At 42.2% G+C, this 144,179-nt stretch overlaps 6 protein-coding genes and 2 long non-coding RNA genes across 13 annotated transcripts; 6 read left to right on the forward strand and 2 right to left on the reverse strand.

Annotated features, from left to right (window-relative positions):
• The first annotated feature begins 9,877 nt into the window (after positions 1-9,877).
• LOC135507643 (uncharacterized) lies at positions 9,878-28,737 on the forward strand. Of its 2 annotated transcripts, XM_064927220.1 has the most exons (7): positions 9,878-10,339; positions 10,715-10,845; positions 11,032-11,205; positions 16,508-16,663; positions 22,641-22,752; positions 22,984-23,105; positions 26,410-28,737. In XM_064927220.1, the coding sequence occupies exons 1-7, from the start codon at positions 10,081-10,083 to the stop codon at positions 27,349-27,351; spliced, it is 1,896 nt and encodes a 631-aa protein (XP_064783292.1). In that variant the 5' UTR covers positions 9,878-10,080; the 3' UTR covers positions 27,352-28,737. The 2 variants fall into 2 exon arrangements, with proteins under 2 accessions (XP_064783292.1, XP_064783293.1); XM_064927221.1 differs by lacking the exon at positions 26,410-28,737 and having other exon boundaries at positions 22,984-26,140.
• LOC135507714 (uncharacterized) lies at positions 25,840-29,605 on the reverse strand. The gene is made up of 2 exons (XR_010450703.1): positions 29,531-29,605; positions 25,840-27,014 (listed from the first exon to the last, which is right to left on the reverse strand). It is a non-coding gene; the product is annotated as an uncharacterized LOC135507714 (long non-coding RNA).
• Position 29,606: 1 nt separating this feature from the next.
• LOC135507677 (zinc finger protein 18-like) lies at positions 29,607-32,583 on the forward strand. Its single transcript, XM_064927274.1, has 3 exons — positions 29,607-29,862; positions 30,287-30,414; positions 30,595-32,583. The coding sequence occupies exons 1-3, from the start codon at positions 29,607-29,609 to the stop codon at positions 31,876-31,878; spliced, it is 1,668 nt and encodes a 555-aa protein (XP_064783346.1). The 3' UTR covers positions 31,879-32,583.
• Positions 32,584-39,988: 7,405 nt separating this feature from the next.
• On the forward strand, positions 39,989-73,338 carry LOC135507651 (zinc finger protein 41-like). Of its 4 annotated transcripts, none has more exons than XM_064927238.1 (7): positions 39,989-40,427; positions 64,368-64,498; positions 64,678-64,851; positions 67,095-67,259; positions 67,624-67,735; positions 67,925-68,046; positions 71,071-73,338. In XM_064927238.1, the coding sequence occupies exons 1-7, from the start codon at positions 40,172-40,174 to the stop codon at positions 71,953-71,955; spliced, it is 1,845 nt and encodes a 614-aa protein (XP_064783310.1). In that variant the 5' UTR covers positions 39,989-40,171; the 3' UTR covers positions 71,956-73,338. The 4 variants fall into 4 exon arrangements, with proteins under 4 accessions (XP_064783310.1, XP_064783311.1, XP_064783312.1 ...); XM_064927237.1 differs by lacking the exon at positions 39,989-40,427 and adding an exon at positions 63,451-63,727; XM_064927239.1 differs by lacking the exons at positions 64,368-64,498; positions 64,678-64,851; positions 67,095-67,259; ... (1 more) ...; positions 67,925-68,046; positions 71,071-73,338 and adding exons at positions 50,469-50,599; positions 55,153-57,334.
• On the reverse strand, positions 59,602-63,440 carry LOC135507711 (uncharacterized). Its single transcript, XR_010450700.1, has 2 exons — positions 63,368-63,440; positions 59,602-60,696 (listed from the first exon to the last, which is right to left on the reverse strand). It is a non-coding gene; the product is annotated as an uncharacterized LOC135507711 (long non-coding RNA).
• A 2,169-nt stretch (positions 73,339-75,507) lies between the features above and the next one.
• On the forward strand, positions 75,508-81,066 carry LOC135507687 (zinc finger protein 69 homolog). Its single transcript, XM_064927289.1, has 3 exons — positions 75,508-75,988; positions 76,352-76,476; positions 79,593-81,066. Exons 1-3 carry the CDS (start codon positions 75,706-75,708, stop codon positions 80,781-80,783), a joined length of 1,599 nt encoding a protein of 532 aa, XP_064783361.1. The 5' UTR covers positions 75,508-75,705; the 3' UTR covers positions 80,784-81,066.
• Positions 81,067-84,175: 3,109 nt separating this feature from the next.
• Positions 84,176-93,683, forward strand: LOC135507655 (uncharacterized). The gene is made up of 6 exons (XM_064927244.1): positions 84,176-84,681; positions 84,905-85,035; positions 85,235-85,399; positions 90,495-90,656; positions 92,132-92,243; positions 92,451-93,683. Exons 1-6 carry the CDS (start codon positions 84,396-84,398, stop codon positions 93,416-93,418), a joined length of 1,824 nt encoding a protein of 607 aa, XP_064783316.1. The 5' UTR covers positions 84,176-84,395; the 3' UTR covers positions 93,419-93,683.
• Positions 93,684-110,160: 16,477 nt separating this feature from the next.
• LOC135507649 (zinc finger and SCAN domain-containing protein 2-like) lies at positions 110,161-135,872 on the forward strand. Of its 2 annotated transcripts, XM_064927234.1 has the most exons (7): positions 110,161-113,729; positions 114,034-114,164; positions 119,955-120,116; positions 121,095-121,250; positions 122,302-122,413; positions 122,625-122,737; positions 134,229-135,872. In XM_064927234.1, the coding sequence occupies exons 1-7, from the start codon at positions 113,471-113,473 to the stop codon at positions 135,162-135,164; spliced, it is 1,869 nt and encodes a 622-aa protein (XP_064783306.1). In that variant the 5' UTR covers positions 110,161-113,470; the 3' UTR covers positions 135,165-135,872. The 2 variants fall into 2 exon arrangements, with proteins under 2 accessions (XP_064783306.1, XP_064783307.1); XM_064927235.1 differs by lacking the exon at positions 134,229-135,872 and having other exon boundaries at positions 113,271-113,729; positions 122,625-124,018.
• Positions 135,873-144,179: the final 8,307 nt, after the last annotated feature.

The following is a 144,179-nucleotide window of genomic DNA, read 5'->3' on the forward strand; positions in this document are numbered from 1 at the left end:
GGCCCCGGATCAGAACCCTGGATCAGGAGCCGTCGCTCTTCCTTCCCGAGTCGCAACTAGGACCAAACCCCGAGGGGCAGAGACTCTACCACAACACAGAACACAACCAGTGGACAGGTGGACTGAACAACCTCAGTCCTGGTGGTCATCAGAGAGACAGAGGCTCCAGTCTGGGATCCAGTCTGCAGTCCAGACCCTTCTCTTCACAGTCTCAGTGCGGGGATAAAGCAGGGCCTGGGGCTGATAGACCCTCCTGTTCCTATGATACACACATCACAATATCCATGATGAACAGAGCAGGTCAGCCTGGGCTTCAGCCTGGGCTTCAGCCTTCACAGAGAGTGGTGGGAGATCCCCCTGGACCTGGGTCTAGCCTTCCTCAGCTACTTCATGGTTACCCCACGAATACAGACAGGGTCAGGATGGGCAGTCACCACAAGAGGTACCTAGCCTATAACACAGCACACAATCCCAACAACACCCAAACAATGGCTCCATGTCATGGAGGGCTCTCTGGTGTCAATGGGCCAAATGTGGGAGCGCGAGCATTGGGACGGACTCCGACAAGCCGTACGCCTGCACTACGTGTGGGAAGCGCTTCGCTAAAGCGAAATATGTGAAGCAGCACCAGACCATTCACACCAAGGACAACTTCAAGTGCAAACTATGTTACAAGAGCTTCTCCTTCCTGGGTAGCCTTATCAGACATAGGAATGTCCACAAAAGGGAGAAATCGTAGCTTGAGATGTTCACGAGGGATGTCTGGGAACTACTACTAAGTCCCTCAGTTGAGTATCTGGATATGCGCAAATTCTCACATGATACAGACAGGGCTCCAGAGTGGTGCAGCGATCTAAGGCACAGCATCTCAGTGCAAGAGGCATCTAGTTCGAATCCAGGCTGTATCACATCCGGCTGTAATTGGGAGTCCCATAGGGCGGCGCACAATTGGTCCAGTGTCGTTCAGGTTTGGCCAGGGTACGCCGTCAATGTAAATAAGAATTTGTTCTTAACTGCATTGCCTAATTAAATAAAGGTAGCATATTTTTTTGTGTGCTAGCATAGCCAAAACACTGTCACGTTATTGAAAATTAACACAATATTTCCCCTCGGATTTTGTTTTTTCTTATGTTCTATTCATAAAATATACTTTTTTTTATAACAAATCAGGTCTGCTGAGATGACATGACCCTGAGGTCATGCTTTCATTGGGGAAGAGGTCCGAAAACAACCCCTACTGTGTCCCTTTCCCCTATAGCCCTCCCATGGCACTGGGTAGTCCTTAATCCGCTATTTTGTCATCCTCCCCTCTATCAATCTTCATTTCCCATATCTGGTATGTGTATTATTGTTATGAATTCCCCATGGCTGTAGCAAACATTGCCACTCAATAATTTACTTACTCAGTCACACAAGTCAGTCACTGTTGGCTATATTTATACTGATGTACATCAAATCAAATGTACTTGTCACATACACATGGTTAGCAGATGTTAATGTGAGTGTAGCAAAATGCTTGTGCTTCTAGTTCTGACCATGCAGTAATATCTAACAAGTAATGTAACCTAACAATTTCACAACAACTACCTTATACACACAAGTGTAAAGGAATGAATATGAATATGTACATAAAAATATATGAATGAGTGATGCCCGAACGGCAAAGGCAAGATGCAGTAGATGGTATAGAGTACAGTATATACATATGAGATGAGTAATGTAGGGTATGTAAACATTATATAAAGTGGCTAGTGATACATTTATTACATCAATTTTTCCATTATTAAAGTGGCTAGAGTTGAGTCAGTATGTTGGCAGCAGCCACTCAATGTTAGTGATGGCTGTTTAACAGTCTGATGGCCTTGAGATAGAAGCTGTTTTTCAGTCTCTCGGTCCCCGCTTTGATGCACCTGTACTGACCTCGCCTTCTGGATGATAGCGGGGTGAACAGGCAGTGGCTCAGGTGGTTGTTGTCCTTGATGATCTTTTTGGCCTTCCTGTGACATCGGGAGGTGTAGGTGTCCTGGAGGGCAGGTAGTTTGCACCCGGTGATGCGTTGTGCAGACCTCACTACCCTCTGGAGATTCTTACGGTTATGGGCGGAGCAGTGGCCGTACCATGCGATGATACAGCCCGACAGTCCACCTGGCCGTGCTGCTGCTCCAGTTTCAACTGTTCTGCCTGTGATTATTATTATTTGACCATGCTGGTCATTTATGAACATTTGAACATCTTGGCCATGTTCTGTTATAATCTCCACCCGGCACAGCCACGAAGAGGACTGGCCACCCCACAAAGCCTGGTTTCTCTCTAGGTTTCTTCCTATGTTTCGGCCTTTCTAGGGAGTTTTTCCTAGCCACCGTGCTTCTACACCTGCATTTCTTGCAGTTTGGGGTTTTAGGCTGGGTTTCTGTACAGCACTTTGAGATATCAGCTATATAAATGAATTTGATTTGATTTGTTTTTGGTGGCAAGCCGAATTTCTTCAGCCTCCTGAGGTTGAAGAGGCGCTGCTTCATGTCATCATGTCACTGTGTTCATCAATGCAACAACAACCAAAACATTCTCAAGTCAAGCCCCTCTTACTGTAACTGTTTCTGTTATGAAAACCCCCAGAGCTCACAAGCCGATCTATCATCTGTGGTATGGGATCTTTACAAACAGTCCTTGACATCAAGCTGTTTGCTGTAAATGGCCTGAATTCTCCAGGTCTTGTGATGACGGGTGAAATATTAAACATGAACGAATGTAACCTTGTACTTGATATTACAGACTGACTGTTCTCTACAAACTGGAGTGTACATCCTTTTAACCCTTTGTAAAATTGTCATTTGAAACAGGCTTGTGTAAATACCTGTTTTAAGAGAGACAGTAAACCTAGGCTAGAACAATATAGTTGAATATTTACCTTACTGATGTTGATGGAATAAAGTAATTCCATGATTTTCTATTCTATTCTTGCTTAAACACGGTTCTTTCTAAAGATAGAGAAACAACAAAGTAACAAACTATTTTTTTTTTTACAAAATAACAATATGGCTATATACAGGGGGTACCAGTACCGACTATGCATAGATATTACACAGCGAGTAGCAGCAGCGTAAAAAAAGGGGCCAATGCAAATAGTCTGGGTTGCCATTTGATTAACTGTTCAGCACTCTTATGGCTTGGGGGTAGAAGCTGTTAGGGTGCCTTTTGTATCTTGACTTGGCACTCCGGTACCACTTGCCGTGCGGTAGCAGAAAGAACTTGGCTGGCTGGAGTCTGACCATTTTTAGGGCCTTCCTCTGACACCGCCTGGTTTCGAGATCCTGGATGGCAGGAAGCTTGGCCCCAGTGAAATAAGCCTGAACATGCTTCCTGTTTGCAACAACACAATAAAGTAATATTACAAAAAATGTGGCAAATCAATTCACTTTTTGTCCTGAATAAAGTATTGTGTTGTATTGGAATTGCCTCAAACATATTACTAAGTACCACTCTCCATATTTTCAAGCATAGTGGTGGCTGCATCATGTTATGTGTATGCTTGTCATTTTTGACTCGGCAGTTATAAAATAATTTACACACCACAAAAGACACAGACACACACACGAGAAATTGAGATTGTGTGTTACTGATTGAACTCAGCCAGCAGCTCCTGAAGAGGAAGATCACCATGGTTGGCACAGCTAGAAAGAACAAGAACAAGCTCTCCCCTGCAATCCTCACAACAAGGGGGAGAGAGGCCTTCTCATCAAAGTTTGCCTTCAACCCCACCACCACTCTAGTTTCCTACCTCCCAAAGAGGAACAAGAATGTGGTGCTCCTGAGCACACTGCACAAAACGGCTGAGATCAGTGATCGTGAGGACAGGAAGCCAGCCGTCATCCCGGACTACAACCACATCAAAGGAGGCATGGACAACCTGGACAAAGTGATTGGAACTTACAGCTGCATGAGGATGACTGTCTGCTGCCCCCAGTCATCTTCCATAACATCATTGATGTGTCCACATACAATGCCTTCGTGATATGGAGCAAGATCAACCCTACCTGGATGCCTGATAAGCGGAACAAGAGGAGGGTGTTCCTGGAGCAGCTGTGCAAGGCACTTGTAACCCCACACATTCAAAGAAGGGAGCGCCTCCCCCCACACCAGCCTCTGCAGCGCTTGTGAAAGCTGTTCAGGGGGCTGAATATTGTCCTGATCCACCTGAGGCTGCAGCTGGGGCAGGCAAGAGGAGGAGATGCCAATTCTGCCACCCAAAAAAGGACTGTAAAATGTGCTGCACATGTGAGAAATACATCTGCAAGTCCAAGCACACACACTTGCATACTGTCCTACATGTGATAATTAGAGTTGATTGATTTATGTTCTTCACATTTTTGTTTTGTATCTATTCTCTTATTTTATTTGTATTTATTGTTGTTGTTTATACACCTTGTGGGTGGTGGCAATGGTTAAAAAAATGTGAGAAGACTAATTGTGTAGTTGAATTCCTCATTGTACAGTATTTAAGAATATATCACTATGTTGCCAAAGTTCAAGACTGTTTTTGTTCCCTTCAATAAAATGCATTCAAAACTACTTTCTGCACCTTTCTTAGGCTATACAAGTGCTATCTCTTGCTAGAAAATGCAGTAACTTTAGCAATAATAATAATAAACCTTTACTTTAGTAAAGAAAACAATTATGACAGGTGGGTTGTGATTAAATACAGTCTTTCTGCATTGTGAAGAAGAAAACCCCAGATATTCACAAAGTTTGATGAATGACACGTTGTTTATTCATGTAAAATAGATTTGGGGTTTAAAATTCAATTAAGTAGCTTTATTTTAGGGGTTTAGTGAAGGCGGGTCATTTTTTACCCTTAAGACAAGGGGAGTATACAGAATGTTAAGACTGCACAAGGGTTAATGTCTCATAGAAAAAAAACAAGCCATGAGGTTGAAGGAATTGTCCTTAGAGCTCAGAGAAAGGATTGCGTCGAGGTTCAGATCTGGGGAAGGGTACCCAAAAATGTATGCTGCATTAAAGGTCCCCAAGAACACAGTGGCCTCCATCATTCTTAAATGGAAGAAGTTTGGAACCACCAAGACTCTTCCTAGAGCTGGCCACCCAGTGGCAAAGGGCCTTGGTCAGGGAGATGACCAAGAACCAGCTGGTCACTCTGACAGGGTTCCTCTGTGGAGATGGGAGAAACTCTCAGAAGGACAACCATCTCTGCAGCACTTCACCAATCAGGCCTTTATGGTAGCGTGGCCAGACAGAAGCCACTCCTCAGTAAAAGGCACATGACAGCCCAATTGGAGTTTGCCAAAAGGCACCTAAAGACTCTAAGACCATGAGAAAAAAGGTTCTCTCATCTCATGAAACCAAGATTGAAATCTTTGGCCTGAATGTAAAGCAACCACATCTGGAGGAAACCTGGCACCATCTCTATGGTGAGTCATGGTGGTGGCAGCATCATGCTGTGGGGATGTTTCTCAGCGGCAGGGACTGGAAGACTAGTCAGGATCGAGGGAAAGATGAACGGAGCAAAGTACAGAGAGATCTACTTCAGAGTGCTCAGGACCTCAGACTGGGGCGAAGGTTCACCTTCCAACAGGACAACAACCCTAAGCACACATCCAAGACAATGTAGGAGTGGCTTCGGGACAAGTCTCTGAATGTCCTTGAGTGGCCCAGCCAGACCCCGGACTTGAACCCGATCGAACATCTCTGGAGAGATCTGAAAATAGCTGTGCAGCAACATTCTCCATCCAACCTGACAGAGCTTAAGAGCATCAGAGAGGAATGGGGGAAACTCCCCAAATACAGGTGTGCCAAGCTTGTAGCGTCATACCCAAGAAGACTCAAGGCTGTAATCGCTGCCAAAGGTGCTACGTCAAAGTTCTGTGTAAAGTTTCTGAATACTTATGTAAATTTGGTATTTCAGTTCAGTTTCTATAAAATTTGCAAAAATGTCTAAAAACCTGTTTTTGCTTTGTCATTATGGGGTATTGTGTGTAGACTGATGAGGGAAAATAATAAGAATAAGAATAAGGCTGTAATGTAACAAAATGTGGAAAAAGTCCAAGTCCAATTTTGAAATTACTTTTGGCAAATGTATTTTCGAAGCAGTTTTTGTCTAGTTGTCATTAAAACATTTTGTAGTTGTCATTAAAACATTCTTATGATGCTAATAAAATTAGTTGGCCATTTTTACACATTTTCTCATAAAAAGTATATTTCAACACTGTATGCTCAAACTAATTTGCAGAACTGCTAAACTTGGAACAAATCAAAAGTCCCGTACATACCACTCGCGATGAAGGCAGCCAATTGCCTGCTTCTATCTACGACGTGAAAACGGCCTCTTGTGAAAACTCGAGCCACTGTCTGATGAAGAGGAACAGATTTTCGCTAACTCCCGAAAACTGAAATAAGATAAATATCTGTTTTCAAGTGCACTGGAAATATGCCGCATGCAACGTGAATTGTTTTGACCGTATGAAGAGTTAAATTCCGTTGACCATTTAGCCAATTTATTGAAAGCTAGCCAATGTTTGACTAGCTTAGCCAGCTACTGTAAATGTAAATTTGTGTTTCATTATAGTAGCTAGTGATCTCTGTCAGTGAATTCAATTTTTGAATTATGTTTTGGCAGGATAATGTTTCATTTCAAGTAACTAGCTGCAGGCTTAAATGAACAGTAAATCATATCATTTGCATTTAACCACAAATAAATGTAGATAGAAAGGTGTGTGTGTGTCATGTATGCTAGAATGGAGGGTTTAAAAACGACAGCAGCATATGCATATTAGCCCATACATATGGCATAGCCAACACATATAGCATACCTTGCAATACAATCTTCTCTAAAAACAGTTGGACAATGTGCTCTTCAATAAGAAAACCAGAGTTTGATTTCTAAACCAGATGAGTTCTCAAATAGCAGGTTCCCAATACCATGGTGGGCCTACAGAATGTTGGATGCATTGGAATATAAGGTATGGAAAATGATAAAGAGCCTTTAGGATTATACAAAAAGCAGTTGGGAAATGAATGTTTCTTTGTTTTGTTTGAGTTTCAAATACAAAATGTTCAGTGAATGTGAGTATAATTAGGTAGTTCACATATTAACTTTCCTACTAACCATCTAAAAGTTGACAGTGCCAAAATCTTGCCAATCCATTCATTATTCTACTAACTATGACTGAGTGTGAGACATGTTTTTCATAATGTACGCTTAATGCGTATACATTTAAACAAACAACACCATCATAAAGTATTTCACCATTTATTTGTATTCATCTTGAAGAACAATCTGGCCTTAATGGCCATGTACTTTTATCTACACCCGGGCACAGACAGAAGAGGACTGGCCACCCCTCAGAGCCTGGTTCCTCTCTAGGTTTCTTCCTAGGTTCCTGCCTTTCTAGGGAGTTTTTCCTAGCCACTGTGCTTCTTCATCTGCATTGCTTGCTGTTTGGAGTTTTAGGCTGGGTTTCTGAATAAGCACTTTGTGACATCTGCTGATGTAAAAATGGCTTTATAAATAAATGTGATTCTTTGATTATTGAGTACAGAGACAAATAGCAAAGGTATCTCAGGCAGTATTTGGAGTATGTCAATATAGTGTAACCTACCAATCAATGTATATCAAGTGCCTTGGATGGCACAATCTTACAATGTTGCAGTCCAGAAATGAGAGCTTTACCATCTATGCCAAAAGCCTGGGCCTCTGATGGAGACTGTAGAACTGTCAGACGCATTCTTCAGTATTACCCCTTCTCTCTAGGCGCATGTGTGTGTCCAGTCCCTATATGCATATTGAAAGGATCCCACCCTGGTCACCAATGTAGCTGACCGATGTAGAGAGAGACAAGGACCTTAGCAGAATGTATTCTAAAGCTTGTGTGGTCCAGAGATGAGAACTCTACCGTCTTTTGCAAAAGCCTGGGCTCCTGACAGAGACAATAGAATTGTCCACACTCCATGTTAAAATAGTAATATAAAACAAGTTTGTCACCTGTCAGATGTGAGCTGCTGTCTGAAGAAGAACATCTATAGCTTGCTCCCAAAGACTGAAATAAGATAAATATCTGTTTTTGAGTGCACTTGAAATATGCAACATGAATTGTTTTGATCGTATGAAGAGGTAACTCCATTTACAATTTAGCCAATTTATTGAAGGCTTGCCAATGTTTGATTAGTCAAGCCAGCTACTGTAAATGTCAATTTGTGTTTCATTGGCTAGCGATCTCTGTCAGTGAATAGCAGTGTTGGAAAAAGTACCCAATTGTCATACTTCAGTAAAAGTAAAGATACCTTTATAGAAAATTACTCAAGTAGAAGTGAAAGTCACCCAGTAAAGTACTACTTGAGTAAGTCTAAAAGTATTTGGCTTGAAATATACTTAAGTATCAAAAGTAAAATGTAATTGCTAAAATATACTTAAGTATCAAAAGTAAATTTATAAATAATTTCAAATTCCTTATATCAAGCAAACCAAAGACTGCATTATTTTAATTTACAGATAGCCAGGGGCACCACTCAGACATGATCTACAAACAAAGCATGTGTTTAGTGAGTGATCAGATCAGAGGCAGTAGGAATGATCAGGGATGTTGATTCTTTGTGTGAATTTGATCATTTTCATGTCCTGCTAAGCATTCTAAATGTAAAGAGGACATTTTGGGTGTCAGGGAAAATGTATGGAGTAAAAGGTATATAATTTTCCTTAAGAATGTAGTGAAGTAAAAGCTGTAAAAAATATAAATAGTTAAGTACAGATAGCCCAAAAAACTACTTCAGAAATACTTTCAAGTATTTTTACTTAAGTACTACACCACTGGTGAATAGCACTTGGTTGATCTCTTGGAGCAGGACACAGGAGAGCTGAATAAATCATGTGCGCCAAAAGTGAGAGACAAGAATGAATTAGTAGCTTGTTTGTGAACTAGAAAAGGAACAACCTGACAGTCTGAGGCAGGGTGCTCTGCAGTCATCCTACTATTGACAGGGATAATGTGTCAGTTCTTATTTGTCAGTAGGAATTAAATGAATGGGTCCTGCCTTGCATACTGTATTAGATTTACAGTACTTGTCCTATAGATTTCGTCGTCTTAAACTGTTCCCTAGAATAAACTGACAGCTGTATCGCTAGCATGTCATTCCAGGAAAGGGGCGTTTTAGCAATCTGCTCCTGCTAGCTAGCAACAGATCGACTTGTTGTAACTATCAAGCTACATCTAACGGTCTGGAAGGGCAGAACACTACCACTCAACACCCCCTGCAACTGTTCTGCAGTAAAACCTCACAATCCCAAGTATTTCTCTGCCGCTGCCACTACAACCTCTATTTTCTGCGACTTTCGATACATTTCTGCAGTACAATTGACAACCATAGCTATGAATGCCAAGAAACCTACCTTACTGAAGCACATTCTTTCCATCACTCACTATTAGCTTCTGCCTACTCACAGAAATCCTCTTAGGATCCCTCATCCTGTACCGACCTTTCTCTACCACCCTCTTCACTGCTTCAACATGTTTTTTGGGACTCAGGAATTTGACAGCAGAGGCATTACAAGGAATCCTGTCGATTTAATGCTCCATCCTCACAGGCACCTGAGCCTGTTTAGGGATGGGATTTAAACTGTGACTGAAGGAGTGGAATGATATTTTTATGTATTTTGTATGATCTCGGTTTAACCCCCCTTCCCGCAATGTAATATTTTGTTTCAATACCAATAGGTGTAGTTTGCCATAAAACCTTAAAGAAGGAGATTTGATGTGTAACACAATAAACAGTACCGTAATTCAAACAACAGCGCGCATATCCTTCTCATTTAGCCCCACCCTTTGAGCTATGACGCCACCCAATAACATCGTTTCTCTTCAGTGTAAACGGAAGTGATCAGTGACCAAGAAGAATTTCCACATTAGCGTTTTTATTGTTGATATTAAGACGTGTATTGACAACATGGAACTCAACATATGACTTATTTAACTGCACAGCATCACATACTTACCCTATGTAGTCTTTAATTCGCGTTGGAGGCCGGACTTGGTTAATAGACGTTTTTTAGGTAACGCTAGTTAGCTGCTAACAATGGCTAACTGTATGGTTTTTCACAGTCAAATAGCCTCCATCATGGAGGTGCTAGCAAATGCAGCCGTAGCAGATATCTGTAAACTCGTAGATGACGACTATGCAGTGTTTCGTTTGGAAATAACTCAAAGCCAGAAAGAAAACAGGGCATTGCGGAGGAAACTACAGCTACTGGAACTAAAGGTAGCACGGGAGCGCGTCGTCGCCAGTCGTCCCAGTAGTGTCAAGATCCTCGACCGGTACAGAGGAATAGCAAGAGGTACATTTTGCTGAGGCTGCGCGGCCTAACGCCATACATATATAACTCGGTGCCTGTCGCCCCGTTCCCCTCTGCACATGTGTTAGCTGGAATTGGGACTTGGTCAGTTTTTGGATAGTATGCAATAATTCCCCAGATTACTTAGCTATCTTGAACAAAGAAACAAATAATATTCTAGACAGATTAATTTACTACATTAACTATTATTTATTCAACGAACGTAATGTGTTGCATGGAACATAATACATTGATCAATAAAAAGTATATCAACTAGTTATGCTAAGTGGTACCTTACTTCCTTACCAATTCTAGTGTACAATATAGCGTTGAGCATTGACAGTAGCTAACCCCCCCCCCACACACATTCACTCTCAGGTGAAGCACATCTCACTGGAGGCAACAGGAGCTTTGAGAAGCCAGCGAGACACAATACATGGGGAGATGGCCAACCAATCACTGTTGATGAGGGGAGTGGAACTTCAACCCGGCATGTTATCGTGATAGAGGTGAGTGTAATAGTGTTATATAAAAAATGTAATTAAATTTGGCCTGTTTATTTCAGAAAGGTTCCCCTCAGCTACTCACTTGCTTACATGTACATCTGCCATAGGGGAGCTTGTAAGACTTTTCTAAGATGCTGTTATACAATTCAACTCATGTACCAGTCATAACCTCCTCTTTTCTTTTGTCAGTCTGCAGATGCAGAGGCTGCAGGTCCTGGGGTCAAGCAGGAGAGTTCTGAAGCAGAGGAAATCCAACAGCACAGCAGAGACATCCAGACTGGAGCGTCTGGAGCACCCCCTGTAGCCACGGAGGACCCTACCACCGCCCCAGCGCAGCCCAGGACCCGACGCAACATCATGGAGGTCAGTGGAACGCTGAACGCCGTTCTCAAGACAGAAACAGACACAGAGACTTTAACTGAAACACAAAGGCTAGACACAGGATCTGACCACAGATCAGACCAAGGGAGACTGGTCTGTCACACAGCATCTGATCCTGCTCCCGGCTCAGAGTATTTACTTTACGGTAATCAGAGCCCGAGGACGGTTCAGTCCCAACGGGACTCAGATGACGCGTTACATGATCCATCTTGTTCTTACACTACAGAGATGGACCCTGGCAACATGACCTTGGGTTTAGAGACACAGACTGATCTTTCTAGAGGGGACTGGAACCGGCACAGTAGTCGTGTATACTCTGAAGGGTGCCTAGATAAGAAAGGGGAGAGTTTGCTTGTAGATGAAGTGAAAGTGGAGTGTGAGGTTCTTCCCACATGGAATGCAGATAGTCACCTAGGATACGGACTCTCACAGAGCAGAGGTTTCTTAGATTATAGGGAAAGCTCAGAGACAAATCTGAATGTTGCAACCCACTCCCCTTTACACTCGCGCAGGGATCTTGACCCAGTGTCAACGTCGATTGGGACTTACGATTCTCACGGCCACATCCTTTTCGATCAGGTATCGAACTCAAACGACAGGGCTAGAGGCCAGGGAGTGGGAGGCGCATCAGGCAATAGTAAAGAGAAACGGTTCCTCTGCATGTTTTGTAACAAAGGCTTCAGCTGCCCCCAGAAGGTGGAGATCCACCAGAGGGTCCACACAGGAGAGAAACCCTTCAGCTGTACACAGTGTCACAAACGCTTTGCCCAGGCTTGTGACCTGAAGAGGCACCAAAGGGTCCACACAGGGGAGAAACCATACAGCTGCCCCCAGTGTGATAAGAGGTTCTCCCACCAGCACCATCTGAAGAGGCACATGAAGGTCCACACAAGATAGAGACTTGGTGGAGGGCCGAAAAACATTAAGTTGATTGATACCTGTCGAGGGAGGAGCTGATGACAGTAAAACATTCTTATGATCACTATTACATGTGTTGGTACTTTCAATTCTTACTCATTTTCTCATAAAAAGTATATTCCAAAATTCTGTTGGGCAAATTTTCTAAACTGCTTAACTTTGAACCAATCAGAACTCCAGCACAAACACCTTGTGATGAAGGCAGCCAATGGACTGCTTCTATCTATGACGTAAATACTGCCTCTTGTGAAAACGCATGTTGCTGTCTGATGAAGGGGAACAGATATAGCTAACTCCCAAAGACTGAAAGAAGATAAATATTTGTTTAAATGCACTGGAAATATGCAGCATGCAACATGAATTGTCTTGATTTTATGAAGAGAGAACGCTGTTTACAATTTAGCCAACTTATTGAAAGCTAGCAAATGTTATTTTGACTAGCCTAGTCAGGTACTGTAAATGTCAATTTGTGTTTCATTAGCTTTCTTCGTCAGTGAATTCAATTTTTTAAATCATGTTTTGTCACATTTCAAGTAACTAGCTGCAAGCTTAAATAAACATTTGATCATATAATTTGCATAGAAACCCAATAAAAGCATGTAGATAGGAAGATGTGTGTGTCATGAATGGAGGTCTAAAAATGATGGCTGCATATAAGCCAAATCATATAGCATACCTTGCAGTACAATCTTCTCTAAAAACAGTTGTAACATGTTGTAACATGTGCTTTGCAATAAGAAAACCAGAGTTTGATTTCTAAACCAGATGAGACCTCAAATAGCAGGTGCCCAATACCATGGTGGACCTGCACAATGTTGAATGTATTACAATATAAAGTATGGAAAATTATAAAGAGCCTTTAGGATTATAGAAAAAACAGTTGGAAAATGAATGTTTGCGTTTTAAACACTAAATGTTCAGTGAATGTGAATATATTTATGTGGTTTAAATTATACATTTTCCTACTAACCTTCTAAAAGTTGACAGTGCCAAGATTTTGCAAATCCATTCATTATTCTACTAACTATGACTGAATGTGAGACAAGTTTCCCATAATGTACTTTTCATGCATATACAGTGCCTTCGGAAAGTATTCAGACCACTTGACTTTTTCCACATTTAGTGACGTTAGCCTTATTTTAAAATGGATAGAATTGTTTTTCTTCAATCAATCTACACACAATACCCCATAATGAAAAAGCAAAAACAGGTTTTTATATTTTTTCATACATTTTTGCTAATACTGAAATACCTTATTTACATAAGTATTCAGACCCTTTGCTATGAGACTCGAAATTGAGATCAGGTGCCTCCTGTTTCAAATGATTATCCTTGAGCCATTTCTACAACTTGATTGGTGTCCACCTGTGGTAAATTCAATTGATTGGACATGATTTGGAAAGGCACACACGTCTATATAAGGACCCACAGTTGACAGTGCAAGTCAAAGCAAAAACAAAGCCGTGAGGTCGAAGGAATTGTCCGTAGACCAAGAACACAGTGGCCCTGATCATTCTTAAATGGAAGAAGTTTGGAACCATCAAGACTCTTCCTAGAGCTGGCCGCGCGACCGAACTGAGCAATCGGCGGAGAAGGGCCTTGGTCAGAGAGGTGACCAAGAACCAGCTGGTCACTTTGACAGAGCTCCAGAGTTCCTCTGTCGAGATGGGATAAACTTCCAGAAGGACAACCATCTCTGCAGCACTCCACCAATCAGGCCTTTATGGTGGTGATCAGACGGAAGCCACTCCTCATGTGTAAAAGGCACATGACAGCCCGCTTGGAGTTTGCCAAAAGGCACCTAAAGGACACTCAGGCCATGAGAAACAAGATTCTCTCGTCTGATGAAACCAAGATTGAACTCTTTGGCCTGAATGCCAAGCATCACATTTGGAGGAAACCTGGCATCATCCCTATGGTGAAGCATGGTGGTGGCAGCATCATGCTGTGGGAATGTTTATCAGCGGCAGGGACTGGGAAACTAGTCAGGCTCAAGGGAGCAAAGTACAGAAAGATCCTTTGTGAAAACCTGTTCCAGAGTGCTCAGCACCTCAGACTGGGGCAAAGGTTCACCTTCCAACAGGACAACGACCCTAGGCACACAGCCAAGACAATGCAGGAGTGGCTTCGGGACAAGTCTCTGAATGTCCTTGAGTGGCCCAGCCAGAGCCCGGACTTGAACCCGATCGAACATCTCTGGAGAGACCTGAAAATAGCTGTGCAGCAACGCTCCCCATCCAACCTGACAGAGCTTGAGAGGATCTCCAGATCCTTATTTTAGAAATGTGAGAAAAAAATGTGCTTTGTCATTTTGGGTTATTGTGTGTAGATTGGGGGGGAAAAATAATTTTATCAATTTTAGAATATAGGCTGTAATGTAAGAAAATGTTTTTAATAAGTCAAGAGGTCTGAATACTTTCCGAAGGTGTGGACTGACAGTGAAATGCGAACTTATGGCCCTTCCCAACAATGCAGGAAAAGAAAAGAGAGATAATAGAAAAGGAACAAATGTATTCAGAATTAATAAATATACATTCTGAAAACCAGGTCCTCCCTCGATAGAAGATAATGTAGCTTGCTAAAGCCCATCACCTGTACACACTGCAGGAAGCGTTTCTGGGAGAGGAGCTACCTCAGGATACACCAGCAGAAAAAACATTCCACTCTATAACATAGAAAGTAAGACTGGAATTTGCCAGGGACCTCATGATGATAAAATATTATCACAATGGTTAGGTTCCGATGCAATATTTATTACACTTCTCACAATTGTGTATGTATTCCGATTCGATGTTGCAATTTGATGTTCCAAACATATTGCTCATTAAATGTCTGCTGCAGAGAGAGCGTGAGTAAATAAGAATTTGTTCTTAACTGACTTGCCTAGTTAAATAAAGGTTAAATACAAATATATTAACACTAAAAAGTATGTTGCATCAAATAAAAATCTAATGTATTTCTAAAGCTCTTTTTACATCAGCAAATGTCATAAAGTGCTATACAGAAACCCAGCCTAAAACCCCAAACAGTAAACAATGCAGATGTAGAAGCACGGTGGCTAGGAAAAACTCCCTAGAAAGGCAGGAACCTAGGAAGAAGCCTAGAGAGGAACCAGGCTCTGAGGGGTGGCCAGTCCTCTTCTAGCTGTGCCAGGTTGTGATAAGAGTACATGGCTATTAAGGTCAGATTGTTCTTCAAGGTGTTCATATTGTGTTTGTACTGTGTAGGCTATATGATGTTCTATGATGTTCACAAATGCCTGTATCATTACTTCTATTCAACTACCTTATTTTTTATGGGTAAATGAATGCAGTTTATCAAGTTCATGCAGTTTTTAGTTGAGACGTATGTGTGGTTTATATATTGTGTATTTAAAACTGACTTTTCATTCCAAGACTTTCATTGAGACTCTCTTTAGTATACAACACATCTGATCTCTCCCTATTCTGCATACACACAACAGAGCTTTATAACCAATATACACTTACTAAATATACCCACACTAACAAACACCTACTGTACATGTCAAAATAGTTTAGTCAGGTTTGTCTGATGATGACTTTTGACTTATCGTAGCTTATTTTTGTTTTTAACCACAACGTCATATTTATGTCCACCATGATGGGTTTAACAACAATGAAGTCATTCTGTATTATGAGAATTACGTTATCAATGCTCATAAACTTCAATTAATCTACTCAGTCTGCAACCCAGAGTTTGTAAGGTTCTGGTTTAAATGAAACAGACGGAGTTCCCAGCTTACAATAGTCAATAGTCAATGTTTATTCACGATAGCACTCTGAAGTCCATTATACAAAGACATCCATTTTTATACCTTGCTCCTTACTTACGCACATACTTCCACACAAACAGTAGATATCCTACACACATACATACACACGAACAGTAGATGAGTTGTATCCTTCTCCAGAGTTCTCACCACTGTGTATCACTACCCAACCGACAGTTCCATTCCCCCGAGATTAGGGAAACCTTGAAGTACTCCCTGTCCTATCATAAGTTTCTCAGAGTTCTAGCCAGGTCGGGCCGATATTTTCTTAGACACACATATAAACACACATTTCTCTCCCTCGCAGGTCTCTTCTGAACCTAGTTGGACTTACGTTTAATACTTTAATTATTACTTATACATGCTACATAAACTATAATCCCTAATAGTTAGGTTTCAGGGTGGAATTATTTAATCATTATCTTTTAACATGTAAATTCCCTTATCATTCTGTAACGACAGTACAGGACTCATGTAGTGGGGAAGGGTAAACACTCCATGTTGAAAGTGTGTATCTGTGTGGGCGTACCTGAGGGAGTGTATGTCTCTGTAATCTGTATCGCCTGTCTCTTCCAGGAGGAGGAGGGTCCAGAGGTGCTGCTGGTGAAGGAGGAGGAGAGTCTGAGGAACCCTGAGGGGACCATGGTCATGGAGGACAACCAGACTACACCACCTCCTGAACTCACAGAGGAACCAGCTGAGCAGCACAGAACCACACACAGTCTCACTGAGGTGAGCCCACTGTAGACTACTGTCTGAATGGTATTAGGTCAAAACTCGGATCCACAAAGCCTCTCTGAGTAGGAGTGCTGAACTAGGATCAGTTTAGCATTTTAGATCATAATGAATAAGACAATATAGACAGATGGGGACCTGATCCTCGATCAGCACTTCTACTCTGAGACTACCCTGGGGCCGTATCCACAAAGTGTCTCAGAAAAAGTCATAATCTGTTTTAAGACATCTGAGCTCAGAGTAGGTTTTAGGATGATATTAAGACACTGCTCAGACAAACTCTGAGCCAGGAGTAAAATCAACTCTTAAAAGTTTCTCAGCTGGTAATCAGGAAATTTTGAGGTACCGTAAAGGAAAGATAGTGATGACGCTCATTGACATTGTTATGGGCCCTTCCCAACAATGCAGTGAGAAAGAAAAGTAATAACAGAATAATAATAATAAATACAGAATGAGTAACGATACATGGGGTACCAGTACTAGGATAATTGAGGTAGATATGTACATATAACTAGGAATAAAGTCAACAGGACAGATAATAAACAGCAGCGTATGTGATGAGTCAAAAAAGGTTAGTGCAAAAAGGTCAATGAAGATAGTTAACCAAATAGCTACCCGGACTATTTAACTCACTATTTAGCAGTCTTATGGCTTGGGAATAGAAGCTGTTCAGGGTCCTGTTGGTTCCAGACTAGGGCTGTGGTGGTCACGAAATTTCGTCAGCCGGTGATTGTCGAGCAAATAACTGTCGGTCTCACAGTAATTGACCTTTAATTAACATAAACACATGTAGCATCTCCTGGCTTCCATACTCCTGCCTGAAAGCCACTGATGCAGACCTTTGGAACATCTAAATTTGAAAAAGTCTAATAAATCCATTTAATATAGCTTACACCTTCACAACAAATCCATTATTTATTTTAGACAGGTCTAAAGAAACATGATATGAAGGAAATGTAGTCTATTTCAGAAGAATAGAATAGCATACTCTGAGTTGTCCTTATGTTAGGTCCTGATCTGGCTATGCCAAATGGCTGTGGGATACACTAGTTCATTTAGCAGACAAGATTTGCTTAGAATTCTGTGGCATTGTTTTATAGTATGAAGAATACAATTGAACAAAGCTGAATAAAATAGAAAGGATATTTTCTCCAAACCATTGTAGGGAGTGCGCACATGCAGCTATTCTGTGTTGAGCGGTTACCAAAAATAGGTACACCTACATGTTTAATTTAGCGTTATTAATGTATCTTTAGTTGTTCTACAAACGTTGGGCTTCATGTTTTTATTTGTAATACATTGTAAGGCTGCATGATGCGACTCTAAATTATTTTCTTTTGTCGTTTGAAAGGCATGAACTCTGCTTTGTTGTTTTTTTGCGCAGGCTGTACACACTTTGTCAGGTCTCTCATTCACAATTTGAGAAGCACTTGATAATGCCTTGAATTTCCTGACGGCATCACCTTGTGTGGCCATTGTGCACCCTAAAAACATCCATGCCTTTTGCAGCCCTTCACCCTGATTGCTGCATGCTCCGTAGCACTTCTCACTCACACGGCTCTCCATCACGTGATCTGGTCTTTCTCACAGGCTACAAGTGAAGACAGGCACATCGGGACGCAACTGAGCACGTTCTTATCCAATTCCGAGGTGCATATTGAAGATATTGGAAGAACTGTCCACATTTGCTTTTCATCAGCCAGCAAGATGATCAGGCCTAACGTACAGCAAAAGCACTAGCCTATGTCAATCTATTATCCCCCATAGTACAAAAGTTGGCCTATTATATTCTGTACGATAAATAAATATTCCAAACATAGCCTGTGACAGTTGTGTGATTCAATAAATCTCAAATTAATACAACCACTAGCATCAAAAAAACTTTGTTACGCAATGTGGCTGATGCAACAGATCAGAACATTTAGCTTAAAATGTTGAAAAAATATTAGGCTATTTCTTCACATTATAAGCGCAGCAATATGCACACGGCAGTAGGCTATAAGCGTGAAGGTTCCATTAGCGGGAAAACACCATTATCAAAAGTGACCACACAATTATGCATGAAACTCAGGCGCTGCTTATATATGCCATTTAGGCTCTACACCCCTTGTAAAGTGGATTAATGTGCTTCATTTTAAGAAGTTATTTGACCACTTTTTAGTTGTGATACAAACCTTCAAACAGGCCTATGGGCTAGGCTATATGAGGTGTGCGATTATGATTTTTTTAAATTAAGTATCTTTTTCTTGCCTTATGCTGGGCATCATTCACAAGTGATAATATATAATTAACAAGTGATAAGCTAATAGTCACCCATCAGACTATTCTTGATTTAATTTTATCTTTACATATACTAAATAATATATGTGTGAAATCCGTTTTGATTTAGAAATGGACCATTATTTTGCACCTGTCTCGAAATGGGCAGGGGAAAAAAAATACATCTATGCACTTAAATAGAGAATGGAGGACGCTTTTCCGTGGTTCATTTTCATGCCAGCCAGGTTGGCTATACTCCTGTTGTAAAGAGAAGCAATATGCTTAATATTAGGAAAGTTGAGAAATAAATATTGTAGGCCTAGCCTATAGAAATCTGATGGGATCCTCCTTTTTTTAAGGGGCCATCACTCTGTTTTCTTACACAATTTCATAGCCATAGAAATGTTACGCAACATGAGCTTATGGACTCTCATGAAGTGTTTGATTAGATTTTCGAAACACATTTGCATTGATGCCAGAGTGATTAGAGGGACAATAGAGTGCTGAGTACCAGGCAGTTAGCAAGTTTGGTATTCTACTAGTGACCATCAGAGCTTGGAGAAGCCTAATTACAGTGACTAAAAGGTCACACGGAATTTGACTGCCTTCATGACTCGTGACCACCGGGGTGGCGGTAAGGTCACTGCACTGGGTCTTTGACAATTTTTAGGGCCTTCCTCTGACACTGCCTGGTATAAAGGTTCTGGATGGCAAGGAGCTTGACTCCTGTGTATACACTACCCTCTATAGCGCTTTGTGGTTGGATTCAAAGCAGTTGCCAAATCTTTTCAGCCTCCTGAGGGGAAAGAGGCATTGTCATGCCCTCTTCATGACTGTGTTGGTGTGTGTGTGGACCATGATAGGTCCTTAGTGATGTGGACACTGAGGAACTTGTAGCACTTGATCCACTCCACTACAGTCTGGTCGATGTGAATGGGGGCGTGCTCAGCCCTCCATTTCCTGTAGTCCATGATCAGCTCCTTTGCCTTGCTGACGTTGAGGAAGAGGTTGTTGTCCTAGCACCACACTGCCACTTCTCTGACCTTCTCCCTGTAGGCTGTCTCATCGTCGTCAATGATCAGGCCTACCACCGTCGTGTTGTCAGCAAACTTAATGGTGTTGGAGTCGTGTGAGTCCACACAGTTGTGGTGAACAGGGAGTACAGGAGGGGACTAAGCTTAGTGATGAGCTTTGAGGGCACTATCGGGTGGGTCCAGGGTGTCTGATGTGATGGTGTTGATGTGAGCAATGACCATCCTTTAAAAGCTTTTCATGGCTACAGATGTGAGTGCTACGAGGCGGTAGTCATTTAGACAGGTTACCTAGGCGTTCTTGTGCACAGGGACTATGGTGGTCTGCTTTAAACATGTGGCGGCAGGGTAGCCTAGTGGTTAGAGCGTTGGACTAGTAACCGGAAGGTTGCAAGTTCAAATCCCCGAGCTGACAAAGTACAAATCTGTCGTTCTGCCCCTGAACAGGCAGTTAACCCTAGGGCATCATTGAAAATAAGAATTTGTTCTTAACTGACTTGCCTAGTTAAATAAAGGTAAAATAAAAACATGTAGGTATTTCAGACGGGGTCAGGTAGAGGTTGAAAATGTCAGTGAAGACACTTGCCAGCTGGTCAGCAGATGCTCTGATTATGCGTCTGGTAATCCGTCTGGCCCTGCGGCCTTATGAATGTTAGAACTTTAAACAGGTTCTCTCACATCAGCTTCGGAGAGTAGGATCATACAGCGGTCCGAAACAGTTGGTGCTCTCATGCATGGTTCATTGTTGCTTGCCTCGAAGCGAGCATAGAAGGCATTTATTATGCGTCTCTGTGTGTGGAGTAAAGGTGATCTAGAGGTTTTTTTGGCAAAACAGATTCAGTTTTCCTGCATTAAAATCACTGTACACTAGGAGCACCTCCTCTGGATGACATTTTTCTTGTTTGCTTATGGCCCTATACTGCTTGTTGAGTGTGGTCTTAGTCCCATCATCTTGTTGGGGTTGTAAATAGACAGCTATGAAAAATATAGATAAACTCTCTTTGTAAATAGTATGGTCTAGAGCTTATCATGAGGTATTCGAACTCATGAGAGCAGAACCTCGAGACTTCCTTAATATTAGAGATCGCACACCAGCTGTTGTTAACAAAGAGACATACACCTCCCCTTTGAGCTTACTGGATGCTGCCATTCTGTCCTACTGCTGCCAGATGTATATTATTCATGTTCATGTTCAGCCAAGACTCCGAGAACCATAGGTTATTACAGTTCTTCAGGTGCTGTTGATAGGACAGTCTCGAATGGAGCTCGTCCAGTTTGTTTTCCAGTGATTGTACATTCGCAAATAGAAGGGGGGTTAGAGGTGGTTTATGTATTCGCCTACGTAGTTTGTCAGGGCGCCTGCATGTTGGCCTCTCTTGCGCAGTCTTTTTCTTTTCCGAGTCTTCGTTATTAGGGCCTGGTCCGGGGTGAGCAGTAGGTCCTGCTCCTCTGACTCATTGAAGTAGAAATATTAATCCAAATCGAGGTTAGTGATCGCTGTTCTGATGTCCAGAAGATCTTTTCGGTCATCAATCAATTATGGGGAATAACTCATCACGATGAGGTATTGCCTGCTTTGGACTATAGAATGCTTCAGACAAGCATCAAATGTTGCAATGGTAAAATGTTTCATATAATTTTCACCTAATACAATTACTTTGCATACTCTTAATTCTTGCCTAATATTTTTTTGCATGCATAACCTTTTTTGTAACCAATTCTGATGGTGGTTAAAAACTGAATTTTGTTAATGGGCTATTACAGTTATATCAACACATTCGTCACTACCGTTTAACAACTCTAAATCGCTTTGGCACAGTAGGCATCAACCAACTTGCCGATAATGTTGCATAAATCGTTTGAACAGTCTATAATTTTCATTGAATATAATCAAAGTTAACATAGGCCATACTATGTGAAAATGATAGACTTTCAAACATTTTATGCAAAATTATCTAATGCTTTCATTTTCCAAACCTACAGGCATGCCCAATTTAAGTATATTTTTTAAAGATAGACTGTCAACGTCTATCAAGGTGATATTGCGCTCCAAAGGTATAACTTAAAATAACATAATGCAGGTTATTGAAATAATCTTTTTTTTATTTTTTAAATTTGATTATTTATTAGCGCAGTGGTTAAAACAATTTAGGCATATAATGTGAAATCATTGTCAAAAGCGCAAGAGATACTGGTGCAGGTAGGTCTACATTTATGGGTTGATCATATTCAAATATAAGCACTTTCTTTCAAGAACTCCAAAGTAATTGCCTATGGTGCAGGAACCACTGACTCGCTGACCTTTTCTATTATCAAGACACTTGCTGGGAACTCAACTAGTTAGGACAGCTCATGAGGTCTCCTAAATATCTGTAGACTAGATGGGACTCTTATGACTAAAGATGCTTCAAGCATAGCTTTTATTTTTACCCGTTAAAATAGGAGAACTTCTACTCTGAGACACATCGTGGATGCGGGTCCTGGTCTTGATTCATTTTGTCTTAAGTGTGGGACCATGTCTTTGAATTATCAAAACATTAAAGAGTATCAAGTAATAAAATGAACTAACATGTTTGTATAGTATTCATAGCAATCTCTCATTGCCCAATCAGAAGATGCTGCATAGCAGGGTGCTCATATGAGATTTCTTGATCCAACAACCTCTCACTCTGTATCTCTTACAGTCAGTAGACATGGAGGAAGGGAAGCCTGATCTGCTGCTGGTCAAAGAGGAGACAATAGAAGACGGACCAGAGAGCATTGATCTGCTGAGTGGACTAAAGATGGGGGAGCAAGGTAAGGGAGAAATGCACATACAGTAGCCTACATACAGTAATAGATCTTCAATGGAAATAGTAATGTGCCTGGCAATTATTTTTTTCAGAAAATTAAATCAATACAACTTATGTTTACATACAAAAACACACAATGCATGAACTTGACCAAGTAATTGATTTAAAAAAAAATCCATATGTAGAGTTCTCTGCCATGTTTTTTAAAAGTCTATTTTCTAATCTCTTCCTTCAGGTGGTTGGCTGGAGGTTAAAAAAGGAGACTGGGCGGCCATCTTGGATTCCCAGACCGGAGCAGCCACGGGTCGAGGAGACGACATCACCGAGCTGGCCAGGGCCAGAGGTGACATAGTGGAGGTCAGTGGATGGGACAGCATCCTTAATGCCGGGCTGGGGAACAACACTGTTAACCACAACCCAAAACAGACAGTCGAACACAAAACAACAGCCAAACTTAGTTTCCATGACAACAGACTGGCTGAGACCAGGGCAAGGCATAGATTTGGTCTGCAGGGACGGGGTGGTGTGGGTGTGAGTCGGGAGAGAACAGACACAGACTCGGCTAGCGATGCTCCGTCCTGCTCCTATAGTTGTGATTCAGAGAGACTGATTGGGCCTCAGGTTAACCCCGTAACAGATGCTGCCTTCAGCCTGCCTTCTATAGGATCTATCAACTGGAAGATGGACCCTGCAACAACACAGACACTCCCTGGCCTTCATCCTCCTCATACTATTCTAATGTTAAACCAGACCTCCGACAATGACAGTGCCTCAACACTAAATAGCTACACAAGCCCATTGACAAATGACAGTAGTGGAGATAGAATCAGAAAAGGTGGTGGCGCCAAAGAGAAGCGATTCCCGTGTTCGTTCTGTGGGAAAGCCTTCAGTTTCCCCCAACAGGTGGAGATCCATCAGAGGATGCACACAGGGGAGAAACCTTTCTGCTGCAACCTGTGCCGGGCCAGTTTCTCCCACTTATCCAGCCTGAAGAGGCACCAGAGGGTCCACACAGGGGAGAAACCTTTCGGTTGCCACCTGTGCCGGGTCAGTTTCTCTCACACGTCCAGCCTGAAGAGGCACCTGAATGTCCACACGGGAGAGAGGCCGTTCGCCTGTCCGCACTGCGAGAAGAGGTTCTCAGAGAGAAGCTACCTCAGGTTACACCAGCAGAAAATGCACACGGCCCATGTATAGTGTAGAGTAGTATTAGTTAGTTTGTAGTTAATTATGTTTTTTTATGTAGTAGGGAACTAGATCAAATGAACTGAGGAAAGAATTAGTATGATGAAGCAGAGTAGATGATATGGTGATGGTTGGTGTGATGGGGTCTTTTAAAATGCTTCACTGATAAGAAATGACAACATTGTCCTGTTGTTTGATGCACTTGTTTTATAATGAGGAACTGATAGTGCCTTAATTCATGTTTCCTTGACAAAGTAATGAAGCTGTGTGTAATGTTAAACCTTTTCCAAAGTATTCTCATTCATTTTATCAAAGCGAGGGTACCAGATTTACAGAAAAGGTCAAGTGTTAGCATAGGGAGAAAAATATATATACTTATTACTAGGGCTTTTGCGGTAATCCAGCATTCATGAGTCATGACCTCAATAAAATTCTATGTGACCAGTCATGGTAATCTCCTTTTAAGCACTCTGGACATATGTTAGTAGTACCCAACTCGGTAATGATCATCAGGTCGCTAATGGCCTGATTCTCAGGGCTCTATTGTCCTTCTAGCCTCTCTGACATCAACGCAAATGTCATCGAAATCACAAACACTTATCACCAAAACAGTATGTGCTTTTAAAACGTACCTCCCTGTGATTGGTTGATTAGTTGATTAGTTGTAGTTCTGCTCTTGAACAAGGCAGTTAACCCACTGTTCCTAGGCCATCATTGAAAATAAGAATGGTTTCTTAACTGACTTGCCTAGTTAAATAAAGTTAAAATAAAAAAATAAAAACTGATGGAAAAAAAGTTAATAAAAAACAGATATAAGATATCTTTGGTACAAAATTGGCCAAGCCTAAATAAAACTAATTCAGTCTACATTATAGTGAATGTTGATTTTATTTTGAATAGCCTAGTAATAGGGCACGTTTTATATAATTAATTAATAGGCTGACACATTACCTTTAGCTACAGAATATCTCACCACCATGTGCTTCCATCTCCTCCCCGCTCTCCTTCATGACATTCTTCAGCGCGCAGAGAGGTGCTGTCAACAGTTTAATGAAATACTGTATACAGTTTCGGCGTGAAAACATGTTACTATCGATTTTCTCTTACAGAATTCACTTAGTTTCCCAAATGAAGCACTGGGTAGCTGCAGGAACAGGGTTGGAGTGCCCATGGCATACAGAGTTTGGGCGGAATATCTATCACATGTTGCGCCGCGACATAACCGTCCTTTACCGGATATGGGACGAAGCGGCGGGAAAGTGGCCTCCATTCGCTATTCGATACAGATGATATGTATTTTTTTTCTCTTGCCCATGTTTCTGCCAATTTGATAATGGGCCATTATAGATCTAAACTAATTTGACATATTAGTTCAGATTAAATTGAGAATAGTCTGGTGAAAGAATGGTCACTTGATGAAAGCTGGAGGGAACAGCATGTGCAGCCAGCCGGAGGCAAGAACCGAGCACAAGCTTTTTTTGCGATATTCTCAAAATCGTCAATATCCAAAAGTCGCATCATGCAGTCCATATATCTTTTGATTTTTAAGGCATTCTAAGGTTTGTATCATTCACAACTAAATTGCCAAATTACTGAAAATCTAGCATATAGGACCTGTTTCAAATGATAACTTTTACGTTCAACATAGACACTTAATATGCGCACTCCTCTGGAAAGGGAAAAATATCCTTTCTATTTTAAGTTCAATTATAATCTTCTTACTATAAAATCATATAATATAACACAATGGCATGGGACTTAAGGATATCTTGTCTGCTAAATGAACAAGCCTACAGCATGGCGCATAGCCATAAAAGTATGTATTTTTGACAGTGTACAGTAGGGCAACTCATATTCTATTCTTCTGAAATACATTTTCTTCATATCATGTGTCTTTAGACTGGCCTAAAATAAATCTTGGCTTTATTGTGATGGTGTATATTCAACTGATTTGATATTGTTAAATGTAGATGTTCCAAAGTTCATCAGCAGCTTGTATGCATGGAGGCCTGGAGATGCTCAACGTGTTTATGTTAATTACTGGTCAATTACGTGAGACTGACAGTTTTGCATGACAATAACCAGCTAACAAAATGTCATGACCACCACAGCCCAACTTATTGTTTTATTTAATAAAAAAGTACTGTACTTTACATTATGTAAGTGTATTACTATTTTAGTTGAAATTAAATACAAATGTGACTCTGCTGACTGGCTTGTTTTTTTGTATCATTGCAGGGACTGAGTTTCCCTTATTTCAGTCGAACCAAAAAATTATACTTAATTATTGAATCAACACATGGCTTTAAAAAATAAAATAAAACTCCAATGGTCCATATTGTTGGATACTTGAATCACAGTGTTAGAGATGGGCTTGACTGTGGGTGAACATTTTATAATATGTCATGTTACTGTGTGTACAGCAGAGTTTCTTATATGAACCTTTTATATGCTCTTTTGTAAAATGTGTGTTTAGTCTGCAGTCCATGAAGACCTGCTGATATCCGGTGTTGCTGGCGGGAGAGAGTGGACCTCTGAAGAGGCTGGTCACAAACCCTGGCCCCGGATCAGAACCCTGGATCAGGAGCCATTGTTATTCCGTCCCGATTCGGAACTAGGACCAACCGACGAGGGACAGAGATTCCACCACTACACAGAACACAACCAGTGGACAGGTGGACTGAACAACCTCAGTCCTGGTGCTCATCAGAGAGATAGAGGCTCCAGTCAGGGATCCAGTCTGCAGCCCAGACCCTTCTCTTTGCAGTCTCAGTGCAGGGATGAAGCAGGACCTGGGGCTGATAGAGATAGACCCTCCTGTTCCTATGATACAAGCACCACAGTATCCATGATGAACAGAGCAGGTCATCTTAGGCTTCAGCCTTCACAGAGAGTGGTGGGAGATCCCCTGGGTGGTAGTCTATCAGGAAGTCTTGCTTTTCCTTCAGGATCCCATTTAATGCCTGGTGACTGGGTTCATAGTAAACCTGGACCTGGGTCTAGCCTTCCTCAGCTGCCTCATGGTCACCCCACGAATGCAGACAGGGTCAGGGTGGGCGTTCACCACGAGAGGCACCTAACCTATAACACAGCACACAATCCCATCAACACCAAAACAATGGCTAGAGGTCAAGGAGGGAGCTCAAAGACTAACCACCTGACGGTGGTGGCTCCTGCTTCTACCTCCTCTGGTGTCATAGGGTCACAACGTAAGAGGCCAAGCAATAGGACAGATTCTGAAAAGCCGTATGCCTGCCCCACGTGTGGGAAGAGCTTTGCGGAGGCAAGGTATGTGAAGCAGCACCAGACCATTCACACCAAGGAGAGGCCCTTCAAGTGCAAACTATGTTCCAAGAGCTTCTCCTTCCTGAGTTACCTCATCAGGCATAGGAGTGCCCACAATGGGGATAAATCGTAGCAATTCTTTAGCTGAACTATTATAGTTATCATGTGAAGTGTCCTGGGCTAATATTTTTTATTACTATTTCCCTCAGTTGAGCATCTGTGCACTCTAACGTTCTCCCATTATACAGATTGGTTGTTTGGTGTGCTGGCATAGCCGACACACTGTCATTGAAGTCTAACACTATATAAATACAGTGCATTTGGAAAGTATTCAGACCCTTCACTCAGTACTTTGTGAAATCACCTTTGTCAGTGATTACAGCCTCGCGTCTTCTTGGTTATGACGTTACAAGCTTGGCACACCTGTATTTGGGGAGTTTTTCCCATTCTTCTCTGCAGACCCACATGCTCTGTCAGGTTGGATGGTGGGCGTCGCTGCACAGCTATTTTCTGGTCTCTCCAGAGATGTATGACCGGGTTCAATTTTGGGCTCAAGCTGGGCCACTCAAGGACATTCAAAGACTTGTCCTGAAGCCACTCCTTCATTGTCTTGGCTGTGTGCTTAGGGTTGTTGTCCTGTTGGATGGTTAACCTTTACCCCAGTCTGAGGTCCTGAGTGCTCTGGAGCAGGATTTCATCAAGGATCTCTCTGTACTTTTCTCCTTTCATCTTTCCCTCATCCTGACTAGTATCCCAGTCCCTGCCTCTGAAAAACATCCCCGCAGCATAATGCTGCCACCACCATGCTTCACCGTAGGGATGGTGACAGATTTCCTCCAGACGTGATGCTTGGAATTCAGGCCAAAGATTTTTCTCATGGTCTGAGAATCTTTATGTGCCTTTTGGCAAACTCAAAGCGGGCTGTCATGTGCCTTCCACTTAGGAGTAGCTTCTGTTTGGCGGAGTGCTGCAGAGATGGTTGTTCTCCCATCTCCACAGAGGAACTCTGGAGCTCTGTTAGAGTGACCATCATCAGGTTCTTGGTCCCCTCCCTGACCAAGGCCCTTCTCCCCCGATTGCTTAGTTTGGCCGAGTGGCTCTAGTAAGAGTCTTGGTGGTTCCAAACTTCTTCCATTTAAAAATAATGGAGGCCACTGTGTTATTGGGGATCTTCAATGCTGCAGAAATATTTTGGTACCCTTCCCCAGATCTATGCCTCGCTACATTCCTTTCTCGGAACTCTTCGGACAATTAATTCGACCTCATGGCTTGGTTTTTGTTCTGACATGCATTGTCAACTGTGGGACCTTATATAGACAGGTGTATGTGTGCCTTTCCAAATAATGTCCAATCAATTAAATTTACCACAGGTGGAGTCCAATCAAGTTGTAGAAAAATATCAAGGAGGATCAATGTAAATGGATGCACCTGAGCTCAATTTCGAGTGTCATAGCAAAGGGGCTGAATACTTATGTACAGAAGGTATCAGTTTTTTATTTGTAATAAATTAGCTAAAATGTCTAAACCTGTTTTCACGTTGTTATTATGGGATATTGTGGGTAGATTGAGGAAAATAATTAATTTAATCAATTTTAGAATAAGGCTCAAATTTCCAAACTGTATATTCCCCCTTTGGAATTTGGTTTTACCTTTGTTCTCGTCATAACAAATATAATGTCCCTCCCAACAACATTTTGCATAATCAGGTGGCACCTGTTCCTTTAAATCCTATAATTAGGTGGTCAAATCTGTTAATTAATGAGAAATCATGTTGTCCTTTTGATATGTTAACTTTTTATTAACTTGTTTATCGTTTAGAATTAAAATGGGCTTAATTTTCATTCGTCCTATGAAAGGGTTTCCACTAGATTCTACGGCCAAAGTCATTTAGGCTATATCGTAAAAATGAATGATAAAAAAAAGGTGCTTTTTGGTCTTTAATTAAAGTTATGGTTAAGGTTGGTTTTAAAACAAAATGTTAAGAAGAGACATTGTGGAAATTGGCAGGGTTTAGACAATTATGATTTTGGCTGTGCATGTTAGTGACGACTGCTTGAAAGATAGTGATCATGAATAGGTTTGACGTGAAACGTAATAAGCAGTACCGTAATTCACATTACAGCGCGCATATCCTTTATTTAGCCACACCCTTCTATGACGCCTACCAATAACATAATTTCTCTTTGGTGTAAACGGAAGTAAATTACGAGTAACAACTTTCACGTTGGCGTGTTTATCGTTGCTATTTAGACGTTTATTAAAACCATGGCACTTAAAATTACCAATTTAACGGCACAGAATCACATACTTACCATATGTAGTCTTTAATACTTGTTAGAGACAGGACTTTGTGATAGATATATAGTTAACGCTAGCTAGCTGCTAACAATGACTAACGGTATGGTTTTCCAAACGCAAATTGCCTCCATAATGGAGGTGTTAGCGAATGCCGCCGTGGCAGAGATCTGTAAACTCGTAGACGACGACTATGCAGTGTTTCGTTTGGAAATAACTCAAAGCCAGAAAGAAAACAGGTCATTGCGGAGGAAACTACAGCTACTTGAACTGAAGATGGCACGGGACCGCGTCCTAGCCAGTCGTCCCAGTATCAAGATCCTCGACCGGTACAGAGGAATGGCAAGAGGTATGTTCTGCAGAAGGCGGAGGCTACGCGGCCTGTCATCGTTCATATATAGATAGTTCAGTGCCTGTCCCCCCCTCTTCTGCACGTGTTCAGATGTGTTACCCAGAATTGGGTATTGGTCAGTTTTTGGATAGTATACAATAATTCCCCTGATTACTTAGCTATCTTGCACAAAGACACCATTATATTCTAACCATATTCTATTTACTGCATTTCCTATTATTTACTCAGTAAAAAAACAGTACATGGAACATAATACAATACAGAGAAATAAATAGAGAAATAGCATATCAAGAAGTGTTACCTTAAATCGTTAACAATTAAATTGTTTTACAATTCTAGACAGTGTCAACAGGGTACAATATACAGTTGAGCATGGACAGTGCCGGACTTAACCCCATCTTTCCCTCAATCACTCTCTCAGGTGAAGGACATCTCACTGGAGGCCACAGGAGCTTTGTGAAGCCAGCAGGACACAATGCATGGGGAGATGACCAACCAATCACTGATGAGGGGAGTGCAACCTCATCCCAGCACGTTATCATGATAGAGGTTAGTGTAATAGTGTTGCATAAAAAAATGCTACTTTGTAAATCAATGGCCTGTTTATTTCAGCAAGGCTTTCTTCAGCTATTGACTTGCGTACATGCACATTTACCATAGGGGAGCTTGTTTGACTTCCCTACGACATTGTTATCAAATTTAGGTTATAACCTCCTATTCTTGTGTTAGTCTATAGATGCAGAGACTGCAGAAACTGCAGGTCCTGGGGTCAAGCAGGAGAGGTCTGAAGTAGAGGAGGACCCACGGCACAGTAGAAACATCCAGACTGGAATGGCTGGAGTGCACCCTGTAGCCACAGAGGACCCCATTGCCACAGTGCAGCCCAGGACCCAACGCAGCATCACGGAGGTCAGAGACAGACACAAGTCAGAGACAGACACAGAGACTTTAACTGTAACACAAAGCCTTATACTCACAGGATCTGACCACAGATCAGACCCAGAGAGACTGGGGCTGGGGCCACTGGGATGTCCTCTTGCTCCTGGCTCAGAGTACTTACTTTACGATAACCCGAACATGAGGGCTGTTAATTCCCATCTGGACTCAGGTGATGTGTTAGAGACTGGCAATGATCCGTCTTGTTCTTACGCTACAGAGATGGACCCTGCCAACATGCGATTGGGTTTAGAGACACACACTGATCTGTCTAGAGGGGACTGGAACCGGTACAGTGGTAGTGTATACTCCGAAGGGTGCCTCGATAAGAAAGGGGAGGGTCTGCTCATAGATGAAGTGACTGTGAAAGTGGAGGGTGACCCTCCTCCCATATGGAATGCAGATAGTCAGCTAGGAGACAGACACTCACAGGGCAGAGATTTCTTAGATTACAGGGAAAGCTTAGAGACAAATCAAAATGTTGCGACCCATTCCCCTTTGCACGCACTCAGGGATCACGACCCAGTGTCAACGTCGATGGGGCATTCCGATTCACAAGGCCGTGTCCTTTTCGATCAGGTATTGAACTCAAAAGACAGGCCTGGAGCCCAGGTTCAGGGAGGGGGAGAAACATCAGGCGGTATTAAAGAGAAACAGTTTCTCTGCATGTTCTGTAACAAAGGCTTCAGCTGCCCCCAGAAGGTGGAGATCCACCAGAGGGTCCACACAGGGGTGAAACCCTACAGCTGTAACCAATGTCACATGCGCTTCGCCCAGGCTGGCAACCTGAAGAGGCACCAGATGGTTCACACAGGAGTGAAACCCTTCAGCTGTCCCCAGTGTCCCATGTGCTTTGCTCAGGCTGGTGACCTGAAGAGGCATCAGAGGGTCCACACAGGGGAAAAACCCTACAGCTGTACCCAGTGTCCCATGCGCTTCGCCCAGGCTGGTCACTTGAAGATGCACCTGAAGGTCCACACTGGAGAGAGGCCGTTCGCCTGTACACACTGCGGGAAGAGGTTCTCAGAGAGAAGCTACCTCAGGATACACCAGCAGAAAAAACATTCCACTCTATAACAGAAAGTAACCATTACAATCAATAGCTTCTGATGTTTAGATCAAATCCTGCATTAAAGACTAAGATGCATTTTCATTGATGTCAATCAAAAATGGCCACAGATACATTTGGAATAAGTAGAGTAATGGATTTCAGTGTTTAATAATCCTGAGTAGAATATTGCATCCAGACATTGTGATACACTGTATAACCCTAAACAAGTCTGATAGATAGTGGTTGTACTTTGTCAGATATAAGATGTTCACAAATGTCTGTTTTATTACTTCCATTAAACTATTTTTTTTCCAAGACACTTTTAATGAGAAAATGAATGCAATTTATCGAGTTCATGCAGATTTTTTGTTGAGAAGTATGTGGTTTTCAAGACTTCCTCCCGTGATTAAACTTTTTCTGTTGTAAAGTGATATCGCAAGTATAAATACAATGTTGAACAATACAATGTTTTGAACAATATTATTTTTTTTGACACAACTGCAAACTTCAAGGAGTAAGGCATTCAATGCGTTGGTTTGATGGGAAGTTGTGATGCCATTGGCCTAGTGAATAAAAGACGAAAGGCCCAACCCACCCACTTGTGCTATGTCCTGGACCACCTATTAAGATGTGCCTTTTTGCTAAGTAAATCAGGTGTTAAGAGGTGAAAAGGAGACTGGAGTGGCACCTTAACACTTGTTCATGTTTAATAAACACAAAATGGGACTTTTCATTCTAAGACTCATTGAGACTCTCTTTAGTATACATCCCATCTCACCCTATTCTGCATACACCCAACAGTGCTTTATAACCATTATACACTTACTAAATATACCTACACATACCCACACACTAACAAACACCTACTGTACACCTCAAAATAGTTTAGTCAGGTTTGTCTGATTATGACTTTTGACTTATCATAGCTGACTTATTTTTACCCACAACAACATATTCATGTCCACCATGATGGGTTTAACAACAATGAAGTCATTCTGTCACTACAGTATAGGACTCAAGCGTAGTGGGGATGGGTAAACACTCCATGTTGAAAGTGTGTTTATTATCTGTGTGTACATACCTGAGGGAGTGTATGTCTGTGTAATCTGTATCACCTGTCTTCCAGGAGGAGGAAGGTCCAGAGGTGCTGATGATGAATGAGGAGGGGTGTGAGGAGGGTCTAGACGACACCTTCTCCTGAACCCACAGAGGAACCAGCTGATTAACACAGGACCACACACTGTCTCACTGAGGTGAGCCACTGTAAAAAATTGTCTGCATGGTATTAAGTCAGGTCCAATATCCACAAAGCAACTCAGAGTAGAAGTGATGATCTAGGATCATATTCGCCTTTTAGATAATAATGAGTAACACTATGTAGACAGGTCCTTGATCATCACTTCTACTCTGAGACTGCAGATAAGGGACCATGCTTTTGAATGACCAAACCATTAAAGAGTGTCAAGTAATCAAATAATCTATCACTTTTCCAGTTTTAAGTCAACTACCATGTTTCAATTGTACTCCTAGCAATCCCTCATGGCCCAACTAGAAGATGCTCAATAGCAGGGTGCTCATATCAGATTTCTTGATCCAACATCCTCTCCCACTGTACCTCTTACAGTCAGCAGACATGGAGGATGGAAAGCCTGATATGCTACTAGTGAAAGAGAAGACAATAGAGGACGGACCAGAGAGCATTGACCTGCTGAGTGGACTAAAGATGGGAGAGTATGGTAAGGAAGAAATACATATAGCCTTCATACAGTAATAGAGTTTCAATGGGATGCTATCTTGGATTCCCAGACCGGTGAAGGCAAGGGCCCAGGGGACATAAGCAAGCAGGCCAGGACCAGAGGCGACATAGTGGAGGGGGATTGCTGTGGGATTATTTAAGATACTCTTTGAAGAGATAGGGTTTCAGATGTTTTCGGAAAATGGGCAGGGACTCTGCTGGTTCAGGGCATAAAATGAACACCCGCTAAATGCGGGTAGATTTATGTATTGACGGGTAAGAATTTCTATTGCCTGCCTTGTGAGTGGGAGGGTACTGGGAAAGGGTGAAGGGAGGGGAAAGAAAGAGTTGGAAAGAAATTAATCGAAGGCAGATGTCGGGATGTTGAAGTCGCCTAGTACGAGCGGTGACCCATCGTCAGAAAATTAGTTTAGCAAGGTGTCAAGTTCATTGAGGAACTCAAAGGGCACCCGGTGGAGGATTTGATGACAGCAATGTTATTGTTGCACACAGGGGAGAAATCCTACACCTGCCCCCAGTGTGAGAAGAGGTTGTCCCTCCAGCACCAACTGAAGAGGCACCAGAGGGTCCACACAGAGGAGAAACCCTACAACTGCCCCTAGTGTGAGAAGAGATTCTCCCACCAGCAACAGCTGAAGATGCCCCTGAAGGTCCACACGGGAGAAAGGCCGTTTGTCTGTACGCATTGCGGGAAGAGGTTCTCAGAGAGGAGCAACCTCATGATACACCAGCAGAAAATGCACACAGCCCATGAATAGTGTATAGTGTGATATGTAGTACTCGTTCCTTTTTGTACATTTGATTCTTTTGGATTTGGATGTATAGAGAACTGGATGAGGTGAACTGAGGAAATAATGAGTGTGATGAGGCAGAGTCGATATGTTGGTGAGATGGTATCTGTAAAAATTCTTCACTAAGGAAAAGTGATAAACTTGTACTGTCCTTTGATGCTGGTGTTTTATAATGAGGAGATGATAGTGTTTTAATGTTTACTTGGGATAAAGTAGAGAAGCTGTGTGTAACAATGTTGAAATTTTTTCAAAGTATTCTAAAATTAATTTGATCAAAGCGAGGGTACCATAATTAAAAGAAAATGTGACATGTTTCCACAGTGAGAAGTTATTCTACTTGTCACATGTATTATTTTGTGCAATAAGAATAGTGTACTTCACATTATGTGAGTATGACCATTTTGTTCAAATTAAATACAAAATTGACTCAGTGCTGACTGACTTGGTTATTTTTGTATAATTGCAGGAACTGAGGAACCCTTCTCCGTCAAACCAAAACACGATACTTAATTCTTGAATCAACACATATGGCCATTTAATAAACTCCACTTTCTCCACACATTTTATAATATTATGTTTCTGTGTGTACAGTAAAGAGTTTCTTAGAGTGCTTTCAGAAAGTATTCACAACCCTTGACCTTTTCCACATTTTGTTGTGTTCCAGCCTGAATTTAAAATGGATTACATTTTGATGTTTTTGTCACTGACCTTAACACAATACACCACAATGTCAAAGTGGAATTATGTTTTTACACATTTTTATAAATGAATTAAAAATGAAAATATTAAATGTCTTGAGTCAAGTATTCAACCCCTTTTGTTATGGCAAGCTAAATAAGTTCAGGAGTAAAAATGTGCTTAACAAGCCACATAATAAGTTGCATGGGACTCACTTTGTGTGCAATAACAGTGTTAAACATGATTTTTGACTGACAGCTTCATCTCTGTACCCCCCACACAATTAATTGTAAGGTTCCTCAATTGAACAATGAATATCAAACACAGATTCAACCACAAGACCAGACCGGGGAGGTTTTCCAATACCTGGCAAATGAAGGCAACTATTGATAGATGGATAAATATTTTAAAAAGCAGTATTCCTTTGAGCATGGTGAAGTTATTAATTACACTTTCGATGGTGAATCAATACACCCACTCACTTTGAAGATACAGGCGTCCTTCCAAACTCAGTTTCCGGAGAGGAAGGAACCCGCTAAGGGATTTCACCATGATTTCAATGGTGACTTTAAAACAGTTAGAGTAGAATGTCTGTGATAGGAGAACACTGAGGATGGCTAAACAACATTGTAGTTACTCCACAATACTAACTTAATTGACAGAGTGAAAATAAGGATGCATGTGCAGAATACAAATATTCCAAAACATGCATCCTGTTTGCAATAAGTAAGATAAGTAAAACTACTAGAAATGTGGCAAAGAAATTAACTTTATGTCCTGAATACAAAGCGTTATGTTTGGGGAAAATCCAACAACACATCACTGAGTACCACTCGTCAAGCATGGTGGTAGTTGCATCATGTTATGGGTATGCTTGTCATCGGCAAGGACTTGAGAGTTTTTTAATAAAAATACAATTAAAATAAATGGAAGCACAGGCAAAATCCTAGAGGAACACCTGGTTCAGTCTGCTTTCCAACAGACACTGGGAGACAAATGTACCTTTCAGCAGGACAATAACCTACAACAAGGCCAAATATACACTGGTTGGTTACCCAAACAACATTGAATGTTCCTGAGTGGCCGAGTTACAGTTTTGACTTAAATCTATAGCAAGACTTGAAAATGGCTGTCAAGCAATGATCAACAACAACTTGACAGAGGTTGAAGAATTTGTTAACTTCTTATGGCTGCAGGGGCAGTATTGAGTAGCTTGGATGAAAAGGTGCCCAGAGTAAACTGCCTGCTCCTCAGTCCCAGTTGATAATATATGCATACACTCTGAAGTTTCTAAAACTGTTTGAATGATGTCTGTGAGTATAACAGAACTCATATGGCAGGCAAAAACCTGAGACGAAATCCAAACAGGAAGTGGGAAATCTGAGGTTGGTCGATTTTCAACTCAGCCCCTATTGAATACACAGTGGGATATTGGTTATGTTGCACTTCCTAAGGCTTCCACTAGATGTCAACCTTCTTTAGAAACTTGTTTGAGGATTCTACTGTGAAGGGGGAGAGAATGAGAGAAGATTGAGTCAGAGGTCTGCCAGCAGTCACGCGCTGGTCACGCATTTCCATGAGAGGTAGCTCGCGCTCCTTTGCTTTTCTGAAGACAAAGGAATTTTCCGGTTGGAATATTATTGAAGTTTATGTTAAAAACATCCTAAAGATTGATTCCATACATCGTTTGACATTTTTCTACGGACAGTAACGGAACTTTTTGACATTTCTTCCGCAACTAGGGAACGCGCTTCGTGACATTGGATTTGTTTACCAAACGCGCTAACAAAAGTAGCTATTTGGACATAAATGATGGATATTATCGAACAAATCAAACATTTAATGTGGAACCTGGATTCCTGGGAGTGCATTCGGATAAAGATAATCAAAGGTAAGTGAATATTTATAATGTTATTTCTGATTTCTGTTGACTCCAACATGGCGGATATATATATTTGTTTTCTGGGCGCTGTTCTCAGATTATTGCATGGTTAGCTTTTTCTGTAAAACTTTTTTGAAATCTGACACAGCGGTTGCATTAAGGAGAAGTTTATCTATATTTCCATGTCACTTGTATTTTCATCAACATTTATAATGAGTATTTCTGTAAATTGATGTGGCTCTTTGCAATATCACCGGATGTTTTTGGAACTAGTAAACATAACGCGCCAATGTATACTGAGTTTTTTAAAATATAAATATGCACTTTATCGAACAAAACATACATGTATTGTGTAACATGAAGTCCTATGAGTGTCATCTGATGAAGATCACCAAAGGTTAGTGATTCATTTTATCTCTATTTGTGCTTTTTGTGACTCCTCTCTTTGGTTGGAAAAATGGCTGAATTTTTCTGTGACTTGGCGGTGACCTAACATAATTGTTTGTGGTGCTTTCGCTGTAAAGCCTATTTGAAATTGGACACTTCGTTGGGATTAACAACAAGATTACATTTAAAATGGTATAAGATACATGTATGTTTGAGGAATTTTCATTATGAGATTTCTGTTGTTTGAATTTGGCGCTCTGCACTTTCACTGGCTGTTGTCATATCAATCCCTGTTAATGGGATTGCAGCCCTAAGAAGTTAAAGAATAATGTGAAAATCTCTTAAGCTTGTTCAGACTGCAGGCCTTAACGCTCAAATCAGTTTTGTTTTTCAAATCCGTTTTGGACTACTGACTGTCCAGATGATCCAACTTTCAAAACAATAATCTTTTGGTGAATCACAGCCATCAACTAGCTGGTTGCCATAGCTGTTTAGTTTTCTAGCACATTCACTTATTTGTATGTAAACAATTAACAAGCTAGTTAGCTACCGTACCACATGTTTTTGTCAAATTGTCAGAGTAGCCAGCAAGCAACAAGAAATGCCGAATAACAGTCTAAAAAAAACCTTTAGGGAAAATAATCGAATATGACTTGTCTGAACGGTCAAATGGCCAGGAATCAGATTTGTATCTGACTTCAAACCACCTACGAAAATGTGGCTTGAAATATTCGATTCCATGTGCTTTTTGACTGTTCAGAATACAGGACACATAACAGATTCTAATCGGATATGGAAATAAATTAGATTTGATTAATTTCAAACTGCCAATGTGAGCACGGCTTTAGAGACTTACCCAGAGAGACTCACCTGTAATCGCTGGCAAAGTGATTCTAACATGTATTGACTGAGGGATATGAATACTTGTGTAAAATGACATATCTGTATTTCATTTTCAATATATTTGAAAAAATTCGAAAAACATGTTTTCACTTTGGTATTATGGTGTATTGTGTGTAGATGGGTGAGGGGAAAAAATATTTAATACATTTTGAATTCAGGCTGTAACACAACAAAATGTGGAATAAGTCAAGAGATATGAATAGTTTCTAAAGACACTGTATGCTCTGATAATGTAACCTCTACAAAATAAATGCCTTTCTTATAATTTCACATTGTTTTTATGTCAACATATAAAAACCATGACAATTACTATAAGAAAAATAAAATATTTGTATATACACGTTCAGGTATGAGTTTTCATGGTTAAGGATGGGCAGCACTTCCTACTGAACAGTTTATCTATCTACAGCTATGCCTTTGGTCTCCCATCCTGGGGTTTAACCAAGCCAAGCCCTGCTTAGCTTTGATATTTGTCACGGACTACTTGCAATGTTAATGAGAATAATTGTTGAGAGATCTCCACTTAATAATTAAATAGAATCACTGCTATCCAACCATTCTTCTACTCCCACTCCTTCAGGTTTTCCCGTCTCCTCCTGCTACTCCTCGCGGCAGACTTGGCTTCATTCTTCGATAAGTGTGACATTGCGTGCTTCAATGACGTCAGTGGTATGCAAGTGCTTTGAAATGTTGTATGTCCCACGTATGTGAGACCTTAGAAGGCTTAGCTTACATATGTCTCTCGTATTTGTTTTATACAATCCAAGCAAAAGCTAGTTATTACTACGGCCCAAGTGTTTTGAAATTCAAATGTTCAATGCACTGTATATCTCCCATATCTGTTATATGTATTATTGCTATGAAACCCCCATGGCTGTAGCAAACATTGCCACTTAGTAATTTACTTACTCGGCCACATACTGTTGGCTTATTTATACTGATGTACGTCACCATGTCACTGTGTTCATCAATGCAACAACGACCAAAACATACTCAAGTCCTTCTTAACTGTTTCCGTTATTAAAAACCCAGAGTTCACAAGCCTATCTATCATCTGTAGTATGGGATCTTTACAAACAGTCCTTGACCTCAAGCTGTTTTCAGTAAATGGCCTGAAGCCTTCAGGTCTTGTGATGACTGGGGGCGAATATTAAACATAAACGAATGTGAACTTGGGCTTGATATTCCAGACTGACTGTTCTCTACAAACTGAATCCGTTTAGGAGGGTACTTAACTTGTCATTTGAATCAGGCTTGTGTACATCCCTGTTTTTAGAGACAGTCAACCTAGGCAGAACAAGGACAGGGATGTAATCGTTCGTCCAAACAGTTGTGCAAGTAAAACGAGAGTTTCGATTGGACAAATTCAGGTATGTCCCCATTTTTTTTTCAGTCTATGTAGGTCCCTCCCCGTATCGTTCCATTTGCTTCCATTTAAGAAACGTTTTGCAACAGAAACGGCGTAATGCATATAATAAAATACAAATTCATACGGCCCAGCTGAATATTTACGTTACTGGGGTGATGTAGATGGAATAAAGTAATTACTTATATTCTACTATATTCTTGCTAACACACTGTTCTTTATAACAAGTTTGTGCTGAGTTTGAAATATACTGATCATAGGATATTTGACGTGTAATAAATAGTACCGTAACTAAAAGAACAGCACGCGTGAGTTTTTCATTTAACCACACCCTTTAGCTATGACGCCAACCAATAAGACCCTTACACGGAAATGAACAATTTCGCCACTTAGCGTTTTAGTTATTTAGACGTTTGTTTACACCCAGGAACTCAAATGTTTACTTATTTAACTTCCCAGTATCACATACTTACCCCAAATCGTGTTTAATTCGTGTTAGTGAAAGTACTTGTTGATATATGTTATCTAGGTAACGCTATTTAGCTAGCAGCTAACAATGGCTGACTGTAACGATATGGGTTTTCATACTCAAATAGCCTCCGTCATGGAGGTTCTAGCGAATGCAGCCGTTGCAGAGATCTGTAAACTCGTAGACGACGACTATGCAGTGTTTCGTTTGGAAATTTCTCAAAGCCAGAAAGAAAACAGCGGATTGCGGAGGAAACTACAACTACTAGAACTGAAGGTGGCACGGGAGCGTCGTCCCAGTAGTGTCAAGATCCTCGACCGATACAAAACAGGATTGGCAAGAGGTACATGTTGCAGAAGGCCGATGGGGCTGTCGCCCCGTTTCCCATGTGTTCAGATGTCTTACCAACAATTGGGTCTTGGTCAGTTTTTGGATAGTATGGAAAAAGTCCCGTGATTACTTAACTACCTATCTTGTGCAAAGACACTATCGTATTCTAACCAGATAAGCGAGACATTTGGATGAATAATTAAAGCAGTTAGCGCCGCTGCTTCGAATAAACATTCATAGTTGTTGTAATCAAAACCATATTTAAGCTTACAATGTTTATAATTTAGCTTGAACAGACACTAATATTATATTTGGTTGGGATCTTTGTAAAATACTTATTTCGGCAACAGCACTTGTTAGCTAAAATGCTAATGCTCATTGACATAAGCTGTAGTATTTTATTTATTTAACCTTTTATTTAACTAGGCAAGGCAGCTAAGAACTAATTATTATTTACAATGACGGCCTACACCGGCCAAACCCGGACAACGCTGGGCAAATTGTGCGCTGCCCTATGGGACTCCCAATCACGGCCGATTGTGATACAGCCTGGAATCGAACCACGGTGTCTGTACTGACGCCTCAAGCACTGCGCCATTCGGGAACCCAGTGGCCTAAAGTTAGCCAAAGAGCCATTTTATTGGTTGAAGTTGTTAAAACGAAAACAAAAAAGTGAAATGCAGTTGATTTGTGATGAGACCAGTGGCGATTTTACCATGTAAATCTTGGTGGGGCAAAAAAAAAAAACGAAATGTGGGATACATGCCAGGAAAGCCATAACACCAAACAATAAATTAATTGCACTATAATGGTGACAAATGGTGCCCACAAACTGTTAGGATACAGAAAGCTGTCCCAACACCTTACCACTGCTACACCTGGCTATCAGCAGAGCCTTGTCTGGCAGTGAAACAGTTCATTCAGCCTCATTTACTGCCTTAAAAAAAACATGGCTGACTTGCTTAAACAAATGTGGTTTCTACTGACAATTGAGATGTACAAACTATGGCATAAGGGAAGACAAGCAGATGAGGCAATCCGTAATTTTGATTAAGACAATGAGCAAGCGTCGAGGGACGTAGTCATATCTATTTGTTCAGCACTTTTGAAATGTACAGCGACAGAATTCAGAACATGGGCCGTTCTTAGTGTTTTCCCTGTACACCAAGTCAGAACCGTAGGATAAATAAAGGGGCATATAAACAGACAATGAAAGCTCTTACAATATTCAATGATTACATTTCTCTAAAACAGGTTATAGGCTACATGTGCACCACGAAGTTAGAACAGTGGGTGAAATTAAGAGGTGAAAATATACCAAATTATTAGGGTGAGGCACATTGAATGCCGTTTTGGGTCTTGCGTCAAACAACACAATTCTATTATAGAATGTTCAGCACTCACTTTGTGATGTCACTTAAACAGGAAGGTGGCGTGGCACCTTTGTGGGCAAATTTTGTCATCAAAGTCTGGCACTATTTGGATTTATGGTGGGAATTCGGGGAAAAAACACAGCCACTCCATTGAATAGCAGGCTAGTGGTTGCTTTGCAATGCTTGCAGTTAGCCACTGATGCACATTCAACAAGGAGTTGTATGGAAGGTGATTTCCAACTTGTCGTGCAAATCTTTGTCCAATGGCCGATGAGAAACGATACGTTTTATCTGTAATTTCTCTTCATATGACAAGGATTAAAAAGGATTTGCCAGTAAATTGATGACTTGATTCATAATGATGACTGCTAACTAACACTTTGAAAGTAATGTAATTGAAAGATGTTGACATCAAGTCAAAGCTACTGAACAAATAATGTGATTTGATGTAATTTTATTTATTTCACCTTTATTTAACCAGGTAGGCTAGTTGAGAACAAGTTCTCATTTGCAACTGCGACCTGGCCAAGATAAAGCATAGCAGTGTGAACAGACAACACAGAGTTACACATGGAGTAAACAATTAACAAGTCAATAACACAGTAGAAAAAAAAGGGGAGTCTATATACATTGTGTGCAAAAGGCATGAGGTAGGCGAATAATTACAATATTGCAGATTAACACTGGAGTGATAAATGATCAGATGGTCATGTACAGGTAGAGATATTGGTGTGCAAAAGAGCAGAAAAGTAAATAAATAAAAACAGTATGGGGATGAGGTAGGTGAAAATGGGTGGGCTATTTACCAGTAGACTATGTACAGCTGCAGCGATCGGTTAGCTGCTCAGATAGCAGATGTTTGAAGTTGGTGAGGGAGATAAGTCTCCAACTTCAGGGATTTTTGCAGTTCGTTCCAGTCACAGGCAGCAGAGTACTGGAACGAAAGGCGGCCAAATGAGGTGTTGGCTTTAGGGATGATCAGTGAGATACACCTGCTGGAGCGCGTGCTACGGATGGGTGTTGCCATCGTGACCAGTGAACTGAGATAAGGCGGAGCTTTACCTAGCATGGACTTGTAGATTACCTGGAGCCAGTGGGTCTGGCGACGAATATGTAGCGAGGGCCAGCCGACTAGAGCATACAAGTCGCAGTGGTGGGTGGTATAAGGTGCTTTAGTGACAAAACGGATAGCACTGTGGTAAACTGCATCCAGTTTGCTGAGTAGAGTGTTGGAAGCAATTTTGTAGATGACATCGCCGAAGTCGAGGATCGGTAGGATAGTCAGTTTTACTAGGGTAAGTTTGGCGGCGTGAGTGAAGGAGGCTTTGTTGCGGAATAGAAAGCCGACTCTTGATTTGATTTTCGATTGGAGATGTTTGATATGAGTCTGGAAGGAGAGTTTACAGTCTAGCCAGACACCTAGGTACTTATAGATGTCCACATATTCAGGGTCGGAACCATCCAGGGTGGTGATGCTCGTCGGGCATGCGGGTGCAGGCAGCGATCGGTTGAAAAGCATGCATTTGGTTTTACTAGCGTTTAAGAGCAGTTGGAGGCCACGGAAGGAGTGTTGTATGGCATTGAAGCTCGTTTGGAGGTTAGATAGCACAGTGTCCAAGGACGGGCCGGAAGTATATAGAATGGTGTCGTCTGCGTAGAGGTGGATCAGGGAATCGCCCGCAGCAAGAGCAACATCATTGATATATACAGAGAAAAGAGTCGGCCCGAGAATTGAACCCTGTGGCACCCCCATAGAGACTGCCAGAGGACCGGACAGCATGCCCTCCGATTTGACACACTGAACTCTGTCTGCAAAGTAATTGGTGAACCAGGCAAGGCAGTCATCCGAAAAACCAAGGCTACTGAGTCTGCCGATAAGAATATGGTGATTGACAGAGTCGAAAGCCTTGGCAAGGTCGATGAAGACGGCTGCACAGTACTGTCTTTTATCGATGGCGGTTATGATATTGTTTAGTACCTTGAGTGTGGCTGAGGTGCACCCGTGACCGGCTCGGAAACCAGATTGCACAGCGGAGAAGGTACGGTGGGATTCGAGATGGTCAGTGACCTGTTTGTTGACTTGGCTTTCGAAGACCTTAGATAGGCAGGGCAGGATGGATATAGGTCTGTAACAGTTTGGGTCCAGGGTGTCTCCCCCTTTAAAGAGGGGGATGACTGCTTCAGCTTTCCAATCCTTGGGGATCTCAGACGATATGAAAGAGAGGTTGAACAGGCTGGTAATAGGGGTTGCGACAATGGCGGCGGATAGTTTCAGAAATAGAGGGTCCAGATTGTCAAGCCCAGCTGATTTGTACGGGTCCAGGTTTTGCAGCTCTTTCAGAACATCTGCTATCTGGATTTGGGTAAAGGAGAACCTGGAGGGGCTTGGGCGAGGAGCTGCGGGGGGGGCGGAGCTGTTGGCCGAGGTTGGAGTAGCCAGGCGGAAGGCCCCCCCTTAAATGATTTAGATGTACTATTGTAAAGTGGCTGTTCCACTGATGTCAGAAGGTGAATTCACCAATTTGTAAGTCGCTCTGGATAAGAGCGTCTGCTAAATGACTTAAATGTAAATGTAAATGCTTGTTGAAGTTTTCGATAATCATGGATTTATCTGTGGTGACCGTGTTACCTAGCCTCAGTGCAGTGGGCAGCTGGGAGGAGGTGCTCTTGTTCTCCATGGACTTCACAGTGTCCCAGAACATTTTGGAGTTGGAGCTACAGGATGCAAACTTCTGCCTGAAGAAGCTAGCCTTAGCTTTCCTGACTGACTGCGGGTATTGGTTCCTGACTTCCCTGAACAGTTGCATATCGCGGGGACTATTCGATGCTATTGCAGTCCGCCACAGGATGTTTTTGTGCTGGTCGAGGGCAGTCAGGTCTGGAGTGAACCAAGGGCTGTATCTGTTCTTAGTTCTGCATTTTTTGAACGGAGCATGCTTATCTAAAATGGTGAGGAAGTTACTTTTAAAGAATGACCAGGCATCCTCAACTGACGGGATGAGGTCAATGTCCTTCCAGGATACCCGGGCCGGGTCGATTAGAAAGGCCTGCTCACAGAAGTGTTTTAGGGAGCGTTTGACAGTGATGAGGGGTGTCGTTTGACTGCGGCTCCGTAGCGGATACAGGCAATGAGGCAGTGATCGCTGAGATCCTGGTTGAAGACAGCGGAGGTGTATTTGGAGGGCCAGTTGGTCAGGATGACGTCTATGAGGGTGCCCTTGTTTACAGAGTTAGGGTTGTACCTGGTGGGTTCCTTGATGATTTGTGTGAGATTGAGGGCATCTAGCTTAGATTGTAGGACTGCCGGGGTGTTAAGCATATCCCAGTTTAGGTCACCTAAAAGAACAAACTCTGAAGCTAGATGGGGGGCGATCAATTCACAAATGGTGTCCAGGGCACAGCTGGGAGCTGAGGGGGGTCGGTAGCAGGCGGCAACAGTGAGAGACTTATTTCTGGAGAGAGTAATTTTCAGAATTAGTAGTTCGAACTGTTTGGGTATGGACCTGGAAAGTATGACATTACTTTGCAGGCTATCTCTGCAGTAGACTGCAACTCCTCCCCCTTTGGCAGTTCTATCTTGACGGAAGATGTTATAGCTGGGTATGGAAATCTCAGAATTTTTGGTGGCCTTCCTGAGCCAGGACTCAAGGACATCAGGGTTAGCAGAGTGTGCTAAAGCAGTGAGTAAAACAAACTTAGGGAGGAGGCTTCTGATGTTGACATGCATGAAACCGAGGCTTTTTCGATCACAGAAGTCAACAAATGAGGGTGCCTGGGGACATGCAGGGCCTGGGTTTACCTCCACATCACCCGCGGAACAGAGAAGGAGTAGTATGAGGGTGCGACTAAAGGCTATAAAAACTGGTCGCCTAGAGCACTGGGGACAGAGAATAAGAGGAGCAGGTTTCTGGGCATGGTAGAATATATTCAGGGCATAATGCGCAGACAGGGGTATGGTGGGGTGCGGGTACAGCGGAGGTAAGCCCAGGCACTGGGTGATGATGAGAGAGGTTGTATCTCTGGACATGCTGGTTGTAATGGGTGAGGTCACCGCATGTGTGGGAGGTGGGACAAAGGAGGTATCAGGGGTATGAAGAGTGGAACTAGGGGCTCCCTTGTGAACTAAAACAATGATAACTAACCTGAACAACAGTATACAAGGCATATTGACATTTGAGAGAGACATACAGCGAGGCATACAGTAATCACAGGTGTTGCATTGGGAAAGCTAGCTAAAACAGTAGGTGAGACAACAACAGCTAATCAGCTAGCACAACAACAGCAGGTAAAATGGCGTTGACTAGGCAACGTGACCGACAGATAAAACATAAACAAGCAGAATGGAGTACCGTGATTAATGGACAGTCCAGCGTGCATCAGCTATGTAGCCAAGTGATCAGTGTCCAGGGGGCAGGGAAGCTGGATTGGTGAGTGTTATCCAGGTTAAAAAACTAACAATGACTAAATAGCTTGTAGCTAGTTAGCTGGTTAGCTTCTGGAGGTTCTTGAGTGTGTTCTAAAAATTAAAAATAATAGCGATTCCGTATCACATTGGGTGAGGCAGGTTACCGGAAGGTATAAACAAATTAAAAATCGAAAAGAGAGAGTAAATATGGGTCCAGTGAGTGTTTGGGACGCGGCGATTCAGACGGTTAGCAGGCCTGTGCTAACAAGCTAACAGTTAGTAGGCCGGGGCTAAACAAGGTAGCAGTTAGCGGACCGGGGCTAAACAAGCTGGCAGTTAGCAGGCCGAAATAGCAAGCAAGGAGATAGCGAGGGCTAGAGAGTTAGCCTTTGGGGGACGTCGCGATGGGGTGAGTCTGTTTATTCCTCTTTATGCGGTGACATCGATAGACCGGTCGTGGGTCCGGGTATTGTAGCCCAGGAGTATGCTATGGTGGTAGGTATTGTAGCCCAGGAGTCTGCTACGGTGGTAGCACAGGGGCTCTGGCCGAGCTAGCTTCAAGCTAAGTGGGTGGAAACGCTAGCCAGGAGTAAATCATCCAGGTTTGCGGTTTAGCTAGATAGCTAGTTGTGAAGATCCAGCTGAAAGATGTTCCGTTTGGCCCATTCCTCCATGCAGATCTCGTCAAGAGCAGTGATGTTTTGGGGCTGTTGCTGGGCAACACAGACTTTCAACTCCCTCCAAAGATGTTCTATGGGGTTGAGATCTGGAGACTGGCTAGGCCACTCCAGGACCTTGAAATGCTTCTTACGAAGCCACTCCTTCATTGCCCCGGCAGTGTGTTTGGGATCATTGTCATGCTGAAAGACCCAGCCATGTTTAATCTTCAATGCCCTTGCTGATGGTAGGCTTTGTTACTTTGGTCCCAGCTCTCTGCAGGTCATTCACTCGGTCCCCCCGTGTGGTTCTGGGATTTTTGCTCACCGTTCTTGTGATCATTTTGACCCCACGGGGTGATATCTTGCATGGAGCCCCAGATCAAGCGAGATTATCAGTGGTCTTGTATGTCTTCCATTTCCTAATAATTGCTCCCACAGTTGATTTCTTCAAACCAAGCTGCTTACCTATTGCAGATTCAGTCTTCCCAGCCTGGTGCAGGTCTACAATTTTGTTTCTGGTGTCCTTTGACAGCTCTTTGGTCTTGGCCATAGTGGAGTTTGGAGTGTGACTGTTTGAGGTTGTGGACAGGTGTCTTTTATACTGATAACAAGTTCAAACAGGTGCCATTAATACAGGTAACGAGTGGAGGACAGAGGAGCCTCTTAAAGAAGTTACAGGTCTGTGAGAGCCAGAAATCTTGCTTGTTTGTAGGTGACCAAATACTTATTTTCCACCATAATTTGCAAATAAATTCATTAAAAATCCTACAATGTGATTTTCTGGATTCTTTTTTTCATTCATTTTGTCTGTCATAGTTGAAGTGTACCTATGATGATAATTACAGGCGTCTCTCGTCTTTTTAAGTGGGAGAACTTGCACAATTGGTGGCTGACTAAATACTTTTTTGCCCACTGTATTAATGTCAAAATAACATACAAAACAGGTAAGCTCCACATTTTTCTTTTAAATATACACTACCGGTCCAAAGTTTCAGAACACCTACTCATTCAAGTGTTTTTCTTTTCTTTTTTTTACCATTTTCTACATTGTAGAATAATAGTGAAGACGTCAAAACTATGAAATGACATATGGAATCATGTAGTAACCAAAAAAGTATGAAACAAATCTAAATATATTTTATATTTGAGGTTCTTCAAGTAGCCACCTTTTTCTTTGACAGCTTTGCACACTCTTGGCATTCTCTCAACCAGCTTCACCTGGAATGCTTTTCCAATAGTCTTGAAGTAGTTCCCACATGTGCTGAGCACTTGTTGGCTGCTTTTCCTCCACTCTGCGGTCCAACTCATCCCAAACCATCTAATTTGGGTTGAGGTTGGGTGATTGTGGAGACCAGGTCATCTGATGCAGCACTCCATCACTCTCCTTCTTGGTCAAATAGCCCTTACACAGCCTGGAGGTTTGTTGGGTCATTGTTCTGTTGAAAAACAAATGATAGTCCCACTAAGCCCAAACCAGATGGGATGGCGTATCGCTGCAAAATGCTGTGGTAGTCATGCTGGTTAAGTGTGCCTTGAATTCTAAATAAATCAGACAGTGTCACCAGTAAAGCACCCCATACCATATCACCACCTCCCATGCTTTATGCGGAGATCATCTGTTAACCCACACCGTGTCTCACAAAGACACAGCGGTTGGAACCAAAAATCTCCAATTTGGACTCATCAAAGGACAGATTTCCACCTGTCAGATGTCCATTGCTTGTGTTTCTTGGCCTAAGCACATCTCTTCTTTTGGTGTCCTTCAGTAGAGGTTTCTTTGCAGTAATTCGACCATGAAGGCCTGATTCACGCTGTCTCCTCTGAACAGTTGATTTTAATGTGTCTGTTACTTAAATTCTGTGAAGCATTTATTTGAGCTGCAATTTCTGAGGCTGGTAACTCTAATGAACTCATCCTCTGCAGCAGAGGTAACTCTAGGTCTTCCTTTCTTGTGGCGGTCCTCATGGGAGCCAGTTTCATCATAGCGCTTGATGGTTTTTGTGACTGCACATTTTCGCATTGACTGACCTTCATGTCTTAAATTAATGATGGACTGTTGTTTCACTTTGCTTATTCGAGCTGTTCTTGCCATAATATGGACTTGTCTTTTACCAAATACGGCTATCTTCTATATACCACCCCTACCTTGTCACAACACAACTGATTGGCTCAAACTTATTAAGAAGGAAAGAAATTGCACAAATTCAATCAACAAGGTACACACCTGTTAATTGAAATGCATTCCAGGTGACTAACTCATGAAGCTGGTCATCATTTAAAATGGCCAAGTTCTATTCACAACGGTATTCCGTTGGTAAGAGGCAGACATTCCGTAAATACTAGGAATAGATTGTCCACCATCTATGCGTTATCCAGACAGAAAAGAGAACATAACATAACATTTTGATTTAGAGCAATAAAGAAATTGAATAAATTAATTGAGCAAACCAGAAACCTTTCAAAGTATAAATTTAAACATTATTTTAAAACTATTTAAATATAATGCATAGAGATGTTGTGGGACTATAGTAGATGAAGAATCAATATTTTTTTAGTTTGAGTATTTATTGGGTCTTTATGTTAGTATATTATGTATGTTTGTAATAGTGTGTTATATGTGTGAATGTTTTTGTATTATAAATTGTATTGTAATGTTTAAGGACTCTTGGAAGATTAGTCCAGATGGGGACTAAAAGAGAATACAATCCAATCAAATACAACAACCATCCGAGCCACTGCCTGTTCACCCCGCTACCATCCAGAAGCGAGGTCAGTACAGGTGCACCAGAGCTGGGACTGAGAGACTGAAAAACAGCTTCTATCTCAAGGCCATCAGACTGTTAAACAACCATCACTAACATTGAGTGGCTGCTGCCAACATACTGATTCAAATCTCTAGCCACTTTAATAATGAAACATTTATGTAATAAATGTATCACTCTTCACTTTAAACAATGCCACTTTATATGTTTACATACCCTACATTACTCATCTCATATGTATATACTGTACTCTATACCATCTACTGCATCTTGCCTATGCCGCGCAGCCATCGCTCATCCATATATTTATATGTACATATTCTTATTCATTCCTTTACACGTGTGTGTGTGTGTGTGTAGAAGGTAGTTGTTGTGAAATTGTAAGATTACTTGTTAGATATTACTGCAGTTGGAACTAGTAGCACAAGCATTTCGTTACACTCGCATTATCTTTTTTTTTTGTTACTGCATGATTGCATATGTTATTTCATAGTTGATGTCTTCACTATTATTCTACAATGTAGAAAATAGTAAAAAATAAAGAAAAACCCTTGAATGAGTAGGTGTGTCCAAACTTTTGACTGGTACTGTACATGCAAAACACAGGCAAATATTGTTTTTTTGACTTCACACAAGGCTTAAAATCCTATTATAATCCAAAGGTAGTGTGAAATACATTTACATGTTTCTCATGAATGTATGTTTTTTTTTTTGGTGTGTTTTCAGAGAACTCCCCCGTGTTCAGTAATCAAATTGCACGCATTGCCCTTATGTGGCAATGTTTGCAAACACAGAAAGATGTCTATACCACCGTAGTTAACCTAACAACAGCTTTTCCCCCAATCACTCTCTCAGGGGAAGGACATCTCACTGGAGGCCACAGGAGCTTTGTGAAGCCAGCGGGACACAATACATGGAATGATGACCAACCAATTACTGTTGATGAGGCGAGTGGATCCTCAACCCAGCACGTTGTCGTGATAGAGGTTCGTGCAGGGCTCTCCAACCCTGTTCCTGGAGGGCTACTGTCCTGTACATTTACATTTAAGTCATTTAGCAGACGCTCTTATCCAGAGCGACTTACAAATTGGTGAATTCACCTTCTGACATCCAGTGGAACAGCCACTTTACAATAGTGCATCTAAGTCATTAAGGGGGGGTGGTGAGAAGGATTACTTATCCTATCCTAGGTATTCCTTGAAGAGGTGGGGTTTCAGGTGTCTCCGGAAGGTGGTGATTGACTCCGCTGTCCTGGCGTCGTGAGGGAGTTTGTTCCACCATTGGGGGGCCAGAGCAGCGAACAGTTTTGACTGGGCTGAGCGGGAACTGTACTTCCTCAATGGTAGGGAGGCGAGCAGGCCAGAGGTGGATGAACGCAGTGCCCTTGCTTGGGTGTAGGGCCTGATCAGAGCCTGGAGGTACTGCGGTGCCGTTCCCCTCACAGCTCCGTAGGCAAGCACCATGGTCTTGTAGCGGATGCGAGCTTCAACTGGAAGCCAGTGGAGAGAGCGGAGGAGCGGGGTGACGTGAGAGAACTTGGGAAGGTTGAACACCAGACGGGCTGCGGCGTTCTGGATGAGTTGTAGGGGTTTAATGGCACAGGCAGGGAGCCCAGCCAACAGCGAGTTGCAGTAATCCAGACGGGAGATGACAAGTGCCTGGATTAGGACCTGCGCCGCTTCCTGTGTGAGGCAGGGTCGTACTCTGCGGATGTTGTAGAGCATGAACCTACAGGAACGGGCCACCGCCATGATGTTGGTTGAGAACGACAGGGTGTTGTCCAGGATCACGCCAAGGTTCTTAGCGCTCTGGGAGGAGGACACAATGGAGTTGTCAACCGTGATGGCGAGATCATGGAACGGGCAGTCCTTCCCCGGGAGGAAGAGCAGCTCCGTCTTGCCGAGGTTCAGCTTGAGGTGGTGATCCGTCATCCACACTGATATGTCTGCCAGACATGCAGAGATGCGATTCGCCACCTGGTCATCAGAAGGGGAAAGGAGAAGATTAATTGTGTGTCGTCTGCATAGCAATGATAGGAGAGACCATGTGAGGTTATGACAGAGCCAAGTGACTTGGTGTATAGCGAGAATAGGAGAGGGCCTAGAACAGAGCCCTGGGGGACACCAGTGGTGAGAGCGCGTGGCGAGGAGACAGATTCTCGCCACGCCACCTGGTAGGAGCGACCTGTCAGGTAGGACGCAATCCAAGCGTGGGCCGCGCCGGAGATGCCCAACTCGGAGAGGGTGGAGAGGAGGATCTGATGGTTCACAGTATCGAAGGCAGCCGATAGGTCTAGAAGGATGAGAGCAGAGGAGAGAGAGTTAGCTTTAGCAGTGCGGAGCGCCTCCGTGATGCAGAGAAGAGCAGTCTCAGTTGAATGACTAGTCTTGAAACCTGACTGATTTGGATCAAGAAGGTCATTCTGAGAGAGATAGAGGGAGAGCTGGCCAAGGACGGCACGTTCAAGAGTTTTGGAGAGAAAAGAAAGAAGGGATACTGGTCTGTAGTTGTTGACATCGGAGGGATCGAGTGTAGGTTTCTTCAGAAGGGGTGCAACTCTCGCTCTCTTGAAGACGGAAGGGACGTAGCCAGCGGTCAGGGATGAGTTGATGAGCGAGGTGAGGTAAGGGAGAAGGTCCCCGGAAATGGTCTGGAGGAGAGAGGAGGGGATAGGGTCGAGCGGGCAGGTTGTTGGGCGGCCGGCCGTCACAAGAAGCGAGATTTCATCTGGAGAGAGAGGGAGAAAGAGGTCAGAGCACAGGGTAGGGCAGTGTGAGCAGAACCAGCGGTGTCGTTTGACTTAGCAAACGAGGATCGGATGTCGTCGACCTTCTTTTCAAAATGGTTGACGAAGTCATCTGCAGAGAGGGAGGAGGGGGGAGGGGGAGGAGAAGGTGGCAAAGAGCTTCCTAGGGTTAGAGGCAGATGCTTGGAATTTAGAGTGGTAGAAAGTGGCTTTAGCAGCAGAGACAGAGGAGGAAAATGTAGAGAGGAGGGAGTGAAAGGATGCCAGGTCCGCAGGGAGGCGAGTTTTCCTCCATTTCCGCTCGGCTGCCCGGAGCTCTGTTCTGTGAGCTCGCAATGAGTCATCGAGCCACGGAGCGGGAGGGGAGGACCGAGCCGGCCTGGAGGATAGGGGACATAGAGAGTCAAAGGATGCAGAAAGGGAAGAGAGGAGGGTTGAGGAGGCAGAGTCAGGAGAAAGGTTGGAGAAGGTATGAGCAGAGGGAAGAGATGAAAGGATGGAAGAGGAAAGAGTAGCGGGGGAGAGAGAGCGAAGGTTGGGACGGCGCGATACCATCCGAGTAGGGGCAGTGTGGGAAGTGTTGGATGAGAGCGAGAGGGAAAAGGATACAAGGTAGTGGTCGGAGACTTGGAGGGGAGTTGCAGTGAGGTTAGTGGAAGAACAGCATCTAGTAAAGATGAGGTCGAGCGTATTGCCTGCCTTGTGAGTAGGGGGAAGGTGAGAGGGTGAGGTCAAAAGAGGAGAGGAGTGGAAAGAAGGAGGCAGAGAGGAATGAGTCAAAGGTAGACGTGGGGAGGTTAAAGTCGCCCAGGACTGTGAGAGGTGAGCCGTCCTCAGGAAAGGAGCTTATCAAGGCATCAAGCTCATTGATGAACTCTCCGAAGGAACCTGGAGGGCGATAAATGATAAGAATGTTAAGCTTGAAAGGGCTGGTAACTGTGACAGCATGGAATTCAAAGGAGGCGATAGATAGATGGGTAAGGGGAGAGAGAGAGAATGACCACTTGGGAGAGATGAGGATCCCGGTGCCACCACCCCGCTGACCAGAAGCTCTCGGGGTGTGCGAGAACACGTGGGCGGACGAAGAGAGAGCAGTAGGAGTAGCAGTGTTATCTGTGGTGATCCATGTTTCCGTCAGTGCCAGGAAGTCGAGGGACTGGAGGGAGGCATAGGCTGAGATGAACTCTGCCTTGTTGGCCGCAGATCGGCAGTTCCAGAGGCTACCGGAGACCAGGAACTCCACGTGGGTCGTGCGCGCTGGGACCACCAGATTAGGGTGGCCGCGGCCACGCGGTGTGGAGCGTTTGTATGGTCTGTGCAGAGAGGAGAGAACAGGGATAGATAGACACATAGTTAACAGGGTACAGAAGAGGCTACGCTAATGCAAAGGAGATTGGAATGACAAGTGGACTACACGTCTCGAATGTTCAGAAAGTTAAGCTTACGTAGCAAGAATCTTATTGACTAAAATGATTGAAATGAAACAGTACTGCTGGAGTAGGCTAGCTGGTAGTGGCTGCGATGTTGACACTACACTAATCAAGTCGTTCCGTCGAGTGTAATAGTTTCTACAGTGCTGCTATTCGGGGCTAGCTGGCTAGCTAGCAAGGTTGATTGCGTTCCGTTACTTAAAAGAACGACAATAGCTGGCTGGCTAACCTAGAAAATCGCTCTAGGCTACACAATTGTCTTAGATACAAAGACGGCTATGTAGCTAGCTAGCTACGGTCAAACAAAACAAACCGTTGTACTGTAATAGTTACTACAGTGCTGCTATTCGGGGGCTAGCTGGCTAGCTACGTTAGAAGAACGACAATAGCTGGCCAGCTAACCTAGAAAATCGCTCTAGACTACACAATTGTCTTAGATACAAAGACGGCTATGTAGCTGGCTAGCTACGATCAAACAAATCAAACCGTTGTACTGTAATGAAGTGAAATGAAAATGTGATACTACCTGTGGAACGACGGAATGTTGACCGGGTAGTTGGAGTTCAATTCGGTAGAGGTTGGCTAGCTGTTGGCTAGCTAGCTAGCAGCATTTCCTACGTTAAGGACGACAAATAGCTGGCTAGCTAACCTCGGTAAATTAAGATAATCACTCTAAGTCTACACACTCTAAACTGCACAATTATCTTGGATACGAAGACAACTATGTAGCTAGCTGACACTACGCTAATCGAGTCGTTCAGTTGAGTGTAATAGTTTCTACAGTGCTAGTGGACAGTGGATGTTAGCTAGCTGCTTAGCTGCTTAGCTAGCTGCTGGGCAGATACGTTAGGACGACGAAATACGATAATTATGCAATTGTCGTTGATACAAAGACGGCTATGTAGCTGGCTAAGAAGAAATTGCTAAGATTAGACAAATCAAACCGTTGTACTATAACGAAATGTAATGAAAAGTTATAAAAAGTTATACTACCTGCGGACCGAAGTGTAGATGCGGCCGCTCGCTCCAACCGGAACCGGTCCTGTAGGTTTTCACTCCAACCCTATTCGAGTGCACCTGATTCTAATAATTAGCTGGTTGATAAACTGAATCAGGTTACTTACAACTGGGGTTGAAGTGAAAACCAACAGAAGGGTATTTCTCCAGGGACATGGTTGGAGAGCCATGGCTTAGTGTAATAGTGTTGCATTACAAATTACAATTACTTTGTAAGTCAAATGTGTGCCATTTATTTCGGAAAGGCACCCTTCAGCCATTCACATGTACATTAGTCATAAGGGAGCTTGTGAGACTTATCCAATTCTACTCTTGTACCGGTAATAACCTCCCCTCTTCTTGTCAGCCTGCAGATGCAGGTCCTGGGTTCAAGCTAGAGAGGTCTGAAGGAGACAAGGACCCACGGCACAGCAGAAACATCCAGACTGGAGTCAAGGACCCCACCACCGACGCAGCGCAGCCCAGGACCCAACGCAACATCACGGAGGTCAGTGGAACGCTGAACGCCGTCCTCAAGTCAAAGACAGACACCAAGACGTTAACTGTAACACACAGTCTCTTACACACAGGACCTGACCAAATATCAGATCCAGGTCTGGGGAGACTGGGCTGTCCTCCTGCTCCCGGCTCAGACTATTTACCGGTATTTCACCAGAGCCAGAGGCCTGTTCATTCCCGTGGGGATGGTGATGGTGACATGTTAGACACTGGTGGTGATGATCCTGCTTGTTCTTACACTACGGAGAAGGACCCTGGCAACATGCCCCTGGGTTTAGAAACACAGACTGAGCTGTCTATAGGGGACTGGAATCAGTACAGTAGTAGTGTATACTCTGAAGGGTACTTAGATAAGAAAGGGGAGGGGCTTGTCATAAATGAAGTGACTGTGAAATTGGAGGGCGATGTTCCTTCCACATGGAATGCAGATAATCTCCTAGGAGAAGGACACTCGCAGGGCAGAGATTTTTTAGACTACAGGGAAAGCTTAGAGACAAATCCAAATGTTGCGACCCACTCCCCTTTACACACGCTCAGAGATCGAGACCCTGTGTCCACGTCGGTGGGATCTTCAGATTCACACGGCCATGTCTTTGTCGATCAGGTATTGAACTCAAACAACAGGGCTAGAGCCCAGGCTCGGGGAGGGGTAGCAACATCAGGCAATAGTAAAGAGAAACGGTTCCTCTGCATGTTCTGTAACAAAGGCTTCAGCTGCCCCCAGAAGGTGGAGATCCACCAGAGGGTCCACACAGGGGAGAAACCATTCAGCTGTACCCAGTGCCACATGCGCTTCACCGAGGCTGGCACCCTGAAGCGGCACCAGAGGGTCCACACAGGGGAGAAACCTTACAGCTGCCCCCAGTGCGAGAAGAGGTTCTCCCGCCAGGACAAACTGAAGAGGCACCTGAAGGTCCACACGGGGGAGAGGCCTTTCGCCTGTACGCACTGCGGGAAGAGGTTCTCAGAGAGGAGCTACCTCAGAATACATCAGGAGAAAACCCATTCCACTCTATAACATAGAAAGTCACCATTCCATTCGATAGCTTCTGACGTTTAGATGAAAGCCTGCATTAAAGGTAGACTTTCAATTTCTGCAACAACTAAGAGCGTTGGAAGTGCAAGGCCACGACATTGTGGAATATACACTGAGTGTATAAAACATTAGAAACACCTGCTCTTTTCATGACATAGACTGAACATGATCCCTTATTGATGTCACCTTTTAAATTCACTTCAATCAGTGTAGATGAAGGGAAGGAGACGGGTTAAAGAAGGATTGTTAAGTCTTGAGACATGTATTGTGTATGTGTGCCATTCAGAGGCACCAGCTTGTCAAGAATTGCAATGCTCAACAGTTTCCCGTGGGTTTTAAGAATGGTCAACCACCGAAATGGCATCCGGCCAACTTGACACAACTGTGGGAAGCCTTCGAGTCAGTCTGGGCCAGCATCCCTGTTGATCGCTTTCAACACCTTGTAGAGTCCATGCCCCAACGAATTGAGGCTGTATTGAGGGCCAAAGGAGGTGCAACTCCTTATTAGGAAGGTAAAGTCAAATTGTATTTATCACATGCACCGAATACAACAGGGAGACCTTACAGTGAAATGCTTATTCACAAGCCCTTAACCAACAATGCAGTTTTAAGAAAAAATAAGTGTTAAGCAGTAAAATAACAGTAGCGAGGCTATATACAGGAGGTACCGGTACAGAGTCAGGAGTCTTGTGACTTGGGGGTAGAAGCTGGTAAGAAGCCTTTGTTTTGTACACTGTTTTGTACACTCACTGTATAAGACATGTATATGCCTAAAAAGTGTTTAACGTATTGTTTGTACTGTGTAGGCTATATGATGTTCACAACTGCATCTTTCATTACTTCCATTGAACTACTTAATTTTTTCCCACAATATTATTTTAATGTGAAAATGAATGAAGTTCATGCAGCTCTGTAGTTGAGATGTGTGTGGTTTTCATATTGTGTATTAACTTGTTTATGTTTAATAAACACGAAATTGTACTTTTTTGTCGAAGACACTTGTTGAGATTCTCTTTCATATACATCACATCTGATCTCACCCTATTCTGCATAAACCCAACAGCCCTTTATAACCAATATACACTTAACATACACATCCATACACTAACAAACACCTACTATACACATCAAAATAGTTTAATCTTGTTTGTCTAACTTTTATTTTATTTTTGTTTTTACTATTGCGGATAGATTGAAGCTTACATCAATGTAATTGTCTGCATAATTTCCAATCCCCCATATTTTTGGGGGCAAATATATATATATATATATATATACATACATTAAAAAAAATATTTTCCTTTTATTCCCTGCTAACCCTACCACCCCTAATTGGAGAAAACAAATAATAACACATACGCTTCTACTTCCAGTATATACATAATATATACATTTTACAGACACAATCTATTTTTACAATAGTTATATTTAGTTTGTTTTTAGTCCTGGCCTTCCTCTATTCCTGATGTCTATCCAGTTTGATTTCTAAAAGTGAAATGGCAAAAGTCAACCTATATACATTTTACAGACCCCGTATGTTTTACATTTGTTGTCTTGTTATTAGTTCCACCCTTCAGCTCCATTCAACCCCTCCCATTTTTCAGCCATTCCTGGACCTGTGACCAAAAACGGGCTTCATATGGACAGTACCAAAATAAATGATCTAACGACTGCTTCCTCGCAGCAAAATCTGCAGAGTTGGGAAGGCTGTATTCCCCATATAAAATTATATTGGTTGCAATCATTTTGTATAATTTAAATTCAAAATTTGAATACGGCGTCGTTTTGCATGTCAATTCATAAACCATAGCTGAAGTGCGTTCAGTTCGCTTGAACGTTGCGGAACGGTTTGTACTGAACGACGTTTCCCAAAAACATTATTGTACGTTCTTTAAGTTAACAGACTTTGGTGGGTGTGGTTTGAAGCAATGAGTGACTTATTTAAACGGCAGTGGCCATGCTGATGGGGTTCCCCAACCCTTCCTAGTTTTTTCGTTCATAACAGCATAGTTTCCGTTCAACTGTACGTTCCAGAATGTAAAAACGTAGTGAATGCAGCCCCGGCCCCAACAGATGGCACACATTAGCCCTATGCTTATCTCACCAGGTGGCAGTGATTATATCCTGTAACAAATTCTTCATAAGATCTTATATCCCCCAACCAATATTATTTCTTAAAATAGGTCAACCTTGGCCACTAAAAGGATATTATAAACCTACAAATTCAAGGTTTGCTTTTGTTCAGTTGGTTTGTAACAAAATGTTCTGTGCCAATATTGCATTGATGCATCCTTGACTAGACTACTAGCTACTACTGTTAGACATTTTCAAATGTTTTTATATATGACAAAATCCCACGTTTCTGTTTCACACACATCTATGTGCTTTTATGGAACAAATAGAAATAAGGTATGTTTATCTTACATCGTAAGAAAAAAACAGAAGAGCCTTATGGATTTGTCAAATAGCAAACATGTAGGCTACCATTATCACCATCACCTCTAGGTGGCACACACTGCTAAAGCGGTTGACTCGAAATCTATAGTGCACTTTAACCATGAGCCCCTCCTGCATCAAGATTTTTTGTTAGGAAAAAACTGTTCACTGCTGGTCCTTGATGCTCGATTCAAAACACGTGACTAAGTGGATGACTAGAATAATGCATAGCCTATAAAATGTTGTGGGCAACTCCAGTCCTCGAGGGTCTGTTGGTGTCGCACTGTTTCTCCATCCCAAGCAAAGACAGCTGATTAATCAAATTGCATTCTAAAATTAAGATCATGAAGTCAGGTGTTTTAGCTGGGGCTGGTGCAAAACTGTGACACCAATCAGGCCCTTGAGGACTGGAATTGCCCACTGCTGTTGTAGGCCTTCATGTTAAGTGTAGCCTACATAGGATTATAGCCGACACTAATGTGCCCTTGCCAGGAGAGGGCGTAATCACTCTGGCTAAGCTCCACTAGGCTTTAACCTCACCGCACTGGAAGTCGAGGCTACAGTTAATGGGGTTCATTATAAATTCAGGTGTACCATGCAAAGTTCCATATGCATTAGTAGGTTATAGCATAAGGAGGACACTATCTGATGTGAATTCATGTAGGCTATAGCTCTACTATTGATTGGACAGTGTCTGGATGAGCCTTTTCTTGTTTGCTTATGGCCCTATACACCAGCATCTGTTTGTTGTGGTAAATAAATGTCTATGACAATTATGGATGATAACTCTTGGTAAATATACTGAACAAAAATATAAATGCAACATGCAACAATTTCACAGATTTTAATGAGTTACAGTTCATATAAGGAAATCAGTCAATCCAAATAAATTAATTTAATCACTAATCTACAGTTTTCACATGACTAGGAATACAGATATGCATCTGTTGGTCAAATACATTTTTTTTAAATGGGCCGTCACAGTATCTTGTGCATTCAAATTGCCATTAATAAAATGCAATTGTGTTTGTTGTCCGTACCTTATCCCTGCCCATACCATAACCCCACCGCCACCATGGGGCACTCGGTTCACAATGTTGACATCAGTAAACCGCTCGCACATATGACACCATACACTTGGGTAGAGAAATTAACATCAAATTCTCTGCCAACAGTTCTGGTGGAAGTTCCTGCAGTCAGCATGCCAATTGCACGCTCCCTCAACTTGAAACATCTGTGGCATTGTGTTGTGTAACAAAACTGCACATTTTAGAGTGGCCTTTTATTGTACCCAGCACAAGGTGAATCTGTGTAATAGATCATGCTGTTTATTCAGCTTCTTGATATGCAATACCTGACAGCTGGATGGATTATCAATCAATCTAATGTATTTATTAAGCCCTTTTTACATCAGCCAACGTCACAAAGTGCTGTACAGAAACCCAGCCTAAACCCTCAAACAGCAAGCAATGCATATGTAGAAGCACGGTGGCTAGGAAACCTAAAGAGGAAACAGGCTCTGAGGTCAGTCCTCTTCTGGCTGTGCCGGGTGGAGATTATAACAGAATATGGCCAAGATGATGTTCAAACGTTCATAGATGACCAGCAGGATCAGAAAATAATAATCACAGTGGTTGTAGAGGGTGCAACAGGTCAGCACCTCAGGAGTAAATGTCAGTTGGCTTTTTATCATTCAGAGTTAAGAGACACTAGATGCGGTAGAGAGAGAGAGTTGAAAACAGCAGGTCCGGGACAAGGTAGCACGTCCGGTGAACAGGTCAGGGTTCCATAGGCACAGGCAGTGTACAGGCAGGCAGTGCCAACAGTTGAAACTGGAGCAGCAGCATGACCAGGTGGACTGTGGACAGCAAGGAGTCATCCGGCCAGGTAGTCCTGAGGCATGGTCCTAGGGCTCAGGTCCTCAGAGAGAAAGAATAGAGGGAGCGTACTTAAATTCACACAGGACACGACAGGAGAAATACTCCAGATATAACTGGCTGACCCTAGCCCACCGACACACAAACTATTGCAGCATAAATACTGGAGGCTGAGACAGGAGGGGTCGGGAGACACTGTGGCCCTGTCCTACGATACCCCCGGACAGGGCCAAACAGGCAGGATAAAACCCCACCCACTTTGCCAAAGCACAGCCCCACACCACTAGAGGGATATATTCAACCACCAACCTACTACCCTGAGACAAGGCCAAGTATAGCCAACGAAGATCTCCCCCACGGCGCCAACCCGGACAGGAAGATCACGTCAGTGACTCAACCCACTCAAATGACGCACCCCTCCTAGGGACGGCATGGAAGAGCACCAGTAAGCCAGTGACTCAGCCCCCATAATAGGGGTAGAGGCAGAGAATCCCAGTGGAGAGAGGGGAACCGGCCAGGCAGAGACAGCAAGGGCGGTTTGTTGCTCCAGTGCCTTTCCGTTCACCTTCACAGCCCCGGGCCAGACTACACTCAATCATAGAATGAGTCTTCAATAAAGACATAATGGTCGAGACCGAGTCTGCTTCTCTCACATGGATAGAGGCAGACCATTCCATAAAAATGGAGCTCTATAGGAGAAAGCCCTGCCTCCAGCTGTTTGCTTAGAAATTCTAATGACAGTAAGGAGGCCTGCATCTTGTGATAGTAGCGTACGTGTATGTATGTACGGCATGACCAAATCGGAAAGATAGGAGGAGCAAGCCCATGTAATGCTTTGTAGGTTAGCAGTAAAACCTTGAAATCAGTCCGAGCCTTAATACGAAGCCAGTGTAGTGAGGCTAGCACTGGAGTAATATGATCAATTTTTTTGGTTCTAGCCAAGATTCTAGCCGCCGTGTTTAGCACTAACTGAAGTTTATTTAGTTCTTTATCCGGGTAGCCGGATGTAGAGCATTGCAGTAGTCTAATCTAGAAGTGACAAAATCATGGACACATTATTCTGCATCATTTTTAGACAGAAATGTTCTGATTTTTGCAATGTTACGAAGCTGTCCTTGAAATATTCTTGATATGTTCGTCAAAAGAGAGATCAGGGTCCAGAGTAACACAGAGGTCCTTCACAGTTTTATTTGAGATTACTGTACAACCATCAAGATTAATTGTCAGATCCAACAGAAGATATCTTTGTTTCTTGGGACCTCTGTTTTGTCCAAGTTTAAAAGTAAAACATTTGCCGCCATCCACGTCCTTATGTCTGAAACACAGGCTTCCAGGGAGGGCAATTTTGGGGCTTCACCATGTTTCATCGAAATGTACAGCTGTGTATCGTCTGCATAGCAGTGAAAGTTAACATTACGTTTCTGAATGACATCACGAAGAGGTAAAATATATAGTGAAAACAATAGTGGTCCTAAAACAGAACCTTGAGAAACACTGAAATTTACAGTTGATTTGTCAGAAGACAAAACATCAACAGAGACAAACGGATATCTTTCAGACAGATTAGATCTAAACCAGGCTAGAACTTGTCCCTGTAGACCAATTTGGGTTTCCAATCTCTCCAAAAGAATGTGGTGATCGATGGTATCAAAAGCAGCACTAAGGTCTTGGAGCACGAGGACAGATGCAGAGTCTTGGTCTGACGCCATTAAAAGGTAATTTACCACCTTCACGAGTGCAGTCTCAGTGCTATGATGGGGTCTAAAACCAGACTGAAGCATTTCGTATACATTGTTTGTCTTCAGGAATGCAGGGAGTTGCTGCGCAACAGCTTTTTCTCAAATGTTTGAGAGGAATGGGAGATTAGATATAGGCCAATTATTTTTTAAAATATTTTCTGGGTCAAGGTTTGGCTTTCTCAATAGAGGCTTTATTACTGCCACTTTTAGTGAGTTTGGTACACATCTGGTGGATAGGAAGCCGTTGGTTATGTTCAAAATAGGAGGGCCAAGCACAGGAAGCAGCTCTTTCAGTAGTTATAGGGTCCAGTATGCAGTTTGAAGGTTCAGAGGCCAATACCATTTTCATCAATGTGTCAAGAGATGTACAGTTGAAGTCAGAAGTTCACATACACTTAGGTTGGAGTCATTAAAACTTTTTTTAACCACTCCACAAATTTCTTGTTAACAAAGTATAGTTTTGGCAAGTCGGTTAGGACGTCTACTTTGTGTATGACAAGTCATTTTCCCAACGATTGTTCACAGACAGATTATGTCACTTATAATTCACTGTATCACAATTCCAGTGGGTCAGAAGTCTACATTAAGTTACATTAAGTTGAATGTGCCTTTAAACAGCTTGGAAAAATCTAGAAAATTATGTAATGGCTTTAGAAGATTCTGATAGGCTAATTGACATAATTTGAGTCAATTGGAGGTGTACCTGTGTGATTTCCTTATATGAACTGTAATTTGTATGTTTCTTTTATATTTTTGTTCAGTATGTATGTGTGTATTCCCAGCCCATGACTCCTCTGACCTGTGAATGACAGCAAGCAATACGCAACATAGCGTCTAGTCTGCCGGAAACTCACACTAAGAAGACGTAAACGGAAGTGAACAGTGACCACGTTAGCGTTTTTATTGTTGTTATTTAAACATTTATTAACACCCTAGAAAATACGAGTCTTTAACTGCACCGCATCACATACTTACCCCACGTAGTATTTAATTCGCGTTGCAGACAGGACTTAGTTAATAGATGTTTCTAAACGCTAGCTTGCTAACGTGAGCTAAACATGTCTAACTGTATGGCTTATCACGCTCAAATAGCCTCCATCATGGAGGTTCTAGCGAATGCAGCCGTGGCAGAGATATGTAAAGTCGTAGACGACGATTATGCAGTGTTTCGTTTGGAAATAACTCAAAGCCAGAAAGAAAACAGAGGATTGCGGAGGAAACTACTGGAAATGAAGGTCGCACGGGAGCGCGCAGAAAGGATAATGCGAGAGCGCGTCCTCGCCAGTCGTCCCAGTAGTGTCAAAATCCTCGACCGATACAGAGGAATTGCAAGAGGCACGTTTTGCTTAAGGCTGAGGATGCGCAGCCTATCGCCGTTCATATATCCCGTAGTGCATGTTGCCCCGTTCCTCTCTGTACATGTGATGTGTGTAATATGCATATGTGTAAACATACTGAATTATAATTGGATGCATTTTGCCGCCGTATCATACTGTGCTATGATTGGTTAAGACCACCCAGATGGTTAGGTCATGGTCAGTTGATCATGGTTGGAGATACGTGAACATGCCAGTTATAACTAGCTAATAAAGAGCTACGTTAAGAAATATCCTGTAGTACTGCATTTTATTATTTTGTACGAAGCGTACAAAACAAGACAATGTGTTACCAATAATTGGGTATTGGTCAGTTTTTGGATTGCATGGAATTATTCCCCTGATTACTTAGCTATCTTGCGCAAATACACAATATCATATTCTAATCAGATTTGAGATTTTCTGCATTTCCTATTATTTAATCAACGAAAACAATGTGACGCAAGGAACATAATACATAGATCAATAAATAGTATATCAGGAAGTTATGAGACCTTACATCCTGGCCAATTCTAGACAGCGTCAATAGTGTACAATATAGCGTTGAGTATTGACAGTAGATAACCTAACCACCTCTTTTCCCCCAATCACTCTCTCAGGTGAAGGACATCTCACTGGAGGCCACAGGAGCTTTGTGAAGCCAGCAGGACACAATACATGGGGAGATGACCAACCAATCACTGTTGATGAGGGGAGTGGAACCTCAACCCAGCACGTTATCGTGATAGAGGTTCGTGTAATAGTGCTGCATAAAAAAAAGTTACTATGTAAATCGATGTGGCCTGGTTATCTCAGAAAGGCTCCCCTCAGCTATTCACTTGCTTAAATGTACATCCTCATTTATCTGCCATAGGGGAGCTTATGAGACTTCCCTACGACATTGTTATCCTTGTTATCTTGTTGTGTCAGTCTGCAGATGCAGAGGCTGCAGGTCCTGGGGTCAAGCAGGAGAGGTCTGAAGGAGAGGAGGACTTACAGCACAGCAGAGACAACCAGGCTGGAGCGTCTGGATTGCCCCCTGTAGTCACGGAGGAGCCCACTACCACCCCAGTGCAGCCAAGGGCCCGACTCAGCATCGTTGAGGTCAGTGGAACGCAGAACGTCATCCTCAAGTCAGAGACGGAGACCAAGACTTTAACTGTAACACACAGGGAAATACACACAGGATATGACCATAGATCAGACCCAGAGGGGCTTGGGAGACGGTGCCAACCTCCTGCTCCCGGATGAGTATTTATCGGTATTTCACCAGAGCCAGAGGACAGTTCATTCCCCTGGAGATGGTGAGGCGTTAGACACTTGTGTTGATGATCGGTCTTGTTCTTACACTACAGAGATGGACCCTAGCAACATGCCCTTTGGTTTAGAGAAACAGACTGATCTGTCTACAGGGGACTGGAACCAGTACAGTAGTAGTGTATACTCTGATGGGCGTCTGGATAAGAAAGGGGAGGTTATAATGGTCGATGAGGTGAAAGTGGAGGGTGACGCTCCTCCCAAATGGAATGCAGATAGTCACCTTGGAGACAGACAGACACGGACGGGGCAGAGATTTCTCACATTATAGGGAAAGCTTAGAGACAAATCCATATGTCGCGACCCACTCCCCTTTACATGCATTCAGGGATCTAGACCCAGTGTCCACTTTGATGGCAGCTTCTGATTCACATTGGCTGCATCCTTTTTAATCAGGTATTGAACTCAAACAACAGGGCTAGAGCCCAGGCTCAGGGAGGGGGAGCCACATCAGGCAATAGTAAAGAGAAACGGTTCCTCTGCATATTCTGTAACAAAGGCTTCAGCTTCCCCCAGAAGGTGGAGAGGCACCAGAGGGTCCACACAGGGGTGAAACCCTTCAGCTGTACCCAGTGTGAGAAGAGGTTCTCCCACCAGGCCACCCTGAAGAGGCTGTACCTTTTGAGAGCACCTTGACTGGCTGCATCACTGCATGGGATGGCAATAGCACCACCCTCGATCGCATTGCGCTACAGAGCATGGTGCGGACAAACCAGTACATCCAGGACCTCTATATCAGGCGGTGTGAAAGGAATGCCCGGAAAATAGTTTGACTCCAGCCGCCAAGCTGTAGACTGTTCTCTCTGCTTCAGCACGGCAAGCGGTACCGGTGCATCAAGTCTGACATCAACAGCTTTGATCCCCAAGCCATAAGCCTGCTACAGAGCTAACAAAATGTCTACATCGACCATCTGGGTTGACCCTTGTATTTTATTTTTGCATTGTCTCTATGCACACTCACACACACTCCATAACACACACAAACACTCAATTCATAATTTGCTCACACACATAATATGCACATGCATTTATACTGACTCTACACCCACCCACTCACACCCACTCACATCCCACTCATCATATACACTGCTGCTACTCTGTTTATCATATATCCTGATGCCTTGTCACCTTACTCCTATACATATCTACCTCTGTCGCTCCAGTATCACTGCAAATTGTAATATGGTACTGGAACTGACTGACTCTGTTTATATAGTATGCTTATTTACTTTTTCCTTGTTACTTTTAGTATTACATTGTTATTCATTACTGTATTGCTGGGTTTAAATATTACAATAAAGGCATTTCACTGTACCTGTACAGGCGACATTAAAACTTGAAGGAGAGAAAGGTAATTTGCCTGTACACACTGCAGGAAAAGGTTCTCAGAGAGGAACTACCTAAGGATACACCAGCAGAAAATACATTCCACTCTATAAAATAGAAAGTTACCATTCTTCTGATATCTTCTGACGTTTAAATCAAACCCTGCATTAATGACAAAGATACATTTTTGTTGTTTTCAGCAGAAAAAATTCATAGCTTTCGTGTGATATAAGCCTAAAAAGTCTGCTTCATATTGCGTTTGTGCTGTGTAGGTTATATGATATTCAGATTTTCCCAAGACACTGTTAATAAATGCAGTTTATCAAGTTCAAGCTGATTTTTTGTGTGTGTGTGTGGTTTTCATATAGTGTACTTAACACTTGTTTAACAAACACAAAATTAGATTTTTTATTCTTAGACTTTCATTGAGACTCTTAGACCCACACACTAACAAACACCTACTGTACACGTCAAAATAGTTTGATAATGACTTTTGACTTATCATAGATGACTTATTTTTTACCAACATCATCATATTTATGTCCACCGTGATGGGTTTAACAATGAAGTCATTCTGTAACTACAGTGTAGGACTCAAACGTAGTGGGGATGGGTAAATACTCCATGTTGAAAAAGTGTTTATCTGTGTGTACATACCTGAGGGAGTGTATGTCTGTGTAATCTGTATCACCTGTCTCTTCTAGGAGGATGAAGGTCCAGAGGTGCAGCTGGTGAAGGAGGAGGTGTGTGAGGAGAGTCTGAGGAACACTGATGGGACCATGGTCATGGAGGACAACCAGACGACACCACCTCCTGAACCCACAGAGGAACCAGCTGAGCAACACAGGACCACACACAGTCTCACTGAGGTGAGCCCACTGTGGACTACTGTCTGAATGGTGTTAGGTCAGGGCCCATATCCACAAACCCTCTCAGAGTAGGAGTGCTGATCTAGGATCAGTTTTGCCTTTTAGATCATAATGAATAAGACTATATAGACCGGTGGGGACCTGATACTCAATCAGCAATTCTACTCTTTGTGGATACAGGCCCAGAACTGGATTAAGTGTGGGACCATTCAATTATCAAACCATTGAAGATAGGCAAGCAGTTAAATCAACTAACATGTTTGCATAGTACTCATAGCAATCCCTCATTGCCCAATCACAAGATAGCAGTGTGCTCATATCAGATTTCTTGATCCAACATCCTCTCACTCTGTATCTCTTACAGTCAGTAGATATGGAGGATGGGAAGCCTGATCTGCTGCTGGTCAAAGAGGAGACAATAGAAGACGGACCAGAGAGCATTGACCTGCTGAGTGGACTAAAGATGGGGGAGCAAGGTAAGAGAGACATACATATAGATATACTTCAATGGGAATAGTGATGCACCTGGCTATTATTTTCTTTTCATTCATAAAATTAAGTCAATACAATTTAGGTTTACATACTAAATTATAATGTATGAACTTGACCAGGGCATTAACTCATGCCATGTTTGTAAAGTCTATTTTGCAATCCTCTTCCTGCAGGTGGCTGGCTGGAGGCTATCAGAGGAGACTGGGTGGCCGTCTTGGATTCCCAGACGGGTGCAGCCAAGGGCCCAGGGGACGACGTTACTGAGCAGGTCCGGACCAGAGGCGACATAGTAGAGGTCAGTGGATGGGACAGCGTCCTCAACTCTGGGCTGGGGAACAACACAGGGTCCATGTTCCAGTTGAAACAGACAGTCGAACACAAAACAATCAAATTTAGTCTTCATATTTATTTATTTATTTATCTTTATTTAACTAGGCAAATCAGTTAACCCTTTAACAGGTGCTGCCTTCAGCCTGCCTTCTATAGGATCTATCAACTGGAACATGGACCCTGTGACAACACAGACACTCCTTGGCCGTGTCCGAATACCCATAATAGCATACTACATACTGTACTTAAACTGCGTAGTATGTACTCATTGTTATACTATTTATGACGTAATGTTCAGTAAAAAGTATGCCGTATGCCATGACTGTTGCGTTCTACTTCGCAAATATACCTGGCTAGCTGGGTTAAACATGAAGTGGTCACTCAACAGCAGAAACCTTATCGGGTATCCAGCTAACTTCAAGTCCTGCGAGCAGAACATCATTGTCACAGATCAAAAGGAAAAATGTCTTCAAAAAGACAAAGAAACGGAACGGGATTCAAACATGTGAAAATACATTTGAACGCATTAAATTGTCCACCAGCAATAGTAGCTTGTCAAGGTTAAGTTTTCACTCTCAATTTCTCAAATGACTCTCTCTAAAGTCTTGGCACCTTTAGGTTTGAATTTCAGTCTGATTGGAGGGGGGCTTAAATGCAGGTGCTTGTATAGAAAACCTGAGATTGGTCACTTCCACTAGAGTGGACAAACTAACAAATTCCTGCCCTAGGCCAGTCCAGTGTTGTGATTGGCTATTATGCAGCCTGCGACTTGTTGTGTGATTGCTTGAGCTTTCTGTTTGTGGGCCTTCAAACAGATGCAATGCAGCGCCGTCTGTTTAGCCAGCTTGCCAGCTTGAGAAGTAAGCGCCAAACGACTTGGAAACCCAGCTGCTTGATAACCAAATGAATTGTGAAATAAATTCAAATAGGTGTACTATAACTTAAGTTGAGTGGAATCTACTCACTAAAGTTAGCGAGCTAATTGTTAACCAGCAATGTTTGTCTGTAAAATGAAAGCAATGAGTCCAAAAATTGAAGGCAGGATCCAATATTTACGGTATTAAGCCCAAGGACACACGCACACAGCACATGGGGATTTTGAATGTAAACTGACGAGAATATGATTAACCAGCTAAATATGTCAGAATCAGCTTTATTCCCAAAATATATTTGCATGTACAGGAATTTGACTCTGGGAAATGGTGTTGCCTCAATAAACAGACAAAATATATAGACTCAGAATTTCCACAGATCCACAAAACTTTAGACTAAACTATAAACTACATGATAAATTATGCATGTAAGCGATAAGCAGAGAGTGCAAAGAGCAATGTGCAGTTCTGGGATGATGGTGCAAAATCCATAGACGAGAGAATCATCGTGAACCAGGTGGCCGGTTGGTGAGGGCCACGGCTCGTTGGAAGAAACTGTTTGGGGGGGGTCGTGATTGACCTGAACCGTTTGGTAGAGATGAGAGTTGGTGGAAGGGGTCGGCGATGATCTTTCCTGCACGGTTCCTTGCCCTGGAGTCATGCTAGACCTCAATGGAGGGCAGGCGGCAGCCAATAACCCTCTCAGCAGACCGGCCAATCATAACAGTGATCGAGGAGGTGAGGATGGACTCGGTGATGGTCGTTTAGAACTGAGTCAGTATACGCAGCATTCAAAGGAGGACTGAGGTAAAAAACAATGCGATGCATTCACCAAACATTGCACTGAGAAACAGATTTGATGTATAGTAATTGGCTGATTGGGAACCATCATTGTCTATCAATTACAGAATATTGAATGATTTCAATTTGGCATTGAAAGTTTTACAGTCTATAATACAGGGGTCAAATCGTTAAGGAAGTTTCATCAGATCAGATTTCATCAGCAACCCAGAGCCATCTGTGGAAAAATCATACATAGAACAAAGATAAACACATCATTCAACATAAGATTCTACCAATCTCTGCTCAACTCCTCACTTCCTCTACTCGCATCGTTCTCAAAACCCATTGGAAGAGGTCTGAGGCGAGGAACCTTGGGCCGTCTCCTCCACGGTTCCTTGCCCAAAACATAAAGCAAAATCTACAATGGAATGGTTCAAAAATAAACATATCCAGGTGTTAGAATGGCCAAGTCAAAGTCCAGACCTGAATCCAATCGAGAATCTGTGGAAAGAACTGAAAACTGCTGTTCACAAATGCTCTCCATCCAACCTCACTGAGCTCAAGCTGTTTTGCAAGGAGGAATGGGAAAACATTTCAGTCTCTCGATGTGCAAAACTGATAGAGACATACCCCAAGCGACTTACAGCTGCAATCGCAGCAAAAGGTGGCGCTACAAAGTATTAACTTAAGGGGGCTGAATAATTTTTCACACCCAATTTTTCAGTTTTTGATTTGTTAAAAAAGTTTGAAATATCCAATAAATGTCGTTCCACTTCATGATTGTGTTCCACTTGTTGTTGATTCTTCACAAAAAATAGTTTTATATCTTTATGTTTGAAGCCTGAAATGTGGCAAAAGGTCGCAAAGTTCAAGGGGGCCGAATACTTTCGCAAGGCACTGTACCTCAATATGAGCAATAGTGCCTTACCTCATGTTTACTTGACATGAAGTAGTGAAGCTGTGTGTAATGTTATATTGAACCTTTTCGAAAGTATTCTAAAATTGATTTTGTCAAAGCAAGGGTACCAGATTTACAGAAAAGGTATAGTGTTACCATAGTGAGAAGTTATTCTCATCACGTATCGTTTGGTGCAATAAATGTGATTGTAATGCCATTTTGTTTAAGTTAAATACTAGATTGACTCGGTGCTGTCTGACTTGGTTATTTTTGTATCATTGTAAAGATTCCAATGGCTCCATATTGTTAGGTACTTCAAATCAGTGTTAGAGATGGGCTTGACTGTGGTTAACATTTTATAATGTCATGTATCTGTGTACAGCAAAGAGTTTCTTATATAAACCTTTATTCTTTTCTGTACCATCTTTGTTTGCAGACTGCAGTCCATGAGGACCTGCTGATATCCAGTGTTACTGGTGGGAGAGACTGGACCTCGGAAGTGGCTAGTCACAAACCCTGGCCCCAGATCAGGAACATGGATCAGGAGCCGTCGCTCTTCCTTCCCGAGTCGGAACCAGGACCCAACCGTGAGGGACAGAGACTCAACCACCACACAGAACACAACCAGTGGACAGGTGGACTGAACAACCTCAGTCCTGGTGGTAATCAGAGAGACGGAGGCTCCAGTCAGGGATCCAGTCTGCAGTCCAGACCCTTCTCTTCACAGTCTCAGTGCAGGGATGAAGCAGGACCTTGGGCTGATAGACCCTCCTGTTCCTATGATACACACACCACAATATCCATGATCAACAGAGCAGGTCACCCTGGGCTTCAGCCTTCACAGAGAGTGGTGGGAGACCCTCCTGGTGGGAGTCTAACAGGAAGTCTGTCTTCTCCTTCAGGGCCTCATCTAATCCCTGGTGAATGGGTTCACAGAAGACCTGGGTCTAGCCTTCCTCAGTTACCTCATGGTTACCCCACCAATACAGAAAAGGTCAAGATGGGCGTTCACCTAGCCTATAACACAACACACAATCCCAACAACACCCAAACAATGGCTAGAGGTCACGGAGGGAGCTCAAAGACTAACCACCTGAGGGTGGGGACTCCCGTTTCTACCTCTGGTGTCATTGGGTCACAACGTGGGAGGCCGAGCATTAGGACGGACACCGACAAGCCGTACGTCTGCCCCACGTGTGGGAAGCGCTTTACTGAGGCGAACTATGTGAAGCAGCACCAGACCGTTCACACCCTTCAAGTGCAGACTAAACTACAAGAGCTTATCAGGCATAGGAGTGTCCACAACGGGGAGAAATCGTAGCAGTGTGTCTTCAGATGTACACAGGGGATGTCAGGGAATCACTCTTTAGCTGACATATTATATTTATCATGTGAAGTGTCTTGGGGTGAGAGTGTAATTAACAACATACCCCCTCATTAACACTTTAACTTGTTTTTAAGAGACAGTACATCAAGGCTCGAACAAGGACAGTTTAATATTGACCTTACTGAGGTGATGTCGATGGAATAAAGTCATTATATTATTTTCTACTCTATTCTTGCTAAACACACTGTTCATTCTAAACAAGTTTGCTCTCAGATTGAAAGATACTGATCATAAGAGATTTGATGTGTAATGTAATAAGCAGTACCGTATTTCAAAGAACAGCGTAAATAACTTTTTAATTTCACCACACCCTTTGAACTATTAGGCCAACCAATAAGGACTACAGCCTTAACTTGTGGACTATGGAGAGACTATGCTAATGGTGCCACGTCAGACACCCTACTCACTTGCACAGGTTCACCACAAAGGTGTCACCCCTCCTTTTTAAAGTTTCTACACCAATGACTGAGTGCCCACGCCAACCGCCATTTTGTGAAGCTTGCCGATGACGCAGTCCTCTGGTCACTCCTCTCAAGAGCCTGACCATGGCCCAGCCATCCAGGACTTCATTGACTGGTGTGGCAGTACGCTGCTGGAGTTGAATGTCTTTAAGACAAAATACAATCATTGTACAATTAGCCCGCCAGTACAATGATCATTGATGGAGAGGAGGTGGACAATGTGGACCAGTATACATATCTTGGTACCATCTTTGATAACACCCGGAAGTTTGAGCAAAACACAGACGACCATCATCAAAATAGCAGACACAATACTTCCTCAGGAAATTGAACTCATTAAGTGTCCACAAATCAATATCGCAATCCTTTTTACAGTTCTTTCATCGAGAGCATTCTGTGTTGTCCTTCGTATGCTGGTTTACATCCCTTTCTGTCAAGAACAGATACTGCCTTCAAGCCATTGTGAACACCTGCTCAAAGATCACCGGGCTGCCTTTCAGAAGTCTGGCCTCATTCTTTGAGCAGCAGGCCAGGAGGAAAGCCTATGACATTGTAGGGGAGAGCTCTGTGTCCTCAACCCGCAGTTCCATCTGCTCCCCTTTGGGACATTACTTGTGTTTTCTCAAGTGTTCCACCAATAGGTGCAGGGCATTGTTTGTGCCCGAGGCCAATCGCCTGGTTAACAGGAAAATGTAATGAAGACCTAGGGACTATTCTGGAGATAATTAATGGCAGGGCTAAACTAAGAACTGTGGCTACCATGGACTTAAAATGGCACCATGCACTTTTAACTGATGCCTTAGTTGTTTTTTTGTCTCCTACTTAAAAAAAATAAATACTGTGTTTGTGTCCTGTCTGAAGCACCGTCAGCCCTGAACGAATTGCCTCTCGGGGATGAATAGTTGAATTCTAAGTTTCGAGAAGTAGAATTGTTGCGGTTTTCTTTTTCTTTTGTGCATCCTTTGCCCAGAGGCAGCGGGCTCTCCATGTCACACTCCTCAGGATCGACCTGTGTCGTGCTTTGTTCTCTGGAGCAGGTAGCATTGAGTGTAGAGGAGTATCAACTGAAAATGAATATTTCTGGTGTTTGTGATCCCCGCCGTTTGTTGAGACGTAGATCCGGTGGCAATGGCAAGACAGGGTATTCTCAATCGGTCTTGAACTATGACACAGAGTTTCTACTGATAAGGTCAGTTTATATTTGCTATTCTGTGAGGCCTATGTTCCAAACCCGCCATGGTGCTTTTGTTGCAAAGGATTCAGACATGTTGCAGCAATGTCTAGAAGGGAGATCCCACAATGTGAGAAATGTGCAGGAGGGCATAGTCAGAGTGTTGGGAGTTGGGATAGAGAAAGCACTGTGTCAACTGTGTGCCCTGTGAGAGAGAGACATGTTGAGATTGACAGGATTCGAGTGGTGCAGAAAGTTTCCTATGCTGAGGCAGTGAAGAGAATAGAGGACAGCCCAAGGGTGAGTGAATAGGCCTGAAGAGAGAGCTCCAGAGAGGATGAATGTTAGTAAAATAGGGTTTCTTGCATTTATTGCTATGGTTAACTGTCCTGCACTGATGGAGTGTAAATCCCAGAAAATACAGGTAACTTCCAAAATAATGGAAACAATTGAGTAAATGAGGGATGGAAAGTATATTGAAAGCAGATGCTTCCACACAGGTTTGGTTCCTGAGTTAATTAAGCAATTAACATCCCATCATGCTTATGGTCATGTATAAAAATACTGGGTAGGCCATTGTTTTGGCTACCGTGGCTATGCCCCCATAGGATGACATTGTCCCCATCCACAGGGCACAAGTGGTCACTGACTGGTTTGATGAGCATAAATTGTGTAAACCATATGCCATGGCCATCTCAGTAACCAGATGTCAACCAACTTGAACACTTATGGGAGATTCTGGAGTGGCGCCCGAGACTTTTCCTGCACTATCAACAAAACACCAAGTTATGGACTGTCTTATGGATGAATAGATGTCGCATCCCTCCAATAGATTTCCAGACCTTTGTAGAATATATGCCAAGGCGCATTAAAGCTGTTCTGGCTCGTGGTGGCCCAACGCCCTATTACAGACACTTATGTTGCCGTTTCCTTTATTTTGGCAGTTACCTGTAGATGTGGCAGCAGCAGATATATTTTTGGGTGTAAGAGATTTTAGAAGATCTACTACAGAGGGTTTAAAGAAAGGGGGACCATCCTTCCAGGCTGTTGGCCGGGGGGCTCATTTATAAACCGTGCATATACAAAATATATCCCAAAGGGAGAGTGCACCAGTTAATTCAAAGATCCATAAGAGGATGCACACGGGGGTAAAACCATTCGGCTGCCACCTCTGCTGGGCCAGTTTCTCCCACCTGTCCAACATGAAGTGGCCCACACTGGAAAAATCCTACAGCTGCCCCCAGTGTGAGAAGAGATTCTCTCAACAGCACCAGCTGAAGAGGCACCTGAAGGTTCACACGGGAGAGAGGATGTTCGCCTGTAAGAACTACGAGAAGAGGATCTCAGAGGGGCGCTACCTTCGAAAATGCACACGGCCCATGTATAATATATGTAATGTAGTATTAGTAAGTTTGTAGTTCATTCTGTTGATTTTGGATGTTGTAGGGAGCTGGATGAGGTGAACAGAGGAAATAATGAGTAGATTATATGGTGAAGGTTGGTGTAATGGTATCTGTAAAAATACTTCACTGATAAAGTGATTAGATGCTGGTATTTTATAAAGAGTTTTAAAAAATTGACAGAAAGTAGTCTAGATGTGTGTAATGTAATGTTTAACATTTTCCAAAGTATTCTAAGTGGGGGCACCAGATTTACAGAAATGGTAAAGTGTTAGCATAGTGTGAACAGTTAAGTAGATGTAATAAAGTAATTCATTTTCTTTCTAACACTGTTCATTCTGAACAAGTCTAAAACAAGTCATGAGATTTGATGCATAATGTAATAAGCAGTAACGTCATTCAAAAACAGCGCGCATACCCTATGATGCCAACCAATAAGATCCTTTCTCTTCAGTGTAAACGGAAGTGAACTGACCAAGAACAATTTCCACGTTAGCGTTATTGTTGTAATTTAGACGTTTATTAACACCATGGAACTTAAAATATGACTCATTTAACTGCACTACATCATATACTTACACCAGGCAGCGTTTAATTCGCGTTGAAGACAGGACTTAGATGTTATCAAGATAAGGCTAGCTAGCTGCTAACAATGGCTAACTGCATGGTTTTTCACACTCAAATAGCCTCCATCATGGAGGTACTAGCGAATGCAGCCGTGGCAGACATCTGTAAACTCGTTGACGACGACTATGCAGTGTTTCGTTTGGAAATAACTCAAAGCCAGAAAGAAAACAGGGCATTGCGGAGGAAACTACAACTACTGGAACTGAAGATGACACGGGAGCGCGCAGAGAGGACAATTAGAGAGCGCGTCCTCGCCAGTCGTCCCAGTAGTGTCAAGATTCTCGACCAATACAAAGGAATGGCAAGAGGTACATTTTGCAAAAGGCCGAGGCTGTGAGACCTGTCGCCCTGATCCCCTCTGTTTGACTAGATGTGTCAACCACATATACGGTTAACCAGAATTGGGTCTAGGTCAGATGGATAGTAGGCAGTACTACCCCTGATTACTTAGCACAAAAACACTTAATGTACTGCTTTTCCTATTATTTACTCATTGAAAACCATATGATGCATAGAACATAATTATAATAATCAAATATATGAGAGGTTATCAGAGGTTATGTGGAGTGTTATCTTACACTCTTGCCAATTCTAGTGTACAATATAGTGTTGAGCATTGACAGTACCTAACCTAACCACCTCTTTTTCCCAAATCACTTTCTCATGTGAAGGTCATCTCATTGGAGACCACAGGAGCTTTGTGAAGCCAGCTGGACACAATACATGGAGAGGTGACCAACAAATCACTGTTGATGAGGGGAATGGAACCTTAACCCAGCATGTTATCGTGATAGAGGTTAGTGTAATAGTGTTACATAAAAATATACAGTTACTTTAAATCAAATGTGGCCTGTTCATTTCAGAAAGGCTCCCCCTCAGCTATTCAGTGGCTTACATGTACATCTGCCATAGGGGAGCTTGTGAGACTTCTTTATGACATAGGGGAGACAACAACATTGTTATCCAATACAATTGATGTAACGGTAATAATCTGGGGGGTTGTTACGGTGACCAAATTACCACCACACCGGCAGTCTTGAGTCATGACCACAGCCAAGCCCTTTGCTATGAGACTCAAAAAAATTGAGCTCAGGTGCACCCTGTTTCCATTGATCATCCTTTAGATGTTTCTACAACTAGGAGTCCACCTGTGGTAAATTCAATTGATTGGACATGATTTGGAAAGGCACTTGCCTGTCTAAATAAAAACACCACAGTTGACAGAACATGTCAGAACAAAAACCATGCCATAAGAGCTCAGAGACAGGATTGTGTCGAGGCACAGATCTGGGAAAAGGTACCAAAAAAGTTTGAAGGTCGCCAAGAACACAGTGGCCTCTATCATTCTTAAATGGAAGAAGTTTGGAACCACCAAGACTCTTCCTAGAGCTGGCCGCCTGGCCAGACTGAGCAACCGGGGTAGATGGGCCTTGGTCAAGGTGGTGACCAAGAACTCGAGTCACTCTGACAGAGCTCCAGAGTTCCTCTGTGGAGATGGGAGAACCTTCCAGAAAGACGACCGTCTTTGCAGCACTCCACCAGTCAGGCCTTTATGGAAGAGTTGCCAGACGGAAGCCACTCCTTAGTAAAATGCACATGATAGCCCGCTTGGAGTTTGCCAAAAGGCACCTAAAGGGCTCTCAGACCATGAGAAACAAGATTCTCTCATCTGATGAAACCAAGATTGAACTCTTTAACCTGAATGCCAAGTGTCACGTCTGGAGGAAACCAAGCACTGCTCATCACCTGGGCAATACCATCCCTACGGTGACGCATGGTGGCAGCATCATGCCACGGGGATGTTTTTCAGCGGCAGGGACTGGGAGACTAATCAGGATCGAGGGAAAGATGAATGGAGCAAAGTACACAGAGATCCTTGATAAAAACCTGCTCCAGATTGCTCAGAACCTCAGACTCTGAAGGTTCGCCTTTCAACTGGACAACGACCCGAAGCATACAACCAAGACAACGTAGGAGTGGCTTCGGGCCAAGTTTTTGAATGTCCTTGAGTGGCCCAGCTAGAGCCTGGACTTGAACCCAATCGAACATCTCTGGGGAGACCTGAAAAAGTGAAGGGGTCTGAATACTTTCTGAATGCACTGTATATTATTTAGTATGTGAAAGACATGATTAAATTAAGAATAGTGTGATTGATGACAATATTAGCCTATCACTTGTAATATTATGTATCATTCACTTGTGAATGATGCCCAGCTTGTGCAGTAAGGCAAGAAACAGAGTATGCCTTTTTTTTTGCAACTTTTTCATATCAGTCACACACCTCATGTAGCCTAGCCCATATACCTTCATGTTGATAAGGTTTGTAATCACTAAAGTGGCTAAATAACGTCTTAAAATTAAGCACATTCACATTCTTCTTTACAACCGGTGTAGAGCCTAACTGGCATACATAGGTGGTGCGTGAGTTTCTAGTTTGGAGAAAATCATTTTGCTTGTAAAAAAATGCACCTTTATAAAGCATTACATGCATAAATTGCATTTTCAGTCACGTTTGAGAATGGTGCTTTCCTACTAAATGATTGCATTTTGGAACATCTGCGCTTATAGCCTACTGCCGTTTGCATGTTGCTGTGCTTAAAATGTGACAAAATAGCCTAATAGTTTATCAACATTTTAAGCTAAACGTTCTGATCGGTTGGTATCAGCCTCATTGCTTTTAAAATGTTTTTTTTTTGGGTGCGAATGGTTGTATTAATTTGGGATCAATCGCATCCCACAACTGTCCCCAGAGTATGTTTGGAATATTTATTTCTCACACAGAAGGAAAAGTTGACCAATAGAATAGGTCCACTTTTGTACAATGGGGGATAGTAGATTGACATAGGCTAGTGCTTTTGCTGTCCATTAGGTCGTCTCATCTTGTTGGCTGACAGTTCTAACATCTTCAATATATGCCTCTAAATTCAATAAGAAGGACGCACACAGTTGCATTCCCGATGTGTCTGTCTCCACTTGTAGCTTACTGTGGAGCTGAGATGTCTGTGAGAAGGACCCAATCAGATGACAGGCATTGGCTAATAAGAATTTTGATTTGAGAGATCCATGTGAGTCAGAGTTGCTTCAGAGCACGGCGTTTGGCAGCCGGGAGAAAGGAATTATGATTATTATATTATATTATAAACAGATACTGTGGCCGCAAAAGGCGTGGATTTTTTTAGGGGACATTACGGCCACACAAGGGGGATGCTGGCAGGAAATTAGAGGCATTATCAAGTGCTTGTCAAATTGTGAATGAGAGACTGATGAAGTGTGTGCGGCCTGTGCAAGAAACAGAGCAGAGCTCATGCCTTTCATGCAACTCTTCAATTCATCATTAGTTGCGTCATGCAGCCTCATGTTTTAAAAATCTAAACATATAGCACAACGTTTATCACAACTAAAGTTGCATAAATAACTCTAAAATTAATCATATAGGAGGACCTGTTTCTTTCTTAACCGCTCAACACAGAATAGCTGCATGTGCGCACTCCCTCTGAAATTATCCTATTTTATTCAGCTATGTTCAATTGTATTCTTCATACTATAAAATAATGCCACGGAATTCTAAGCAAATGTTGTTTGATAAATGTACTGGTGTAGCCCACAGCGATCTGTCATAGCCAGATCAGGACCTAACATAAGGACAGCTCAGAGTATGCTATTCTATTCTTCTGAAATAGACTACACTTTCTTCATATCATGTTTCTTTAGGCCTGTCTAAAATAAATTATAGATTTATTGCGGTGTAGGCTATATTATATAGATTTATTAGGTCTGCATCAGTGGCTTATAGGTGATCCTTGGAAGGCAGGAGATGCTTAATGTGTTTGTTGATTAACAGCCAATTACCGTGAGACTGGCAGTTACATGCTTGACAATCACCGGCCCTAACCTCCTCTCTTGTTGTGTCAGGCTGGAGGTCCTGAAGTCAAGCACGAGCGGACTGAAGAAGAGGAGGACCCACGGCACAGCAGAGACATCCAGACTGGAGTGCTTGAAGTGCCCCTTGTAGCCACGGAGGACCCTACCACTGCCACAGCGCAGCCCAGGACCCAATGCAGCATCACGGAGGTCAGTGGAACGCCGAACGCCGTCCTCAAGTCAGAGACCGACACCAAGACTTTAACTGTAACACACAGGCTCTTACACACAGGATCTGATCATAGATCAGACCCAGAGAGACTGGTGGTGGGGCCACTGGACTGTCCTCCTGCTCCTGGCTCAGAGTATTTACCAGTATTTCACCAGAGCCAGAGAACGGTTAATTCCCGTGGAGATGGTGATGCATCATACCCTGACGTTGATGATCCGTCTTGCTCTTATGCTACAGAGATGGAACCTGGCAACATGCCCTTGGGTTTAGAGACACAGACTGATCTGTCTAAAGGGGACTGGAACCAGTACAGTAGTAGTGTATACTCTGAAGGGTGCCTAGATAAGAAAGGGGAGGGTCTGGTCACAGATGAAGTGACTGTGAAAGTGGAGGGCGACGTTCCTCAAACATGGAATGCCGATAGTCACCTTGGAGACAGACACTCACAGGGTAGAGATTTCTTAGATTACAGAGAAAGCTTAGAGACAACTCAAAATGTCACAACTAACTCCCTTTTACACACGTTCAGGGATCGTGACCCAGTTTCCACATCGATGGGGCCTTCTGATTCGTATGGCCAAATCCTTTTCGATCAGGTATTGAACTCAAACGACAGGGCTAGAGCCCAGGCTCAGGGAGGGGGAGCCACATCAGGCAATGTTAAAGCGAAACGGTTCCTCTGCGTGTTCTGTAACAAAGGCTTCAGCTGCCCCCAGACGGTGGAGGTGCACCAGAGGATCCACACAGGGGAGAAACCCTACAGCTGTACCCAGTGTCACATGCGCTTTGCCCAGTCTGGCAGCCTAAAGAGGCACCAGAGGGTCCACACAGGTGAGAAACCCTACAGCTGCCCCCAGTGTGAAAAGAAGTTCTCCCACCAGCACCATCTAAAGACGCACCTCAAGGTCCACACTGGAGAAAGGCCGTTCGCCTGTACGCTCTGTGGGAAAAGGTTCTCAGAGAGGAGCTACCTCAAGATACACCAGCAGAAAAACCATTCCACTCTATAGCTTCTGATGTTTAGATCAAACCCTGCATTAGAGACAAATATACATTTAACAGTTGTCAGCAGAATAGAACCACAGATCCATTTGGAATAATGAGAGTAACAGATTTCAGTGTTGAATATTCCCGGGTAGAATATTGCATCCAGACATTGTGTGATATATAAGGCTAAAAAGTCTGTTATATATTGTATTTGTACTGTGTAGGCTATATGATGTTCATAAATGCCTATTTCATTACTTTCATTTAACTACTTTATTTTTTTCAATTTTTAATTAATAAATTAAATTAATAAATGCAGTTCATGCTTTTTTTGTTGACATGTGTATTTGTGGTTTTCATAATGTGTATTTAACTTATTTGTTTCATAAACACAAAATGGGACTTTTCTTTGTAAGACTTTCATTAAGACTCTTTAGTATACATCAAACCTGATCTCACCCTATTCTGCATACACCTGACAGCACTTTATAACCAACATAGGACTTAGTAAATATACCTACCTGGGTACTCATACCCACACACTAACAAACACCTACTGTACACATCAAATAGTTTATTCCGATTTGTCTGATGACATCATAGTTGACTTATATTTACCCACAACATCATATTTATGTCCACCATGATGGATTTAACAACAATTAAGTCATTCTGTAACTACACTATAGGACTCAAACGCAGTGGGGATGGGTAAACACCATGTTGAAAGTGTTTTTATTTTCTGTGTGTACGTACCTGAGGGAGTGTATGTCTGTGTAATCTGTATTACTTGTCTCTTCCAGGAGGAGAAGGGAGACTGATGGCGCTTCCCGTGTTCATTCTGTGGGAAAGCCTTCAGTTTTTGTAAACAGGGGAGATCCACCAGAGGATCCACACAGGGGAGAAACAGTTTGGCTGCACCTTGTGTGAGAAGAGGTTCTCCCACCAGCACCAGCTGAAGATGCACCTGATGGTCCACACGGGAGAAAGGCTGTTCGTCTGTATGCACTGCGGGAAGAGTTTCTCAGAGAGGAGCAACCTCATGATACACCAGCAGAAAATGCACACAGTCCATGTATTGACTATAGTGATGTAGTACTAGTTAGTTTGTAGTTAATTCTGTTGGTTTTGGATGTATAGGGAACTGGGTGAGGAGAACTGAGGAAAGAATGAGTATGATGAGGCAGAGTAGGTGATATGGTGATGATGTCTAAAAATGCTTCACTGATGAAGAGTGGCAACTTTATCCCTTTAGATACTGGTTGAGGGTAACAGATTTCTAGTGCAAACATAGTGAGACGTTATTCACCATGACATTATTTTGTGCAATAAAAGTACTGCAAAGTTGTTAGTGTATGACCATTTTGTTCAAATGAAATACAAAGTTGACACTGTGCTGACTGACTTGGATATTTTTCTATCGTTACAGGGACTGAGTTTCTCTTATCTCAGTCTAATCAAAACATTATACTTCATTCTTGAGTAAACACATATGGATTTTTTAAAATATAATTAACTCCAATGGCTCCATACTGTTAGGTACTTGAATCGCAGTTTTAGACATGGGCTTGACTGGTTAACATTTTATAACATCATGTCATGCTTCTGTATGTACAGCAAAGAATGTCTTATAACCCTTTATGCTTTTCTGTATAAACTTTGTTTACAGTCTGCTGTCCCTGAAGACCTGCTGATATCCAGTGTTACTGGTGGGAGAGAGTGGACCTCTGAGGATGCTGGTCACAAACCCTGGACCCTGATCAGGAGCCGCCGCTCTTCCTTCCAGAGTCGGGACCGGGACCCAACCGCGAAGGACCGACACTTCACCACAACACGACAGCTGGACTGAACAACCTCAGTCCTGGTGGTCAACAGAGAGACAGAGGCTCCAATCAGGGATCCAGTCTGCAGCCCAGACCCTTCTCTTCACAGTCTCAGTGCAGGGATGGAGCAGAGCCTGGGGCTGATAGGAACAGGAGGGTCTCTATGATAAACACAACAGTATGCATGATTGAAAGATCAGGTCACCCTGGGCTTCAGCCTTCACAGAGAGTGGTGGGAGACCCCCCTGGATATAGTCTAGCAGCAAGTCTGTCTTCTCCTTTGGCGTCACATCTAATGCCTGGTGAATGGGTTCTTAGAAGAACTGGGCCTGGATGTTGCCTTCCTCGGTTACCTCAGGGTTACCCCACCAATACAGACAGGGTCAGGATGGGCATTCACCATGAGAGGCACCTAGCCTACAACAGATTGTGTGCAATCCCAACAACACCCAAACAATGGCTAGAGGTCCAGGAGGAAGCTCAATGACGGAGGTTCTCCTTCCTAAGTAACCTTATCAGACAAAGGAGTGTCCAGTGAGAGAAATCACAGCAGTGTGGCTAGAATTATACACAGGGGATATCTGGGAACTATCTGAAATACAGTTATGAAGTGTCTTGTGGTAAGAGTTTTTTGTGTGTGTGTGTGTGTGTGGGGGGGGGGGTTACTAAGTCCCTCAGTTGAACATCTGGGTATGATCACATTCTCACATGATACAGCAAGAGTTCCCAAACTTTTTGTTGGCCCGCGACCTCACTTTGATACCTGAAAATTCTCAACCCCAACCATGTGAAAAAAAACATTACTTTTTCAAAAATTAATTGGGTCTAAAACATTGAGATGGAAGTGCCCAAAGATGACCTCCAATCATATTTGTGGTACCATGTGGAAGTTGAAATGTCAGTTATTAACATTTTAGTACATTTATCAGCCAAAACATGACACCCACCCTGTATTCAAGAGCATGCTGTGTCTCAACTGATGACGGGCACAACACAAACACCTCATTATGCAAAACTGTGTCTAAACTACAACATATGCAGAAAAAAACAGTTTACACGTTTTTAAATAATTAACGAAGGTTAATGACAATCTTTATTAAAAACATGTTTTTTTTCCATGCTATGCAAAATGGTTCAACCTTGAGCGCCTGTTTTGGCATTTAAGTTTCAAAAAGTCACTTTCTGACCACTTCTACCATGGGCAAATATGTATGGTAAATTTCATATAAATCAAAAAGGGTTTTGGTCAAAAAGTGATTGAAATCAAATGGAACGACCCTTTTTATAGGAGGTTTAATTAAACACATACCCCTCATTAAACTTGTCATTTGAAACAGGCTTGTAAATGCCTGTTTTTAGAGAGACAGTAAACCTAGGCTAGATAAAAGGACAGTTGACTGTTTACCGTACTGAGGTGGAGTAAAGTGATTTTATTTTACTCTATTATTGCTAACACACTTCTTTAAACTAGTGATCTAAGCTCGAAAGACTGTTCTTAAATAGGAGATAAGCAGTACCGTATTTCAAAGAACAGCGTGCATACGCTTTTCATTTAGCCACACCCTTTGAGCGACAACATCCTTCCTCGTCCGTATAAACGGAAGTAAACAGTATCTAAGAACAATTTCCACGTTAGCGTTTTTGTTGTTATTTAGACGTTTATTAACATCCTGGAACTCAAACGATGACTCATTTAACTGCACAGCATCACATACTTACCCCATGTAGTATTTAATCCGCGTTGGAAACAGGAGTTGATTAATAGAGGTTAGCTATCTAGGTAACGCTACCTAGCTGCTAAGTTAGTTAACAATGGCTGCTGACTGTATGGTTTTTCACACTCAAATAGCCTCCATAATGGAGGTGCTAGCGAATGCAGCCGTGGCAGAGGTCTGTAAACTCGTTGACGACGACTATGCAGTGTTTCGGTTGGAAATAACTCACAGCCAGAAAGAAAACAGTGCATTGCGGAGGAAACTACAGCTTCTGGAACTGAAATTGTCACGGGAGCGCGCAGAGAGGACAATGCGAGAGCGCGTCCTCGCCAGTCGTCCCAGAAGTGTCAAGGTCCTCGACCGATACAGAGGAATGGCAAGAGGTACATTTAGCAGAAGGTCAAGGATGCGAGGCATGTCACTGGTTCCCCTCTGCTCATGTGTAATTTTAGATGTGTTAACCACATATGGTTAACCAGAATTGAGTCTTGGTCAGTTTTTGAATAGTTAGTATGCAATAGTTCATCTGATTACTTGGCTATCTTGGGCAAAGACACAATTGACAGTACCTAACTTAACCACCTCTTTTTCCCCAATCACACTCAGGTGAAGGAGATCTCACTGGAGGCCACAGGAGCTTTGTGAAGCCAGCTGGACACAATACATGGAGAGTTGACCAAACAATCACTGTTGATGAGGGGATTCAAACCTCAACCCAGCACGTTATCATAATAGAGGTTAGTGTAATAGTGTTACATTAAAATTACAGTATATCAAATGTGATCAGTTTATATCAGAAAGGCTCTCATCTGCTATTAACTTGCTTACATGTACATCCTAATTTATCTACCATAGGGGAGCTTGTGAGACTTCCCTATGACATTGTTATCCAATTGAACAGGATACTAGTAACAACCTCCTCTCTTCTTGTGTCAGGATACAGAGGCTGTAGGTCCTGGGGTCAAGCTTGAGAGGTCTGAAGGAGAGGAGGACCCACAGCATTGCAGAGACAGCCAGACTGCAGCAGCTGGAGCTTCCCCTGAAGCCATGGAGGACCTCGCCGCCGCTCCCATGCCCAGGACCCAACGCAGCATCACGGAGGTCAGTGGAATGCCAAACGCCGTTCTCAAGTCAGAGACAGACACTGAGACTTTAATTGTAACACACAGCCTCTTAAACACAGGATCTGATCACACATCAGACCCAGAGAGACTGCGGCTGGGGAAACTGGGCTGTCCACATGCTCCTGGCTCAGAGTATTTACCGGTATTTCACCAGAGCCAGAGGATGATTCATTCCCGTGGTGATGGTAACGCGTTACACTCTGGCGGTGATGATCCATCTTGTTCTTACGCTACAGAGATGGACCCTGGCAACATGCCCGTGGGTTTAGAGACACAGACTGATCTGTCCAGAGGGGACTGGAACCAGTACAGTAGTAGTGTATACTCTGAAGGGTGCCTTGATAAGAAAGGGGAAGGTCTGGTTGTAGATGAGGTGACTGTGAAAGTGGAGGGTGATGCTCCTCTGACACTGAATGCAGATGAGACTCAATTAGGAAAAGGACACTCGCAGGACAACACCAGTGACTTCTTAGACTACAGGGAAAGCTTAGAGACAAATCTAAATGTCCCGACCCACTCACCTTTACACACGTTCATGGATCGCGAGTCAGTGTCCACGTCGCTGGGGCCTTCCGATTCACACGGCCGCGTTCTTTTCAATCAGGTATTGAACTCAAACGACAGGGCTAGAGCCCAGGCTCAGGGAGGGGGAGCCACATCAGGCAATAGTAAAGAGAAACGGTTCCTCTGCATGTTCTGTAACAAAGGCTTCAGCTGCCTCCAGAAGGTGGAGATCCACCAGAGGGTCCACACAGGGGTGAAACCCTTCAGCTGTACCCAGTGTCACATGCGCTTCACCCAGGCTGGCACCCTGAAGAGGCACCAGAGGGTCCACACAGGGGTGAAACCCTTCAGCTGTACCCAGTGTCACATGTGCTTCGCTCAGGCTGGTGACCTGAAGAGGCATCAGAGGGTCCACACAGGAGAAAGGCCATTTGCCTGTACGCACTGCGGGAAGAGGTTCTCAGAGAGGAGATACCTCAGGACACACCAGCAGAAAAAACATTCCACTCTATAACATAAAGTCACCATTCCACTCGATAGCTTCTGAGATTTAGATTAAACCCTGCATTAAGGGTAGACTCAACGAGATTACATAAATGCACAAAGTAAACCACAGGAGTGGGTCAATTTCTACAACAACTAAGAGCGTTCTAGTGCAAGGCCCAGACATTGTGGGATACAGCGCCTTCAGAAAGTATTCACACCCTTTGACTTTTTCCACATTTTATTGTGTTACGGCCTGAATTTTAAAATGGATTAAATTGAGATTTTGTGTCACTGGCCTACTACACACAATACATCATAATGTCGAAGTGGAATTATGTTTTTTTTTAAATTTATTAATAAAAAATGAAAAGCTCAAAGTTCTTTGTTATGACAAGCCTAAATAAGTTCAGGTGTGAAAATCTGCTTAACAAATCACATAAGTTACATGGAGTCACTCGGTGTGCAATTATAGTGTTTAACATGATCTTTTAACCAGTACCTCATCGCTGTACCCCAGATTCAACCACTACCTCATCGCTGTAAAGAACAGATTCAAGTGTTGTTGGAATAAGTATTTACACAAACGTACAGTGTAAATGTTTGAGGTTCTGCATTCAGGAGTGGGGATGGGATTACTGTATAGGCTTGCCTTGCCGGCAAGAGTTGCTGGTAGAGTTGCCAGACAGAAGCCACTTCAGTAAAAGGCACATGACAGCCCGCTTGGAGTTTGCACCTGAAGGACTCTTCAACCATCGCAAGATTCTCTGGTCTGATGAAACCAAGATTGAACGCTTTACCCTGAATGCCAAGTGTCACTTGTGGAGGAAACCTGGCATCATTGTTATGGTGAAGCATGGTGGTGGCAGCATCATGCTGTGGGGATGGTTTTCAGCGGCAGGGACTTTGAGACTAGTCAGGATTGAGGGAAAATTACAGAGAGATTATTGATGAAATCCTGCTCAAGACCTCAGACTGGGGCAAAGTTTCACCTTCCAACAGAACGACTCTAAGTACACAGCCAAGTCAACGCAGGAGTGGCTTCGGGACAAGTCTCTGAATGTCTTGAGTGGCTCAGCCAGAGCCTGGACTTGATCCCGATCAAACATCTCTGGGGAGACCAGAAAATAGCTGCGCAGTGACGCTCCCCATCCAACCTGATAGAGCTTGAGAGGATCTGCAGAGAAGAGTGGGAGAAACTCCCAAAATACAGGTGTGCCAAGCTTGTAGCGTCATACCCAAGGAGACGAGGCTGTAAAGGTGCTTCAACAAAGTACTGAGTAAAAGGTTTTAAATACTTATGTAAATGTGATTATTCAGCTTTTTAATACACTTGAAAAATGTCTTTACCTGCATTGTCATTATGGGGTATTGTGATTGTGTGTAGATTGAGGGGAGAAAACAATTTAATCCATTTTAGAATAAGGCTGTAATGTAATAAAATGAGGAAAAAGTCAAGTGGTCTGAATACTTTCCGAATGCACCTAATGTGTGTTTATATATACATACATACATACATACATACATACATACAAAAAAAACAGGCATTGAATATCCCTTTGCGCATGGTGAAGTTATTAATTACACTTTGGATGGTGTTTCAATACACCCAGTCACCGCGTCCTTCCTAACTCAGTTGCCGGAGACTAAGGAAACCCCGCTCAGGGATTTCACCATGACTCCAATGGTAACTTTAAAACAGTTACAGAGTTTAATGGCTGTGATAGGAGAAAACTAAGGATGGATCAGCACCATTGTAATTACTCCACAATACTAACCTAAATGACAGTGAAAGAAGGAAACCTGTATAGAATACAAATATTTAAAAACATGCATCCTTTTTGCAATAAGGCACTTAAGTAAAACTGCAAAAAATGTTGCAAAAATGTTGTCCTGAATACTAACCGTTATGTTTGGGGCAAATCCAAAACAACATCACTGAGTGGCACTCTTCATATTTTTTTTCAAGAATGGTGGTGGCTCCCCCCCTCCTTTTGCCTTCAGAACAGCCTCAATTTGTCGGTGCATGGACTCTACAAGTCGGTGAAAGTCCTTTTGAATAGTGGACCATTCTTGATACACACAGGAAACTGTTGAGCGTGAAAACCCCAGCAGCGTTGCAGTTCTTGGCATAAACCAGTGCACCTACTACCATCCCCTGTTCAAAGGCACTAAAATATTTTCTCTTGCCCATTAAACCTCTGAATGGCACACATACACTATCCCTGTCTCAATTGTCTCGACTTAAAAATCCTCCTTTATCGACACAGATTTGAAGTGGATTCATCAAGTGGCATCAATAAGGGATCAAAACTTTCACCTGATCAGTCTGTCATGGAAAGAGCAGGTGTTCTTAATGTTTTGTATACTCAGTGTACAGTATAAGCCTAAAGTTTGTTACATGTTGTGTTTGTACTGTGTAGCCTATATGATGTTCACAAATGCCTGTTTCATTACTTCCATTCAACTACTTAATTGCTTTCCCATGACACCTTTAATGAGACAATGAATGCAGTTCATCAAGTTCATGCAGATTTTTATTTGAGACTTGTATGTGTGGTTTTCATATGGTGCATTTAAAACTTGTTTGTATTTCATAAATACAAAATGGGACTTTTCATTCCAAGACTTTCTTTGAGACTCTCTTTAGTATACATCACATCTGATCTGACCCTATTCTGCATACACTGATAGGGCTTTATAACCAATTTACACTTACTAAATACATCTACACATACCCACACACTAACAAACACCTACTGTACACGTCAAAATAGTTTAGTCAGGTTTGTCAGATGTTTACTTATCATTGCAGACTTATTTTTTTACCCACAACAAATTTATGTCCACCATGATGGGTTTAACATCCATACGGCTATTTTTCTGTATATCTAATAGGCCTGGGACTATACCAGTATCGCGATATTCGTTAGTATCCTGGCAAGGAAACAAAACACAAAGCGGATTTAACTTTTTTAGGAAAACAGCCCTAATGTTGAAAACAAATATCATTGTGTTTTCATCCAGACTCACATTTATTTATTTTCCATAACACACAATATGTTACATACAGCAGGTTTTTAAAGGACCAAAGAGTTGTCTGCTTTGTGTTAAAAATTTTGGCATGAAAAAAAACATTGCGGTACTGGTATCATTCCTGCTCTAATATCTAAGCATACCTCTTGAGTCTTCTGAATCCTCCTGACTGTGCCACCTGTATGAGTCATAATACCCACAAAAGCTAGCGGTCAAACAAGGAAATGGCTCCAATCGTTTTCCACCATTCATTTCTCCCAAAGGGGATTTTAGAAACACTAAAAGGGGATGTATTTTGTATAAGTCTACCCTGGTGTGATGCTTTGATAACTGTGTAAATCTCTCTAGGACATGATGACTTAAAAAAAAATGGCCTGTAGTTACGCCCCCAAAAATGAAATGGTAATTAGCTGCTAATGTGGCTATCATAAAGAACATAAATGCCATGATGATCTGGACGGGACTACCAAATCAAGGAAAAGGTAAGATTCTCAGCATTAATGTTAGCTACGTTTAGTAATGAATACATTGGCAATATTTCTTTAAATGGACAATTGTGAACTGTCTTGGTTAAGTAAATTGACACAATACCTTTTGGCAAAGGTGTCCGCTAGAGATAACGTGCAGGAGTTTGCAGGGATTTGTGGTCCTGCATGATGTAAACTTTGATGCTAATTAGCATTTTCAAATCAGAGTAAACAGTGCAGAATATATTGATTGATAACTCACCTTGTCCGAGAGACATTTACATGGCTATCAAAACGTCACGCCAGGATAAGTCTACACGAAACACAGCCCTTTAAGTGTTTCTAAAATCACCTATGGTGGAAAAACGATTGGAAGCATTTCACAGTTTGACCGCTAGGTTTTCAACGTTTTTTTTTGTAATTGGCTGATACTCATATTGAGCTGGAGAGACTATTTAAATGTAAATAGTTGCTTATGTTTGCAAGTATGGCCAAGCAATGTTAAAAGTGTGTTTATCTTTGTCTGTGTACGTCCCTGAGGGAGTATATGTCTGTATAATCTGTATCACCTTTCTCATCCAGGAGGAGAGTCCAGAGGTGCTGCTGGTGAAGGAGGATGGTTGTGAGGAGAGACTGGGGAACCCTGAGGGGACCATGGTCATGGAAAACAACCAAACAACACCTCCTCCTGAACCCACAGAGGAACCAGCTGAGCAGCACAGGACCCCACACAGTCTCACTGAGGTGAGCCCACTATGAATTAACGTGTTAATGGTATTAGATCAGGGCCTGTATCCACAAAATGTGTCAGAGTAGGACTGCTGATCTAGGATCAGTTTTGTCTTTTCGATCATAATGAATAAGATGATGTAGACGGGTGGGGACCTGATCCTCAATCAGCACTTCTACTCTGACCCTTTGTGGATATGGCCCAGGTTGTGATTAAAGTGTAGGACCATGCCTTTGCATTATCAAACCATTAAAGAGTGTCTAGTAATCAAAGGTACTATCACGTTTGCATAGTATCAAATCAACTAACAGTTTTGCATAGTACTCATAGCAATCCCTCATTGCTCAATCATAACATGCTCCATAGCACGGTGCTAATATCAGATTTCTTGATCAAACATCCTCTCACTCTGTATCAGGCTTTCTGTTAGCCTGTAATAGACAGCTTTTGTCCTCTAAAAAAATGTCAAAGCAGATAAATAACATTGGCACAGCCAATATTCCAGGAGAAGAAGAAAAAATGCTTTCTTGCCTATTCATTTATGGAAACACCAGTTGATGGAATTACATTTGACTGGTCAGTCTATAGGTTAATTTGCATAATTTAGTGGAATTAAATTGGCGTGTGTGTTGCTTCAGACTCATTGCTTTTGAATGTTTTTCTTATCTAGCCTAGGCCTACTGGTTGTATGAATTTGGGATCTTTCGTCCCACAACTGTCCCAGAGTCTGTTTGGAATAGGCTATTTCTTTCTCTACAAAGTGACCAATAGAATAGGTCATCTAAACTTTTGTACTTTAGTAGATTGACATAGGCTAGCGATTTTGCTGTTCGTTACTCATCTCGTTGTCTGAGGAAAAGTACATGTGGACAGTTATTCTAACATCTTCAAAGTCTTTGGCTCCCGAGTGGCGCAGCGGTCTAAGGCACTGCATCTCAGTGCTAGAGGCGTCACTACAGACGCCCTGGTTCAACTCCAGGCTGCATCACAACCGGCCATGATTGGGAGTCCCATAGGGCGGCGCACAATTGGCCCAGTGACGTCCGTGTTTGGCCGGTGTAGGCCGTCAATGTAAATAAGAATTTGTTCTTAACTGACTTGCCTAGTTAAATAAAGGTTCAATACAAATACATTTAAAAAAAGTGAAATTCAGAATTCAGTACCACACGTCGTTGCATTGTCGCATCCTCGGCTTGTTCTGTTCATATGAACTTCCCATATTCTAAATGTGATTTATTTCATTCTGAGCACCATGGTGGGTGGCTCCTTAATTGGGGAGAATGGGCTCGTGGTAATGGATGGAGCGGAATCGGTGGAATGTTAGAAACCATGTGTTTGATGTATTTTATATTTGATTCCATTTGCGCCATTCTGTGGTGGGTGTACACCCTATTCAGGTTATGCTTCTAATGCTTATGGGTCCGGTACATTTCTCAAATGTCCAGCGCCACACTTTCCTAACAGAAACCATGCTCTGTGTCTCTTACAGCCAGTAGACATGGAGGATGGGAAGCCTGATCTGTTGCTTGTCAAAGAGGAGACAATAGAGGACGGACCAGAGAGCATTGACCTGCTGAGTGGACTAAAGGTTGGGGAGCAAGGTAAGGGAGAAATACATATAGCCTACATACAGTAATAGATATTCAATGGGAATAGTGATGCACCTGGCTATTATTATTTCTTCATTTATAAAATTAAATCAATACAACTTATGTTTACATACAAAAAGACATTATAATGTATGAACTTGACCAGATAATTGAGTTCTCTGCCATGTTTGTAAAGTCTATTTTCTAACCTCTCTACAGGTGGTTGGCTGGAGGATTACAGAGGAGACTGGGCGGCCATCTTGGATTCCCAGACCCAGACGGGTGCAGCCAAGAGCCAGGGGGATGACATCACCGAGCAGGCCAGGACCAGAGGCAACATAGTGGAGGTCAGTGGATGGGACAGCATCCTCAACTCTAGGCTGAGGAACAACACTGTTAACCACAACCAGAAAAAGACAATCGAACACAAAACAACAACCAAACTTAGTGTCCATGACAACAGACTAGCTGAGGCCAGGATGAGACATAGATTTGGTCCGGGGGTACGGGGAGGTGTCCGTATGCAGCTGGAGAGAACAGACACAGACTCGGCTAGTGATGCTCCTTCCTGCTCCTATAGTTGTGATTCAGAGAGACTGATGGCACCTCAGGTTAACCCCCTAACAGATTCTGCCTTCAGCCTGCCTTCTATAGGATCTATCAACTGGAACATGGACCCTGGGACAACACAGACACTCCTTGGCCTTTGTTCTCCTCACACTCCCCTAATGTTAAACCAGACCTCAGACAATGCCAGTGCCTCAACACTGAGTGGCTACACAAGCGCATCGACAAATGACAGTAGTAGAGATGGAATCAGTAAAGGTGGCGGCGCCAAAGAAAAGCACTTCCCGTGTTCGTTCTGTGGGAAAGCCTTCAGTTTCCCCAAACAGGTGGCGATCCACCAGAGGATGCACACGGGGGAGAAACCGTTCGGCTGCCACTTGTGCCGGGCCAGTTTTTCAGACTCGTCCAACCTGAAGAGGCACCAGAGGGTCCACACAGGGGAGAAACCCTACAGCTGCCCCCAGTGTGAGAAGAGGTTCTCCCACCAGCCCCATCTGAAGAGGCACCTGAAGATCCACACTGGAGAGAAGCCATTTGCCTGTACGCACTGCGGGAAGAGGTTCTCAGAGAGGGGCTACCTCAGAATACACCAGCAGAAAATGCACATCGCCCATGTATAGAGAGTATAGTGACATGTAATGTAGTACTAGTTAGTTTGGTTGATTTTGGGTGTATAGTGAACTGGATGAGGTGAACTGAGGAGAGAATGAGTGTGATGAGGCAGAGTAGATGATATGGTGATGGTGTCTGTACAAATGCTTCACAATTTTGTCCTGTTCTTTGTTGTTGGTGTTTATTTATGAGGCAATTATAGTGCCCTAATAGTACTTAATTTTATGTGAGTGTATGACCATTTTGTTTAAATTAAATGCAAAATTGACTCTGTGCTGACTGACTAGGTTATTTGTGTATCATTGCAGGGACTGAGTTTTCCCTATCTCAGTGGAACCAAAACATTATACTTAATTATTGAATCAACACATTTAAATAATAAACTCCAATGGCTACATATTCTTAGCTACTTGAATCAATAAAAAAATATTTAAAGCCCTTTTTTTTATCAGCAGATGTCACATAGTGCTATACAGAAACAAAGCCTAAATCCAAACAGCAAGCAATGCAGATGGAGAAGCACGGTGGCTAGGAAAAACTCACCTGTTAGAGATGGGCTTGACTGTGGTTAACATTTTATAATATCATATTTCTGTGTGTTAGAATGCTATTTTATTATGATTATTATATATTGGAATTTGGCCTAGGTACCCTCTGTAAGGCCAGATATCACCCTGTAAAGCAGGTCTCAGTAACTGGTATCTGGGCCCCTGAGCCATTAAATCGTCAATGGGTGTCCTTAAGCGATGAAGATGTTTCAAATGTATAGTCTATTCAACCCCAAGGACTCCGCCTTGATGTAATGATTTAAACAGCGAACAGACAAGGCAAGAATATTTAGGGGGGGGGGGGGGGTCTGATAACCTCTTAGAGGAAAGTGTCTGTCTTCCCATATGTCTGTCTATGTCTATTAGACCTGTAAAATATAGAAGTTGTTCACCTTATATTTTCCATCTAGCATTTCTCCAAACTTTGACCAGTTTTCATTGGCGCTGCGAGCAGGGTGGGTTTATCACAGGAGGACACGTGACAAAAGAGGTGAGTGCTCTTTCATTTTAATTTACAATGAGGTGAATTTGATTTAGTCGTACCACCTCACCTGTAAAGCTCATGTTAAAAGAACTGACCACATTTGTATCTGTGTGTGACCCCACCAATCTGGCAAAGAACTCTTGTGAATCGGATAACTGTTTGGTGTGGAAAGCATTGGTAAGTGTCTCCTTCATATATTTCTGGGTTGCGAGCTCTGCATGAGTCTGTATGTTTATGTCACGAGAGCTCTTTTGACACCTTTTGGGATGTAGTGTATTGCAATACAATCATGGTAGCTAGAGTGACGGAGTGACGGAATAAATTTTGTTTTTTGAAAATCTGAGATGACAGTGTTGTTAACAAAAGGCTAAGCTTGTGAGCCAATATATTTATTTCATTTCATTTGCGATTTTCATGAATAGTTAACGTTGCGTTATGGTAATGAGCTTGAGGCTATAATTACACTCCCGGATACAGGTTTTTTTCTTAGCCAAACGTGATGAACAAAAAACGGAGCGATTTCTCCTACATAAATAATCTTTTTGGAAAAACTGAACAATTGCTATCTAACTGAGAGTCTCCTCATTGAAAACATCCGAAGTTCTTCAAAGGTAAATGATTTTATTTGAATGCTTTTCTTGTTTTTGTGAAAATGTTGCCTGCTTAATGCTATGCTAGCTATCAATGCTCTTACACAAATGCTTGTGTAGCTATGGTTGAAAAGCTGAGATGACAGTGTTGTTAACAAAAGGCTAAACTTGTGAGCCAATATATTTATTTCATTTCATTTGCGATTTTCATGAATAGTTAACGTTGCGGTATGGTAATAAGCTTGAGGCAATAATTACGCTCCCAGATACGGTATTGCTCATCGCAAGAGTGTTTTCTTTCCAAAGCTGTCAATTATATGCATAGTCGAGCATCTTTTCGTGACAAAATATCTTGTTTAAAACGGGAACGTTTTTCATCCAAAAATGAAATACTGCCCCCAGAGGTTCAAGAGGTTAAGAACAATTTCTTATTTACAATGACGGCATACTGGGAGAACAGTGGGTTAACTGCCTCGTTTATGGGCAGAACGACAGATTTTTACCTTGTCAGCTCGGGGATTCGATCCAACCTTTCGGTTTCTGGCCCACTAGGCTACCTGCCGCCCAAATAACATCAGTGATTTAAATAAAAAGGTCATTTCATATTTTAAAAAAAATCAGTTTCCATTCCGTGGAACACTGCCCAAAATTGAAGTAAGTAAATTATAATAAATGTTTGTAGTACAAGGGCTGTGGGGCACCAATTTTTTTGTAGGTCCTAGCAGATTTGTTAAACAACAGGCTTCATATTTTGACTAGTTGATGGCCCAGGGACAGAAAGTACAGAAGCAAGCCATATGTCAATGCAACAGGTCTAGACCATAAGAGTACAAGTGAAAGGAGCTCTGGGATTGTTTACTTTAGTAGCTGCCTATTTCGCTCAATGGGACCCTGTATCATCTGATGTCTCTCGTATGATAATATGAACGCATGGTTTTAGAGGCTTCCTGACAAAATGCAGTGAGCTCGATGGGGGGGAGGAGGGGGGGGTACATAGGCCTTGTAGTACCGAATATTGCATTTTTAGGACTGATTAAGATTCAGAACTTATAACTTTTAGGAATGATTAAGATTGAGAATTTGCAAAAAAAAATTTGACTGGATTAAAATTTAGCATAGTGATTTTTCAGAACTGATTGAATGTCCAGTACCAAGTATTCAGATGAGTTTAAAGGACACGCAAATAACAAGTATTTATTGCCCGAATTTTGGTCTAAGTTTTTATTTTGTATTGAGGTGTGTTCATTCATTCACATAAAAGTAGTCATACTTTTGCGGACAATTTTTATTTTTTACATTTCTGACCCGGACAAAATTCTCTAAGCACTTCACAATTGTTTGTGCAGTTCAAGTCTGCAGACATTTGCGTATGTCCCGTCAGAACAGGATCTGCACAAACATGTTCACATTTTCCATCTGTTGCGAAACGCCACCATAGATTTTTCAACTAACTTGGTATCTGTAACACTCTTTGTTCTTGATTCTGGAAAAGTTATCTTCTAAAAATTTGAGTGAGACGTGTGTCAACATCTTTGTTTTGGTAGCACTGTCATCTACTTCTGCAAGTTGCTGCATCTCATAGAAACAACTAGTTCCAGCAAAGATGCTGGGAAATTCTAGATATGTGGCAGCTATGATGGCGAGGAACAAAACATAGATTGACTATTTTAGATTTTTTTTGGTGTTTGTAGAACCACCTGCAACTGGACACAGACATTTTATAAAATCACTGTTTTCCATAATTGAGAACGAGGAGAGTATCGGCAACACCATGTTAGTTGAATAATCTATGGCTGTGTTTTGCATTGACAACCCTGTGACGTCCAGTCATGGATACCAAAAATCTTTGTACACCAGATAATGTGATATAGCTACATTGGAGTAGAATGCAGAGCCTCTATCCTTAGCCTAGTTGTTGTAATTGTTTTGACCGTCAGGATTTTCATTTCTAGCTCAAACTACAATCCTTTGCGGTGATGATTTATTTTATTCATTCTTCAGCTTTGTCTCATGATCTATTCAGCTCTCCTTCACCGGTGTCCCGCTCCCAGAAATCAACCAAGTACTATTCACCAAGCATAGGCTCAGCTGATTCACTCACCTGTGAGGAGAACCATCCTATTGCAGTTTGAACTAGCCCTGTCATCACCAATAGACATTGAGACCACATATGCATTTGCCTGTTGTCTTTTTTTTGTGAGTTGTGTCTTACACAGTTTGCATTGTAGTGTATTTTAGAGTTGAAGAGCACCAAATCAGCAAGTATAGATACACATGCTTGTTAAAGCAATATAGAATCAGTTTGAGGTGACGAACAGATTGTTTTACTATTGTAACATGCAGTGATAAGAATTATATTGTCCCTGTCAGGAGCCTAGACTTTTGCCGTAGATGGTAGATTTCTCGTCGCTGGACCACACCATCTTAAATTGCATTCCGCTAAAGCACTTCACTCGCTCTAAATCAGGGTGGGATTATTTTGATTTAGGTGGGAATAGTGATGCATGCATTGATTATAGTTCTACAATCTCCATCAGAAGCTCTGGATTTTGACAGACGGTGAAGCTCTCATTTCTGGTCTGCAAATTGTAAGATCGTGCCTCCCATGACGCTTCTCTCTCAAAATACATTGGTAGGTTACACTATATTTAGATACTTCATACTTTCCTGAGACACCTTTTGCTATTTGTCTTCGTACTTAATAAATAGTGAAACACAATGTGATAGTGTTCTTTATTCGAATGTATATGCATAAAATGTACATTATGGAAGACATTCATAGCAATAGAATAATGGATTGGCAAGAATTTGGCACAGTCAAATTATAAAAGGTTAGTTGGAATTGTAGGCTAATCATTTAATTCACAGATCAAAATAAGCTCTTTTGTCCATAATAATCTTATCACGTAGACTATATACCCACACTGTATCTGCGTGTTGTTGGCTAGAGTGCTTTCCAACTTTCTCCCTTTCAATAACCACCGAGCCAAGGCGTGAAAGGGAAAATACCTGATTAATTCTTATCCTTTGCGCAAATACAGCAAGCTCCGTCCGGAACTCACTGGCGCGAGAAACTGAGGGCCCAGAATGGTTGAGACAATGCTGCAAGTGGGAGCTTCAGACCTGACGCAGTTGATACAATGTTTCAAGTTCGTTGCACACAGGCGGAGTAGAGAGAAATGCGATTGAAATAACATGAACAAACTGCTATGCGTAGCTAATGTGATTTATAGGATACTTATTTTTCTCTGAATATTTTTTCTTTGTTGGCTTTATGTAGGCTATTTTTAACTAGTTGTCATTACAAGTTACTTGCATTGGTTATCAAAAAGAAAGGAGGACCAAGGCACTCTTCATATGATTCATTAAAATGCCTTTATTTGTATTGCATGTTCAATTTTTTTATTTTTAATCTGACGCATTTCGGTTGCATGGCCTTTGTCAGGGAGTACAAATAAATTATAATACAATGTTCTCTTGAACCGGTTTTTCCAATTAGCCCTAATTTGAAGAGGGAGTGGTTAAACATTGATTGAACAACACCTAGTATGCAATACTATACACATTAAAAAGTGAAATACTCACTGCATCGCAGCGCTAGCTGTCCCACCAGAGACACTGGGTTCGCGCCCAGGCTCTGTCACAGCCGGCCGCGACCGGGAGATCCATGGGGCGACGCACAATTGGCCTAGCGTCGTCCGGGTTAGGGAGGGTTTGGCCGGTAGGGATATCCTTGTCTCATCGTGCACCAGCGACTCCTGCGACGGGCCGGGCGCAGTGCGCGCTAACCAAGGTAGCCAGGTGCACAGTCTTTCCTCCGACACATTGGTGCGGCAGGCTTCCGGTTTGGAGGCGCTAAGGTGTTAAGAAGCAGTGCGGCTTGGTTGGGTTGTGTTTCGGAGGACGCATGACTTTCGACCTTCGTCTCTCCCGAGCTCGTACGGGAGTTGAAGCGATGAGACAAGATAGTAATTACTAACAATTGGATACCACGAAATTGGGGAGAAAAGGGGGTCAAATTTAAGAAAAAAAAGTGAAATACTATAGATATGTTATCAAAAAATGTAACTCCAAGCTAGAAGCATCAGAATGCCTAGAAAGGTAGTTCTAACCTTAAATAAGACTGGGCAAAGTGCCAAGAATAGGAAAGGATCTATTCCATAGTACACAGCAAACAGACGACAACATAACTGAACATAGCTGAGGGCAATATATAGCTGAGGGCAATAGAGCAAAATGTCCACTAGATGACAGCAAATGGACCTATCATGACCCTACAGGAAAGGTGAGAAATCCATATCTTCATTTAAACCAGGGTACTTAGTGGCCTGTAGTTTGTAAATCCAAAAACCTTCCCTTTGGTTTAGCCTTTTCTAATTTTAATTTTACCTTTATTTAACCAGGCATAACCAGTGAATAACAAATTCCTATTTTCAATAACAACCTAGGAACAGTGGGTTAACTGCCTGTCCAGGGGCAGAACGACAGATTTGTACCTTGTCGGCTCGGGGGTTTGAACTTGCAACCTTCCGGTTACTAGTCCAATGCTCTAACCACTAGGCTACCCTGCCGGAACATGATCAATACTCATAGCTTGTAGGGATGCAGGGTTGCCATGGTGTAAGGACTTATAGGCCTATATACCAAATACAAGTCACTATCTCTGCATTCTGCACTAAGTTCTTTAGCTGCCAATGGCTCAAGGTGTATCATACAATGTGCCCATTTTGCAGAGGCAGGCGCTCTTGCCTTAGATTAATTTGAATTTTTAGATAATTTTGATTTAGATATAATTTAGATTAAAATCATTGTCATGTGGTTAATGTTATTATATTTTAAATTAAACTGTTCCGCAAAAATGACAAAATTGGCACTCCACATGAAAAATGTTATAGAAAGCAACCATTTCACTCGATAGTTTGACGTTTTAGATCAAACCCTGAATTGTTATTAGCAGAAAATATCCAAAGATGCATTTGGAATAACAGGGGTAACAGATTTCAGAGTTGAATATTCCTGGGTAGAATAGTGTGTGATATACACTGAGTATACCGAACACCTTCCTAATATTGAATTGCACCGCCCCTTTTGTCCTCAGAACAGCCTCAATTTGTCATGTCATGGACTCCAAGAGTTCGAAAGCGTTCCACAGGAATGCTGACCCATGTTGACTCCAATGCTTCCCATAGTTGTGTCAAGTTGGCTGGCTGTCTTTTGGGTGGTGGATCACTCTTGATACACACAGGAAACTGTTGAGTGTAAAAAACCCAGCAGCGGCGCAGTTCTTGACACAAACCGGTGCGCCTGGCATCTACTACCATACCCCATTCAAAGACACTTAAATTGTCTGTTTTGCCCATTAAACATCTGAATTGCACACATAGTACCAGTCAAAAGTTTGGACACACCTACACAGTCAAGGGTTTTTCTTTATTTGTACTGTTTTCTACATTGTGGAATAATAGTGAAGACATCAAGACCATGAAGTAACATGTATGGAATCATGTAGTAAGCAAAAAAGCATTAAACAAATCCAAATATATTTTAGATTCTTCAAAGTAGCCACTCCTTGCCTTCATGACAGCTTTGCACACTCTTGGAATTATCTCAACCAGCTTCACCTGGAATGCTTTTCCAACAGTCTTGAAGGAGTTCCCACATATGCTAAGCACTTTTTGGCTGCTTTTCCTTCACTCTGCGGTACAACTCATCCCAAACCATCTCATTTGGGTTGAGGTTGGGTGATTGTCGAGGCCAGGCCATCTGATGCAGCACTCCATCACTCTCCTTCTTGGTCAAATAGCCCTTACACAGCCTGGAGGTGTGTTGGGTCATTGTCCTGTTAAAGAACAAATTATAGTCCCACTAAGTACAAACCAGATGGGATGGCAATTTGACCATGGCCTGATTCACCCAGTCTCCTCTGAACAGTTGATGTTGAGATGTGTCTGTTACTTGAACTCTGAAGCTTTTATTTGAGCTGCAATTTCTGAGGCTGGTAATTCTAATGAACTTATCCTCTGCAGCAGAGGTAACTTTGGGTATTCCTTTCCTGTGGCAGTCCTCATGAGATACAGTTTCATCATAGCGCTTAATGGTTTTTGAGACTTCACTTGAAGAAACTTTAAAAAAAGTTATTGACATTTTCTGGATTGACTGACCTTTATGTCTTAAAGTAATGATAGACCGTTTGTTTCTCTTTGCTTATTTGAGCTGTTCTTGCCATAATATGGACTTGGTCTTTTACCAAATAGGGCTATCTTCTGTATACCATGCCAACCTTGTCACAACACAACTGATTGGCTCAAAGGTATTAAGAAGGAAAGAAATTCCACAAATTAACAAGGTACACATCTGCTAACTGAATTGCATTCCAGGTGACTACCTCATGAAGCTGGTTTAGAGAATGCCAAGAGTGTGCAAAGTTGTCATCAAGGCAAAGGGTTGCTAGTTTGAAGAATCAGTTTTACACTTTTTTTGATTACTACATTATTCCATGCATTTACTATTATTCTACAATGTAGAAAATATAAAAAAAATCAAGAAAAACCCTTGAATGAGTAGGTGTGTCAACTTTTAACTGGTACTGTACACAATCCATGTCTTAATTGTCTAAAGGCCTAAAAAATATTGTCTTCTTCCTTTATTATCTACACTAATTTGAAGTGGATTTAACAAGTGACATCAATCAGGGATCCTAGCTTTCACCTGGTCAGTCTCATGGACAGAGCAGATGTTCTTAATGTTTTGTATACTCAGTGTATAAGTTTAAAGTCTGTTAAATATTGTGTTTGTACTGGGTAGGCTACAGTGCCTTCAGAAAGCATTAATATCCCTTGATTTATTCCAACTTTGTTGTGTTTACAGCCTGAATTTAAAATGAAAACATTTTTTTCTCATTAATTGAAAATGAAATCCAGAAATACGAATTTATGTAAGTATTCACACCTCTGAGACAATACTTTGTAGACGCATTCTTGGTGGTAACTACAGCTTGGAGTCATCTTGGGTATGCCTGCATCAGCTTTGCACATTTGGGGATATTCCTCAATTTTTCCTTGCAAATTTCCTCATGCTCTGTTCACCACCGCTTCCCATCTAACTTAACAATCGTAGTTTTTCCACAGATTTTAAATGGGATTCAAGTCTGGGCTTTGGCTGGGCCACTCAAGGACTTTCACATTCTTGTTCTGAAGCCATTCTAGAGTTGCTTTGGCTGTATGCTTGGGGTCATTGTCCTGTTGGAACGTAAATCTTTGCCCCAGTCTAAGGTTGTTTGCTCTTTGAAGCAGATTCTCATCAAGGATTTGCCTGTATTTGCTGCATTCATTGTTGCCTCTGTCCTTACCAGTCTCCCAGTCCCTGCTGCTGAAAAACATCCCCATAGCATGATGCTACCACCAACATGCGTCATGGTAGGGATGGTGTTAGACAGGTGATGAGCTGTGCCTTTCTCCAAACATAGCGATTTGCATTCAGGCAAAAAAGTAAAATGTTTGTCTCATTAGACCACAGAATCTTTTGCCTTATGCTCTGAGTCTTTCACATGCCTTTTTGCAAACTCCAGGCGTGCTGTCTGTCGTGCATTTTTCTCAGGAGTGGCTTTCGTCTGGCCACTCTCCCATAAAGCCCATATTGGTTAAGTGCTGTAGAGATTGTTGTCCTTCTGGCAGGTTCTCCCATCTCAGCCAAGGAACTCTGTAGTTCTGTCAAAGTGGTCATTGGGTTCTTGGTCACCTCCCTAATTTCCCAATGACGGAGACCACTATGCTCTTGGAAACTTTCAACACTCTAGAAATTGTTTTATAACCTTCCATAGATATCTCAGCTCTATGGACATTTTGTTGGACTTCCTGGTATAGTTTCTACTCTGACATACACTTCTTTGAGATTGGATTGGCAGATCGCATACACCTTCACCTACTGTACTGGAGTGAGGCCAATCACTGCCTACCTGCATTAAATTCTCATTAGTCCGGTTCCTCCAAGAAAGTAAAAGAGCCCTAGACACCACATTCCTCCCCCCACTACACCATCCAAACCCAAACCAGCCTCTCTAACCTTCTCACAAAATCTCTCCCTATCTACGGTTGAAGTCGGAAGTTTACATCAACCTAAGTGTGAGTCATTAAAACTCGTTTTTCAACCACTCCACAAATTTCTTGTTAACAAACTATAGTTTTGGCAAGTCAGTTAGGACATCTACTTTGTGCATGACACAAGTAATTTTTCCAACAATTGTTTACAGACAGATTCATTCACTGTATCACAATTCCAGTGGGTCAGAAGTTTACATGCACTAAGTTGACTCTGTAAACAGCTTGGAAAATTCCAGAAAATTATGTCATGGCTATAGGAGCTTCTGATAGGCTAATTGACATAATTTGAGTCAGTTGGAGGTGTACCTGTGGATGTAATTCAATGCCTACCTTCTAACTCAGTGCCTCTTTGCTTGATATCATGGGAAAATCAGAAGAAATCAGCCAAGACCTCAGGAAAAAAATTGTAGACCTCCACAAGCCTGGTTAATCATTGGGAGCAATTACCTTTCGCATGAGGGTACCACGTTCATCTGTACAAACAATAGTACGCAAGTATAAACACCATGGGACCACGCAGCCGTCATACCGCTCAGGAAGGAGACGCATTCTGTCTCCGAGAGATGAAAGTACTGTGGTGCGAAAAGTGCAAATCAATCCCAGAACGACAGAAAAGGACCTTGTGAAGATGCTGGAGGAAACGGGTACAAAAGTATCTATATCCACAGTAAAACGAGCCACTGCTCCAAAACCGCCATAAAAAAGCCAGACTACGGTTTGCAACTGCACATGGGGACAAAGATCGTACTTTTTAGAGAAATGTCCTCTGGTCTGATGAAACAAAAATATAACTGTTTGGCCATAATGACCATCGTTATGTTTGGAGGAAAAAGGGGGAGGCTTGCAAGCCGAAGAACACCATCCCAACCGTGAAGCACGGGGGTGGCAGCATTATGTTGTGGGGGTGCTTTTATGCAGGAGGGACTGATGCACTTCACAAAGTAGATGGTATCATGTGTAAGGACAATTGTGGCTATATTGAAGCAACATCTCAAGACATCAGTCAGGAAGTTAAAGCTTGGTCGTAAATGGGTCTTCCAAATGGACAATGACTCCAAGCATACTTCCAAAGTTGTGGCAAAATGGCTTAAGGACAACAAAGTCAAGGTATTGGAGTGGCCATCAAGGCCCTGACCTCAATCCTATAGAAGATTTGTGGGCCGAACTGAAAAAGCGTGTGTGAGCAAGGAGGCCTACAAACCTGACTCAGTTACACCAGCTCTGTCAGGAGGAATGGGCCAAAATATTCACCCAACTTATTGTGGGAAGCTTGTGGAAGGCTACCTGAAACGTTTGACCCAAGTTAAACAATTTAAAGGCAATGCTACCAAATACTTATCAAGTGTATGTAAACTTCTGACCCACTGGGAAGTGATGAAAGAAATAACATCTGAAATAAATCACTCTACTATTATTCTGACATTTCACATTCTTAAAATTAAGTGGTGATCCTAACTGATCTAAGACAAGGAATTTTTACTAGGATTAAATGTCAGGAATTGTGAACTGAGTTTAAATGTATTTAGCTAAGGTGTATGTAAACTTCTGACGTCAACTGTACATATGAGATGAGTAATGCAAGATATGTTAACATTATTAAAGTGGCATTATTAAAACATCTTAACCCCTTTTTTTGGCCAATTTTCACCTAAAATGACATACCCACATCTAACTTCTTGAAGCTCAGGATCTGTAGCAAGGATATGCATATTCTTGATACCATTTGAAAGGAAACACTTTGAAGTTTGGAAATGTGAAATGAATGTAGGAGAAGACAACTCATTAGTTCTGGTGAAAGATAACAAAGAAAAAAAAACATGATTGTTGTTTTTGTAGTACCATCTTTGAAATGCAAGAGAAAGGCCATAATGTATTATTCCAGCCTAGGCGCAATTTAGATGTTGGCCACTAGATGGCAGCAGTGAATTTGCATCGTTTTCACTGATCTGAAAAACCATTGCATTTCTGTTCAAAATGTTGTATCAAGACTGCCCAAATGTGCCTAATTGGTTTATTAATAACTTTTCAAGTTCATAACTTTGAACTCTCCTCAAACAATAGCATGATATTCTTTCACTGTAATAGCTATTGTAAATTGGACAGTGCAGTTAGATTAACAAGAATTTAAGCTTTCTGACAATATCAGATATGTCTATGTCCTGTAAAATGTTGTTGTTACTTACAACCTCATGCTAAATGCATTAGCCTACGTTAGCTCATCTGTCCAGCGGGGAACCCACCGATCCTGTAGAGGTTTTAAAGTGACGAGTGATCCATTTATTAAAGTGGCCAATGATTTCAAGTCTGTATACAGGCAGCAGCAGCCTCTGTGTTTGATGGCTGTTTAACAATCTGATGGCCTTGAGATAGAAGCTGTTTTTCAGTCTCTTGGTCACAGCTTTGAATCAACTTTTCTTCTGGATGGTAGCGGGGTGAACAGGCAGTGGCTCAGGTGGTTGTTGTCCTTTATCTTTTTGGCCTTGTGATATCGGGTGCTGTAGGTGTCCTGGAGGACAGGTAGTTTGCCCCCGGGATGCGTTGCGCAGACTGCACCACGTTCTGGAGAGCCCTGCGGTTGTGGCCAGTGCAGTTGCCGTACCAGGCGGTGATGCAGCATGACAGGATGCTCTCAATTATGCATCTGTAAAGTTTTGTGAGGGTTTTAGGTACCAAGCCAAATTTATTCAGCCTCCTGAGGTTGAAGAGGCGCTGTTGTGCCTTCTTCACCACACTATCTGTGTGGGTGGACCATTTCAGTTTGTCAGTGACGTGTATGCTAAAGAACTTAACTTTCCACCTTCACTGATGTCCTGTCGATGTGGATATGGGGGTTCTCCCTCTGCTGTTTCCTGTAGTCCACGATCATCTCCTTTGTTTTGTTGACATTGAGTGAGGTTATTTTGCTGACACCACAATCCGAGTGCTCTCACCTCCTCCCTTTAGGCTGTATCGTTGTTGTTGGTAATCAAACTTGATGATTGATTTGGAGACGAGCATGGCCACGCAGTCGTGGGTGAACAGGGAGTACAGGAGGGGGCTGAGCACGCACTCTTGTGGGGCCCCAGTGTTGAGGATCAGCGAAGTGGAGATGTTGTTTCCTAACCTTCACAACCTGGGGGCGGCCCATCATGAAGTCCAGGGCCCAATTGCACAGGGCGGGGTTGAGACCCAGGGCCTCTAGCTTAATGATGAGCTTGGAGGGTTCTATGGTGTTGAATGCTGAGCTCTAGTCAATGAACAGCATTCTTACATAGGTATTCTGCTTGTCCAGATGGGACAGGGCAGTGTTATGGCGTCTGTAGACCTCAGCTCAGTGTCATAGCAAAGGGGTGTGAATACTTATGTAAATTAGATATCTGTATTTCATTTTTAATAAATTTGCTAAAATGTCCAAACATGTTTTCACTTTGTCATTATGGTGTATTGTGTGTAGAAAAACAATACATTTAATACATTTTGAACTACTTAATTTCCCCCCCCCCCCCCAAAACACTTGATGAGAAAATTAATGCAGATTTTTTGTTGACGTGTGGTTTTCATATGGTGTATTAAACTTAATGTTTAATAGAATGGAAATTACCATTTTGAGTTTAAGAAATTGATTGAGACCCTCTTTAATATACGTAACATCTGATCTCACCCTATTCTGCATACACATTTGTAGCGGGTTTCTTATGTACCACAGGAGAACCAAGAATTGAAGAGCGACACCACGGCTGTCTTTTAGGCTTTTATGTTGATCTGCAAAAGTATTGTGAAAAGACAGGGCAGGAACACATCAGTCTCCAATGCACCATCTGACAAGTTCTATGCAGGAGCATGAAGAAAGGTAAAACACATATCCTGTCTCACATCCCCAATACATTGCTATGTGCTTTCAGTGTTGACAGTAGCAAAATACTGCAACTCGTGTACAAAAACAAAAACATAAACAAGTTACAACGTGAAATCGCCTCTATTCCATTTGGACCGTAAAGTACCAAACTACATCTCCCAGCATGCAACGCCAGCACCAGTCGGCAGCTCAGCTGACTGTCTGCATCACAGAAAGACATGCTAGCTAGCAACAGCAGCACTTTTAGCACTCTGAAACTATATTAATAACAACAATAAAACTCTGAAAGTTACAGGTTGCAATAGTCTCACACTCCCTTATAGCAATATATACAGCATTAACCTTGGGATGTTTTATTTATTTCACGTTATGGACTTCCACAAAGGAGTAATCTGCAACACATACCTTTCTCTCTGTGTTTTCTCGGACTGAGGACAACGGGTAGTACCAGGGTGTTAGTAGGTGACACAAGCACCCAGATGAAATAAAATACATATAATGAAACAAAACCCGAAGATGTTAACATCATTCAGCTACTGTAGCTGCCTACCTAACATCAACAGACAACACCAGTAGTGCAACAATTAAAAATAGACACTAAAAGTAAAGTTCCCGGCGATCAGAGCGATCTGACCCCCCCCCTTCTTTCTGAACTTGGAATATTCCTGTTAGCGGGCTTTGGCCACTGACCCTCTAACTGGTTGTTCTGTTCTGTGTACTATTCTAATAATTAAGTTTGATGGAATAACCATTTTAACTCTACTACACATTTACTAAATATAACTACACATACAGTACCAGTCAAAAGTTTGGAGACACCAACTCATTCAGGGGTTTTTCTTTATTTTTGACTATTTTATACATGAACACATATGGAATCATGTAGCAACCAAAAAAGGGTTAACAGATCTAAATAGATTTTGTATTTTAGATTCTTCAAAGTAGCCACCCTTTGCCTTGACAGCTTTGCACACTCTTGGCATTATCTCAAACAGCTTCATTAGGTAGTCACCTGGAATGCATTTCAATTAACAGGTGTGTACCTTGTTATTTGAATTTGTGCAATTTCTTTCCTTAATGAGGTTAAGCCAATCAGTTGTGTTGTGACAAGTTAGGGGTGGTATACAGACGATAGCCCTATTTGGTAAAAGACATAGTCCATAATATGGCAAGAACAGCTCAAATAAGTAAAGAGAAATGACAGTCCATCATTACTTTAAGACATGGTCAGTCCATCCGGAAAATTTCAATAACTTTGAACGTTTCTTCAAGCGCTATTACGAAACTGGCTCTCATGAAGACCGCCACAGGAAAGGAATAACCAGAGTTACAGAGGATAAGTTAGAGTTAACTGCACCTCAGATTGCAGCCAAAATAAATGCTTCACAGAGTTCAAGTAACAGACACATCTCAACATCAACTGTTCAGAGGAGACTACGTGAATCAGGCAGTCATGGTCGAATTACTGCAAAGAAGCCACTACTAAAGGACACCAATAAGAAGAAATGACTTGCTTGGGCCAAGAAACACAAACAATGGACATTAGACCTGTTGAAATCTGTCCTTTGTTCCGAGTATTCCAAATTTCAGCTTTTTGGTTCCAACTTCTGTGTCTTTGAGATGCAGAGTAGGTCAACGGATGATCTGCGCATGTGTGGATCCCACCGTGAAGCATGGAGGAGGTGTGATGGTGTGGGGGTACTTTTCTGGTGACACTGTCTGTGATTTATTTACAATTCAAGGCACACTTAACCAGCATGGCTACCACCGCATTCTGCACCGATATGCCATCCCATCTGGTTTGCGCTTAGTAGGACTATCATTTTTTTATTCACAACCAGCTGACCTCAACCCAATTGAGATGATTTGGGATAAGTTGGACCGCAGAGTGGAGGAAAATCAGCCAACAAGTGCTCAGCATACACTACCTTTGAAAAGTTTGGGGTCACTTAGAAATGTCCTTGTTTATGAAAATAAAAGCACTTTTTTGTCCATTAAAATAACATAAAATTGATTAGAAATACAGTGTAGACATTGTTAATGTTGTAAATGACTATTTTAGCTGGAAAGTGCTGATTTTTAATGGAATATCTATGTAGGTGTACAGAGGCCCATTATCAGCAACCATCACTCCTGTGTTCCAATGGCACGTTGTGTTAGCTAATCCAAGTTTATAATTTTAAAAGGCTAATTGATCATTAGCAAACCCTTTTTCAATTATGTTAGCACAGCTGAAAACTGTTGTTCTGATTAAAGAAGCAATAAAACTTGCCTTTAGACGAGTTGAGTATGCGTAGCATTAGCATTGGTGGGTTCAATTACAGGCTCAAAATGGCCAGAAACCAAGACTTTCTTCTGAAACCCATGAGTCTATTCTTGTTGTGAGAAATGAATTCTATTCCTTGCAAGAAATTGCTAAGAAACTGAAGATCTCATACAGCGCTGTGTACGACTCCCCCCTCAGAACAGCGCAAACTGGCCCTAACAAGAATAGAAAGAGGAGTGGGAGGCGCCGGTACACCACTGAGCAAGTGGACAAGTATATTAGTGTCTAGTTTAAGAAACAGACGCCTGACAAGTCCTCAACTGGCAGCTTCATTAAATAGTACCCACAAAACAACAGTCTCAACGTCAACAGTAAAGAGGCGACTCCAGGATGTTCCTCTGTCTAGTGTCTCTGTTTTTTTGCCCATCTTAATCTTTTATTTTTATTGGCCAGTCTGAGATATGGCTTTTTCTTTGCAACTCTGCCTAGAGGGCCAGCATCCCGTAGTCACCTCTCTGCTAGTGGTGTTCCGTCCTGCTCCTATAGCTGTGATTCAGAGAGACTGATGGTGCTTCCGTTAAACCCCCTAACAGGTGCAGCCTTCAGTCTGCCTTCTATAGGATCTATCAACTGGAACATGGACCTTACAACACACACAAAGAGAAGCGACTCTCGTGTTCATTCTGTGGAAAAGGTTTCAGTTGTCCCAAACACGTGGAGATCAACCAGAGGATGCACATGTGGGAAAAACAGTTTGGCTGCCACCTGTGCCAGGCTAGTTTCTCCCACTCGTTCAATCTGAAGAGACACCAGAGGGTTCACATGGGAGATATCCTACAGCTGCCCCCGGTGTGAAAGGGTGTTCTTACACCTGCACCAGCTGAAGATGCACCTGAAGGTCCACACGGGATAGAGGCCATTCACCTGCACGCACTGCGGGAAGAGGTACACAGAGAGTAGATTCAGGATACACCAGCAGAAAATGCACACAACAGTAGTGAATAGCGATGTAATGTAGTACTAGTTAGTTTGTCATCAATTACGTTAGTTTAGGATGTAGTAGGGAATGAGGTGAACTGAGGAAAGAATGAGTATGATGAGGCAGGGTTGATGTGATGGTGTCTAAAGATTATTCACTAATGAAAAGTGACAGGGGGGGGACACCCTTGGGGCCTGGGGTCACAGCCAGGGATCAGCCATTATTGATGGCGACCCTGGAGCAATTAGGGTTCTTTTTTCTATTTTTTTTCAACTAGGCAAGTCAGGTACCAGCTTGTGAGAAAAGTTATTCTACTTGTCACGTATCGCTTTGTGCAATAAAAGTACTATACTTAACGTTGTGAGTATATGACCATTTCGTTGAAGTTAAACACAAAATTGACTCTGTGCTGATTGACTCGGTTATTTTTTATCATTACAAGGACTGAGTTTCCTTTCTCTCAGTCGAACCAAAACATACTTAATTCTTGAATCAACACATTGACTTCCCCCCCATAATAAACTCCAATGGCTCAATATTGTTAGCAGTGGTGGGTCGTCAGGGCCAGCAAGGCCTTCTCTGCTGGCCTAAACATCATCAGAATATAATTTAAAAAATATATATTTTCCCACAAATATGTATTAAATTATTCCCCAGAGTAAGAGTTACGCTCTTCATTTCATAGCGTTCCTCTTGGTTGCACTGCTTCCAGCCCCAGGTTGAGATTTGGAGGGCTGGTCTTTATGTTAGATATTTTATCCAATCATATTCAGTCATCATGTGTTGCCAGGGGTCTAAAATCTGCCCTCAGACCTTCAGAATCAATAGTGTGGGCGCTAGTAGCTTAAAGTGAATGGAAATGAAAATTTAGTGTCAACCAATCAGCTTTAGAGTTGGCTATTGTACGCCTGCTGGCTGGCTCCAGTGTTACACAGGAGCCAGCTAGCATGCGTAGTGCCTGCACGTCTTTTGATTGGATTACCAATATTGAGAGGCAGGTCCTATATGGGCAGGTCTCAGAACTAGGAAACTGAAATTGATCAACAAATTAATTTGCGTACTACTAAACTGTTTTTTCTACCCACATTGGCGGAAGGAGAAGATATCGATTTGGTCGAGGATATAATTATAACGCCATTCTCAAGACAAACTTTTCAAGAAAAGTTAGACATTGTCAGGAGAGGTAGACACCGACGCTACAAAGCCGAAGCTACAAAGACAGGCTCCGAGAAGCACTGCAAACTGTACTGCTGGGAATGCCTATTATTTGCAAGTGATAGATTTGGTGTTTGGAGCCACACTGGCTTTGCAAACCTGAGTTGTCTAACCAAGGCAGCAACGAGACACCAAAGTACGGCTGGGCACTTACAAGCAATGGTGCTTTTGAAAACTTTTGGGGACACCCGAGTGGATCTACAGCTCAACGAACAAGCGTGCAGGGCAACGAAGCTGCACAATGAAAAGGTATTGTACTCCTCCCCTGCAATTCTCTGAATAAAAATGTCAATTTCAAGGTGACGCAACGCCTGGTTATCCTGCGTTTCTGTCTAAATGTATAGTGTCTAGAGCCATGGCATCATAATGATGGTAATAAGAGGTGGATTAATTCGGGTGGGACTGTGTAGGACTTCACTGAAGGCCCAGGCCCCAGAACCACGTCACGCTACTGATTGTTAGGTACGTAAATCACAGTGTTCAAGATGGGGCTTGACAGTTAACATTTTATAATATCATGTGTCTGTGAGTACAGCAAAGAGTTTCTTATAAACTTTTATGCTTTTCAGTTAAGTTTGTGTTTACAGTCAATGAGGACCTACTGATATCCAGTGTTGAAGGCGGGAGAGACTGGACCTCTGAAGCGGCTGGTCAAACACTGGCCCCGGATCAGGACCCTGGATCAGGAGCCATCCCTTTTCGTTCCCGAGACTGAACCAGGTCCCAACCGCGAGGGACAGAGACTCCACCACCACAGAGAACACAACCAGTGGACAGGTGGACTGAACAACCTCAGTCCTGGTGATCATCAGAGTGACGGAGGCTCCAGTCTGCAGCCCAGAACATTCTCTTCACAGTCGCAATGCAGTGATGAAGCAGGACCTGAGGCTGATATAGAGAGACCCTCCTGTTCCTATGATGCAAACACCACAGGGTGGTGGGAGTCTAACAGGAAGCCTTTCTTCTCCTTCAGGATCTTGTCTAATGCCTGGTGACTGGGTTCAAGTCTAGCCTTCCTCAGTTACCTCATGGTTACCCCACCAATACCGACAGGGTCGGGTTGAGCACTCACCAGAAGAAGCACCTAGCCTACAACACAGCACACAATCCCAACAACACCCAAACAATGGCTAGATGTCAAGGAGGGAGCTCAAAGACTAACAACCTGAGGGTGGTGGCTCCTGCTTCTACCTCCTCTGGTGTCATTGGGTCACAATGTGGGAGGCTAAGCATTAGGATGGACACTGGCAAGCCGTATGCCTGCCTCACGTGTGGGAAGTGCTTTGCTAACGCAAACTACAGTATGTGAAGGAGCACCAGACCGTTCCCACCAAGGAGAGGCCCTACAAGTGTAAACTATGATACAAGACCTTCTCCTTCCTGACTAATGTTAACAGACATAGGAGTGTCCACAATGGAGATAAGCCACACCACTAAGATTTGAGATTTACGCAGGGGATATCTGGGAAACATTCTTTAGCTGATATTATAGTTATCATGCGAAGTGTCTTGGGGTATCAGGGTAATTAACCACACACCCCTTAATAACTAGTTATTTGAAACAGGCTTGTGTAAATACCTGTTTTTAGAGCAACAGTAAACCTAGGCTAGAACAAGGACAGTTTTATATTTACCTAACTGAGGTGATGTAGCTCGAATAAAGTCATTTATTTTCTACACTATTCTTGTTAACAGTAATTTCTAAACAAGTCTGCGCTGAACTTGAAATTTAATGATCATAGTACATTTGATTTGTAATGTAATAAGCAGTACCGTAAAAAAACAGCGCGCATAACTTAAAAATTCAACCACACCCTTTCAGCCACAATGCCAACCAATAAGATCTGTTCTCTTCAGTATAAACGGAAGTGAACAGTGACCAAGAATAATTTCCACATTAGCGTTTGTCGTGCATTAACACATTGTAATTCAAAATATGACACATTTAACAGCATAACATACACCAGGTAGTGTGTAATTCACGTTGGAGACCGGACTTGGTTGATAATTGTTCTCGGTAACTACTAACGTTAGCTAGCGAACAATGGATCAATGTATGGTTTTTCACACTCAAATAGCCTCCATCATGGAGGTGCTAGCGAATGCAGCCGTGGCAGAGATCTGTAAACTCGTAGACGACGACTATGCAGTGTTTCGTTTGGAAATCACTCAAAGCCAGAAAGAAAACAGGGCAATGCGGAGGAAACTACAGCTACTGGAACTGAAGGTATCACGGGAGCGCGTCCTCGCCAGTCGTCCCAGAAGTGTCAAGATCCTCGACCGATACAGAGGAATGGCAAGAGGTAGGCCCTTTCCCATATGCGCGACTTGTTTACCACAGATGTGGTTAACCGGAATTGGGTCTTGGTCAGTTTTTTTTTAGATAGTATGCAATAATCCCCCTGATTACTAAGCCGTCTTGCACAACAATATCACATTTTAACAAGTTTCTTCATTTACTGCATTTCGTTCAATAAATAGTATACCAAGAAGTTATGAGAAGTGTTACCTTACTTCCTGGCCAATTCTAGACCGTGTCAGCCGTGTATTGTTGCGCAATGACCATAGTTTACCTAACCACCTCTTTTACCCCAATCACTCTCTCAGGTGAAGGACATCTCACTGGAGGCCACAGGAGCTTTGTGAAGCCAGCGGGACACAATACATGGCGAGATGACCAACCAATCACTGTTGATGAGGGGAGTGGAACCTCAACCCAGCATGTTATTGTGATAGAGGTTAGTGTTTGTAAATCAAATGTGGACGGTTTATTTCAGCAATGCTTTCCTTAGCTATTCACTTGCTTACATGTACAGTGCATTCGGAGTATTCAGACCCCTTCCCTTTTTTACCACTGTTATTACATCCTTATTCTAAAATTGATTAAATACATTTTTCCCCAAATCAATTTACACAAATTACCCCATAATTACAAAGTGAAAACAAGTTTAGATATTTTTGCCAATGTATTAAAAATAAAAAACATACCTTATTTACGTAAGTATTCAGACACTTTGCTCTGAGACTCAAAATTGAGCTCAGGTGCATTCTGTTTCCATTAATCATCCAATGAAGTAGAAACATCAAGGAGTCCACCGGTGGTCAATTAAATTGATTGGACATGATTTGGAAATGCACACACCTGTTTAAACAAGGTCCCACAGTTAACAGTTTATGTCAGAGAAAAAAACTAAGCTGTCGTGTTGAAGGAATTGTCCGTAGAGCTCCGAGACAGGATTGTGTCGAGGCACAGATCTGGGGAAGGGTACCAAAATATTTCTGCAGCATTAAAGATCCCCAATAACACAGTGGCCTCTATTTTTAAATGGAAGACATTTTTGAACCACCAAGACTCTTCCTAGAATTGGCTGCCAGGCCAAACTGAGCAATTGGGGGAGAAGGGCCTTGGTCAGAGAGGTGACCAAGAACCCGATGGTCACTGTCAGAGCTCCTCTGTGGAGATGGGAGAAGCTTCCAGAAGGACAACAATCTCTGCAGTAGTCCACCAATCAGGCCTTTTATGGTAGTGGCCAGACAGAAGCCACTTCTCAGAAAAAGGCACATGACAGCCCGCTTGGTGTTTGCCAAAGGGCACCTAAAGGACTCTCAGACCATGAGAAACAAGATTCTCTGCTCTGATAAAACCAAGATTGAACTCTTTGGCCTGAATGCCAAGCATCACATCTGGAGGAAACCTGGCACCAACCCTACAGTGAAGCATGGTGGTGGCAGCATCATGCTGTGGGGATGTTTTTCAGGGACTGTGGGACTAGTCATGATTGAGGAAAAGATGAACGGAGCAAAGTACATAGATCCTTGATGAAATCCTGCTCCAGAGCACTCCGACTGAGGCGAAGGTTCACCTTCCAACAGGACAACGACCCTAAGCACACAGCCAAGACAATGCAGGAGTGGCTTTGGGACAAGTCTCAATGTCTTGAGTGGCCCAGCCAGAGCTCGGACTTGAGCCCGGACTTGAACCTGACCAAACCTCGTTGGAGAGACCTGAAAATAGCTGTGCAGCGACGCTCCCCATCCAACCTGACAGAGCTTGAGAGGATCTGCATACAAGAATGGTAGAAACTCTCCAAATACAGGTGTGCCAGCCTTGTAGCGTCATACCCAAGAAGACTCGAGGCTGTCAAGTGCTTCAAGAAGTACTGAGTAAAGGGTCTGAATACTTATGCAAATGTTACATTTCAGTTTTTATTTTTAATACATTTACCAACATTTCTAAAAACCTGTGTTTGCTTTGTCATTATAGGGTATTGTGTGTGTATATTGATGAGGGGGAAAAAACTATTTAATCCATTTCAGAATACGTCTAACAAAATGTGGAAAAGGCGAAGGGGTCTGAAGACTTTCCTTATGCACTGTGTTTTGTGTGGTCCCCAGGATGAGTAGCTGCTGCTTCAGCACCCTGAATTTTATGGCCCAAAAAACTTGCATAAACAGTGAATATAATATAGGCTAGTGATGTGTGAGTTGACTCATAACCGCATTGCTCGCGGTTATATTCGCATTCCGGGGGGCGGGTGGATTTAGTGTCATGGAATATTGTATGGGTGGGTTGATAGAAGAGAAAACAATGCATACATCATACATGTGCAATTCATATCTATAGGCTTCTTTCTTTTATTATATGCATAAGGCAAGCTTTAGGGCCTAACTGTACACGCGCCAAATAGGCTTCACAATTGTTTTTTGTTTCAACTACCGTGTTAAGATATCACGGGATCCGGCAGTCTAACAGGAGAGATTGAGCTCAAGAGAACCATAGAAAAAAATATGGTCCAAAATGTAAGGTTTTATTTACAAGTGCACTTTACAAGGTGAATATTTACAAAAATTACGTCCTGGTAGCCTTTTGCAGTCGACAAAGGGCAAAATCATGCAATAGCAACTGAAAGGCAAAACGCATAAAGCCTATAACGGGCCAACAAACCTCACTCGACTGAGAATTTGTTTAGAGAACTTAACGTGTTGCTATCTTCACAGCAGTTCTACTGATAATGGTAAAGAACGGGGCTTATATACCCACAATATCCCCCGGCACACCCAGTTGGAGAGAAACCATACCGATGCAAACTAAGCGGATACATGGCTAGATCATTGTAAAAGACACTAAAAGGAAATCTGATAGACAAACTTAAATCATAATTGCTACAGTTATTGGTTAAGCAATAGAATGGATAATTTTCCGAATATAGCATGACTCCAAAACGGGACTAACCAATGCAATGACCGATTGCATGAGGTGTGAAGTGCGTGCGCTAACACTGCTTGCCCGACACCAACGGATGGCAGGGAGCTCGGCCCCCATGATGTACTGCGCCGTATGCACTACCCTCTGTACCACCGTGTGGTCGGATGCCAAGCAGTCGCCATACCAAGCAGTGATGCAGCCAGCCAAGATGCTCTCAATGGTGCAGCTGTAGAACCTTTTTGAGGATCTGAGGGCCCATGCCAAACCAACAGGGAGCCTATTACAATGAATTAAACTTGTAAAATAAAGCACATTCTTTCTTATAAACAAATGAAATAGTCATTGAGTTTGTTACTTCTAATAGCACAAACGAGTGGTGCACTCATAAGTGTAATGCAGTTTATACACTGAACAAAAATATTAAAGTTTTGACTGAGTTACAGTTCATATAAGGAAATCAGTCAATTGAATTGAATTCATTAGACCCTAATCTATGGATTTCACATGACTGGGAATACAGACATGCATCTGTTGGTCACAGATACCTTTTTAAAAAACAAGGCAGGGGCGTGGATCAGAACCAGTCAGTATCCAGTGTGACCACCATTTACCTCATGCACCGCGACATCTCCTTCGCATAGAGTTGATCCGGCAGTTGATTGTGGAGTGTTGTCCCACTCCTCAATGGCTGTGCGAAGTTGTTGGATATTGGCAGGAACTGGAAAACGCTGTTGTACACGTCGATCCAGAGCATCCCAAACATGCTCAATGGGTGATATGTCTGATTATGCAGGGCATGGAAGAACTGGGACATTGTCACAGTATCACTGTGCATTCAAATTGCCATTGATAAAATGCAATTGTGTTCATTCTCTGTAGCTTACGCCTGCCCATACCATGACCCCACTGCCACCATGTGGCACTCTTCATAATGTTGACATTAGCAAACTGCTTGCCCAAACAACGCCATATACGCCGTCTGCCCGGTACAGTTGAAACCAGGATTCATCTGTGGGAGCATACTTCTCCAGCGTGCCAGTGGCCATCGAAGATGAGCATTTGCCACTTTAGTCATTCACGACGCCGAGCTGCAGTCAGGTTAAGACCCTGGTGAGGAAGATGAGCACGCAGATGATCTTCCTTGAGAAGGTTTCTGACCGTTTGTGCAGAAGTTCTTCAGTTGTGCAAACCCACAGTTTCATCAGCTGTCCGGGAGTCTTCCCACAGGTGAAGAAGCCGAAATGTGTAGGTCTTGGGCTGGCGTCGTTACGTGGTCTGCAGTCAGCATGCCAATTGCATGCTCCTTTGAAACTTGACATCTGTGGTATTGTGTTGTGACAACTGCACATATTGGAGTGTACCTTTTGTAATGAAGCTTAATCAGCTTCTTGATATGCAACACCTGGCGGATGGATAGATTACCTTTGCAAATGAGAAATGCTCACTAACAGGGATGTAAACAAATTTGTGCACCAAATTTTAGACAAATATTTTTGTGCATATGAACATTTTCTAGGATTTGGAGAACGGTGGTTTGACGTGACGAGAGAGCAAATCATCACATGCTGTTCAATAGGCCTAAATATTCAATACACGAATAGCCTAAATGTTGACATAATTATTCAGAATATTTAAGAGAGAAAGTGAACTGTACAGCGCATTTTCTATATTTGCGGGCCTACCTGTTAGGGTAACTTGGGGTAAAATGCCACCAGGGATAATCGCTCCCCTGCCTGTACTTTTCACAGAAACCACTTTGTTACAATTACTTTCCCTGGATGCCACTACTCTTTCTCAACAAAAACATCTGTCATAACAATTTAAGCCAATCAACAAAAATTGAGGTAGGGTGGGTTTTACCGAAAGTTACCCTACAATTGATCGGTGTTACATTCAGCCCCACTCTCCCCTATGGACTCATTGTGAAGCAGTAACAAGTACCACTGCTAGAAACTCGGTTTCAAAATGGTGTAGTTCGCGCATATTTAGGAGTTGAGAAATAAATAAAGTAGGAATGGAAAGCTGGGAACCCCTTCTTTTTAACAAAGGCCAATAAAACACTTCCTCCTGCAATTGCATTATGAATTGTTGCGCATTGACTGCTTGTTTCCCTCTCTATGGCACTCGCACGTCGCAACTTGAATGTGCCTTGAGTAGGGTTGGGACGATATAATTAAATTGAATATTGTGATATTTGACTGACGATATATTGTGACGCGGTATTTGGAGTCGCATATCGTAGAAGAGGTCTCCCCAAATATCGCCCAATCCTACTTAATAGGAATATTTCTCTCGAGTAGTAGGCACAACAAGCCGACTAGTAAATAGATAAGCTATTCTAGTATGGGAATACCTGGTTTTGTTCGTCATTACTCGTTTTGTTTGCAGAGGAAACTAAATGTGAACTGTTCTAGCATCTTCAATGTGCGCCTTTTTCATGTGGCATATTTTTTTGCCGTGGGATAAATTATTTTGCCGCGGCGAACTGCTAAATGACTGCCGTGGGAAAACTAAAGTAGAACACACTATAGTACAGTAATGTACTGTACTTCAATGTCCAAACTTGTGAAACAGACGTCTGATGGTTTCAGATTTTGTCTGGTCCTAATCAACCAAAGGTGGTCTTGTTTGGGGGTAGAGCTCATTGGAATAATAGCCAGTGTGTAGAATAATAACCAAATATGCAACATACAGATATGACATTTCGCTACCTTTGTGTACCTATACAGGATACATCATAATGAAGAGAATGATATTCATATTCGTAATTATGCATTTCTGTATAGTACAGATCAGGGACCCATGATGTAATTCTGTTAACTTCACCTACTGTAGTTCAATAACCAAAAGACATTTCTTCAAACACAGCGTAGCATGTCATAGCTGACACCCCATTATTTCTGCAGAGATCTTTGAATCTTAAGTCAGAGCAGATATTTAAGTTTTTGGAAAACATGGTTGCATAAAAAAAGAGGGAGATTTTACTGTAATTCTGTTACCAAAATTTGCATTTGTACAGTTCTTCCGGTAAATGTGTTTTTGAAATTCTCTGTATAAATTATTCAAAGTAGTCCTTGTGCATAGAGTTGTATGGTTTGTTAAACTTTGAAATGAATGGTTTTTGTTTGGTATGCATTTTAAAGTGAAATCTAAGTAAGTAATTCCATTACACCATCATTTAAATGGTTCCATTTACAATGATTATGATGATCGGGACCTGTTAGTGGTAGTTTTGTGATAAATGCACTGTGCATTTTTCTAAACGTTCCCAATTTTAATGTTCACACCCCTAACAGTTAATAGCCTAATTTTCTTGTGTCAGTCGGCACATGCAGAGGCCTCAGGTCCTGGAAGATTCTCTCTGGTCAAGCAGGAGAGGACTGAAGGAGAGGACCCACAAGACAGCAGACACATCCAGACTGGAGAAGAAGCTGGAGTGGAACTCCCTTCGCCCAAGCCCAGGACCCGACGAAACATCACTGAGGTCAGTGTAATGCCATCCTCAAGTCAGAGACCGACACAGAGACTTTAACTGTAACACAAAGGCTGTCACCGACTAAGAGTTGCTTTTTTCTTTTGACCAATCGATTGTTTTAATCAAATATATGCAGATTGTCTGATGCTTTAAGCGAACAGGTTGATGAAACAATTAAGACACAAGTGATTAGAGGGAGTCCAACCACAATTGATTTGATTGTGCCGCCTGGCTCAGACTTGCTGCACTTTGTTTAAAAAAAGGACAGAGTGACTGTCACTAGCACCCGTTGTCTCTCCCACTCCTCCCTGCTGCAATGACCACAGAACATCAGTGTGTATAGCACTGTCTGTTTTGCAACAACTTTTCAGTCAGAAATGGCTGTAAAGGCTATGTTACCAAAATCGAATTTGTTTAGGAAAAACATTCCCTCAAACCTTGTTGTCTTTGTGACACATGTATGCTTCGCATGCACGCAACAAATAGGGCCTGACATATAGCATATCATAATCGCATCAATAAATAGGTTATAACAAACTGAATGCCGTAACTCATGTGACAACAAAATGGATGCAGAGGATGTACCAATAAACTCAAAATGGGGAATGTTTACTGGCTGTGCAGGAGGTAAAAGGGAAGTCAGATGAATACATTTGACTAGTTGGGGAAAATACTGTAGCTCAAGAAAAACAAGACAGCGCTTTATAACCATTATAGACTTACTAAATATACCCACACATTAACAAACACATACTGCACACATCAAAATAGTTTAGTCAGATTTAGTCTGAGCTGACTTATTTTTACCCACAACATCATAATTATGTTTACATGATTGGTTTTACAACAGCAAAATAATTATAACTACAGTACAGGTCTAATGTAGTGGAAATGGGTAAACACTCCATGTTGAACATGTTTATTATCTGTGTGTATGTACCTGAGGGAGTGTATGTCTGTGTGATCTGTATCACGTGTCTCTTCCAGGAGGAGGAAGAAGGTCCAGAGGTGCAGCTGGTAAAGGAGGAGGGTTTGGGGAACCCTGAGGGGACCATGGTCATGGAGGACAACCAGACTACACCTCCTTCTGAACCCACAGAGGAACCAGCTGAGCAGCACAGGACCACACACAGTCTCACTGAGGTGAGCCCACTGTGAACTACTGTCTGTATGGTATTAGGTCAGGGTCCATATCCACAAAGCCTCTCAGAGTAGGAGTGCTGATCTAGGATCAGTTTTGTCTTTTAGTTCATAATGAATAAGACGATCAGGTCTGATACCCGATCAGCACTTCAACTCAGACTCTGTGGATACAGGCCCAGGTCTTGATTAATTTTGTCCTAAGTGTGGAACCATGCCTTTTGAATGATCAAACCATGAAAATGTCAAGTAATCAAATCAACTAACGTGTTTGCATAGTACTCCTAGCAATCGCTCATTGCCCAATCAGAAGATGCTCCATATATCCGATTTCAGTAACACTTTGCATAACACATTTTGACACGGTCTAATCCATGTCATAAAACTGTCATGACACATATTTACACATGTTGTGACCTATATTACATTATTGTATGGAACCCACATGTATTCAACTGTTTTTTTCCCTGCCAAGGAGTTCCTTACATCCTTTGTTGTAATGAATTCTTTAGTCGTTTTTGTTTATCATATTTTAAGTAACTTGTAGAAAATACACTTTGACACCCATGAAGCATTATGACCATCCTGTGTCGCTTTACTTGGACAAAGAAAATACACTGACACTGTCAAGAAGCATTATGACTATCATATAAGCCAGATAAGGGCATGTACGTGATAGACCTATGTCAGTCATCAGTCAAAAAGAGGGTGTCTTTTCCTGCTCTTGAAATCTGCTCCTGCATTCATCAGCAACAAAGCATTGGGGAAGGTGCATGTCTGACATCAATGTGTGCACAATTACAATAATATATGAATATGGTACATTTCAGAAAATGTTCCAGTTAGGATTTGTGGGTTTTGGCGCTCTTATGTAGGTGTCATAACCAGCCATAAAATAATGCAATAGGTCACAAGAGGTCTAAGTATGTGTCATGGCCATATTTTGACAGGTTGTCAGCTGTTGAGATATTGACATGGTTATGATGCTAGGTGTCACGTAAAGTGTTACCCACATGTCTTGATCCAACATCCTCTCACTCTGTATCTCTTACAGTCAGTAGACATGGAGGATGGGAAGCCTGATCTGTTGCTGGTCAAAGAGGAGACAATAGAAGATGGACCAGAGAGCATTAATCTGCTGAGTGGACTAAAGATGGGGGAGCAAGGTAAGAGAGACATACATATGACCTACATACAGTAATAAATCTTCCTGACCGTTTTTATTTTCCTTCATTCATAAAATGAAATCAATAGAACTTGTTTACATAGAAAAACACATCTTAATGTATGAACCTGACCAGATAATTGACCAAAAATATCCATATGTAGCGTTCTCTTCCATGTTTGTAAAAAATATTTTCTACCCTCTTCCTGCAGGTGATTGGATGGAGGCTAAAAGAGGAGACTGGACAGCCATCTCTGATTCCCAGACCAGTGCAGCCAAGGGCCCAGGGGACAACATCACAGAGCAGGCCAGGACCAGAGGCGAGGTCAGTGGATGGGACAGCGTCCTCAACTCTGGGCTGGGGAACAACACTGTTAACCAGAAACAGACAGTCGAACACAAAACAACAACCGAATTTAGTCTCCATGCCAACAGACTGGCTGAGACCAGGGCGAGGTGTAGATTTGGTCTGTGGGGACGGGGAGGTGTCCGTATGTGGAGGGAGAGAACCGACACAGACTCGGCTAGCGATGCTCCGTCCTGCTCCTATAGTTGTGATTCAGAGAGACTGATGGCAACTCAGGTTAAGCCCCTAGCAGGTGCTGGCTTCAGCCTGCCTTCTATAGGATCTATCAACTGGAACATGGACCCTGCGACAACACAGACACTCCCTGGCCTTCATGCTCCACACACTCTTCTTATGTTAAACCAGACCTCAGACAATGCCAGTGCCTCAACACTAAATGGCTACACAAGCCCATTGACCAATGACCGTAGTAGAGATGGAATCAGTAAAGGTGGCAGCGCCAAGGAGAAGCGCTTCCCATGTTCATTCTGTGGGAAAGCCTTCAGTTTCCCCAAACACGTGGAGATCCACCAGAGGATACACACTGGGGAGAAACCGTTCGGCTGTAGCCAGTGTCACATGCGCTTTGCCCAGGCTGGCCACCTGAAGAGGCACCAGAGAGTCCACACAGGGGAGAAACCCTACAGCTGCCACCAGTGTGAGAAAAGGTTCTCCCACCAGCATCAGCTGAAGCTGCACCAGAGAGTCCACACAGGGGAGAAACCCTACAGCTGCCACCAGTGTGAGAAAAGGTTCTCCCACCAGCACCATCTGAAGATGCACCTGAAGGTCCACACGGGAGAGAGGCCGTTCGCCTGTACGCACTGCGGGAAGAGGTTCTCAGAGAAGAGCTCTCTCAGGATACACCAGCAGAAAATGCACACAGCCCATGCATAGTGATATGTAGTACTAATTATTTTGTTTGCAGTTAATTATGTTGGTTTTGGATGTATAGGGAACTGGATGAGGTGAACTGAGGAAAGACTGAGTATGACGAGACAATTATATGGCGATGGTGTTTGTAAATATGCTTCACTGATGAAGAGTGACAACTCTGTCCCTTTAGGTTAATACTGGTGTTTTATAATAAGGAAATGATAGTGCCTTAATTCATGTTTACTTTAAATAAAGTAGTGATGGTGTAATGTTGAAACTTTTCCAAAGTACTTTAAAATGTATTTTATCAAAGCAAGGGTACCAGATTTACATAAGTTATTCTGCACTGAACAAAATAAACGCATCATGTAACAACTTCAAAAATGTTACTGAGTTAAAATGAATTCGTTAGTCCCTAATCTATGGATTTCACATGATTTGGATTCAGTGTTGTGTTCAAGACCAATTCAAGACAGAGACCAGAAAAACCTGAGTCCAATTCAAGACGATTGGTATTTTGTCCAATCGCCACCATTGTAAGAGTTAAACATGTCCAGTATTTCTTTAGACATTAAGAAAATATGCATGCTAAGGGAAAATAGAGCCACTCTACAAATTACTAACCCAAACACAGCGGGGAACAATGAGGTCCTTCCACATCTTCAGAGAAGGGCTAAGGATTTATAATATAATAACGCTATTTACATTACTATTTTCAATTATGTTCTGATTTAATCCATTGCCTTTTTGTTGGAAAGGGTTCAGTCATGATTTCTCTTTGGTGGTCTCTGGGTAGATAAATCTAGCTTGCCATGTAAGCCATTGGCTCGGCCACCAGAAGCTAGGCAGAAGGGATCTGCAATTCAACTGTATAAGGGCAAAATTTTGGCATGACAATGGAATCAACCAATTACATTTTGACTTATAATGAATGGGTTGAACCGTTTTTACAAAAAAACATATGGAAACATCTGCCTTCTCAATGGCCAACAGGTCACTGCGCAATAGCGAGCAGTAGTTCTCATGGTCTAGCTATCTTTAGTTGTAGGCTCGTTTGCAGTGGCTGCAGCAGTTATTGAGGAAGATGTTGCTAATGTTAGCTTCTCCCTTTTCAACAATAACTTCCAACAAGAAGTTAAGTTTCAAATGATCATCTGGTGAGTTGAACTGTTTTATTGGAGCTCACTTGCTTTTCTTAGTCATCTCTTTGAAAATATCTTGTGTATGAAACATTGTTGCATTTAAACTTTAGGTCACCGGTTACTTTGTGCTAAATGTTTTTTGCAGTGGGAAGTAATAGTTCTATATTTTCATTAGGAAATGTGTCGCCCCCCAATGGTTTTATTTTCTTATGATTGGGACCTACTGGCTTATTATCTCTGTGTGAATGGACTGCTTATCCTTTAACATCATGCTGCAGTCTTTCCATCGGCCCCATGGAGAAGTGGGTATACTCAAATTTTCCCAAAATGGCCTGCCCAGCGGAGGCAATTAAGACTGGCAGCCCAACTGATTGGCAAACGTACTGCAAATTAAGAAATGATATGACTAAATAAAAATGAACTACACTATGAAACAAAGAAATTATATAACGAATGATAGTAAAAAGCATTGGGGCACCTTAACTTCTTATGGCTGCCATCCCGTTAACGGGATAATTGTCATCAACAACCGCTGAATTGCATAGCGCCACATTCAAATAATATTACTAAAAATATTTATATTCATGAAATCACAAGTGCAATATAGCAAAACACAGCTTAGCCTTTTGTTAATCTACCTGTCGTGTCAGATTTTGAAAATATGCTTTACAGCGAAAGCAATCCAAGCGTTTGTGTAAGTTTATCGATCGCTCGACAAAACATTATGTACACTTAGCATCAAGTAGCTTGGTCATGAAAATCAGAAAAGCAATCAAATTAATCGTTTACCTTTTGATCTTTGGATGTTTTCACTCACGAGACTCCCAGTTACACAAATGTTCCTTTTGTTCCATTAAGATTATTTTTATATCCAAAATAGCTCCGTTTGTTTGGCGCGTTATGTTCAGAAATCCACAGGAAAGAGCGGTCACAACAACTCAGACAAATTCCAAATAGTATCTAATGTCCACATAAACATGTCAAACGTTTTTTTTATAATCAATCCTCAGGTTGTTTTAAAAATATATAATCGATAATATATCAACCGCAACTGTTTTTCAGTCGGAGGGAAAGGCAATGGCTGCCCAAACTCTGTTACGCATACAAAACGCTGCTGGCACCCGGCCATACAATGACGCGACGTTATCTTTCTCGCTCATTTTTCCAAATAAAAGCCTGAATCTAGGTCTAAAGACTGACACCACAAGGAAGTGATAGGGAAAGGAATCTGGTTGATATCCCTTTAAATGGAGCAAAGGCAGGCTATGGAACATGGAGTTTAAATTAGAAGGCACTTCCTTTCCGTTTGATTTTCCTCATGGTTTTGCCTGCAATATTAGTTATGTTATACTCGCAGACAATATTTTGACAGTTTTGGAAACTTGAGTGTTTTCTATCCAATACTAATATGCATATATTAGCAACTGAGACTGAGGAGCAGGCCGTTTAGTTTGGGCAACTTATTCATCCAAGCTACTCAATACTGCCCCCTAGCCATAAGAAGTTAAATTACATTTCTTGGAGAAGAAAAGCCATCTTGGCTCCTTCATTCATTGAATCAGATGGCTCATTCATCAAAGCCCACTGATATCGCAAACTACTAATACATTTTCATTGGCAAGTTAAGCAAACTTAAGTATGACATGCCAGCAACAAACACTGACACTACACATCCAAGTATATCGGACCAAATTATTAAAGACGAATTGTACTTTTGAATTCCGTAAAGTCAGTGTGGAAGAGGTGAAAAATGTATTTATCAAAAATGACAAGCCACCGGGGTCTGACAATCTGGATGGAAAACTACTGAGGATAATAGCAGATGATATTGCCACAACTTCAATTTAAGCCTACTAGAGAGTGTGTCCTCGGTCCTGGAGGGAAGCTAAAGTAATTCAGCTACCCAATAATAGTAAAGCCCCCTTTTATTGGCTCAAATAGCCGACCAATCAGTCTGTTACCAACCCTTAGTAAACTTCTGGAAAAAATTGTGTTTGACCAGATACAATGCTATTTTACAGTAAACAAATTCACAACAGAATGTCAGCATGCTTATAGGGAAGGACACTCAACAAGCACTGCGCTTACACAAATGACTGATGATTGGCTGAGAGAAATTGATGATAAAATTATTGTGGTGACTGTCTTGTTAGACTTCAGTGCAGCTTTTGACATTATCGATCAGTCTCGGCTGGAAAAAAACTTGTGTTATGGCTTTACACCCCCTGCTCTAATGTGGATAAAGAGGTACTTGTCAAACAGAACACAGAGGGTGTTCTTTTAATGGAAGCCTCAAATATAATCCAGTTAGAATAAGGAATTCCCCAGGGTAGCTGTTTAGGCCCCTTGCTTTTTCAATTTTTGCTAACGACATGCCACTGACTGAGTATAGCCAGAGTGTCTATGTATGCGGATGACTCAACACGTCAGCTACTACAGCGACTGAAATGACTGCAACACTCAACAAAGAGTTGCATTTAGTTTCAGAGTGGGTGGCAAGGAATAAGTTGGCCTTAAATATTTCTCAAACTCAAAGCGTTGTATTCGGAACAAAACACTCAAACCCTAAACCTCAACTAAATGTTGTAGTAAATAATGTGGAAATAGAGCAAGTTGAGATGACTAAACTGCTTGGAGTAACCCTAGATTGTAAACTGTCATGGTCAAAACATATTGATGCAGTGGTAGCTAAGATGGTGAGAAGTCTGTCTACACTAAAGCGATGCTCTGCCTTCTATCAACAACACTATCAACAAGGCAGGTCTTGTTGATAGTTTTGTCGCAACTTGACTACTGTTCAGTCGTGTGGTCAGATGCCACAAAAAAGGACTTAGGAAAATTCCAATTGGTTCAGAACAGGGCAGCACGGCTGGCCCTTGGATGTACACAGAGAGCTAATATTAATAATGTGCATGTCAATCTCTCCTGGCTGAAAGTGGAGAAGAGTGACTTCATCACTACTTTTATTTATGAGAGGTATGTTGAATGCCCCGAGCTGTCTGTCTAAACTACTGGCACACAGCTCGGACCCACATGCATACCCCACAACACATGCCACAAGAGGTCTCCTCAGAGTCCCCAAGTCCAGAACAGAACAGACACACAGTACTACATGGAACTCTATTTCACATCAAATAACTGACACACAGTAAAATTAGATTTAAAAAACAGATAAAGAAACACCTTATGGAACAGCGGGGACTGTGAAGCAACACAAACATTGGCACAGCCACATGCACACACGATAACATGCACACTATACATACACATGGATTTAGTACTGTAGATGTGGTGGAGTAGGGGCCCGAGGGCACACAGTGTGCTGTGAAATCTGTGAATGTATTGTTTTTAAAATTGTATAAACTGCCTTACTCTTCCTGGGGTCCAGCAAAATTATCTGCTGTTTTGGCATAATAAATACAAATACCCGATGTTTCCCTAATGTTTTTTTGTTAGTATTCCTGTATCTTTTTCAAATTGGCACTCTCAAAATCAACATCACATTTGTTGTTTTTCTAAGTCCACAATGCTTAAACCACAACCCGAGACCATTTTGGAGGTCTGGGGAAAATCAGAAAACAATTTGTGGAGGTGTGGAGTATTTTTGTAAAAATAATGTATAATTTTTTTGTTTTTGCTCAATCTAATAGGGTGGGCCTGGCCATGCCTGCACCCCTGATGAAAACAGAGCATGATGACTTAATTGTGCATTACAAATAGCCTACTAATGAAGACTTTGGCCCAAACTTTTTCAATACCTGGTTTGCATACCCATTTACTTGTAGATATCACAAGTTGAAAAGTCTTTCCTACCTACCCTACCGGCTACCGATGTCATTCTTCTGAGAGCTACTCCATGCCAAAACCAGAGCTGTGCGCGCTTGCTGCCTGTAGATGACATTCTGCTGAAACTAGGCTATCTGTGCGCCATGCATGTGAATATATTTCACATGCTATGCGATTGTGTAGGATACTTTGTGCATGATATCTCTATTGTACTATATAACTGATAAGTCGTATACCTCCACTACACTACTTTGATACGTGTCAGTGGGGATTAAGAAGTGATTATATGAAATGGCCATAACAAAAGTGGGTATACAGCATAAACCCACTTTTGTTGTGAAATTGTTGGATTACTTGTTAGATATTACTGCATGGTCGGAACTAGAAGCACAAGCATTTCGCTACACTTGCATTAACATCTGCTAACCATGTCTATGATTTGGTTTTGATACCCCCAAATCAAATAAAATTTTATTTGTCACATACACATGGTTAGCAGATGTTTATGTGAGTGTAGCGAAATGCTTGTGCTTCTAGTTCTGACAATGCAGTAATAACCAACAAGTAATCTAACTAACAATTCCAAAACTACTGTCTTATACACACAAGTGTAAGGGGATAATGTACAGTGCCTTGCGAAAGTATTCGGCCCCCTTGAACTTTGCGACCTTTTGCCACATTTCAGGCTTCAAACATAAAGATATAAAACTGTATTTTTTTGTGAAGAATCAACAAGTGGGACACAATCATGAAGTGGAACGACATTTATTGGATATTTCAAACTTTTTTAACAAATCAAAAACTGAAAAATTGGGCGTGCAAAATTATTCAGCCCCTTTACTTTCAGTGCAGCAAACTCTCTTCAGAAGTTCAGTGAGGATCTCTGAATGATCCAATGTTGACCTAAATGACTAATGATGATAAATACAATCCACCTGTGTGTAATCAAGTGTCCGTATAAATGCACCTGCACTGTGATAGTCTCAGAGGTCCGTTAAAAGCGCAGAGAGCATCATCCTACTGCTAACGTTCGTCTCACCACTGATCAACTCGTTGTTCACTGGCTAGTTAGCATCACTAAAAACCTAAGGCAAAGAGATCTATTCCATCGCTATGGCAGCGAACGTTCTGACCGGGGACTGACATTCTAACTAGGACAACTTTAGGGATGAATTCGAGGACGATGCGCTGGCAACCGGTCAACATGAAAAACCCAATGAGTTCCAAGCAGCAACTCTGAGGAGCTTAATGGGCAGAGAATCCAGGCACATCTACTTGCGGCAATCTCACACTCAACAACAGTGTGATGCAAAGGCCATGCTGGATGCATTGGATAATTACTTCAGACCTACCAGGAACGTCATTTACGAGCAGTTTGATTTTGGAAGCTGCAAACAGAAAGAGGGTGAGTCAGTAAACAAATTTGTAACCCATTTGAGAGAGATCCGCTACTTGTTAATACGGGGGATTGAAAGATGAACTGATTCGGGACAAAATAGTACTGGGAATTGCAAATGAAGACACGCGTCGGCGTCAACCAAGAGAGAGGCTTAACATTAGCAACTGCCATTGAAATATGCCGCACTGCTTTGAGAATGAGCAATAGAAATCTAAACCCCATGCACCGACGCTGATACTGTTCACACTGTTGCCAGGCAAACATTCAGACAAAACCAATCAAGGCAGAGTAATTCACAACGAACGGTGAACACTGTGGTAATGCACACGCAAAGAGCACTACCCTGCCTACGGAAAACCATGCAGAGCTTGTGGAACTAATAATCACTTTGCAAAAGTGTCTCAAAAGCAAAAAGGGCAGGATTCACTGTGTTGATGTCACTGTGTTCAGAACAGTGAAAGTGACATTTACATGCATGACTACATTGGGGCTGTACAATCGAGGGAAGAAATGGTTTATGACAGGACGATTACACAAGCTGCAACAATGTCAACTGAATTCCAGTGCTACGTGCACTGTAATGAGCTACAAAGACAAAATCAATCTGACACCTGACAGACAATTCTTGCCCTGCTATATTAGACTAAAGCTGTACTCAGGAGAGTACTCCAGTTTGGTGTTTCTGTGGCGCCTGAGGTACACCAATGCAAGCAGCACAAGTTATTGGCTGGGATCAAGAGCATTGAACCCATCGCTGATGATCGTAGGCCATGGTGACACACACTAAGAAGCAGAACGTGACCACGATGTGAAGTTCCTGGCACTGATGGAGAGCTGCCGATCAGTTACGCTGCACCTTGGCCTTAAGAAGCTGCAGGTAAAGGTGAAAGACCTCCACTTCCATGGCCACATTCTCATGGCAAAAGCCCTGAAGCCAGACCATGACAAGGTCAGAGCGATCCTCGACATGCCAAACCTGTCTGATGCGAAAGGAGTACAGTGTCTTGTCGGTTTTGCAAAGTTCATGTCACACCTATCAGCAGTTTGTGAGCATCTGTGCTGGCTGCTGGACAAAGACACACCTTGGCACTGGCTACCCAAAAATGAGACCACGGTGCTGGAGCTGAAATCTCTGGCTTCATCCATATCAGTGTTGCTCTACTACAGCGTTACAAAGCCTTTCACAATCCAAGCGACTCCAGCCAAAGTGGACTTGGATGCTGCCTTAAGCAGGCCAGCCTGTTACGTTTGCCTCGAGCGCACTCACCCCCGCAGAACTACGCACAAATTGAGAGTGCCTCAGCATCCTCATCCCCTGCCAGCACTTCCATCACTACTTACATTTGAAGTCGGAAGTTTACATACAGTTAGGTTGGAGTCATTAAAACTTGTTTTTCAACCACTCCACAAATTTCTTGTTAATCTCTATGGGATATGTGGGACGGTAGCGTCCCACTTCGCCAAAAGCCAGAGAAAATGCAGAGCGCCAAATTCAAATAAATTCCTATAAAAATCAAACTTTCATGAAATCACACATGTAAGCTTCCAAATTAAAGCTACACTTGTAAATCCAGCCAACATGTCAGATTTCAAAAAGGCTTTTCGGCAAAAGCAAACGATGCTATTACCTGAGGATAGCACCTCCATAAACAAAAGAGAACATATTTCAACCCTGCAGGCGCGACACAAAACGCAGAAATAAAAATATAAATCATGCCTTACCTTTGACGAGCGTCTTCTGTTGGCACTCCAATATGTCCCATAAACATCACAAATGGTCCTTTTGTTCGATTAATTCTGTCCACATATATCCAAAATGTCAATTTATTTGGCACGTTTGATCCAGAAAAACACCGGTTCCAACTTGCGCAACGTGACTACAAAATATCTCAAAAGTTACCTGTAGTTTGACATTTTTTGGCAAAGTTTACTTTTGTAATACAACTTTAGGTATTTTTTAAAGTAAATAATCGATAAAATTGAAGACTGGATGATCTGTGTTCAATACAGGAAGAAAACTAACTGAAGCATGCTTTCTGGTCATGCGCCTCTATCAATCAGAACACATGAAGTGACCCTCGTTCAATATGGCCGTACTTCTTCATTACACAAAGGAATAACCTCAACCAATTTCTAGACTGGTGACATCCAGTGGAAGCGGTAGGGACTGCAAGCAAGTCCCTTAAATCTGGATTCCCAATGAAAACCCATTGAAAAGAGTGACCCCCCCCCCAAAAAAAATCTGAATGGTTTGTTCTCAGGGTTTCGCCTGCTACATAAGTTCTGTTCTACTCAGACATGATACAAACAGTTTTAGAAACTTCAGTGTTTTCTATCCAAATCTACTAATAATATGCATATCTTATCTTCTGGGGATGAGTAGCAGGCAGTTGAATTTGGGCATGCTTTTCATCCAAATTTCCAAATGCTGCCCCTATCCTAGAGAAGTTAACAAACTATGGTTTTGGCAAGTCGGTTAGGACATCTACTTAGTGCATGACAAGTCATTTTTCCAACAATTGTTTACAGACAGATTATCTCACTTATAATTCACTGTATCACAATTCCAGTGGGTCAGAAGTTTACAAACACTAAGATGACTGTGCCTTTAAACAGCTTGGAAAATTCCAGAAAATTATGTCATGGATTTAGAAGCTTCTGATAGGCTAATTGACATCATTTGAGTCAGTTGGCAGTATACCTGTGGATGTATTTCAAGGCCTACTTCGAACTCAGTGCCTCTTTGCTTGACATCATCAGAAGACATCAGCCAAGACCTCAGGAAAAAATGTAGACCTCCACAAGTCTGGTTCATCCTTGGGAGCAATTTCCAAACGCCTGAAGGTACCACGTTCGTCCATACAAACAATAGTATGCAAGTATAAACACCATGGGACCACTCAGGAAGGAGACACGTTCTGTCTCCTAGAGATGAACGTACTTTTGTGCGAAAAGTGCAAATCGATCCCAGATCAAAAGCAAAAAGGACCTTGTAAAGATACTGGAGTAAAAAGGTACAAAAGTATCTACAGTATATCCACAGTAAAACAAGTCCTATATCGACATAAATTGAAAGGTCGCTCAGTAAGGAAGAAGCCACTGCTCCAAAACCATCATTAAAAAAAGCCAGACTACGGTTTGCAACTGCACATGGGGACATTTTGGAGAAATGTCCTCTGGTCTAATTAAACAACTGAAGTAAAAAGAAAATGCATTTTCATTTGTTATGACTTGATTGTTAAGAACTTAATGGTTGTGCTGTTATGTTTGCACTTTCTATTGAAACAATAATGTTATGGGAGTCTCGTTGATAGGTAATCGACTAGCTGGGCTGTTTCCCAGACCCCGTATGTAGGGACTTGTACAATGCGTTATTCTTTAATCTAACATATCTTACAGAAAACAAAGCAGTTTTATGCACTTACTGAATGAAAGCTGATAATTATGAATTTTTTTACTCCGCTGGTCTCTGGAAGATATTACGAGGCTTCACTGTCTGAGTACAAATGTATCCGACACAAGACAGACACTCAACATGTCTTGAGTACTAAAACACTGCTAAGAATACAGGTATGCATCTGTTGGTCAAAGATACCTTAAAAAATGTAGGGGCGTGGATCAGAAAACCAGTCACTATCTGGTGTGCCATCTGCCCGGTACAGTTGAAACCGGGATTCATCCGTGAAGAGCATACTTCTCCAGCATGTCAGTGGCCATTGAAGGTGAGCATTTGCCCACTGAAGTCAGGTCAAGACCCTGGTGAGGACGACGAGCACCCAGATGAGCTTCCCTCAGACGGTTTCTGACAGTTTGTGCAGAAATTCTTTGTTTGTGCAAACCCACGGTTTAAATCAGCTGTCTGGGTGGCTGGTCTCAGATGATCCCGAAGCTGAAGAAGCCAGATGTGTAGGTTCTGGGCTGGCACAGTTACACGTGGTCTGCTGATTTAAAATAAAATTAATAATAATAATAAAATAAAATAACCTCCAGTGGCTCCATTTTGATACTTGAATCACAGTGTTAGAGATGGGCTTGACTTTGGTTGATATTTTATCATAAACTGGGTGGTTTGAGCCTTGAATGCTTAACACCCGTATACCACAGGGATGACAAAACATTTATTTTTACTGTTCTCATTACATTTGTAACCAGTTCATAATAGCAATAGGGCACAAGGGGGCGTGGTATATAAATGTTTCTGTGTGTACAGCAAGAGTTTCTTATATAAACCTTTTATATGCTCTTCTGTACAATTTTGTGTTAACAGTCTGCGGACCATGAGGACCGGCTGATGTCCGGTGTTGCTGACGGGAGAGCCTGGACCTCTGAAGCAGCTGGTCAAAAACCCTGGCCCCAGATCAGAACCCTGGATCAGGAGCCGTTGCTCTTCTTTCCCGAGTCGGAACTAGGACTGAACCACGAGGGACAGAGACTCCACCACCACACAGAACACAACCAGTGGACTGGTGGACTGAACAACCTCAGTCCTGGTGGTCATCCGAGAGACCGAGGCTCCAGTCAGGGATCCAGTCTGCAGGCCAAACCCTTCTCTTCACAGTCTCAGTGCAGGGATGAAGCAGGACCTGGGGCTGATAGAGATAGACCCTCCTGTTCCTATGATACAAACACCACAGTATCCATGATGAACAGAGCAGGTCGCCCTGGGCTTCAGCCTTCACAGAGAGTGGTAGGAGACCCTCCTGGCAGTAGTCTATCAGCAAATCTGTCTTCTCCTTCAGGATCTTGTTTAATGCCTGGTGAATGGGTTCAGGGGAAGCCTGGGTCCAGCCTTCCTCAGCTACCTCATGGTTTCCCCACAAATACAGACAGGGCCAGGATGGGCGTTCACCACAAGAGGTACCTAGCCTATAACACAGCACACAATCCCAACAACACCCAAACAATGGGCAGAGGTCAAGGAGGGAGCTCAAAGACTAACCACCTAAGGGTGGTGGCTTCTGCTTCTACCTCCTCTGGTGTCATTGGGTCACAACATGGGAGGCCGAGCATTAGAACGGACGCCGACAAGCCGTACGCCTGCCCAACGTGTGGGAAGCGCTTCGCTGAGGCGAGCTATGTGAAGAAGCACCAGACCGTTCACACCAAGGAGAAGCCCTTCAAGTGCAAACTATGTTACAAGAGCTTCTCGTTCCTGAGTAACCTTATCAGACACAGGAGTGTCCACAATGGGGAGAAATTGTAGCAGTGTGGCTTGAGATGCACACAGGGGATATCTGGGAACCATTTTTTAGCTGACATATTATAGTGATCGTGTGAAGTGTCTTTGGGTAAGAGAGTAATTAACCACATATCCCTCATTAAACCCTTTGTTAATTTGTCAATTGAAACAGGCTTGTGTAAATCTGTTTTTAGAGAGACAGTAAACCTAGGCTAGAACAAGGACCATTGTTTTACCTTACTGAGGTGGTGTAGATTGAATAAATTAATCATTTTCTCTTCTACTCTGTTCTTTCTAAACGAGTCTGCGCTCAGCTCGAAAGATAAAATCTCCTGTGATTGCTATGTGTAATGTACACTGAACTAAAATATCAATGCAACATGGTAAGTGTTGGTCCCATGTTTCATGAGCTGAAAAAGATCCCAGAAATGTTCCAGATGCGCAAAAAGCTTATTTCTATAAAATGTTGTGGACAAATTTGTTTACATCCCTGTTAGTGAGCATTTCTACTTTCCCAAGATAATTCATCCACCTCTCCAGTGTGGCATATCAAGAAGCTGATTATCATTATTTTCTCTTCTGCTCTATTCTTATGAACACACCGTTCTTTCGTTACAAGTTAGTCACGAAACGTGGCCTTCAAATTATGCCAACACTGTGCACATATACATTCAATAATGACAAACCGTCCCCTTACAAGTCAGACTGTTTAATAAACTTAATTTGAACTTACTCTGCCGATTGTCCGTGGTGTTAATCCTTCTCTTGGCAGACATGTTAGTCAAAATATCAACAGGACAGTGTTATTAACCCAACTTCAAAACGTGGATCTCTGTGTGTGGCAATCAAGATTTCTTTGCCTGTGCACAAGATGGAAGTACATGGAAAAGCAAAGTATTCATGAATCTGAAGTCTGCAGGTTTTTAAATGATTTTGTGCACGTGCCAGGTGATAATAATTTAAAACGGCAGAAATAGTGCTCTAAAAAGTCAGTTTCCTGTCGATAATTTGTCTCGAATTTCGAGCAACTGAAGGACAAACCGCACAGATCACCAGTGTAGAGTAAGTTCACATGTAATTTGACTCAATATTCTTGCTTGTAAGGAACATTTGCACATTGTTACATTAGTTTCAGGCTGTATATACAAATTAGATGTATTGCAGTCTGATTAATCAGAGAATTAACAAGTCTGCTCTCAGCTTGAAAGATACTGATCATAGGAGATTTGATGTGTAATGTAATAAGCAGTGCCATGTTTCAAAGAACAGCTACACACCCTTTGAGCTATGACTTCAACCAATAATATCCTTTCTTTTTATTGTAAACGGAAGTAAACATGACCAAGAACAATTTTCACGTTAGTGTTTTTATTGTTGGTATTTAGATTAGAGTCCCGGCAGGAACATTTTTTTTCCGATTTTGCCTTCAAAATATACATCTACAATAAAATGCATGATACGAAATCAATCATTTTTGCAGCTTTGCATAATGAAAAAATTATGTAAATAAAGTATAACTACACAGTGGTGACCTGTCATTCAGGGCAGGTGAGTCAAAGCTGTTTTGAGCCCCACCTCATTACTGTATTTTTTGGGGGGGGCTGTTTTGCATGTAATTCTGGGTTTCATTCATATCACAGCATACAAACAAACTCGGTCTCTTTATTGAATAAGGCAGCTCCAAAAGGTGATGGGTCAGATGGTTTAGACACTTTCTTCTTTAAGGTTGCTGCCCCTATCATCGCCAAGCCTCTCTCCTTTCTGGGGAGGTTCCCATTGCTTGGAAGGCAGCCACAGTTCGTCCTTCATTTAAAGGGGAGATCAAGCTGATCCTAACTGTTTTAGGCCTATTTTGATTTTGCCCTGTTTATCAAAAGTGTTAGAAAAACTTGTCAATAATCAACTGACTGGTTTTCTTGATTCGGGTATGCAATCTGGTTTCCGCTCAGGCTATGGATGTGTCACTGCAGCCTTAAAGGTCCTCAATGATGTCACCATTGCCCTTGATTCTAAGCCATATTGTGCTGCTATTTTTATTGACTTGGCCAAAGCTTTTGATACGGTAGACCATTCCATTCTTGTGGGCCGGCTAAGGAGTATTGGTGTCTCTGAGGAGTCTTTGGCCTGGTTTGCAAACTACCTCACTCAGAGTGCAGTGTATAAAGTCAGAAAATCTGCTGTCTCAGCCTGTCACCAAGGGAGTACCCCAAGGCTTGATCCTAGGCCCCACACTCTTCTCAATTAACATAGCTCAGGCAGTAAAAAACACTCATCCATTTATATACAGATGATAGTCTTATGCTCATCTGGCCCTCTCCCGGGATTTTCTGTTAAATGCTCCACACCAACAAGCTTTCTCTGCCCTTAACCTTGTTCTGACCTCCAAAACAAAGGTCATGTGGTTTGGGAAGAAGAATGCCCCTCCTCCCACAGGTGTTATTACTACCTCTGAGGGTTTAGAGCTTGAGGTAGTCACCTCATACAAGTACTTGGGACTATGGCTAGACGGTGCACTGTCCTTCTCTCAGCACATATCAAAGCTGCAGGCTAAAGTTACATCTCGACTTGGTTTCCTCTATCGTAATTGTTCATCTTTCACCCCAGCTGCCAAACTAACCCTGATTCAGATGACCATCCTACCCATGATGGATTACGTCATTTATAGATCAGCAGGAAAGGGTGCTCTCGAGTGGCTAGATGTTCTTTACCATTCGGCCATCAGATTTGCCACCAATGCTCCTTATAGGACGTATCATTGCACTCTATACTCCTCTGTAAACTGGTCATTTCTGTATACCTGTCGCAAGACCCACTGGTTGATGATTATTTATAAAACCCTCTTAGGCCTCTCTCCCCCTATCTGAGATATCTACTGCAGCCCTCATTCTTCACATACTACACCCGTTCTGCCAGTCACATTCTCTCGAAGATCCCCAAAGCCCGCTCCTCCTTTCAGTTCGCTGCAGCTAGCGACTGGAACAAGCTGCCACAAACACTCAAACTGGACAGTTTTATCTCAATCTCTTCATTCAAAGACTCAATCCTGGACACTCTTACTGGCAGTTGTGGCTGCTTTGTGTGATGTATTGTTGTCTCTACCTTCTTGCCCTTTGTGCTGTTGTCTGTGCCCAATAATGTTTGTACCATGTTTTGTGATGCTACCATGTTGTGTTGCTACCATGTTGTTATGTTGCTACCATGCTGTGTTGTCATGTGTTGCTGCCTTGCTACGTTGTCGTCTTAGGTCTCTCTTTATGTAGTGTTGTCTCTCTTGTTGTGATGTGTGTTTTGGCCTTTATTTATTTAGTATTTTTAATCCCAGGCCTCCATCTCTGCAAAAGGCCTTTTTGGTAGGCCGTCAGTGTAAATAAGAATTAGTTCTTAGCTGACTTGCCTAGTTAAATAAAGGTTAAAAAAATATATAAATAAATAAAAGGCAGCTCAGTGCTTTCTGTGGTGGTGGGGCAGCCTGCGAAAACAGAGAGCGAAGGGGTTTTTAATCTTCTCTGGTTGCGCTGTGATTGGCTCAGGGTTATGTCACTCATGGAGACACAAATCTATGGGGGTGCTACCATAGATTTAGAGTAGAAGTGCCTGTCCAAGAAGCCTCAAGGTCATTGGCCACAGATAAAATCAAAATCAATCTCCTGTAGCTTTGATTGGACTGATCATGTCAACATCATCATACTTCCAGAATCTTTACCTAGCTAGTTAGATAAGCAGTCATCATCATAAATCCTTTTCAATCATTGTCATATGAAAATAAATTACAGATAAAAAGAGCACCAGCTGATGAAACTGGGTTTGCACAACTGAAGAATTTCTTCTACACAAACTGTCAGAAACCATCTCAGGGAAGCTCATCTGCGTGCTTGTCATCCTCACCAGGGTCTTGACCTGACTGCAGTTCAGCATAGTAACTGACTTCAGTGTGCAAATGCTCACCTTCAATGGTCACTGGAATGCTGGAGATGTGTGGTCTTCATGGATGAATCCCGGTTTCAACAAGGCAGATGGCAGACAGTGTGTATGGCTTTGTGTGGGTGATCGGTTTGCTGATGCCAACGTTGTGAACAGAGTGACACATGGTGGCGGTGGGGTTATGGTATAGGCAGGCGTAAGCTACAGACAACGAATGCAATTGCATTTTATCGATGGCAATTTGAATGCACAGAGATACCGTGACGAGATCCTGAGGCCCATTGCCGTGACATTCATCGCAAGGATCTGGACACAATGTCTGGAAGCTGAAAATGTCCAAGCTCTTCCATGACCTGCATACTCAATCTACATGTCACCCATTGAGCATGTTTGGGATGCTCTGGATGGGTGTGTACGACAGAGTGTTCCAGTTCCGCCAAGATCCAGCAACTTCGCACAGCCATTGACAAGGAGTGGGACAACATTCCACAGGCCACAATCAACAGCCTGATCAACTCTATGCGAAGGAGATGTCGTGCTGCATGAAGCAAATGGTGGTCACACCAGATACGGACTGCTTTTCTGATATATATGCCCTTGCCTTTTTTTTAAGGTATCTGTGACCAACAGATGCATATCTGTATTCCCAGTCATGTGAAATCCATAGATTATGGCCTAATCAATTTATTTCAATTGACTGATTCCCTTAAATGAACTGTAACTCAGTAAAATCTTTGAAATGGTTGAATGATGCGTTTTATATTTTTGTTCAGTATTGATGTGTTCTGACTTCTAAACTTGAAATATTGTTAATCATAAGATATCCTATTCAAAGGAAAAGGGCCACAGTCTTGTTGTTACAGTAGGAGTTAATGGTTATCTGTAGGAGGAATGTATATGGTGCAGTCAATTAAGGTTGGATATGAGCCAGGGCTTGGAATGTTACTGGGTAAGAGAAAGGCAATCACATGGTTGCAGTCACTGATAAGGGTGGAGAGCTGAGGATTGGTGAGGAATGGGGGCCCAGGTCAGGTAACATTAAGGGAGAAGGAACAGTTTATTACCCACATCACTTTACAAATATATTATGGCACAAGGTCTGATCTCACTAACATATGCTACCTTGGCTTTTCCATCATAATATCATGCTCCTCCCTATTTTACTGTAGTTACCAAGCTGTTAAATCTGCAATATGTAACTTTTTGGGCGACCTGACCAAATTCACATAGAAATGTGTGACATAGATCTGTCACTCTCATTGAAAGCAGGACTAAGATGTGGTAGATCTGTTCCTTGTGTGCTATTTTAATGCTTCCCGTTCTTAAGTTTTTGTTTTTGGGCCTTTTACTTTCAATTTTGTACACCAGCTTCAAACAGTTGAAAATACAGTATTTGTGGTTCTTGAAAAAAATGTTACAGCGGTTTAGATGGTACAATGATTATGTACACTAGACTTGCTTGTTTGTTTCATAAACTGAAATTAGGCAAACTATTAGAATTTTAGCACCAGGAAATGGCTGAGTGATTTTCTGTATAGTGCATCTTTATCTTCGATGCCTGCGATTGTTGAGACCTAATTTTGCAGCCAAACTGCCTCACAGATTAAAAAATTGCCTAGGTAGCAAGCTAAGCGAAAACCCTATTAATTCTATAAGTATCGACTCTATTGTAAACCTCTTAAGCTGACAGTCCCCGAAATTGGGCACTAGAATTACTTAAAAATAAATATGTATACTTCTTTTATTGATTTCCCACGTTTTTTTAAGTCAGAAGACAGCCATCCAGACATTCCTATAACTATGTAAACGCTCTCTGTTGAATAAACTTGTATATGCCTCCCTCTGGTGGTCGGCTGCATCATTACATACATTTATATCACTTTACTGCAATGTTAAATCAAAATGGCGGTCCCTGATTTACTGCACAGACATAGCAAAGCAATCACTGAATTTGTCTAGAGCAGGCAGATCTAAAAACATAAATTTCATAGCTCTGCAATAAAGAATGTGACCTACACACTTATTAAAACCTAAAACAAGTAAATAAGTAATTTTGTGTGGAAGTCAAACATTTGTTTTATGTCGGAGGTAGAAACATTGCATATGCACAGAACAAAATTAATCATTTTACATAGGCCTCCCCTTGTCTATAGGAGGAACGTGCGCAGTTTAAATGGCCCAAATATTGATTTAGAAGTTCAAATTTAACAGATTTCGACTATCACTCATGATATGTTTGGTAAAGTAATACAGGTGGTGAAATATTTTGGGTAGATGTTCCTTAAACAGATTACAACTATATATGGACATATTATAAAGTATGAAAAGGCTTATTCATTCACAATTAATTATTTTTTTTCAAATCATGTGTATATGTTTTATTATACTTATTGTGTACTAGATCATATGGGTTACTGTTTATTTTCTCAGACATAAATAAGCAATTCCAGGGGAAAGCCAAAAGTCAAAGCTTTCTAGGAGGGGGAAACCCTACAATAATAAAAAATATTGCCCACTTGCTAGATTGATGACTAAAGCCATAGCGAAACAGTGCAAAACGGCTGTTAGCTCAACTTTTAATTAAGTAGGCTACACCTCAGAGTTACATCTGTAGGCTATAGCTAGCTACCTAATGGGATCTAGCTAACGTGAAGTCAACATGCCACCGTCCTTCTTGCTTTACATCTGACAGATATGCACTACCGTTCAAAAGTTTCCCACAACGTGGGAGGCTGAGCGTCATGACGTACACCTCAATGTTATTTGCAATTGTATACATATATATATATATATATAATTTAGGTCAACCACTTGTGTGGTGCAAAGGACTGTTTTTATTTGCAACTAGTAAGAACTTTTATTTTCGTGAGACCCTGATTGATGTGAACGTATACCAGTTTAATATTCTTCATATAGTCACTGTGATAGTAAATGTCAATTTCTGGTTTTTCTATTAATGCCAGGGGAATCCGTAATATTTTAAAGGAAATCTTTATTTTTTTGTATTGTAAGAGTGCCGATTTGTATTTAATTCAAGAAACTCATGCCTGTTCCACAGATACTGCGTTTTGGAAGTGTCAATGGGGGAATGATATTTGTTTTTCATTTGGTAATAATCGGTCAGCAGGTGTCGCTATTTTAAAAGGCAACTTTAAGCGTCATATATTGAGTCATGAAGCAGATAATACAGGGAGATAGATTATACTATTGGTAGATGTCAACCACGTTCAATTCATTGTTGTACATACTTATGCTTTCAATAAGTCAAGTAACTGTATTTTATTTAGAGATATTGAGAGGAAAATAAGTAAAATTATGTCTAAATTTCCATTGGCCAAAGTAATATGGGGTGGAGATTTTAATACAGTATTACATGATAATCTAGATAGATGGCCTCCTACGGATAGCAATTCTGTTTGTGAGATAAGGAATATATGTCTAAGGTTAGGTGTTCTAGATATTTGGAGTCAAGAACTCGGATAAGATTAGGTTTTTCACCTGCATTATATTATTACAACTTTCAAATGTAAGTTGAAAGCAGGACTGAGTGAACCCCACAGTTTGGGAACCACTGAATTAGCAGGCGCTGTTATTAAGAGCGACTTACTGGAGCAATTAGGGTTAAGTGCCTTGCTCAAGGGCACATCAACTCTGGGATTCCTTTCGGTTACTGGTCCAATGCTCTTAACCGCTAGGCTGCCTGCAACAATGACCAAAACATGCTCAAGTCAAGTCACTCTTAACTGTTTATTTACAACAACAAAAACAGAGCTCACAAGCTTATCGAGTCCTTGACCACAAACTTTTTAAAATATTAAACAAAAACGCATTTGCACATGTACTTGATATTCTAGACTGAGTTGTCGCCTCAAACTGGGGAGTGTACATTCTTTTACAGGTCCAATGCTGCCGTTTTTATCTCAGTATCAAATCATTCCTGGGTAACATTTAGGTACCTTACTGGGATTGTTTTACATTAAAATTGTAAAAAATAAACAACTTTTTAGCAAAGAACAATTTCCCAAGAATTTTACTAGGATTGTTAGAGTGGTCTGAGTGGGTAGAGGAAAACAGAAAATGGGCTGTTATTGGCAGAGAGGTTTGGAACTCTCTTTCCTGGTCTATAGGTTGTTTCAATTTTTTTTAAAGGTGTAGGGCTTTCAAATGTTCCTGCTGGGGGGGGGGGGGGGCAAGGAGACCCACAGCTCCGCTAAAACCATTGACAACTGCATGCCGTTTAATGGATTGTTAAATAAATGTTAACTATTGCCATAATTGCATCACCTCTTGAAGAGGATTGTCAGACCTACACATTTCTGATTATTCCATGTAAAATGTTGTAAAGTTGGTTAAACATATAGTGAATAGTAGCCCCAAGCAATGTAGGCCTACCTAGGGAAGTTAGCTAACATGAGCCCCTATTCAACATTGTTTCTAGAAGTGTTTAATCATGATTGCTGCTGACAGACATTATATAAGCTACATTTTATGATGGACCACGTCAAATTGGCTAGCAAGTTAATAACAGCACGTCAATATGGCTGGTTAACAAGCTAACTTTCAGGAGATAAACTAGATGGCTATATCCAAATATTGTTTGATTTGCATGTCATCTATAGTGCTGATGACACGCCCTTTCCAAAAGCCTAATCTCTGGTGAAGCAAGATAAATGTTGTTTGCTTAGCTAGCCCGGGAATGAACCCGGGTCTGTAGTAACACCTCTAGCACTGTGATGCAGCCTTAGACCACTGCGCCACTCGGGAGGCCCTGTACTGTTACTTTTAATTGAAAATTATCTATTAACTAATTTACAGCATGGCGATGTCACCATGGGAGGCCAAAACTCCATCCCACCAAAACAGACTGAAATGTATTTTCAAACAGCTCTTACACTAAGGGCATTATCATAATTTTCACAATTATCAAATCAAATTTTATTGGTCACATGCACATGGTTTGCAGGTGTTATTGCGAGTGTAGCGAAATGCTTGTGCTTCTAATTCCGACAGTGCAGCAATGTCAACAAGTAATCTAACAATTCCACAACAACTACCTAATACACACAAATCTAAGTAAAGGAATGGAATAAGAATATGTACATATAAATATAGGGATGA

This window comes from Oncorhynchus masou, chromosome 21 (genome assembly GCF_036934945.1).
Source record: "Oncorhynchus masou masou isolate Uvic2021 chromosome 21, UVic_Omas_1.1, whole genome shotgun sequence".
Lineage (NCBI taxonomy): Eukaryota > Metazoa > Chordata > Actinopteri > Salmoniformes > Salmonidae > Oncorhynchus > Oncorhynchus masou.

Bases quoted from the DNA above. Each gene is read 5' to 3' on its own strand.
- LOC135507687 (XM_064927289.1), top strand. From the start codon at position 75,706: ATGGCTAACTGCATGGTTTTTCACACTCAAATAGCCTCCATCATGGAG. The intron at 75,989-76,351 runs GTACATTTTGCA...TCTCATGTGAAG, and splicing joins ATACAAAGGAATGGCAAGAG to GTCATCTCATTGGAGACCAC. The intron at 76,477-79,592 runs GTTAGTGTAATA...TTGTTGTGTCAG, and splicing joins AGCATGTTATCGTGATAGAG to GCTGGAGGTCCTGAAGTCAA.
- LOC135507651 (XM_064927237.1), top strand. From the start codon at position 63,451: ATGTCTAACTGTATGGCTTATCACGCTCAAATAGCCTCCATCATGGAG. The intron at 64,499-64,677 runs GTTCGTGTAATA...TTGTTGTGTCAG, and splicing joins AGCACGTTATCGTGATAGAG to TCTGCAGATGCAGAGGCTGC. The intron at 64,852-67,094 runs GTCAGTGGAACG...TGTCTCTTCTAG, and splicing joins CCCGACTCAGCATCGTTGAG to GAGGATGAAGGTCCAGAGGT.
- LOC135507677 (XM_064927274.1), top strand. From the start codon at position 29,607: ATGACTAACGGTATGGTTTTCCAAACGCAAATTGCCTCCATAATGGAG. The intron at 29,863-30,286 runs GTATGTTCTGCA...TCACTCTCTCAG, and splicing joins GTACAGAGGAATGGCAAGAG to GTGAAGGACATCTCACTGGA. The intron at 30,415-30,594 runs GTTAGTGTAATA...TTCTTGTGTTAG, and splicing joins AGCACGTTATCATGATAGAG to TCTATAGATGCAGAGACTGC.
- LOC135507649 (XM_064927234.1), top strand. From the start codon at position 113,471: ATGGATCAATGTATGGTTTTTCACACTCAAATAGCCTCCATCATGGAG. The intron at 114,165-119,954 runs GTTAGTGTTTGT...TTCTTGTGTCAG, and splicing joins AGCATGTTATTGTGATAGAG to TCGGCACATGCAGAGGCCTC. The intron at 122,414-122,624 runs GTAAGAGAGACA...CTCTTCCTGCAG, and splicing joins ACTAAAGATGGGGGAGCAAG to GTGATTGGATGGAGGCTAAA.
- LOC135507643 (XM_064927220.1), top strand. From the start codon at position 10,081: ATGGCTAACTGTATGGTTTTTCACAGTCAAATAGCCTCCATCATGGAG. The intron at 22,753-22,983 runs GTAAGGGAGAAA...CTCTTCCTTCAG, and splicing joins ACTAAAGATGGGGGAGCAAG to GTGGTTGGCTGGAGGTTAAA. The intron at 23,106-26,409 runs GTCAGTGGATGG...ATGTGTGTTTAG, and splicing joins CCAGAGGTGACATAGTGGAG to TCTGCAGTCCATGAAGACCT.
- LOC135507655 (XM_064927244.1), top strand. From the start codon at position 84,396: ATGGCTGCTGACTGTATGGTTTTTCACACTCAAATAGCCTCCATAATG. The intron at 85,400-90,494 runs GTCAGTGGAATG...TTTCTCATCCAG, and splicing joins CCCAACGCAGCATCACGGAG to GAGGAGAGTCCAGAGGTGCT. The intron at 90,657-92,131 runs GTGAGCCCACTA...TGTCTCTTACAG, and splicing joins CCCCACACAGTCTCACTGAG to CCAGTAGACATGGAGGATGG.